Raw genomic sequence first — 144179 nt, 5'->3', positions numbered from 1 at the left:
TAGATATATGCATTACTAAGTTTCCTACAATGTCACTCTCTCCATCAAAAGTATGAGAATGTTGTGGTCACTTCACGACAATATCCATGAACATTTGAGAAAATGTATAGCCATCCAACTTCTTGTAAAATGGTCATTGTATCATAATGTGATTTTATATTTCAAGTGTGTATGGCCCAGTTGTGATTTCCATTTGAAACTTTGTGTTGAATAACCTATGAATACTATGATTTTATCAGCAATCTCTACCTCAGGAAAGGGAAAAAAACCAATTTTTTGAAAAAGAACACTATGGAAATTTCAATCTCATCTGACTGAGTAAATAATGGTGTATAATTTCAATTACACATAAGAATCATTGTTTAGATTTCATGTTGACACCAACTCAAAATTATTTTTGGAAGAATGATTCAACTCAAAACAAGCTCTAGGAAAACTCTGTAGTCGGTTGTTGAAAAAAACATTTTAATTCTAAGTGACTAGAAATTGGGTTTGCATCTTAACCAACATTTCTTCAAGATGTTTCATCTTGAGCACAATTTAACTCTATATCTTATTATTAGTGTTCATAAAATTTTCACCATGAGCTAACACATTTTTTTTTTTAAAGACAATGTTTCAACCCTAAACACTTTTGAGCTACCCTAAGAATGAATTTCATTTAAAATATGAATTCTAAGATATATAATTATGTGTTTAATCATACATTATGCAAGCTTCATGTATAGTCTTAGAGGATTAAAATTTCATTGAATTTCTTATTCAAAATATCTCTGAAGACTAGCACATTGTTCTCTTTAAATTTATCTTAGTTGACATACGTCAAGCACTGTAATCTATTGTTCTTTCTATTGTCTAGATATTCCCCTATGCCCTCCATTGTTGTATTATTTTCCCACACACTTAGTCAACATATACTTGCTAACAAATTCTCACTTCATAAGAATAAAGGTTAACCATTAGTGAATCTCCCAACACAAATGTGGCTTCAATGGTGGTAGAGGAATATGTCTTTGGCAGATGAGTGAATGTTTTAAACAAGTGTTAAAATAGAGTTGAATATTAAGTATAAAATTTTATATCTTTAATAGTCCTTCCATTTTGTATACATATTATTTGGCATGAAATAGTCATGTCATATATTCAGATTCATTTGCCATAGTAATGGGTAATGGAGTATATGACGAGCGGTAGAATAGATATGTTATAGAATTGATTAGGTGTGAGGTTGATATAATAGGTAATGATATATAGGATAATGGTATAAGATAGGAATATAAAGTTAGGTTTTGTATATATAACCTTAAATTTTATAAGGAAAGAAAAGGTTGGTTTTATTAGGATAAGGTTTTTATTGCATCGATAAATCAAACTTGAAAAGTTTGGAGATGTAAAACCACCAATATTTTTACCATAAGGCTAATGAATATAATAGGAAAACAAAGGTATTTATCATTTAATTTGTAACTCAAGAATCTAACAAAATTTTGAAGCATTGGAATACCCTTACCAAATATTCAATTTCGTATTGTTGTATATTTTCTGCTACTACTTGTGCACTAATGATTCTATTCCTTGTTTTGACAAGTCCTCTTCTAGATTTTTGAATGGTTTTTTCTCCTTTAAATTGTCTTCATGATCTCCATATGAATGAGAACGACCTTAATTCTTCTGGAGTTTATTATAGGTTGGTTGTTTCTCTTTATTAGAGAAAAAATGGAGCTTCTAGAAACCTACAAAAATAAAATATTCAACAGTCGTAGTTTGTATAAGTCTTCATTCAATATCGTCAAGCTTATTTACAATAATTGAAAATTCATCTTTATAAGTATTCTCCTCAAATTATCACTCAATATTCATAATATATTACCAAACAATTCTAAACAAAACTAGAACCTCTTGGTAGATCATTTTATTCAAAATTTTCATTAGACAATTTGCCTGGTTTTCCAATGAAAATTTAAGTCTGTTGTGCTAAGACCTTGGAATTTCAAACTAGATTTTTTACTAAACTTTGTTCTCTTTTTCATATATATATATATATATATATATATATATATATATATTCTTTGTTTTTTTTTTTAATTTATTTTTGGTAAAGTAGATTTTGATGTAATAGGGGTAGGAGTATTGTCATCAGTATCCACAACCTGAATACTGGCTTGCTAAAATAATAGGGACATACAATAATCTTGATTTATAGGCTTGTTATATAGTTTCAATCTATGGGCATTGACCAAAAATAAAACTCCTTCATCAATTTGTTCTATCCTTAAATATCTATTATCAAAAAGTTCCTCCACTTCATATCGACAAAGTTTGTGAATGGTGAATTTTCATTTGAAATCCTTGAATTTGGAGTTAAAGAAAAAAATCCCAATCACAATCTTTGAATTCCTTATTTTTAATGAATCTATCATTCCATTTTTATTTTGTTGTTGGGTTATAATTTGTTGTAGTTATTCCTATCTAATCTCATCTAACTCGTTTTCCTACATAATCATTTCCTTTTTTTCTTATGATAGATCTAACCCTGTTATAATTGCTAATATGAAGGTTTGAACCTAAAATTCAATAGGAAGAGGGATTTGCTTACCATTTACAAAGTCACGAGGGGTAAAGCTAGTAGTATTTTTCTAGGTTGTCCTATAAGCCCACAAAGCTTATAGAAGCCTTTCTAACTAATATTTCTGATGTAGTTGGATTATTTCGGTCATGATTTCCTCCAAATTCTTGTTATTCGAATCTACCTAAGGATTGGCCTATTGATGATAAGGAGTGGAATTTCATTACTTTATTTTATACTTTTCACTATATCCTCCACAAGTTCGAGGTAAATTGTGTTCCCTGACTAGTGACAATTTCTTTGTGGACTTCGATCTCACAAAAATGTCCTTAGAAAGAAAATTAACTACTATTTGTTATGTAGCTCTTGCTGGTTCTTTTACTTATTCCCACTTAATGACATGGTAACTTTTTACTCTTGATGTAGGGTTGATAGGACGTATTAAATCCAGATCCCATTTTTAAAAATGATTTATGAGGACTTATAGATGCCAGGGAAATTCATAAGAGGCTACCAATCGACCCATCCACTAAGAAATATCACAACCCTTGACATATTTCTTTGTGTCATTAAAAATGGATGGCTAGTAATATCCTTGATGAAGTATCTTGTGGGAGGTTCTCTTATCTATAAAATTCCCACCGTAAGCTTCACCATGAAAATATTTCTAAATTTCTAAAATTTCATCTTCTCTTACACATCTTCTAATTAAAAAGTTATATCATTTGTAGAAAATATTTCCTCTAATCCATGAATATCTAGCACTTTGTTTGGTTATCTTTTTCGTTTATTTTGATGTGAAGTGGGGTGGTAACTTTTATGAAGATAAATGACTTGTTATGTCACCAAACTATGGGATTTTAATTGATATAGCAAACAAATGTTCATCTAGAAATGTATTAGCACTACAAGGAAAATACCCTCTGGGGAAGGTTTTTGTAGAAGCCCCTATAAAAATATCCCAAAAATCTATTTGTGGTGGAGGACACTAGCGGAGTTGGTCGGGCAGATGTTTTAGCATATTATTTTTAATGGTGTGTCTATAATACACTAACGCACCAGTGCATCACTATAACTAGACGTAACAATGTAACAATGCTTAAAGCATATGGTGCACCATGGTAGAGTTATTTTCTATAAAAATAAAAAAAATAATGGTGCGCTAAGTGCATAAGGCACACTAGTGCATATACTATTTGATAGCACCAGAAAAGGGTTAAATTTTAAAAAATGATAGTTGTAAAATTCATTTTTCCCAGTCCATCGCTATACTCTCATGACACCCAGTGCTAAACTCGTATACAAATTCCCCGGTGCATAAAAAATATGGTGCAACATTGTGGGGTTTTTAATTTAAAAATAGTGGTGCACTTCTTATACTATATGCACTGGTGTCATTAATTGAACAAAAGGTCCTGGCGCTTAATAGTAAATAGTGCATCGTTGTAGGGTTATTTTTAATACAAATAAAAGCAATGGTGTGCTACGTATATAAGGTGCATCGGCGTGTATACTATTCGATAACACCAGATATGGGTTAATTAAAAAAAATGTCAGTCATAAAATTCATTTTCACCATTTCGGTGCTATACTCTCATAAAGAACCTGTTGAAAATTGGCAACAAGAAATTGATAAAAATAGAAGTGCTAAAAATATCACTACTAAAAATAGTAGTTTGTGCATCAATGTTGGATTGGGCAACAGGGAATGAAAAATGGAAGTGCTAAAAATAGAAGTTCTATTTTTAGCAGTTCAAGTTGGATTCCTATTTTTAGATAGTTCTTGGTCTAAAATAGGAAGTAAAATTCGAATTTGATCTTACTAGCAGTTTGAATATTAATTAATTAATTCTCCATGAGTTAATCAGTTAAGGAAAATCAAACTTGAAGTCTTTGTGAGAACATGCAATAATTCCTCCACTGATTTGGGAATGTGTCCTTGATTTGCTCCACTAATTGAGGAATTAAAGATGAGTTCTATATTGAGAGGATCAGTTGACTTAGTTTAACTTAGTCAAGTTCAGTTAGATTAATTTAACAAGTTGTTAAATTAATGAGATACAGTTTGTTGATGCTTGCATGCATGTGACAATTTTTATTTTCAGATAACTGAGTATTCCCTCGTGGATAACTGATGCATGGCAGTTCAGACAGAGACCATGTTGAGATCAGAGAAGGGACAGTGTACTATCAGTTGGATGAATATTTTTCTTATAAAGGAAGCTCATCCATCATGAGGATTTATCTCCTTCAAGTTTGTGCAGTTAGATCAGAGGTTAGTGAGTGTGTGAAGAGGCCAACTCACACAAGTGGCAGCACTTGACCCCAAGGAAACTGCACAAGGAAATAGGAGGCTTGGAGGGCAGAGGAGAAGGTTTGTGAGAAGCTTTTGACTGTCTATGAGCAGCAGAGGGATTATACTGAGACCTGTATAGCTTCCGAGCTAAGGCTTTGTGTAATTTGGACTATATTTCCACTTGTATGATAATACAGAGATGGGGTTTTAGGTAGGTGCTTTCCCTGGGTAAATTCTTCTATGTTATGTGTGATTGATTCCTTCTTATCAGTTATATGTGTTCCTATTGATGTTGCTCATGGTTTATTAAGCTTCCACTAAATTGTTTGTAGAATTAGATCAAGTGTTTTGCTTTAGTACACTACATTACCAGGTTGATCTATAGGTGGGAAATTTCTACATGGTATTAGAGCTAGCTGATTTGTAGAAAAAGTTCTACATGATATCAAGGCTAGTTGATTTGTAGGAAAAATTATACAAAATTCTACAGAACTGATGCTTTCCCTTTTTACGAAAGCCCAAGTGCGTAAAAAACGTGGTGCACTGTGGCAAGGATTTTAATTTAAAAACCATTAGTGTGGTACTCATATAATGAGAATGAGTGCCATTAATAGACTGGTATGTCCTAGTGCTTAATAGACAATGTTGCATTGTTTAAGGGTTTAAAAAAAAGGTGTGCTAAGTAACTCTAGAAGACTGGTCTGTATACTACTTGATAACACCAGACTAGTGTTAAATATAAAAAAATGTCGGTCATGAAATTCATTTTCACCATTCCAGTGCTATACTCCCATGAAGCCCTCATGCTACGACCTTTTCCTAATGCCCCATTCCATACACAATGTGGTGCCCTATTGCAGGATTTTTAATTTTAAAATAGCGATGCGCTAAGCGAATTAAAGAACTAGTGTGTATACTACTCGATAACAACAAACAAGGGTTAAATATAAAAATCTGTTGGCCATAAAATTCATTTTCATCATTTTGGTGTTATACTCCCATGAAGCATCGATGTTGTTCCTATTTTGAAATGCCTCAGTGCATAAATAACATGGTGCATTGTGGTAAGGTTTTTAATTTAAAAAATGGAAGTGTGCTTCGTACTTAATACGCACTGGTGCATCAGGTACTTGAGTGCATTGGAACAAGGTTAAATAAGAAAAAAAATTACTACCCATGAAATTCAGTTTTACCATTTGTAGTGTTGTAGAGCTCTCAAGCACCGACACTACTTTTTCTTCTATGAAGCCCCTGCCATCGGTGATTCCCTTTCTTTCCATCCTTCGATCTGTTGCTTACTACGTGCCTTTCTAAGTTTATTAATCTATGGTCAAATTTGATTTTTTCGATTACAGTGCAACCAAACCTCCCCGATGAGAAAATGTCTAGGCAATGTTTATCTTTATCGCTAACTTAAATTTTTAGTGGAGTAGAATTGAAAATTAAGTAAAAAAAAATATTATTTATTTACTATTACTATTACTATTACTATTATTATTATTATTTATTTGTGGTGCATTCTACAAGTCTTGCTCGCACCATTTACGGTGCACCATGTAAATTTACAGGGGCGCACCGCAAATCAGTGTGTAACATTAACGCGCCATAATTTTTTAATATTATGTAGTGTGTTTGGTAAATGAAAATGTACCAGACCATGAAATTTCATGACACACCACCTTAAATTTTTTATTTTATAACGGTACGTCGGGTAACAGATCAAAAGCATCACTAACTAGTGTGTAAGATCAATGCACCGGGAAGTTATGTTCAACAATGCACTGTCATAAAAAATATTTTTTTTTTGGCGACGTGTCTAGTAAAAGTAACTTCCCAGTTCATTCTTTTTTACCAAATGAACCACATAATATTAAAAATTCATAGCTTAGTATGTTTGTTAAATTAAACGTTCTGGTGCAGCGTGTCGACATAAAATCAATGCATCGATGCAAGATGCTATATCGATGCACCACATTGAAAAAATAAAAATAACTAATGTTATATATGATGCATACAAAAATTGGTGCATCAAGTCGATGTGCGCATCGTGTCTACTGAATTGCTATTTTTTTGGCGCACCGAGGTTGAATTATTTGTTTTTAATTGAAATTTATATGCCCATGTATTTATAAACACTTTTTTCATTTAATAAAAAATATTATGTTTTAGGTATGACGCCAATGTATTTTATATTTCAATGATGTAGAGACATCAATGGATAGAGGAGCGACAATAACAAGAGTAAATGGTTGACCAATACAATGTGGTACGATAGTGAGAAGCACAAAAGAGGGAGAGAGATCTGTACTCTTGCCTTATTACGACAACAACCCAAGAGCTCTTGAGGAAAGTAGGCCTCCTTAAGTACTATGAGTAAGCTACATCCATGAAGGGGCATTCCTAGTTCTTGTATCAATCCTGACATGTTGTATTAACCCACTGAGGAGGACATATATTTTATCACTGGCCTACCTAGGAGAGGGGAGGATTTTCCTTAGTTCCTTGATGCCCCCCTCGGTGTTGCAACAAATTCAACGTATCTACTCTCATAGATATGTTGGGCATCACATAGATTTTCCATCATATTTTTAGGTATTTGGTGGACAGCTACGAATCTCTTCTTTGGTGTCGAGGAGGTTAGGTGCATTTCACTATTGGTGACTACCATTGCACACTCTACTAGTGATGGGCGATGCATTAGTTCTCCTCTGTTTTTTTATGTTGATTATTTGGTGCAAAGGCCATGATATATTAGATGGTATGCCATTTTTTTGTGGCAGTTTTATATAGCTTTAGATAGATGTTGTGTTATCATAAATGGGAGGTTGAACTTCCTTTTTGCTTCAAAGCTATTTTGTTTAGGTTTCCAGAGAGGAGGCCTAATTTTTATTGTCTCCCTCCTAGGCTGATGATTGAGGTACGTACAAACATGTAGGGAAAGATGATGCCCATAATGGGCCAGCAGCAGTATCCAGTCAAGATTTCCATTGAGGCACTGGTGCTACTAGCCAATGAAGTTGAACACATGTTCGTCATGGTGTTGTGTCCTTACACAAGGATGGATTGGTGTACCAACATCCTCTTCACACAAGATGAGCCAGCAGATGATAGATCTAATATTAATGTTTTTTTTTTAAATTAATATAATTTCATTTTGTTGTCTTAATTAATTAGAATAAAACTTATTCTAGATTGCTATTTAACTTGTTTTATTAAATTGTTTAATGAAATTGTCTATTTATTGTTGTGTACTATATATTTTGTATATATTAGCACATTATTTGGGACATGCCTCCTCCACCACCAAATGAAAATGTGTATATTCTTGAGGCCGCAGTGGGTGAGAGACTTCCTCGAATGCAGATACCCGCGGGCATGCGATAGTGTAGGTTTGATATTAAATTCAAGATGGAGTTGGGCGACCGACTCTCTAGAATTTTGGTTAATGAGGGATTCCACCCTGCGGCGAATTGAGACATGAAGGTAAATCCTAGGATCTTGGAGCTCTAGAGGGTCTTATTGTGTGATATCATGAGTCTTATGTGTCATATAGTTAAAGCTACCAGGATAATGACAATGAGGAGGGATGGCCATACAAATACACAATCTTCACTTAGTACTACCACATCAGATTATGATCAAGGTGGTGATCCTTTTGGTTGTACTCCACCTCCTCCTCCACCTCCTACTTCGACTCTTGAGGTAGTTGACCATCCATCGTCTTTTGTTACATACCAAGCCTCCACTAGTACTATTGTACAAGATATTTTATAATAGTTATTTGACTTGATGAATTTATTCGACTTGTTTGTGTGTGTGTGTGTGTGTGTGTGTGTGTGTGTGTGTATGTTGCATTTTTTGTTCATGTTGATGTACATAATCTATATGTTGGTGTCAATGTGTATATTGTTAGGTCATGTTAGATATGTTCATTTAATGTGTTTGCAAATATATGTGTATGTTATAGCATTTATTTGACATGATATGTATATTTGAGGATGTGTGTGGTGATGATGTTAAACAATGCTTGTGTTTTGTTAGATGTGATCACAATAATGATTCCCTATTAGATTTGTGTTCTAGCTAATGACGTTTATATGTGCTATAGGTGTATATAATGAGATGATGTTTATGTTTGTTACATGGTTATCATCATGATGTTTATTTTCATGAAATGATATTTATTATAGATTATGTATTGTTGAACTTATATCAAAATTTTATATATGAAATTACATGCAAAACGACTTACTCTAAATAAAAAATGCAAAGATATTTTATAAATTACCAAGATTAATATGATTGAAACTATATTTGTAAAATTACCATAAATATTTTTCTATTGCATAGATAATTCATGATAAGTCATACATATTCATTCTAACTAAATTCTTATTCAAATAAGGGTTGCAAGCAACGTAGTCCTTTCTTATAGGAAACATAGAAATAAAAAATTGTTTATAAAACATGTCTAAAAAGTAGTCACTACAAAACATGATCAATTTTACACACAATTAAATTGTATAAACCTCTAAACAAAACTATCTTTCTAGTCATAGTCAAGTGTAGAAATGATGAAGTTGTGATCTATACTTATAATAAAAGAGTTAGACAATATCTAATTAATCTTTGCAAATAATTTTCAAAATGTATATTGCAACATGTAATTGTTAAATGAAAATTTCAAAATATTTATAATTAAATTAAAATATATAATAGAATGGTCTATAAAATCAACTGTAATTAAAAAAATTTGATCATAAAATATTGGATTATAAAAATAGCATTATAATTAATTTGATTTTAAAATATCATTTTTAAATTAATATTTATTTTTAAATTATTATATCTATATATATATATATATATATATATATATATATATATATATATATATATAATGTTTAAATTAATGAATAAGAAAATGCAATCAATAAAATACTATCAATGATATTTATTTTAAAAATATAAAAATAATATTTTAAGTTTATTTATAAAATTCAATCTCTTATTAAATTTTACAAAATTAAGTTATAATTTCTAATTAATTTAGATCTAATATAACTTAAAAAATCAATTTTAATAAAATTTAATTTATCATTAAAGTTATGAGAGTTTCAAGTAATTTAAATTTAATATTTATATTAACTCTTACAAATTTAAATTTAAATTTAGTATCTTAACAATTATATAAAATGTCAACAAGGCGAATAAAAAACAATATAATTAGAATGAGATATTGTTAGATGTGATCACGGTGATGATGTCATGTTAAATTATTAGATTTGTGTGCTAGCTAACGACGTTTATATGTGCTAGAGGTGAATATAATTAGATGGTTATAGTGAATTTAAATGTGTGTTTTAGATGATGTTTATGTTTGTTAGATGGTTATTATCATGATGTTTATTTTTGTACAATTATCTATATTTATTATAGATTATATATTGGTGAACTTATATCAAATTTTATATATGAAATTACATGCAAAAAAACTAACTTTAAATAAAAAAAATGCAAAGATACTTTTATAAATTACAATGTTTATTATGGTTAAAGCCATACTTGTAAAGTTACCATAAATATTTTTCTATTGTTTAAATAGTTTATATATATTTATGCTAACTAAATTATTTTTCAAAAAAATAATTACATATGAATAAATGTTATTTTCCATTGTGTTATGTACTATTTTTTAATATACTCTTCTACTCTAAAAATTGTTATTATTAATTTTTTTTTTATTTCCAATCATAAGCATTCTATTAGCCCTAAAATTTTATGGATGAAAATCTTCCTATATTTGTTGTTTTGGTCATTATTTCATAAGTTGATTTCTATCAAATTTTTAAATTACTTCATTAATTGTGGTTTTTGTCAACATTGGTGTGAAAATTTGATGACTAAAATCATATTACAACAACTAGAAATTATTCTTCTAATTGTTAATTAATTTAACAATTTATTTGCTACATAAAATATCAAACAAATCACACTACAACATTCACAAATAAGACTCTAGAAAATAATAGCATTGGAAACTGAGAAATTCTAGCACACACAGATACATAAATTTTACACAATTATTTTTGGAAAAATGTCCCCAGAAAAACCCAACTTGGGAAAATCGGTATAATAGTTGAGGGTTTTTATTATTATGCATCAGTGAAATTCTCAGTACAACCTAGACGCCGAAAACTGTGAATCCGCAGCAAGAAAATATAGTAAATATATTCCCTAAGCAACCCCAACACTCGCACTACCTACACTTGTGTTCCTGCACTCACACATTCCTGCACTCACGATCCTGCACTCATGCATCCTTGCACTTGCATGTTCCTACACTAGGAATACCTCAGCCTCTTGCTACTACCTCTCGGGAACTGGAAATATTCCTCCAGTCAAAGTCCCTGCCCCTCACTAACATTGCATCCCTATCTAGCTCAAACTCTACTACTGCTAGCTCGATCTACACAAGGAACTGTTGTTGAGTGTCTCATCTCCATCACCACATCGATCCCTTCTTATATCTTCATGTTGGGACTCCAACGGTCAATATTAAATATTAATTGATGGCTCAAATCATTTCTGGATTGATCTGTGTCAGTTTCTAGAGAACTCTCACATTGACTTAATTAATTATGATTAATTAACCATTTTTCTTAAGTTTTGACTTAGGAAACATTAAAAAATAGGTTAATAATCTAATTAAACCATATATAGATAGAATTTCCAGAAATGATTTCTGGGTTATGGAGATCTCATGTATTCTATCCTCTCCACCAAGTTTCATGACTAGAAAACATCTGATGTTGTAGAAACTAACAACCCCTCTTAGCGAGGACTGTGTTCTAATGTTACACATCCTACCACAACACCATGTTTATGTACCATCTCCTATCAAGTTTTTGATGTCTGGCCATACTACCCACCAATCATTGCGCAACTCTGATGTTGCATCCATGATATTTCCAAACTGTTTCCAACCCTACATTTGCACTGCAACTCCCTCTCATCTTTTGTTGTTGTAGTTGCAACTACTGCAACTAAGAAGCATCCTAAATACTAAATCAATCGTGTTTAGTATGTTGCATCTATCTCTTGATTCTTAACTACTACTAGCTACTACAATGTCCACTAAAGAATCTATGTTGTTGTTGACTCTACACTGATGCCAACACTACATTGTGCTCCTCAACACCTGACTGCTACTAGTCTGCAATTGTCAACCTCGAAATGACTGCATCACCAACACTAATACATCCTGCTATTGAATATTTTGGGCTCCCATAGCAAGGTATTGATCAATGAGGAGGAAACCTTAACGATCCTTCCCAATCTCTACAGTTCAGGACTACAACTCCACATCACCTCACCTCACTCCTAGAGGTATGTTTGCAAACATAGCAAAATATGATCTACAAATATTGTTGTTACTATTACTCTTTTGATGCTTCTGCACTACTGCTACAACTATTGCAATAATGAGTAGGATCTCCCTAGATCCTGAAGTACTAGTGTCCATAGGGACACTTCCTCTGAAACTAAACTCCCTCTAAGTCTCGGCCTCCCAATGGGAAAGCTCTGTGCTCCCTCCCTGATAACTTGCACTCTCCTCCTACACTAGAAAGTGGACTGCCAAGCTCTATGCTAGGAATATTCTGGATGGAACTACACTTGCGTATTGTAACTGGGCAATTCGCATTGTCGCCGCAACTAGTTCTATAGTTGTCTCTTAGGTATTGACTACAACTAGCTATGTAGTTTTCATTTGAATGATTAGTTGTGTCTACTGATAGTGAATCTACTAATGTGGTATTGTGGGCCCTTGTTGCAAAGGTGATGCTCCCACTATAACAATCTGAAATTGATGTGACCGATCTCCTTATTGCAGCTGCACTAGACCCTACCGATTCGGCACATTGGAGTTTCATACTACTCCTCCTCCTAGATCTAGTGCCTTACTATCTCCTTTTGAGCTTAGTCCCTAGTTGGGACCCTTCTTCATTCCGAAACTCGCACTAGGAAACTTGTACTTCCTCCAGCACCTGTGTCTGGTAATTGGAAGTTGATTTGTTGACCATATATGTATTCTAGCTAGCTCACATGACATCTTCTAGCAACCCCATATGACTATATCTAGAAAGCTGCAAAAAATTACGAAACTCAAATAACTGGATAACTAAACAGGAATGTCTTCATTTTCCTGCTCATATACCATCTCTGAAACTCGCACTCCCTCCCAGAATGCATAGAACTGCTACTATCTTCCTAGCTCCAGCTTCAACTGCTCTCTGAGACTATTTTCTCAGCCTTTCCAAATGTCCTTCTTTAGAAATTGGCACATGAACTGCAATCCCAACAACTTGAAATGACTACTTTGGCAAATTCGAACTGCCTACTACAACTGGAAAATTAGATCTCTAAAATTGGAGATCCCTTGAGAGAAAATTTCCCTATGTGTGTTATTTTATCTTCCACCAGATGTTGAGTCTATTGTTGCAAAACCCTATGCATGGAACTAGAAATATGCTTAATGAAAATCTGAGAACTGCTACTCCCTCTAACTGTTGGAACCACTATTATGGGAATATCAAATTTTCTGCCAATCTACAACTAAAAATCGAACCCTTTCCCAAGTAATTTGACCTGCATGTTTGGGTATTGTGTAGCTTCTGATAATTTTGGCCCACTTCTCCCTTTTAACAGTGAAATTCTCTCCTTCACTTCTGAGCTTCTCGGTTGATCACTTGCGCTATGATACCATGTTAAAATTTCACAATTGAAATCCAATTGCAAAAACTGGAAATTATTATTCTAATTGGCAGTTAATTTAACAATTTATTTTCTATGGAAAATATCGAAAAATTCACACTGCAACCTTCACAAATAAGACTGGGGAAAATAATAGCATTGGAAACTAAGAAATTCTAGCACACACACATAAATTTTACATAGTTATTTTTGGACAAATGTCCCTTGAAAAACCCAACTTGGGAAAACTGATGCAGAACTGAGGGTTTTTATTATTATACAATAGTGAAATTCTGAGTACAACCTGGATACCGAAAATTGTCAATCCATATTAAGAAAATCTGGCAAAGATATTCCCTAAGCAACCTCGACACTCGTGATGCCTGCACTTGCGTTCCTACACTGGGAATAACTCAACTTATTTTTGTTTCCTCTCCAAATATGGAAATATTCCTCTGAATCACTCTCCCTACTCCTCACTAACACCGTGTCCCTCTCTGGCTTGAACTCTATTGTTGCTAGCTTGACCTACATAAGAAACCGATGCTCAAGTATCTCATCTCCATCACCACATCGATCCCTTATATATTATTGTTAGGAATCCAACAACCAAGATTAAATCTTAATCGATGGCTCAGATCATTCTTAGATCAATCTCTGTGAGTTTCTAGAGAATTCTCATCTTGAATTAATTAATTTTAATTAATTAACTATTTTTCCTAAGTTTAGACTTAGGAAACATTAAAAAAATAGGTTAATAATCCAATTAAGTCATCTCTAGGTGGAATTTCCAAAAATTATTTATAGGTTATGTAGATTTCATTTATTCTAGCCTCTACACCAAGTTTCGTGACTAGAACACATCTGATGCTACAAAAACTAACAATTGGGGCATAATTTAAATATTTACAAAAGTAATGATAAAAGTATGTAAACTGAAAAAGATTTAAATCGAAAACAAAATTATCACAAAATCCAAATTAAACTGTTCACAAAATTAGAATAAAATAAATATGTTAAAATTTTAATTTTTAAATTGTAAATTACAAAATTGGAAATACTTAGTTTAAGTTTAAAAACATTTCCACTAGAAGAAGAAAAAAAAGAAAAATGTGTAAACATGTTTTTGAATCTTACCAATTATATAAAATGCAAACAAGACTAATAAAATATAATATAATTAGCAAAATAAAGAAAAAAACATACAACAATAGTATAAATCATGAAATACCACAAGTACATATCACTCTCTATTGCCATCACCTTGATTATATTCCTTGCTTAGCATGATAACAATGTTTTTCTCAATAATATGTTTTGATATAGGTTCGTGTCTTAACACGAACCACCAATCCCTATCCAACACATCTGGGTAAAAGATCATCTGGTTGCATTGATTGGGGAAAACATAAGTTTCCCTAGCTTCATGCCACATCATTCTAGGGTTGACACATATCATCCCACTATCACGATCTGCCTTTACATTATTCTAGTAAAAGGTGTCCCACCACTTTCACCTAGAAATAAGACATTGGAATGAACAGAAGTCCACTTCAATGATCTCTTGTATATTTCCGACATAACCTAAGGTCTCTTGTATTGTGTTTAGTGTTCCACGGGGACGCATCACCCAGGGTTGGGTGCGCGCACCCCTCGCTCCCCACACACCCGGGACGGGGGGACGTCTGGGGAAATGTTTCCCCACATCCCCTTTTGGGGAGACGCGGGGAGACGTAGAGGGGGACGTTTCCCCAGTGTGGGGGACACGACTCCCCAAAAGGGGGACTCCTGGCCATCCCCCCTCAATATGGGCTATGCGTCCCCCATTAAATTTGCTTGTAAACAATGATTTATGATAGGGAAAACCTAGTATTTGACCATATTTCCCTACTAATGCCATGCGATTAATCTTAATGTTAAATTCTTAAAGTAAAAGTGAAATTTAGAATTCATTGGATTTCATATGGAGAAAGTAGAATTTTAGATTTCACTCAAAATCCAACAGACTTAACAATTTTTCAGGAATTCAGGATTTGATGGATTGCACTGTTTCCATTGCATTTTGTCATGTACAAGGGTATGGAATTTGTATTTAATGAAGAGCACCAAGCCCTCTTTTTACTTTAGAGTGAATTTTAGACCCATCACTCCACTGTTTTTGAGTTTTAGTTATATCAATCTACTATTCAAATATTTAGATTTCAGTGTCTATTATAGTCTATTTTTCTTAGTACTAATTAGAGTCTAGAATGATGAATTCTAATTTTAAATCAATTTAGAATCTAGAATTATGAATGATTAATTTAATTTTTAAATCAATGTAGATTCTAGAATGGTGAATAATGAATACTGAATATGGATTGGAGTATTTCATTATTGAATCTCGTGGTCTATGGATGAATCATGTATGTATTAGTAAGGATGATGAGTATGGATCAATGTATTTCATTATTTAATTCAATTATGTATGTATCATTGTATTTATGCTTTCATTATTGAATATGAATTTGAAATATATATATATATATATATATATATATATATATATATATATATATATATATATATATATATATATATATATATATAGATATATATTAAAAAGGAAAAAATATATATACCCCGACGTCCCCCTGTCCCCCCTAAATTTCCCTAAAATTTGAGGGTACTCCCACACGTCCCCCTTGTGCGTCTCCCCGCACCTGCGTCTCCCCGTCCCAGAGTCTTGGTGGAACATTGATTATGCTTTGATCATTGTGGTTAGCCCAACTAGATTGGTCAAACTCAACTTCCAGTTCACAATCTTGTGTCATGCGTCCATCATTGGCATCCTCCATGCGAAAATAATGTCCATATTTCCCACATAGATGGGAATAGCCTATAAAATGGTGAAAATTCACAGTGTCATGTGTCTAATAACTCGAACATAATTAAAGTATAAAATATAGATATTACAATTCAAAGGTGCATTATGAAGTTAAAAATGTACAGAAAGATATTATGACCAAGTTGTTGCACCCAACCCCTATGTTTAGTGCATCCTCTTCAACACGCGGGTAACGACCAAATGCACTATATTTCTCTTTGACTTTGTCAGTAACCAAACTGTTGGGGTCTATCATTGGAATATTTTCTTTTAAATTATCAGGATAAGGCATGTTTCTACCATTTGACTATCTAAATTATTTCTTGTCGCTGTTCCATTTCCTCCTCTTTTGTTAATACAATGTGACCCACAGTTGTGTCACTTCTAAAGTGTAAAGAATGAATTTGTTGATGTCTTCAATTTTTGAATTTGTGGATGAAATCAAATAGAAATATATAATAAGTATGAGATCAAAATATACATTATGAAGTTCAATGTGAATAGTTACTGTGTAGAAATTTGACACATGATTAGTCACTTACTCTTTATCAACCACCTTTTTTCCATTCGTTTAGAGAAGCTCCCCTTCTATGTATTCATCCCTTTTGTCATCCCAAATCACGACACCTAGTGTGATGTTGATCTACTTGATGTACTCATTGTAATAATAGAAAGACTCATACGATATGTACACCTCTGCCATAAACCCCCCAAGTTTTTCCCTTTGTCGAACAAAACCTTTCAATTTCTTCATGTACCTCTCTAAGAAGAGCATCCAATGACAAGAAACCACCCCAACTATTTCAACCTCATCTACTAGGTGAATTAGAACATCAACCTACAAGTCCATAAAACTCATCAGAAGTTCCTTCTCAAACATAAAAGCAATCTTAGCTATCTCTTGATGCTAGCGTGGAATGTATCCATATGAATATCCTTCGATGTGATCCACTACACAAATGTAGATAATTTAGATATGGAACATCATAGGTCTAAGGGGAATTCATGGTTCACAGACCCACGCATGAGCAGAGAATAATGACACTGCAAAATAAACACATACAAAAATTAACTATATTTTATCCCATGGCATAAAAATAATAACAAATAATAAATCATGTTTTTGACATACATACTCTTAGAACATTCAAATGATCATGTGATTTAAACCCCGACAAATGCTCTTCCATAGAGTTGAAGAAATGTCGTAGTGAAGACCCATAAAATGAAGGCACCCTCACACCCATTATAACTTCCTTTGTCAAAAAAAGATGATCTTTCTTTAAAATCCATGGGACATAACCTTCTTTGAAAAACCAAGAGGGACCAACCTCTCCTCTACTTTCTTGTCTTGACCAATTATATTTTTATTTTTTTGAAGAAATAAGATCTCTTCTAACAGCTAATGTGTCACTTTATTTTGATGATATGTGCCTCCATAAAGAATATAAAGCATTTTTAAATATATGCTCGTGATCTAGTAAGTGGGAAATCTTAAGATGCTCCCAATATGGGAGCTCATAAAAGACAAATTTCCTTTTCATCTCATTGGGAAATTTCTGAGCATAGGTGTAGAATAGTTATGGATCATCTAACATAGGCTCCCCATTTGAATCAAACCTTTTTCTAATCTCCTTCTCCTTCTCTCTCTCTCATATGCTCTAAGCCATTCAGCTAGTGTTTTTAACAACCTTGGTGAAAATTCCCACTAATAAAAGTAAATAAAGTCAAAATAAGAGCACGGGTAAGGGACATTTATTCCAAGTTGAACGTTGGTCAAATATATCCTAGTTGGCATCACTGGATGTGTGTTTTGTCCAAGGAAATTGGCAGAGTCTAAGGCTAAGGAATTAAAAGGAAAAAAGGGCATTTTTGGCACATTTATTTATCAAAATAAAGGAAATTAAGAGAAAAGGAAGGTAAAAGGTCATAGGTTGCATGTGAGGAAGAAATTGAAGTAAAATAATGGAAAATGAAGAAATTAGAGGCCTCATTGATAAAAAGGATTCTGCAGATCAATTGGTAATATTTTGGCTCAAGCTTGGTCAATGTTAAGCTCTTGGTTAGTTCAAGTTTGGAGCTCTCTCATTATTCTCTCTCTCTCTCTCTCTCTTGGTCACCTAGAGTTTTCTTGAAGCACTCTAGCTTTGGAGAAGGGAAGGAAAAGAAATGAAAGGAAAACAAGGATCAAGGAAGGAAAAGACGGATCAAGCAGCTTCAGCAAGAAAGGGCTCTCTCGTTATGAATCTCAGTCAAGATGATTGGATCAGGAACAAGATTTTATGCTAGGTATAGTAGATCAAAGGTTTTGATTGATTTTTTTGGTGTTTTTTCCAGATCAGGAGGAGATGGGCAATTTGGGCCTGGGAAACTAAGTCAAAATTGTAGGGGATTCTATGGGGCAAGGTAGGTATAATCTTCAGCACCTTAAGATTGATGGGGTGAAAGTCTAGACTGATGAGGAGCTAAGAAGGGCCTGAGAAAGTCAAGAATCCTTCCTAAACATAAGAGAAAACATGAAATACTGGTGTTTTCCCAAGGCAGAGCATTAAAACCTAATGTATTCCACCTATCTGACTTAAAAACAACCAATCAGAAGCAATTATATGAAAGAGGCATACATAAATAACATGAGAACATATTAACAGAAGAAGAAACACATGCTAAAGGCCATACCACAGGTATCCCATAAAAATAGTTGCAACTTTATTAATTTCCTGCCACAACTGTTACAAAATGATGAGTGTTCATTACATGAGCATCTAGCTGAATCCAACCCCCCCAAATGACCAAGAAAACACATAATATAGACATATAAACTACTCATCCTGACCTTCAAGGGTCGAATCCATGAAAAGAGGGGTTGTTTCAACCATTTCCCAACAAAGAACTGGAATATAGGTAGTCAAACAACTTGCCTCTAAAAGAGGGGAAACTGATTCATTTGCAACAAAACCACCTTTAACTAATGAATCTACCCTCTAACACTATTTTACCATTACATTTACATGCCACGTCATCAATTACATCAATGAAATCATCCATGAAGAGATAGAAATCAAGTTCACAGTCAAAATAGGTGAATTTTAGTTCCCTAAGCAAAATGGCCCTAAGCACAGCGCTACTGGTCCTAAGCGCAGTTTCAAATTCCACCTAATTTTGGAGGCCTTCCCCTTAGCCAAATTGATCTCATGATAGCTCATTGGAAAGGTATTCAAGTATAGTTTCTGGAACACCTAGAATTTTTGAATTTGGAGGTCATTTGCCCCCTCAAAACTTGAATCTCCTAAGACTGCATTTGTGTGTCCAAAAAGAGGTAGATAGGTCATTTTTGGGTAGTTTTTTGGACCTTTTGGTGGACCAGATTTGCTCCAAAAATTCTGAAAATTTATAGGGTGCATGTCCTCATCATTCTAAATCCAAAAATGTCAACTTTTTCTCCAATGGATGCCCCAGGAAAAAGCTCTGGACAAATTTTATGTGTTGTGAATTTCAAAATTTCAAAAATACAAAAACTTCTCAAAATTTTCCCAAATTTGGCATGGAGCACCACCATAAAGTGCTTTGGTTGGCCAAAGAGACTCTAGCCAACATTTTGATTCTATCTTCCTCCCTTCTGTGGTTTTCTCTGTTGCCTAGCTCTGCCTGTTGAGGTGTCACTGCCTGTGTTTTCCTCCTCATCATACTCCAAATCACTTCCTTTGTCCATGGTTTAATCACACTGATAGTTTGCATAGTTTTGAAAATAAATGAGATGAATGGTATGTACAATGGCTTGTAGGGATGGGTGTGAGTGAATGTAGGAAACTATGAGCAAAACATAAGAGGGAGGGGGTTTAGGGATTGATATATGAGTGGTAAAATATGATAAAAGTGATGGGGATAAGGGTTTATTTATGAGGTTGAGTAATGGGGAAAACCAAATAACTCAGGTTTATAGTGAGAATTAGGGTTTTATATAGAGAGTGGAAAACCATGAAAATATTTACACATGCAAACTAAATGGCAAGGAGAGGACTGATACTTACTTGCACAAGGCGAATTTGGAGGAAATTTAACAAAGATTTGAAGTTTGGGGCATTTTTGGTGTTGGCTAGCCTAAGTAGAGTGCCACTACCCAGGAGCACAACGCCACTCTCTAAGCATGGTTCCCATTCAAAAATACACTGGCAAAAAACTCCCTAAGCACAACGCCTTGCCCTAAGCACAACGCCTCCTTCCCTAAGCGTAGTGCCACTTCAGGACGACTTTTGACTACCTTCCCGACGTCCAAATTAGGCATGGGATAGCTCGTTGGAACTCTTGTCGAGTCTAATTTCTAGAACATCTTGATTTTTTCAGTTTGGAGTTAATTTTCCCTATAAAAAGTCCAATCTCCCAACACTGGTCAAAATGTACAGAATGAGGCTGCCAAAACGCAGAGTGTTGTTTCAGTCAATGTTTTGAGGTTTTCCTAAACTTCGAATTGAGCTCATGATAGCTCATTGAAAATCTCTTTGTGTCTAGTTATCATTTGACTCATCAAGAAAGTCATTTGGTCAACCCAACTAGGAGAAATATTGATTTTCCCAAGGTCACTCCAGAAGTGCGTTAACTCTCTTGAAGTAACTGTATTTTTGACATTTCTCTAAAACCATGACACATGTGTACAAACTAAAGGATAGTTTTATTCTTGGGTCTATGATGGATACCTAATGTTTGATGATGTGAAATGGACTCATGCCTCCTCTACTCAGGTATCTCTGCTCCCATAGCCAACCCTAGTTCAGTGGGAGAGTAATTTAGGGTTTTAGTGCTTGTTTCTCTTTTGCTTTTGCAGGTGAATTGGTCCTCATGATGACTTGATTTTTGCAATGGTAGGTGCTTGGCAACATTATTAGATGCTTAGGAGTAGCTGGGAACCAATATTACATATGGAAACATAAAATTACATAAGAAATGAAGATAAAAACAAAATACTTTATTTTCACCTCAAAACTTGTTTTGAGGTGAGAACTACATTAGGTTTTCAAAATGATAAATTATGGCTTTGCTAATCATTATTGGCCTCCTCATGTCCTTGGTGATCATTATTGGCATGTAATTATTGGATTTGACCATAGTGGGACCCTAAAACCTAATGAGACCAAAACCTAAGACCTAAGGAAATGAATTGCAAAGTGAGCATGAACTATGACTGAAATATGGGAAAGAGGATCAGTAAGTACAGATCATGAGGGAAAAATTTGAAGAAAATCCTACCATCAGTGAATCCATGACCTAATGGAATGCAAACTCATCAGTATGGGACTCCTACTATGAAATGCAAAAGAGCAGATTTTGATCACTGATGGCAGTGTGAAGACACTAACACTAACAATTTGGATCACATTTTCCGAAGTGAGTAAAGGGACCTTGACATATTTGGATCACATTTTCCCAAGTGAGTAAAGGGATAACTTCAGGCTGTTTGATAAAGCCTCACTTACCTTAGTCTCTTTGCACTTTTAATACCTAGTATTTAAACAACATCTAATAGAGTTTTGTGCTTTAAGAATCTATGTAATGTTTGAGTTTGTGCTATGATAAATTCACCTTGGAAATGATTTTTAACCATTACATTTAATTTATCTTAAAATGGGTGATTGTCCATCACCAAACCCATTTCCTTGATTTTAGTTACATATATGTTCGCCAAAAAAAATTTGTCATGCTAGATGTCATTGTACTTCATAGTTAGTTTTCATGAATCATTTAATGTTGTAGGATATTAATACTACTTAGATGTTTCTCCTACTTAAAAACATATCTAAATTTGTACAACTAGTCCTTATACAAAATTTATCTAAAATAGTACTTAGATTGGATTTTTCACATTTTAAAAGATATTTTGATGTGTGTGTGTTCAAAATTAAGAATTTTTTACTCGTCAATGGTGGTGTTATCAACATTGTATTTTTTAGTCATGTCACTAATGACTTCCTAAACATATATTAACTTCATTTCCTTGTCATTTCCATGTGCCCCTGTGTTATTTTCATTTGCTTGTAACTCTAAAATGTTTTTTCTAACTTATGCCTCCACATTACTTTCATCAACTTCATTTGGTAATATTTTCTTTAATGTTTTTGTGATTTTTATCATCCATTTATTCTAATTCATCCATTTTTCAATCACACTTTCATTTGTGATACCTTTAGAATCCCATGTCCAAAGAATTTAGAAACTAAGATTTATCCATTGCTAAAATTCATTGAACAAGAAGCCTAGAATTCCACAAATGATAAGACATATTCTGGTATATCTCAAAATAAATATTTTATAACTGATGATAAAAATGTTCCAATATCCCAAAGCCAAAGATCTAAATTGATATCAAAATATTTTCAATATATGTGAAATTTTTAATTACATATCAAAAATCACATATATCCAAAATTTCAAAATCAATTAACCCTTTTTCCTCTTCTTTTTCAAAAGTAATCTAAATAAATGTGATATTGATATTATTTCAACCAAAGCACACACACACACACACAAATAAATTAACCTTTTCTTGTCTTATTTTTGTGGAAGTAGTTTGAATAAAAGTAGTATTAGCAATCTTTCAACTAAGATTACACACACAAAGTTTCGACCAAACATTGTCATATCAAAAAATTCTAAGGGTAGGATTTGATCAAATTCTCAACCAAATGTTTTTTGCAATCCAAAGTTACATTTTTTATGGATAAACTCTCAATTGAGAGTTGGAAAAAAATGAATGAATTAATTTCTCAATGAAAATATTCTAGTCAACTAAAGTGACAAGAATTGTAGTGGCTTTTAGTAATCTGCAACTTCAATAGTTTAATGCCCACTTCTTAATCTTATTATTTTATGCTAATTTATTAGCCTATTTGCTAAAATATTGATTGTTGTGTTAATTTCTTGTTGGTGTTATTAGTATATGTACGATTATGCATATGCTAGCTACTTACCCACACCTAACACAAATACATTAGTATTTATATGGTATACTATGCTAATTGAATATTAAATGAAGCTTATTTTAAATTGTTATTAATAGGTATTTATTTCTTATTAATGATTAGCTCATGTAAATTTAATTAATATTAACTAATTTGTAGGCTTTATTAATAACTATTTAATGTGGAGAAATTTTAAGTCTAACCTTACGTTAATTTAATATCCAATGATAAGAAGTGTGGAGCTCTTTCAGTGCTTAGCATTTTTTTCATGCAGCATAAATTTGTAATGAAACATTTCTATTCACGATAGCAAGCAAATTAAGAAATGCTATGATGGTTTTAGATTCAAAACAACTATTGAAAACATTATATAACTCATTATGTATATTTATTGTTTTTATTTGAGCTAATATTCATATTCAACCATGACATATATATTGATCGTCATTAATATCGTTTACTTATATGTTGAAAGTTGGAGTTCTATTTATGGAGTAATATTCTATCATGTTGTTTTTTGTTAATGAAATGATTTTTAATTTTGGATGTTTAAACGGATGCCATAATTGTGGGGCAGCATAGAAAGACAATTGCAACTCACTCTTGATATTTTTCTTTGGAATTTTTTGACGAAGAATTTAGGAGAAAGTACCTACAAACTTACTACAAGGAACGACAAGTAGGATATTTCCATGCTTTTGTTCGAGGAAATTGAACACTAGAAAGAGTATGAGATAAGGTTCATGGAATTGGAAAAATATGTCTTGTACATGGACACTAATTAGCACCAAGCATATCATTTCATGTCTAGATTGAATTCTAAAATTAAGGAATGGTACGAATGTGGAAACCATCCTCGTTTGTTGAAGCAGTTGAAAACACACAATACATAGAATAACATATAGATTTAAAATGAGGAACAACGGTTATCTTTCCATGCCAACCAATATTTGTGGGGAAGGCCCCTCAGACCTTCTCCAGGGGATAAAGTTCTAGGCCATCATCGTATGAAAATAGGGTTGTACCTAGAATAGTGGTAACAAATCATTATATGAAATTCTAATGAGAGACAGGGGCTAGAACTAATATCTTTTGATCATGTTCCAACTCTTTTCAGAGCTACCTAAGCCTCATTTTTTTTGTCTTTTGCATTTTAATTTCACAATCACCAATAAAACTAGTGTAGAGCCAATATCCAAGGCACCATATTAGAATATGATTCCAAAACTTTTGTGAGTGATAGATGTAGTTGAAAGAACTATTAGACTTGGGATTTATTATACCTAGTATTTCACCATGGTGTACACCAATGATTGTTTTCCAAGAAGAAGGATGGTTCCTTGAGATTGTGCATACATTACAGGGATTTGAATTGATCCATAGTGAAGAATAGGTACCTGATAGCTTAGATGGATGATTTATTTGATCAAACGAAGCGAGTAGTGGTTTTCTTGAAAATTGATCTTTGATCAAGATATCACCAATTAAGGATTAAGGAGGGTGGCATTCCTAAGACTAACTTTTGAACTTAGTTTGGGCACTATGAGTTTAAAGTGGTATTGTTTTGTTTGACCAATCCATTAGTAGTATTCATGAGCCTCATGAATACTATATTCTAAAAATATCTAGACCACATTATGTAAGTATTTATGGGCATCATTCTCATATATTACAAGAATGAAAGGGAACATGAGTAGCACTTACGAATTGTGTTAACATGCTCAAGGGAAAACTAGTTATACAGAAAACTATAAAAGTGTTTTTTCTTTCAGAAGAAGATTCATTATCTTTACCACATCATTTAAAGAGAAGGGATTTTAGTGGACCCAAAAAAGGTGAAGTACATAATGGATTGGCTAGTTCCGAAAAATGCTTATGAGGTATGAATATTCATGGTGCTACCATGTTATTATCAAATATTTTTGGAAGGGTTCTCAAAGATTTTGAAACCTATCACTACATTTCAATGAAAATTATTAAGTACGAGTGTATGGATCAATTCAACATTGAATTCATTGAGCTAAAGAGATTACTAACTAGTGCATTAATAATTCGAGTGCCTATTATGGATAAGGAATTCATAGTCTAGACAAATGCTTTGAAGCAAGGCTTGGAGGCTATGTTAATGCAAATAAGGGGATTAATAGTCTATGAATCTAGGAATTTGAAGAAAGATGAGAAGGTTTATGTTAAACATGACTTAGAATGTGCAAAAATGATGCTAGCTATGAGGTTTTGGAGGAATTACCTCATGGGGAGAATGATATAACCAAAAAAATCGACTTCAATTTTGATTTGATTAAACGTACTATAACCGATAGTTATTGGAATCAAAATTCCCAAGCATATACTCCCTTAATGAAATAGAAGACATTGATTTCACTTTAGTTAACCACACAAAGGAAATAGTCCATACATCAAGCACAAAAAATAATTCTCATATACAAATGGAAGCATAAAATTCCAAATTATATTAATCAAAATTTCTATGTAGATTTTAGTAATCTTACTTTCTCCTTGGATCGGTTGCACGTTGATGGCCCTCCATTTTCCCTTGGCCATATTCATCCTCTAATTTCTCCTTTCTCCATCCCCCTTTACAATGAAAAATAAACACTTTTTATCTACAATACAAAAATCACCCTTTTTGGGTAGTTGTTTCCAAAAAATAAAAAGCTAACTTGAGAGACACTATTTGTTAGCTCATTCTGCTAATTATATACATAAAATAAAAATATAATCGTTGATTATAATTTTTGAAAAATCTCGAAAAAACAAAAATATTGAAAAAAACCTAAAAGCCAAATTGAGGCATTATATGAAGGAATATTGGCCCCATAAAAGTGCCAAATGCTAATTACATGCATCAGTATCCTCTTGTTGAAAAGAATGTATCTCCTACAATTTGGGACACATGGAGCCATCATTCTAAATATCTAATGATATAAATCTATAGTCTAAGTTGGCATTTCAGAGGAATTCAAACAAAAGTTTCTCCCAACAAACCAAGGCTTGTGGAGAGAAATATATGTTCCATTCAACTTTTAAACACAATGAGGAGATAAAGGATAAAATATTTCCTCTTCCATATGATCCAAAACATGAATGGTATTTGTCATTCCATTTGTTGAAAAATATTGAACCTTGGTATGTTGTTGATGATTCACAATCGTAGGTTATGTCCCATAATCATATGCCAATGAATCTTGAGGTGCAGCATAACCATAAGCTTCATAACCTTTTCCATAACCATAGTAAGTTGTATTCCATTGATTTGTATCTTCTTGAACCTAACCCCGCCCTATCGCCCACTACTTCTTGGTTGCAGGCCTTCAACCCCAGAAAAGTTTCATAGTTTGTTGACCAATCACAATAACATGTACCCTTTTTAAAGCTTCCTCAATACATGCCCTATTACCAAAATGCACAAATCCACATCCCTTATTAAGAGGTAATTTTTTATATATAAGTTCCCCAAACTACCCAAGTGTTTTCGTTAGATCTTCCTCTCAAATAATCATATCCAAGCCACTAACAAAGATTATAGTATTATTTAGGTCAGTTGATCGAAACACTTGAGAAGGTGTTTCACTATAGGCTTATGTTTGATAGGAAAATTTGGGAGTGTATTTTTGTTGATAACCCACGTATTTACTGGGTGTAGCTACACCAATTCACATAGGTCTCGTAGAAATGGCATGATTTCTCTCATTCTCATCAAAAAACTTAAGAAATCCATCATGTTTTGAACAACCAGTAGAGGTATATTTCACAACCTTTTCACCTCTAACAAATGGATATCAAGATATAAATGTCTCTTTGTAACAAATACTTTGTACCATCCTTCTTTGGAGTCAACAATGTTGGTACAACCCAGGGGCTCATGATTTCTCTCATCATACATTTCTTTATAATACCTTTCACTTGTTTGTTGAGCTTTGCATGTTTTGTAGGGTTCATCCAATATGTTTCCTGATTAAGTAGAGGCACTCCTAGAATTAGATTAATGTGATGTTGAATATCTTCCTTTGGTGGAAGACCATCACGTAACCCATTTGGTATAACATCAACAAATTATTCTAGTACCTTCGCTACTTCAGTAGGTATTGGTATGTCTTCTCCTTCTCCTTTATGTACCATCAATTCTTAGAAGAATCATGTTACCTTCATTTCCTTAACAATTTGTCTTTCAAACAACCTATTCTCAGGTTTCCCTTCATCCTTAAGGGGCAATAAGATGGATTTAGATCCATCCTTCCAAAATGTATATGTATTTTTCTTGCCATCATGCATGAATTTTACGCCATATTAATATGGCCTCCCCAACAACATATGGTATGCATCCATGGGGATGAAATCACAATATATTTCATCTTTGTAAGTCTTGCCTATAAGTAAAACTTGACCAAACACATTTTTTCAATCATGACTTCATTCCCATTTTCAAACCAAGCAATTCGAAAAGGATAGGGATGTTTATCACAATGTAGGTTAAACTTACCTACCATCTCTATAGAAATCATATTCTCACAATCACTGCTATCAACAATAACTTGACATGCATTTCCCCTCAATGTGAAGATAGTTCGAAATATATTCATCTGAAGCCAAGAATATTCATCGTTTCTACTATATCTTTGCTCCTTTTCTGGAATTACCATTTCTCTTGTCATTATCGAACCTCCACATCTGGTTGAACATGAGATTCATTTCCTTCTTCTTCATTCTTAGCTTGGGCCAAGGTTAATCTAGGGTTCTCTCCATTTTCTTCTCTTGCATGTTATAATTTGGGAATTCAAATATTCTATGATCCTCTTCACCACACCTAAAAGAAACAAATGGTCTTTGTTGGTTTCCCAAACATATGCCACCATGATAACCTCTACCCTGTCTGAAATCCTCTCCCTATTCGTTGATTTGGTTTATTTTGTTGATTATCTTCTGATTTATCTTCTCCTTTGGATGATTCTCCTCTAATAGAGTTTGAACCACAACAAAATTGAGATGATGTACCCCTCCTTGTTCCTCTATTCCTTTGAAAGTATTTTTAGTTTTTCTTTTCCACGGCCTTTAAGGCTAACTAATATGAATCTTCCATGTTGTTAACCTTATGCATGCTCAATTCATTTCGGATAGAAAATTTTAGATAGAGTCATATACCTTGCAGCCATTTTCTCATCAGTTTCTTGGTGATCCACATGAATGGAAAATTCATAAAATTCTTTTATAAGATGTTCCACAATAGAAAAATTTTATTCTAAGTTATGAAATCTATGAAAAAGGTTTGTGCATAGTCTAGAGGAATAAATGTCTCTTTCAAATTCTTCTCCATCTTATTACATGTCCTAATTTTGTATTTTCCCTTTTTTGTTCTTTCTTTCTGAAAACGATCCAAACAAATCATTGAGTTACCCTTCAACTTGGTGCATGTGAATTATACCTTATTTTCCTCTGTCATAGGCTTCCATTCAAAAAATTCCCCCATGTTGTTAATCCAATCTATTAACTCGTCTATATAAGACTACTTACATAATATGAAACTTCCATTTTGATCCCATCATTTTTTCCATCTATAGCCTTGATAATTCTCTCTTCAAAATTCATGTGCTCTAATTATTATTCTTCATGTTCTGCATGTTGATCTACATATTTGTGGTTTGTCTCTTCATCAAACGCATCTCCTCTTGGTATCACTCTTTGATTTTCTAGCATGTTTGTAAGTCAAAGTACTTTCCATTGTAGATTATGTTAGTGTCAACCAGTCCATCTTGTCACCAGTGATCAAATATGCTCTTACAAGGTGTTATTAGTGTTTGCATTATGACACGGGCTTGGCACTATGGTAAAGGTATTGTCCTTGATGGAAACACAATCGGCAAGTCACTTAGTTGACAGTTCAGGCTCACAGGCTCTCAGAATAAAGGAAAAGGAGGTATACACAAGTTCCCGTTGACCAAGCCGCGTATACACGTGGATTCACAAACCAAAAGGCGCATATGCGTATACACGCACTTTCATGCACATAAAAGTGCGTACAGTTTTGAAAACTTGGTTTTTAGTCCTTGGTATTCGGACCTATGGTTTTGGACCATGGTATCTCGTCTGAAGTGTTGAACCCATGTATTTGGACCTAGGTATTAGTTCTAAATGGTTTTTGGACCATGGTATTGAGTAAGGCCTAACAATATAAAAGGGGAAGGAGATCATTAGGCAAAGGCACTCAAGGATTGAATATCTTATAAAGAGCGAGATCTAATATATTGGTCATTGGGTTATGGTGCATAGCTGGATCTAAATCAAGGAGGAACCTGAGCGCTAGGAGAAGGATAAGTTCTATTGATGGGTCAAGATCTTAAGGCTTAAAGAGAAGTATCTTTGTGTGATCTTGATCTGTTATATTTGGTGCACAACTTGATCTATAAATCTGATGATTTGGGTATAACTGATGTCTGAATAGTTGAAAAGGGAAAATTATTTTTTATAGATATGAACGCAGGTTCAACATAGTAGAAGTGCGTACACGCACTAGTTAGGTAATTCAAAACAACGTATACGCAGGTTTTCCTTAATATAACAGCGTATGCACACAGGTTCTACATATTTAAGTAGTGTATGCCTCATAAAATATGTTTTAGCTACTTTTGTTTACTGCTGCAGTGTTCTGGGTTCAGGATTGGTTTCTGGTTACTATTACTGTATTCTGATTACAACATTCAGAGAAGTGATTGTTTGATTCAGTTTTTGGTGGGTGTAAAGGGATTGTTTGATGCAGATATATTTGATGTTTGATTGATTTTATTGATGGATCCGGTCTGAAAATTTATGAAACGTGGTCCCTGGAAGAAAAAAGAAGGTTGTAGCCTTCTGCAGGTCAGCACCTACATACTAGTACATCAGCTAGTACAAGAGCTAAGGGGGTTGTAGCTCCCTTCTAGGAGAAGCTGGAGAACGAGAGAAGGTTGTAGCCTTCTGCAGGTAGAAGCCTGCGTACTGGTATAAGACTGCACCAATACAGAAACATTGTAAAAAGAAGTATCTTATCGAAAGAAGATAGAGACGAATTGCAGCAGGTGGTTTTCACCCACATTGGGTTTCCACCTTATATCTTGTGTTCTTGTGTGTGACTGTCTGCTCTATTTTACTGTACCTGGTTACTATTTATATGGTTCTGATGCACAGATTAATGATCAACATCTAAAGAATAAATTAAATTATAAGCCTGCAGGTTATGCGCTAGTATCCATAACTACAGTTGCATATATACACAGTTTTCACTAACTGAAGTAGTGTATACAAATCTGATTGTGAAATGAAAAATAATTGATTTGCTAATACTGATTCACCCCCCCGCTCAGTATTATTTCCAACAATTGGTATCAGAGCCAGGTTCTTCAAAAGAAGCTTGATCGCTTGGAGGAAGATCTATCATCATGAGCAACTATGAAAAAGATGCATCCATCCAGCCACCAATTTTTGATGGGAGAAAATTCATTTATTGGAAGGTAAGAATCATAGCCTATCTTCAATCTCTTGGAATAGAGGTTTGCAATATCATGGAAGGAGGATACACATTTCCAGCAGCAACTCCTATAGATACGGCAGGTAAAAAGCAGTATGAAACAAATGCAAAGGCTATCAATACTCTATTGGGGAGTCTATCACAATCAGAATTCATCAACATTATGCAACTCAAAACTGCCAAAGAAATATGGGACAAGATCATTCTAAGCTGTGAAGGAGATGATCAGGTAAAACGTGCAAAACTACAATCTCTCATAATTCAATATGAAACTATCAAAATGCACAATGATGAAAGTATAGCTAATTATTTCCTACATATAGATGATATTGTTAATCGCATGAAAAATCTGGGTGAAGAAATAAAAGAAGTCACTATAGTTGAAAAGGTCTAAGATCCTTGTCTTCTAAGTTTGAATCAGAAGTTTCTGCCATAGAAGAAAAAGCATAATCTTCAAAGTATTACTATGTCACAGCTGCACGGAATCCTAATTGCTTTCGAAATGAGAAAAGGGGGTCTATCAGACATGAGAGAAGCCACATTCAAAGCTTCAAGAAAAGGAGAATATAATGAGTCAGAACATATGTCACAAGGAGAGGAAGAATCAAATTTTGTCAGGAACCTTCAACGGGGCTCTGGAAGATTTAGAGGTAAGTTACCTTTCAAATGCTTTTCCTGTGGAACAATCGGTCATTATGCAACCAAATTTCCTCATAAAGATAAGCTTGATAAAGGTAAGGAACCAGTTAAATGGAATAGAAAACATAACGTAAGTAAGAAGAGATATTATACACATGAAGACAAGGATGGAATTTCAAATAGTGATGAAGATGAACGTGGTAATGATTATAGACTTTTGATGGCTTTTGAAGATGTTGATTACTTGGATGCTATAAATGAAGATGATATCTATGAATAAATTTCTAAACTTAAAATCTTCTTAGAAGAAAAGAGTATGATTATAGATACTCTGACATTCCAACTTGCTGAAAGGGAAAAATACAATGAAAGGTTAGAATGTGAAATTGTGGGACTTAGAAAAGATATTGAGAAAACAAAAGCTCTTAATCTCATATTTGCTAAAGGATCTGGAACTTTAGATGAGATTATCAAAGTGCAGCGTTCTCCTCTAATAAAAACAGGTCTTGGATATACGGAAGAAGCATCTCAAGTGCAGAAGCCATCCACCTCCAAAAGTTATCTTGAAGCATGAAGGAGAAGTGAGCAAGTTGAAAATTGTTAGCAAAGGCATAAAGAGGATCATCAGGTAAATCGGGGTCAATCTAATTCAAGGATGAATAGAAGCTACAACCAACCATAGGTAAGTCATTCCAAATTTGCTTCAAGAATGAATGTCAATGGAAACTACAATCACATGGTCAGTAGATTTGATAATCGCGGGAATTTCTTTAATGGCCAATGTTTCGCATGTCATAAATTTGGACACAAAGCTACTCAATGTGTTGCCTACAAGACCATCACGACTAGGGAAACACAAAATCAGAGTATGACTGGGATAATCAAGAGGACCTTCAATAATTTCTCTGCTCCTGAAAATGAACTAGAATTCTCTATTTGTAACAACTTCAGTCATGAAGATTCTGAATGCAGGAGTAAGTTTCAGCAACCATCTCAGAAGGAGCAAGCTTCATTGGGTCCCAAAACATGGAGAAAGAAAGAACTACAAACAGAAAGATGTGGTATAGCCTTATATGCAGAAGGACAGGAAAATCAGTGGTACATCGACAGTGGATGTTGGAAACATATGACAGGTGATAAAGAAAAACTTCAGTCATATAGTGCCTCAGAAAAGGAAAGGAAGGTCTCATTTGGAAATGACACCCCTGCACTCATAAAAGGTAAAGGCTCTGTTCTTTTAAAAGAAAAGGTCAAAGATAGAAATGTTATGTATGTTGATGGCTTAAAGCATAATCTATTGAGTGTTAATCAAATGTGTGATCAAGGAAATGAGGTAGTATTTTGATCAAATGGATGTATTATTCGTGAGCTTGATACAGGAGAAATAGTGATCAAAGGCATAATAACTCCAAATAATTTATACATACACAAGGAAGGACAACAACAATGCTATCTAAGAAAAAATGATGAACATTGGCTGTGTCATAGAAGATTGGGGCATATGAGCTTCCCTCGGATAAGGAAAGCATGCAAGTATCAGGTTGTTCGCGATCTTCCTGATATCAGAATTCCAGACAATACAATATGAAAATCATGTCAGTTTGGTATGCAAACCAGAACACAATTCCTTGATAAGGAAGGATCAGCTAGTAGGCCACTTGAACTTGTCCATACTGATTTATGTGGTCCATCAAGGAAAAAGTCACCTCGATGAGAAGAATATTTTATATTGTCCGTTGACGATTTTTCCAAGATGTGTTCGATAGGACTTTGTAAGCATAAAGACAAAGGTTTCGAAAAGTTCAAAGCTTTCAAAGCCTTGGTTGAAAATGAATCAGATCGCAAAATCAAATGTCTCAAGTCTGATTGAGGAGGGGAATTTACCTCGGATGAATTTTTCGACTTTTTTGAAGAACATGGAATAAGAAGGGAATTTTCCACTGGAAGGACTCCTCAGCAAAATGGAGTGGTAGAAAGGATGAACAAAATGGTTCAAAAAATGGCTCGTGTTATGCTTGATGAGTCTGTAACTCCTGCAACCTTCTGGGGTGAAGTTGCATTTGTTGTCGTTACTATTCTCAACAAAACAAATGTCTAGGTAAACAAAACTCAAACTCCTCATGAACTTTGGTATGGTAAGACCCCCACTGTAACATACTTCAATGTTTTTGGAAGCAAATGTTACATCAAAAGGACTGATGAAAAGCTTGGCAAGTTTGAACCTAGAGCAGATGAAGGAATTCTCCTTGGTTACTCTTCCCAAAGTAAAGGATATAAGTTTTACAATAAAAGGCTTGATAAAATTTTTGAAAGTATTGATGTGGTGATTGATGAAGCAGGTAACAATCCAAAACAGATAAAAACTGAAGATATTGAAGATGATGAGGACTATCCTTTGACATCAAATCAGACTAATGATGAAGAAGAAACCTATGAGGCACCAGAAGAATAGATAAGGGTAGAAGAAAAGACTCCATCCAGGTATGTCCAGAAGAACCATCCAAAGACTCAAATTTTGGGGCAAGAAGAGGCAGGTGTACAAACAAGAAGAACTATCACAGAAGCTTCAAGCTATCTAGCATTTCTCTCCTCCGTTGAACCACGAAATGTTAATGAAGCATGCAAATATGAATGTTGGGTCAAGGCCATGAATGAAGAACTTGAGCAGATTGAAAAGAATAACACTTGGGGGTTGGTTCCTAGACCAAATGATAAGAATTTCATAGGGACAAAATAGATATTTAAAAACATGTTAAATGAAAATGGAGATGTTATTAGAAACAAGGCTAGACTTGTTTGTAAAGGGTATGCTCAACAAGAAGGTATAGACTTTGAAGAAACTTTTGCACCAGTTGCCAGACTTGAAGCCATAAGAATGTTCCTTACTCTTTCTAGCTTTCAGAAGTTCAAAGTATATCAAATGGATGTGAAATCTGCCTTTCTAAATGGAGACTTAGAAGAAGAAGTGTATATTGAGCAACCAGATGGATTTATCCTTGGAAATGATCCAAAACTTGTATGCAGACTCAAAAAGGCTCTCTATGGTCTTAAACAGGCTCCAAGGGCTTGGTATTATCGTCTGGACAAATACCTCCATCAACAAGGTTTTTCAAAAGGATCAGTAGATAGCAATCTATATATAAAAATTGACAATGATAAATTGCTAATACTTGTTGTGTATGTTGATGATATCATCTTTGGTAGCAATGAAGAAGACATGAGTCAAAACTTTGCCTTGGTGATGTAGAAAGAATTTGAAATGTCCCTACTTGGTAAGCTCACATACTTTCTTGGTTTGCAAGTCCAACAAAACAAAGATAGTATCTTTCTATCACAAACCAAGTACCTCAAGCAGATCTTGAATAAATATGGCATGGAGGATTCGAAACCAATATGTACCCCTATGGTAACAGGATGCAGCCTCAGCACAAATGATGAATCAGCAGTAGTACATCGATCAACCGACCTATAGATCCATGATTAGAAGTATTTTCTATCTAATAGGTACCCGATCATACATCATGCATGCAGTAGGAATTGTTGGAAGATTTCAGGCAAATCCAAAGGAAGCACACCTTCAGGCAGTTCAAAGAATTTTCAAATATCTTCAAGGAACTCAAAATTATGGCTTATGGTAACCTATAGATATAGATCTCACACTTCATGCACATACAGATGCAGATTGGGCATGAAGCGTGGATGACAGAAAAAGCACTAGTGGTGGTGCATTCTTTATGGTTCCAGATTAGTGTCTTGGTTCAGCAATAAACAAAGTTCAATTTCATTATCTACAGCTGAATCAGAATATGTGGTTGTTGCATCTTGTTGCACACAACTCCTTTGGATGATGCAAACATTGCAAGACATCCAAATCACTTATACTCCACCCATCTCCATTCTATGTGATAATACAAGTGCAATCAACATTTCAAAGAATCTTGTCATGCATTCCAAGACCAAGAACATACCTATCAAATATCATTTTCTTCAGGAACAATTACTTGAACAAAAAGTCAAAGTGGAGTATGTTCCCTCCAAGGAACAGGTTGCTGATATATTCACCAACCCACTGCCTAGAGAGACATTTGAATACCTCAGACAGAAGCTGGGAGTAGATGATGCATCATATTGCTATTGACACTTATCTATTCAGAGAACAGCGGTTGTACGCGAGTTTCATGAAGAGGATCCTCATACATACACCGGTTTCTGTGGATACAGACATGTATATGTTGGTTTGAAGAAAAAACAGTAGGTTAGACTCAGGATGAAAAGAGTCTGATCTCGGTCTGACAGAGACCATCTGGCACAGGTTCAGGGGGAGCATATACTTCTAATCGTGCATTGTTGGCATTATCTTAAGAAGATCTTGGTACAACTTCATAGTTGTTTTTGACTCAGGTGGAACAGGTGCAGAGGGAGATCATGGGTGATGGTTCAGATGGTGATTGATAGATGCTGCAGATGACAATTTCTGATGACTATCATAGTCTTGTCTTAGATATTTGGTCTCTATGTCATGTATTTCTTTTATTATCAAGGTCATGTATCGACCTATCATGTTTCCCCACTATGCCTGGGATGGATGATGTAATGTTCTTATTTTATCATGTATAAGCTTTTGGTGTATCCCCACTTGGTTGGGTGGATGAGTTAATTTTGGTATATCCCCACTTGGTTGGGAGATGAATGTATGTATGAGTCTTTGGTGCTAGGAAAGTCATCTATGATGGATAGAGTCATGTTCCTTCTTGTAGAACATCTTTTTGCAGACCCTGCCTATGGTAAAGGGGAGCATGGACAGCATAGCAGAGCAGAGATTTTAGGATGTTCTCAGGGGGAGCATAACCCTTTTCCCTTGATGACAAAGGGGGAGAGTGATTGGGGGTTGTCATCAAGTCCAAAGGGGGAGATTGTTGGCATTATGACACAGGCTTGGCACTATGGTATAGATATTGTCCTTGATGGCAACACACCCACCAAATCACTCAGATGGCAGTTTAGGTTCACAGGCTCTCAGAATAAAGGAAAAGGAGGTATACGCAGGTTCCCATTGACCAAGCCACGTATACATGCAGATTCACAAACCAAAAGGCGCATATGCATATACACGTACTTTCATGCACATAAAAGCGCATACAGTTTTGAAAACTTGGTTTTTGGTCCTTGGTATTCGAACCTACGGTTTTGGACCACGGTATCTCGTCCAAAGTGTTGAACCCAAGTATTTCGACCTAGGTATTAGTTCTAAATGGTTTTTGGACCATGGTATTGAGTAAGGCCTAAGACTATAAAAGCAGAAGGAGATAATTAGGCAAAGGCACTCAAGGATTGAATATCTTATGAAGAGCAAGATCTAATATACTGGTCATTGGGTTATGGCGCATAGCTAGATCTAAATCAAGGAGGAACTTGAGCGCTAGGAGAAGGATAAGTTCTATTGATGGGTCAAGATCTTAAGGCTTGAAGAGAAGTATCTTTGTGTGATTTTGATCTATTATATTTGGCGCATGACTTGGTCTACAAATCTTATTATTTGGGTATAACTGATGTCTGAATAGTTGAAAAGGGAAAATTATCTTTTATAGATATGTACACAGGTTCAGCATAGTAGAGGTGCGTACACACGCTGGTTAGGTAATTCAAAACAGTTTATATGCAGGTTTTCCTTAATATAACAACGTATGCATGCAGGTTCTACATATTGAAGTAGCGTACGTCTCATAAAATATGTTTTAGCTACTTCTATTTATTGTTGCAGTGTTCTGGGTTCAGGATTGGTTTCTAGTGACCGTTACTATATTCTGCTTACAACATTCAAAGAAGTGATTGTTTGATTCAGTTTTTGGTGGGTGCAAAGGAGATTGTTTGATGCAGATATATTTGATGTTTGATTGATGTTATTGATGGATCCAGTCTGAAAATTTATGAAATGTGGTCCCTAGAAGAAAAGAGAAGGTTGTAGCCTTCTGTAGGTTAGCACCTACGTACTAGTACATCAGCTAGTACAAGAAATAAGTGGGTTGTAGCTCCCTTCTAGGAGAAGTTGGAGAACGAGAGAAGGTTGTAGCCTTCTACAAGTAGAAGCCTGCGACTAGTATAAGACTACACCAATACAGAAACATTGTAAAAAGAAGTTTCTTATTAAAATAAGATAGAGACAAATTGCATCAGGTGGTTTTCACCGACATTGGGTTTCCACCTTATTTCTTGTGTTCTTGTGTGTGACTGTCTACTCTATTTTACTATACATGGTAACTGTTTATATGGTTCTAATGCACAGATTAATAATCAACATCTGAAGAATAGATTAAATTATAAGCCTGTAGGTTATATGCTAGTTTCCTTAACTACAGTTGCGTATATACGCAGTTTTCACTAACTGAAGTAGCGTATACAAATCTGATTATTAAATGAAAAATAATTGACTTGCTAATACTGATTCAACCCCCCCCCCCAGTATTATTTCCAAGAGTTAGAGTGTCAAGTCAATTTTTTGTCATTTCAGCGAGTCTTCAAATAAAAATTTGGTCACTATTTGTTGTGTCAAGGTCACTACTGCTCCCTTCACTTACTCATGGTTCTTATCAATTATCATGGTCATTGTCTTCTTCAAGGTATCATATCTTCATTTAAGTGTCTTGGGTCATAAAATGGTCAAACTCTTCATTTTAGGTCATGGTCTAGGGTTTCACTCCATGTGTCATCATGATACCATAGGTCAAAACAAAAACATGTCTATCATGGTAATTCAGTGGGAAAAGGAAGTTAGCAGCTTAGGGAAAGAAAAATAAAGATAAAGGTAATGTTTTATTTCAAATATGAAAATGTTGCAGTACACTACCTTGCCTCATCATTTCTCATAGGGCCATGTTTGCTTCAAAATATGTTTATGACCAAATGGAGAAGGATTTTACAAAATTGAAAGAGGTTTTTGTCCATTATAATCCAAGAAACAAAAACCTCCTTAATTTTATGCACCAATGTTATTATTCAAAATAAATGCCCAAACTACACTTGCTACGGGAGAGTTGTTGCACTTCTAGAAAGCTTGACTTCAAGACAATTTTTCAAGTGTTTGGCGCAGGTATTGGTAGTGCTTAAGTAATTTATTTTTTAACAAAAATCTTAAGCTTGCCAATGGTACCTTCATATCATGATTTGGATTAGTGTAGGGCATCCAAAAGTGCTCTTCAAGTTGACGTTGTGATTTTGTCAGAGACACCCTGGGTTTTTGGAGTGACCTTGGAAAAATCAAATTTTCTCCCTGATGGAGTGTCCAAATTACATGCTTGAGGAGTCCATCCTATAGCAGACTTCAAGAGCATTTGAATGAGCTATCAAGTTATCGATTTGGAGCATTTTAAGGCCTCCAAAAGTGGTTTGGAAGATGTTGTTATGCTCAGAGACACTACGTTGCCTTTGGGAGGTCAGCACTGCACTTAGGAACACTGCGTTGCGCTTGGGCGCTATGCTCAGGAAGATGACACTGCACTAAATATGACCAAAACTCACCAAAATTGAATTTTTAAGCTTTCTCATCTTTTTTCTTCAATCTTAAGCTCATCTAAAAGTAAGTACATCACCTTACTCACCTTTTTATTTTGCAAGATGAATTCAACCCAAAGATTTCTTCAATTAGGGTTTCTAGTGAATTTCTCATGAAATGATGAATGGGTTGATGATGGTCACTTTGCTTTCTTGATTTTAAACATGTAAAATCTCATCCTACACCTCTACACATGTTTAATATGCTACATGAACCACTGAACCAACTTCAAAACATTAAATTACTTCACTAAAAGTGAAGCCCTAGTTCATTCCTATAGGTTTTGGGCACTTTTCCTAAAAACTTTGTTTTTCCCTTTCACAAATACATTGCTCCCTCATTTCACTTCCTTTCATCTTCATCAGTTATTCATAGTCCATATCCACCTCCTAGAATTTCCCTTGCCATTTTTTTACTCCACCTACCGATCATTTCATTTTTCACTCATTCCACTCTAGTTTTTCCCCTTTCTTATCATCTAAGGTTTCAAAAATTAAATGAGATTACTTCACCAAACCGTCACCGAGACACATCAACACAAACTATGGAAGAAGGGTTATCAAAAAGATCAGAGGAGGTTCCCAAGGCACATAGACCTGAGGTTACTAGGATGTATAAGAGAGGAAAGAGGCTTGTGTTTTCTTTTCATGGTGCAAAAGGGGCCAAGCCTTCTACATCAGCAAAACAGGGATCGACGGCAGGGGATAAGGACATGGTTGAGCATGAATTTGAGTTGGTTGAATTATAGGCAGAGAATGAAACTTCAAGCATGTAGCAGATGATCAGAGATAAAGACTATAATATCAAGGAACTCACAGCTAACATGGAAAGAGCAAAGTACATCATTTCATTCCTAGAACGGGAAAATATTCAGCGGAAAGCGAAGCAATTAATCATGGAGAAAGAGAAAACTAAATTATTGCAGCAGGTCAGCAAGGGAAAAGTAGTCATAGAGATAAGTGAGCCTGAAGAAACACAAGGGAAGGGTAAGAGAAGAATTCCAAGAATAAAAGAGCTAAAGAAGGCATTGCAAGAAGAAGAGGAACACATTTTGCTGAATGCGGAGCTAGACCTAGAGGACAGAATTTCTCTAGAGGTCAATTAAAACAAGGAGTACTAGCTCAATAGGGTAAATCACTTGGATAACCTTCTAGAGAAATAAAATAGAGACAACCAGCTACTAAGGCACATGGTGCACCATTACCAGGCCCAAAACATGATCTGTAACATCAAGGTCAAGCAGTTGGAGAACAAGCTCAAAGAACCCAAAAGGACCAAAAAGATGAAGGAACTTTGGAGATTCTTTCTGAATCATCTATGAGGGCTTAACATGCATCATTTTACTACTCTTGGCCAACTTTGAGCAAATTCTAAGAATTTTTGGTTTTTTGCAAATTTTGAGGCCTAATTCAAAAATTTAGCAGTTCCAGGAGCGTGCGCTGCACTTTTTCCTCAGGCATCCATTTCAGAAATACTCTACATTTTTAGAAATATATTTCCATCCTCTAAAACCAATTTGCTCTGATTTTCCATAAGAGGCTCAGATTTTGAGAAAAGTGGAAAAAAGTGGCCAAAAACTAGCTTTCTGGACCCCTTTTTGACAAGTGTTGCGCTCCTGGAGTGACCTTGGGAGAATGGATATTTGAAGGCCTTCCCACAGGTAATTTTCAAAAATTCAAAGTGTGTTGGAAACTATACTTGAAAATATAGTTGACCCTTCTCTTAGATCTTAATTTGGACCTCGGGATGGCACTCGAAAGTGAGCTCAACGTCGGCGCTATGCTTCTGCAATTTCCTGTGTTTTTAATTGTACATTTCACTATGTAAAATTTCTAGTTTTCAGTTTGACTTAGTCAAAGTCAAAAATATTTATGTAATGACACTTGTTTCGAGGTTAGGTGATGTAGGCATAAATAAATGTACATGATAGGTTTTTTTGATGTTTAATAGGCCTCATTAAGGAAGCAAAGTCCTAAACAAACTCTCCAAGAAGTGTTTGAGTTTCACCTTCTCACTCTCACCAGTTGGTTGAGAGAATATTAGAGTCAGTTCCACCACCTAGGAATTAGACTCCTGAAGGTGGTAAAGTGGTCTAAGAGATTCTATATGTATCATTTCTCTTTCAGATAGAAGGGTTGGACTTTTGTGGAGGAGGCTTTCATGTAATCATCTTTTCAGCTAATACAGAGACAATTGCAGCTATTTTTAAGGAACTCTAGCCCAGTGAGTTCATGGTGTTTGTTATTCATTTTATTTGTTTTCTAATGGTTAAAACATATTTATATACATGATATATCTTCTTTCTATGGATGCCTTACAGTGAAATATACAGAATTCTTGTTTCTCAAGCTTAGTTTATCTGATTTTCATAGTTATGTTTATGTCTTCCTAAGCTAATGAAATCATGTTTACTTATGCTCATTAGTTTCTTCTACACTTTCTCTTCTATACTACACTAAAAATATTCTAAATACACCATGGTATTCTGATATCTAACTCCTTTTCATATTTTCTCCTGCACTCCTACATCCTAGACCTATTTGTGGCTCCAAACCCTAGTCCAGCAAACCCTAAAATCTAAATTTTCACCAACACACAAACAATTATTTAAATCTATCCTGAAACTTATTTGCTTTAAATTCATTTCATTGATAAGATACTTTGGGAGATCTCTCTCATGCTCAGTAGGGCTAGTTACTACGCTGAAGTGGTTTGAGGTTACCCTTCTCGATCTCCTTTTAAGCCAAGGAAATTGTAAGGGAATAACAGACTCTACATATATCTACACATCTAAAAAAGGCATCCTCTTACTCTTATTCTCCAAACCATCTTCCTACTCTGATGACAGATGGTGTAACCAAAAAAATTAATTTCAATTTCTGTTGGATTATATGTACTCTAACCAAAAACAATTGGAATTGAAACACCCAGAAATATAATCCCTTAACAACTTCAAAGACATTGATTTCAACTTAGTTAACCACACACAAGAAGCAATCTATACATCAATCACAGAAAATGATTCTCATATACAAATGGAAGCATAAATTTCCATATTCTATTAATCAAAATTTATGTGTATACATTTGAGTAATCGTCCTTTCTCCTTGGCCTGATTACATAGTCATGGCCTTCCCTTTCTCCTTGGACATCCTCATCCTTTGACCTCTCCTTTCTCCATCCCCACTTAACAATGAAAAATAAATTCTTTTTATCTACAATACAAAATTCATCCTTATTGCGCAGTTGTTTCAAAACTCTAAAGCTAACTCGAACGACAGTATTTGTTAGCTTGCTATGTTAATTATATGCATAAAATAAAAAGATAGTACAAATTACAATTTTGAAAAAATCTCAAAAACAAATTAAAAGCCCAATTTGAGGTTGCATATGAAGAAATTTTGGTCCTGTAAAAGTGCCAATACGCTAATCACATGCTTCAATATTTGAGCTAAATACTGATCATGAAATCTTGAAGCATCTCCACTCAAAGGGATCTAAATGCTAGGAAAGGGCGATGGATTGAATTCATTAGTGAGTACAATTTTGGAATTTCATACGTCAAAGGAAAGGATAATGTGGTGGTTAATGCACTAAGCTAAAGACCACAAATATTTTGCCTGGTAACCTTAATGGTCAATTTGAGGCAGTTTTGATGGATATAATTGTACTCATCGACATTTAGGAGACCACCCAGTCAGAGCCCCAAGTCAGGATCTTTTTTTTGTTTGGGATGGTGGTTCCTGTCTAGTCAATTTAACGTCTTAAATTGCTCTCTATAAATTATCAATCCGGGTATCGTAAACTGACGAAGTGTGGTGCACCATATGTGCTTAGTTAACCTTTTCCTTGCTTCGTTGTTTTATAATTTATGTTGTTTTTTGGGTTTTGTTCTTGTTGGTTTCCTAAAGTGTTTAACGCAAATGGAAATCCTATTCTAAGGTCTTAAGAATATTTTTAAAGGTCAAGTATGGATGTAGATTTCAAGACAAGGTTTATGTCCTTTATGGTAACTTCCAAAACATGGCACTTCAAAAGATCTCAAAACATGCTATTAATACTTGAACAGGAATGTAAATATGCAGCTACTTAAATCAAACAAAAGATAAAATATTGATCATAAAATCACTGTCTTTGTTGCCCATCTAATTAGAGAAATAAAATCTAAACTATTGCACTCAAACAAACCAAAAATTGCAGACTAATGAAAGCAAGATCAATTTACTTCACTTATAATCCGATAGCTCACCAAGTAGCTTTTTCGGGTTAAGCCATGGCTCCGTAGATAACGTCAATAACATGAAGAATTGATATCTAAATTACCTACTTGCAAATGAAAGTAAAATCAAGTCACTTCACTTATAATCCGATAGCTCGCCAAGTAGCTTTTCGGGGTTAAGCCATGGCTCTGGAGATAATGTCAATAACATGAAGAACCTGATATCTAAATTACCTACTTGCAAATGAAAGTAAAATCAAGTCACTTCACTTATAATCCGATAGCTCACCAAGTAGCTTTTTGGGGTTAAGCCATGGCTCTCGAGATAACATCAATAACATGAAAAACTTGATATCTAATTGCAGAGATGAAAGTAAAATCAAATCACTTCACTCATAATCTGATAGCTCGCCAAGTAGCTTTTCGAGGTTAAGCCATAGCTCTGGAGATAACGTCAAATGACATGAAGAATTTGATATCTAAACTAACTAACAACATCAAATAAATAAAACTGAAACCAAAGCATAACTGAAATTGAAAAGCTTAATAAAAAGTTCAGCAGAGAGGCAAATCGCATGTCACCATTTGATGCAAAAACATGTAAAGAAAAACTAATCTACAATCAACCGGTTGAACACACTTGCATGAATTAAAATTGCATCAATGGAAACTCTAATCTATCAAACTTGAAAGCAATCAAATGACACAATGAAATCAAAGAAAAATTACAAAATAAAATCTACTCTACCTTACAATCTAATGTGCTCCATAACATCTATTTCACATCTCCTTCCATGTTAAGGACATTAAAGCTTTATTCAAATTCTTCAAAATTACAAAGTACAACAAAGCTCTCAAAAGCTTTCCAAAGCCATCAAGGAAGAACTACAAACTCCAAGCTAAAGAACTAAAAGCCAAGCTAAGCTACGACTAACAAGCTAACAAATGGAGAGAGATATCCTATTTATACAAAAAGATGAGAAGCCATCTTATTAATGAGAGTCCATGAATCTCTCCCTCTACCTCTAGAGTCCTAATCAAAATAGGAACTAATAAGCCACATGTCTTCTTGGAGTTTCAATACAATTAGGAGATGTGACACATATCCTCATGATCCCATGATTCTTTCCACTCAAAGTCGAATTTGGCCTTAGAGTGCCACATAAAGGTCTTCTAGAAGCCTGCTTTTGACCTACACATGTCAACAATCTCAACCCACTTGTTAGGTATAAGCATATGCACATTATTTTCTAATTTTTAACCACAAATTCACTTAAAAAGGCTAAGAAATAATAAAGTTTGGAAAAACACAAATGTGGCCCAATGATAATGAAAGTGGGATGAATGTAGTGACATAGTAGTGAAATGGAGGTGAAATGGAGGTGATATAATGGACATAATAGTGAAAGTGTAATCAAAATGAATGACATTTTCAAGACCCAACATACCCCTCAACTGAAATTATTGCATGTCTTCATGCAATATATATTACATTAACTCTTTTGATCATTGAGCTTTGGCTTAACTTTGCATGATATCATTTGATAACTTCATATTTTTGTAAAGTGTTTTACTTGAATTGCAACATGGTTGGTTCTTGTGTTACAACCAATTTTTTTATTGTTGCATTTTATTTTGATCTTTGAACTTTGCATAATGATATTTGATTATTGTTGCAAAGTATATCTTTATTGAATTGCATGATGGTTGGTTCTTGTGGGACAACCATGATTTTGTTTGCATCCAATTTATCCTTTAAGCACGTTTTGAAAAGCCATTGTATCCTCATAATAACAATGTAACAGTTAATATATGTTGGAAGTATGTGGGCTCCTGAATATGATATGGACATGGCAAGATATGAATATGAATGTATTCCTCCCCCCCTCAACTGATGGTATTGGCAATTTTATGAAATGAGGAAGAGAAATGTTTTTCCAACAATTATCATTCTAGCTTTTTATGGAATTCTATGGTCAAAAAGTTAGAAAATGACGTACCTTAACTTACCCTTTGGAATGGATGAGTTGTATGTGTGGTGGCTGCAAAATTCTGATCATATTCTTCTTCAAGTGGCTGAACAAGAAGAGTCATGGATAAAGAGTTAAGATGACTTTTTATTGCTTCTACTAAAACTTGTTGAATCTACTCCAAAATGCTAAAAATAATAGTCTTCATGTCTTCAAAACTCATTGGCACAATTCCTACTATGTGAAAATATGTTCTAATGTCAAACATAGCAGGAAATTGTTGACTTAGTGGCCATTAATGGATGCCACTAGTCAACACGAGAACTCTCACCATTGATGAAAATGAGAGTCAAGATGCCCAAACACATCTTGCTAGGTACAAATGAATTTGCCGATGTCGAGTCACCTAAAAGATTTGATGAACAAGGGACATTAATGTATCCCCATTGCTTGTCAGCATGAGGACTTGCCACTAAGGCATGCAAGCCTCAAGGTGTCTTTACAAGGAACTTAGACTCAAAGGACTATGGACTCATTAATTTGCATTGAAGCAGGGCTTATTTGCGAAATGAAAATGACAAGAAATGGAAGATGAAAATGGAAGATGGCAATGGAGAGTAGAAATGGAAATGGGCAATAAGCATGTGAATGAGCCTCTTGCTTTTATTTGTGCATTTTCAATGGACAAAAAGAGATGGAAAGTGTATGTGAATGTAAATGGAAAATATGAAGTGAAATGAGGTGAATGGTTTATTATGAGGTATGGATGTGATGGAGACAATAGTATCTGAAATATTTTCAAGGGTTTGGATCTAATTTTGCATCAGCATATTTCCTCTTTATTGCTGATCATCGTCTTATGAAACAAATTGGTCTCTTAGAGAGACACCATTCTCTTGTAGTCATTTGTCCTTCCTCCTGAAACCTGCAAAAAAACTAATACTTCTTCTGCAATGGAATGTAAGATTATCAAAGGAGAGAGGTAATCAATCTCTCTAGTTATGATATTTACACACAAAACTAAGAATTTGTGTTAATGAAACAAGTTCTCAAAGGAAAAATCAAAAGAATTTATACCTGCTTTGGAATTGGTGCCCCAAGTTGAATGTTGCTTCTTTTCAGCAATTTATTTCATTATTTTCCATTTCAAACTCTAATGATGGATTTTTCATTGTGTAGATATTGTTGAGATCTTTCCAACGATACTTGAATCATCAAAATCTAATTTCATATGAGAAAGTTAGGCTGATTTGAACAACGAGGTTTTTTTAACTGGAGAGTAGCTGCGGAATGTGCACAGTTTCTGTAGCTAATTATCTTGAATAAAAAGTTAGCCATTCATCTTTTATCATCAGTCCAAAATTAATCAATACCTTTAGAAAAGTGAGTAAATAACTTATTCATTTCATTGATTCAATTTTTTTTTTTCTTGACATGCAACGACTTAGTGATAACACACAACTTGACTTCCCTTTGACCGGGGTCTTTTTCATCAACTTGGATCAAATGAATAGAACACCATCCACGTACTAACATTTTCCCAGCTACCTATGTGGTTTGTTTCGTCTCTTGACACCTATAACCTATAGAAGTATGAAAATGGCTGCGGAATTGCCAGTTAGCTGCGGAATCAGGCTGCATTCCATAGCTAAAAGACAACCAACCATCAGTTTTCTGATTTAAGTTATTGGAAAAGAGATTTTTTTGCATCCAAGTACTAGGGAGAGAGAGCCTAAGATCACATCTAGTGCACAAGACCAATTATTCATGATCTTCTTTGCTTTTTTTCAAAAAAAATTCTTCACTATCTGCCAGAAAAATAGAAATTTTGTAAATGGTATATGAAGCAAAACAATTTTAATGATGAAAGTATATCAGAGTAATTGAAATGCATGATCTCTCCAATAGCTTTGATGACTTCTTCAAGCTCTGTCCTCACAATGAGACCCATTCTGCCTTTTTTTTACTATGTAAACACCAATGTAGAAGACAGATATATGAAAACAGAGTGGTTATGTGGAAGCAAAACGGTTTTAGATGGTAACAAGCAAATGTCTGTATTTGCAATTAAAATTAACACAACATACGACAAATGCAGAGCCAACATGCAGATCTGTCTCCAACGTAACAAGTCCTTCTGGTCAAAGTAAAGGAAAGTTTACAAATTAGGCAAAAGCTCAAATTAGCTCATTTGAATGTGGCACTCTCATCTGTCTACAGAAAAACAACAGCAGCAATATCACCAAAATACTACTTAGTTTATTGCTGGAAACTCTTCTCATTTCTAACTTGTGTAAGGTGATTCCGTCCCAATATCGTGCTCTCTCCTGCAGTGTAAGCATGTGACCACCATGATAATCACAATAAAAGCACGAGCCAACAATCTATTCTCATGAATGTCTCGAAGCATTTAATTACAAGTTAGCAAGTGTGTAAGCAATTCCCTTTCAAGCGACTTAACCACACATAAAAAATTTTCATGATAGAATTCGGATCCAAACCGTGCAGCCAGCAGACGTGAAAAGCTTTGAGGAAGAGTCGTATTCAATTAGGATACGTCTTGCTGTTAAACAGGTGCGTGATGAAGTATGAGTTTATTAAAGACGAGAGGCATGTAATCAGGAGTTGAATGCCACCACACAATTTATTCCCAAATATGAATTCCTCTCTCCAATCACGCTGAATTAAATCAACAGCCTGTTCATTAATTTAAATCCGTTTTTCTTCACGCAGCAAGCAAAAAGAGGCTTCAAAGAATAGAGAAATTCTCTCAAACCGCCACGAATTTCTAAAAACCATTTCTGGGTTATTTAATTGACCCATCCCTGAAAAACCCATGTTTTATTTTTTCCTAATTCATTTTCATTTGGCTGAATCGTGCATTGAAAGTTTGATGTTTTTATTGTTTTGCGTTTTTGTGAATTAATGTTTTTATTGTTCTGCATTCTTATGAATTGTTGCATTCGGCGATAAGATCGATCTCCGAGGGACAAAAAATTGTTCTTATATGTAATCACAACGTATGACCCAGTGAATTTTGGTGATATAGCCTCCATGGATTGGGCAAGTTGTGCCAATTCCTGTGCTGCTCATAGTAAAGTGTTGAGCATCCTACGAGAACAAAAATTGTTGAAGGAAAACTATATATCCTTGGTTTCTTCAGCCTGGACTCATTTTTCTTATGATAGTGATTCAACCAGATGTCCCAAGCTATTCTCAAGGAAATGGAGTTTAAAATCAGATCTGAATATAAGTAGAATGTCCTTGGCATATTCTTTGTGCAAGACACTGTTACTCTGAAGTCTCTGATGGTTCAAAGACAAGAATTGTTGACAAAGGAAGAGGCGATGTGGCGCTTAAATCTGGATCGCTAAAGCTAACAGCAATACAAGATATTTTCACAAGTTTGCTACGTATTGAATGAATCTGAGCACAATCTAGAAATTTTTTAATCAGGAGGGTATTTTAGTCAAGTCTTTCAAAGAAAACGCGAAGGCTGGGAGAATTCATTGTATTTGTAACATTTTTTTTTTGAAAGAACCAACTAGATGCTCTATTTAGGAGATGCTCAAGCTTATCCAGTGAAGCTTAGGAAACGAAGGATGAGCTTAAGTCCATTTTGGAATGCAGCAAAGGCTTCAAGGTAAATGTATTGAAAAAAGGACTTTGACTGAGGTCTTAAGTTGATTTTTTATCAATCTGGGTTGGGTGACTAGGATAGGATCCATATCAGGACAATTCCGGAGATGGCCATATGGTCAGTTTCTTCATTGGATGCCTGTAACATGCTAAACATTGAAATTAGCTATGGAATTCTTAGTTAGCTACGGAATCAGGCTGCATTTCGCAGCTAATTTGCAGAATCTTATTAAAACAGGACACATTGTTTTGAGGACCACTACAAACCATAACCAGTAAATCTTGGACAGCTGAACCTATCAAAGAAGTTGGATTTTTTTTTTTTTTTTTAATGGAATCAATTGAAATGAAGAAGTTTATTTTCTCTTTTTTTTTTACATAACAATCCTTTTTCTGATCCTCCAAATCACACAAAGTGCAGGAGGAGAGCATACTCAAGAAATTATTAATTTTTTTTTTTTTACATAACAATCATTTTTTTGATCCTCCAGATCACACAAAGTGCAGGAAGAGAGCATACTCAAGAATTACTAAAATTTTTTTAGATGTAAGAAATAAGGACTCCTAATTACACTTCCCCGGCAATGGCGCCAAAATGTCTAGTCAATTTAACGTCTTAAATTGCACTACATAAATTATCAATCTCGGTATCGTAAATTGATGAAGTGTGGTGCACCATATGTGATTAGTTAACATTTTTCTTACTTTGTTTTTTATAGTTTATGTTGTTTTTGGGGTTTTGTTCTTGTTGGTTTCCTAAAGTGTTTAACGCAAATTGAAATCCTATTCTAAGGTCTTAAGAATACTTTTAAAGGTCAACTATGGATGTAGATTTGAAGACAAGGTTTATGTCCCTTATGGTAACTTTCAACACTTAGCACTTCAAAAGATCTCAAAACATGCTATTAATACTTGAACAGGAATGTAAATATGCAGCTACTTAAATCGAACAAAAGATAAAATACTGATCATGAAATCACTCTCTGTTGCCCATCTAATTACAGAAATAAAATCTAAACTATTGCACTCAAACAAACCAAAAATTGTAGACTAACGAAAGTAAGATCAATTTACTTCACTTATAATCCGATAGCTCGCCAAGTAGCTTTTCCAGGTTAAGCCATGGCTCCGGAGATAATGTCAATAACATGAAGAATTGATATCTAAATTACCTACTTGCAAATGAAAGTAAAATCAAGTCACTTCACTTATAATCCGATAGCTCGCCAAGTAGCTTTTTGGGGTTAAGCCATGGCTCTGGAGATAACATCAATAACATGAAGAACCTGATATCTAAATTACCTACTTGCAAATGAAAGTAAAATTAAGTCACTTCACTTATAATCCGATAACTCGCAAAGTAGCTTTTCGTGTTTAAGCCATGGCTCTGGAGATAACGTCAATAACATGAAGAACCTGATATCTAATTGCAGAGATGAAAGTAAAATCAAATCACTTCACTCATAATCCAATAGCTCGCCAAGTATCTTTTCAGGGTTAAGCCATGGCTCTGGAGATAACGTCAAATGACATGAAGAATTTGATATCTAAGCTAACTAACAACAGCAAATAAATAAGACTAAAATCAAAGCATAACTGAAATTGAAAAGCTTAATAAAAATTTCAGCAGAGAGGCAAATTTCATGTCACTATTTGATGCAAAAACATGTAAAGAAAAACTAATCTACAATCAACCGGTTGAACACACTTGCATGAATTAAAATTGCATCAATGGAAACTCTAATCTATCAAACTTGAAAGCAATCAAATGACATAATGAAATCAAAGAAAAATTACAAAATAAAATCTACTCTACCTTACATTCTAATGTGCTCCATAACATCTACTTCACATCTCCTTCCATGTTGAGAACATCAAAGCTTTATTCAAATTCTTCAAAATTACAAAGTACAACAAAGCTCTCCAAAGCTTTCCAAAGCCATCAAGGAAGAACTACAAACTCCAAGCTAAAGAACTAAAAGCCAAGCTAAGCTAAGACTAACAAGTTAACAAATGAAGGAGAGAGATCTCCTATTTATACAAAAAGATGAGAAGCCATCTTATTAATGAGAGTCCATGAATCTCTCCCTCTACCTCTAGAGTCCTAATCAAAATAGGAACTGATAAGACACATGTCTTCTTGGAGTTTCATTACAATTAGGAGATGTGACACATATCCTCATGATCCCATGATTCTTTCCACTCAAATTCGAATTTGGCCTTAGAGTGCCACATAACGGTCTTCTAGAAGCCTGCTTTTGACCGACACATGTCAACAATATCAACCCACTATTTAGGTATAAGCATATGCAGATTATTTTCTAATTTTTAACCACAAATTCACTTAAAAAGGCTAAGAACTAATAAAGTTTGGAAAAACACAAATGTGGCCCAATGATAATGAAAGTGGGATGAATGTAGTGACATAGTAGTGAAATGGAGGTGATATAATGGACATAATAATGAAAGTGTAATGAAAATGAATGACATTTTCAAGACCCAACAGTTCCAATTGGTTATAAGTTGGGCACAGTTACCCATTGAGAGGTTTCTCCAGCAGATCAAGACTTTCAAAGGATGAAAGGTATGGAAAAGTAATGGGAATGGATTGGTAATATATAATAAAAGAAGAAATAAAAGCATAAACTAAACTATAATATATAATAATAACTATTTGATAACCTTGGTATTGATATATTACTATGAGAAGGAAAGGTAATGAATAACATGAAAATATAGATCTTCAAATTATATGGTTAATTGTAACAGTTTAAGGATAATTAATTCAATTAAATAGTTAATTGAATTAATTATTAAGAACATTCACATACATTTTTTTTCAAACTTATACTCGTAATCAACAGAAAGGAATACATCAAAAGTGATAACATTCTAATCGAATAATCATAAGCATAAACAAGAAAGCATAAGATGATATCTCAATTATAAATCAAAAGAAAATGAAGTTGATAAAAGTACGAATTTTGCTTTACTTTCATGGATCTGGAATCAACAAGTGGTTCAACTTATATTAAATAAAAGGCATGGTATAATAATGTAACAAAGCAATTCTTCCAAAAATTTAGAAACCCTAAGCTTGAGCTTGAGAAGTTCTTAAATAGTTTTTCAAAATAATAGAGAGAATAATTAACACTTTGTTATTCTCTCAACTAAAGTGAAACAACCTAGAATAAAATAGTTATTAGTTACAATTTAAAAATTAAATTATCAATTCGGATGAGTTGTCACAGATGTGGATGCAGTGTGCATTTTCCATTGTTCATGAACTTCTAGAAGTGATGCCAACCCCTGACAAGAATGAGGCTTGATGTTCATTTGACAACTGAAGACAATGAGCTTGAAAAGGTGTAGTAGTTGAGTTTCTTTTTCCATAATAATCTTGGTTACTTACAAGTAACCATGTGGTTTAATTAAAAACTCCTAGGTCAATTCAAAATCTACCTTTGACAGTTGTGCAATCCTTTACTACATTTTTTCATGTTACTTAGCCACCTTTGTTGTAATCCATCTGCCTCTAGGAAAACCTCCTCTTTGTCATTTGATAACAAATTGGATTGTTTGAGTGATAAGGTGATATATTGAACAACTAAACTTGAAATCCCCTCAACATCATTTACCAATATTTTAACCAAACGTAGCTTTTCCTTCCACATGTGAAGAGTTGTATATTTTTGCATTTAACTATTATTTGAAAAGTTAGGATAGAATATTTTAATGTCCTCTTTCCATTCCAAAAATTCATTCAGCTTATGTTTGGCATCATCAAATTGGTTTTCGATATCAACAACTTCATCAACTAACGAATCAACTATTTTATTTTGAGCCTATATCAAACTTAGCTAGTTTCAAGGGAGTTGTTGTCAATGTTTAAGCTATAGGTTTAGCTCATTGGCTTCATGATTGAATGTGGTAAGGTATAAATAAATTTCCTTTGTTTTCTCTATCTTCTACTTCAACTCATTTATCATGTCATCCTTTTTTCTTTATCTCGGGTTCACATTGGCCTCTAACCAATGTCACTTGTGCTAGTGTATTTTCTTGAAACTATGAGCACTATTGTTCTAGCTACTTCTTTTTCCTTAATAAACTGGTTGACTCAAGTTGCTTTATCTACACTGATAGTAGCATAATCTCCTACATGTTGGACTAATTTCTTAAGTTGCTCATGAGGAGCTACTGATGCATCTCTCCAAACTATTTCTAACGAAGAATATTTTAAGGCAGTGCTTGTTTTTGAGACTTATGTATCAAAAAAAATTATTTTTTTACACTCTTCTTTAAAATAAATTTTTGTTGAGGACTATAATATAATTCAATTAGTGAGATTCCTAAACATTCAACTTAACAACAATGGTTGGATATGCTGGAATTTTTTCTACACAAAATTCATACAGAGCCAGTGATTTCTTTCTCAACGTGCTGATAGTTTTGAAGGGTAAATAAACCAATCTGTAGCAGGAAGTGTGGCCAAAGATTTTTAGGGGATTTCTTTAGCTCAAGGGTTATACCAATCGTGATAGTTTGATAAGAAAAATTCTCTGCATAATTTCTTGTCTAAGACATAAAGGGTCAAAACATGTGGACAACCATTGCTGCCTCAAACCCTAATGTACGTAAAAAGCTATTCTATGTAGTAATCCAAAATTATTCTTAAACAATCCATGGGAGTGGAGGACATTCTGGGAAGCTTGGAATTGAAAATCATTTGGTAAAAGGAATCATTATGAGGTGACAAATCTAGTAGAAATGATTAAAATAGTTTTCTTCCCATAATATATTGTGGTAAATGTGGATGGGAAGAGGGTTGGAAAGTGCCCATTTTGAGCCCACACATGGGAATTATAAAGAGAAACAAATTACATCCATCACATAAGAGGACATGTAAAATGGTGGGTTGTGAGTGCTTGTTTGTTTAGAGTGAAAATTAAGAATGTGTTTGGCTAGATTATCAGATATAATTTGGGCCCAATTAAAAATAGAACCATCGAAATCCCTTTCAATAATAAGGGCCTACTCTATAGGGAATTGCAAGACATTTTGAAAGGAAAAAAACTGAAAAAGCATAGCAGCGTAGCAATAAGGAGGGGATAAATATTGAATGGCACACAGGCCAAAGGACTTTTCCTTGTTCCTATTTGGGTCACTTCTCCATAATTTCTCTAATTAAGCTAGGAAATATTTTTTGTTTTCCCTCGCACTCCTATTTTTTGAAGCTTTTAATGAATTGAGAATTATAAATAAGATGTGGCTCAGGTAAATTATGCATACCTTAAATGTGTTTTTCTTTGAAGGACCCGATGATTGTTCCTCGCGAGGTCACAAATTGCCTCTCAGTGATGTTGACATTCTCCACCATGCAGCAAATCATATTTTTGTAAGGGAGAAGCCTTGGATGAGTGAAAATTATGTGTAGGTAGGATTTGGTAGCATCTATGTGCGTTGCTTCAAAATTTGTGTTGTTGTCCTAATCCACGATCACCATTATTGGTGGTTCCAAATATTTTGCTATCATTTATTCCTCTAGCATATCATATATGGCATACCAAGATGAAACATTAGCATATTTGGTGCACACGGTATCAGAGAAAAGAAATGTATCTGAAAACTTCTCATCTATCATTTCTTTGAACAGCCTGGTTGGTTGCTAAGGGGGAGTTTTATTCTTTGCTTTCACCATTTTATCATTTGGTATAGAGCTTTCCATAGTATTTTATTATTATAGAGAAAACACGGATTAGAGGTTTTTAACCAAGAAAAATGCCATATGTTTGCAACTTATTATAACTTAAATCAATCAAAAGATGCATTAAAATCTAACATGCAACAACTAATTGAATTAAAAAGTGGTAAGTACAAGAAGTTAATAAAAGTTCACATTTTAGTTATTCATATCATGGTGACAATAGTTAAAGGACGTCAAATGGCACAACTTTATTGAATGAACAGGTGAGTTGACAGGTGATGTGGCCGCTTATGTCATCCCATAGGGTTAAACCCCAGAAGGAACAAAGGAGGTGCCCATAAGGAATGTTCGGGTTGACTCGGCTCCAGGATGGCATGTGATCCAAGGATAATTTGCTTATAGATGTATGAAAAGAATCACATGTAGAAATTGCAGCTTAACACAAAAATCTAATGTGCACTCAAGAAAGAAGAAAGAAGACACAAAGGGAAAAAAATAAGACAACAAGACTTAATAATGGAGTTCTTCCAACTCGAACTACGTCTCCGAGCCTTGCTCGATCAATGGGGAGGCCTTCATATATTAAATGGCATGCAAAGAAGAGAATTACAATCATTAGTTACATAAAAAGGTGGCTTATACCTCCATTATGGACAATGGTTGTGAAATGGAGACCTCAGATGGAGAAATGGACAACACCAATGCATCCGTGGCATTGAGAGGGGTTGAAAACATATAAGATTTTTCCAAATCAGACAAAATACACTAGCAGTCCTCCTGAAAGCTCTCTAGCCTCAAACTGCATGTTGAAAGTCCTCTCCTACATTTTTTTGCGTGCATCAGGCTTTATGATAAAAGGCCGCTTCAAAATTGGGGGTTGTTTGATTATAATGGAAGGTTGTTCGAACAGATGGATCAATCGGGCACGATGAATCTGCCCTTCCCTCACAAAAACCCTGAAATTGGCCTTTTTCCATTTAAGCAGATAATACACAGAAAACACTAAGAAAACCGAAGTCTTGGACTTCAAGTTTCCTTAAGTCAGGCTTATAGACCCATCGGGTCTAGTACCCATATCGCAATCATCATATCGCTAGTTCAATAGTCCTGCTAGCAGGGATTGTCGACCACCACTCGCCGATATCGCCGATCGTCGATCTGCCGATATTGGCGTATCACATCAGCCCTATCGCATCGGTGTATCGCATCACTATGGTCCAAGGGTCTCGGTCCTATCCCTTAGGTTTCTCTAACCCAATCAGTCGATCTGATCATCCTAATATTGCCGATGTTGATCCACCGATCCGATCGCTCCTCCGATCGCATGTTGCCTGCCTTAAGTCCCGATATCAGCCATCACTTGTCTCTGACTCTGATTTAATCAGAGATCGTTGATCAATGGTTCCCGTTTGACTCCATAAGTTCACCCCTTTGGACACTCTGATTGCAATTTTTCCTTTTAAGGCTAAAGACCCATTTTTAGGAGAAAATGCTTCATTTTCCAAAGGAACAAGGCAACCTTCTTTCTACCACAACTTCATCATCCGGACTCGGATTGGAGTGATGTTCACACTGTTGGAATCAGGGCGACAATCACTTTGATCTGATGTTAGGATACTTGCTTTTCTACCACTTTGAATTTTGAGATTTTCCATGCCACTATGTCTAAAGATCCACCTAGATCAATCCTCCCCATTGAGGAGCTTTTGGACCGCAAAAAGCTTTCATTAGTCAATTGAAAAGTGAGGGAATTTTTCCCTCACCCTTTCCTTCCAACCATTTGGCCTTGGTGGGGTGCATTCCCTTGAAACCAACTCGAAGGTATTCCACATCTCCTTGTCGTGAAGTCCCGGTCCTCCTATTGGCAAATCAAGACGAAATGCATTGTTTCCAATCTTCTTGAATATGATGAATGGACCATAACGAATGGGTCGCAACTTCTTCCCTTCTCCCTTCATCCTGTCCTTACTAATGTGGAACCACACTTTATATCCCACTTGGAATTTGTGGTCGACTCGGTGTTTGTCATGTCGAGCCTTGTAACGGGCTTGGCTTTTCTCCAACTGCTCTTGTACTTCTTGATGAATCAATTAGATTCGTTGAATGAACTACTGAGCTTTTTCCCTATCATTATGTCCACTGGAGCCATCTGCCCTTCCAAATACCATATCAAAAGGGTCCTTTGGTAGGTGACCAAAACATGTCTCAAATGATGAACATTGTGTAAATGAATGCACTGCTCGGTTGTAGGAATTGTGTACATATGGGAGATGCTCATCCCACAACTTGGGATGTTTCCCATAATAGCCTCATAACAAGTGTACCATAGTATGGTTAACAACCTCTGTCTGTCCATCAATCTGTGGATGAAATGTCGTGCTTCTTTTCAATTTGGTATCCATCATCTTCCACAAGCTGGTCTAAAACTCTCCAAGAAAGCAAGAGTCCTTATCTGACACAATCGATATCGATAATCCAAAATGGACCCAAACATGTTGAAAGAAAAGAGTAGAAGTCTGCTCTACAGTGATCTGCTTTTTACAAGGCATAAGAATACACATCTTGCTAAAACGGTCAATGACGACATACAAATAGTTGTGACTCTTCCTAGACAAAGGAAAACCTCCTACAAAGTCCATTGACACACTTTCCCATGGACAAATCGAAATAAGGAGTGGTGTGTAGAGCCCAAGTTTTCTAATAGAGGGCTTTGAAATAGAACACATCACACAACCCTTTACATAGTGAGTCACAATGTTTTTCATATGAAGCCAAAAACAAAATCTTTGTACATGACATAAAGTCTTTTCAACACCAAAGTGTCCAGACATAAGAGAGGTGTGGGCCTCTTGAATTACATGTACTCTTTCCCCTGTGGGGATACACAATTTACCAAGGTGATACAATAGTTTCCCCTACAAATGATAATTGTCCATCTGTGAACCATGGGTTAGTTTTGCACAAATCTCCTTAAATTCATCATTGTTAGCATATTGTTTAGCATAACTCTCAAAAGACAATGAAGCATTATGCAGAATAACAGAAGCAGAAATAGGAGGGCGAGATAGCATATCGGCCACTTTATTGCTAGTGCCCTTCTTATACTTTATTACCAGATGAAACTGTTGAAAATAACCCATCCACCTGAAATGACAAGATTGTTGCAACTTGGTTTGTGACTGAAGGTACTGTAAGGGCTGATGATTTGTATGGATGATGGTCTCCTTGCCGATCAGGTAGTGTTTCCACTTTTTCACACTCTACACCAAGGCATAAAGCTCCTTGTCATAAGTGGGATAGTTTATCACAGCTTGAGAAAACTTCTCAGAATGGTAACAAATTAGCTTCTTTTGTTGCATCAGTACAGCTCCCATGGCATAACCACTGGCATCGGTTTCAATCTCGAATGGCTGTTGGAGATCGGGTAAGGCTAAGACTGGCGCGGTGCTGATCTTTTCCTTCAATGTTTCGAAGGACTTCTGCTATCTTCCTTCCCATTGGAAGACCTATTTTGCACTTGTCAATGTGTGAAAAGGTGTTGCAATAATAGAGAAATTAGCAATAAATCTCCTCCAATACTGGACTACACCTAAAAATTTGCGGACCTCGATTACACTAGTAGGCTTATGCCAATTTACAATTGCTTCAACTTTAGAAGGATCAATCTTTAACTTACCATGACCAACAATATGACCTAAGTAACCCAAAGAGGTTTTCCCGAACTCACACTTTGACAACTTTACATAGATTTTATATTTTTTCAATACATCAAGCACTTTCTTTACATAACACACATGTTCAACCCAACTTTTACTAAAGACAAGTATATCATATAAATATACAAGAACAAATTCATAAATGAAAGGCTGAAATAGATCATTCATGACTCTCATAAAAGCGGTTGGAGAGTTGCAAAGTCTGAATTTCATCACCATCCATTCAAACAACCCCTGTTTGGTCTTGAAAGCAGTTTTCCACACATCCTACTCTGCAATTCGGACCTAGTGATAACCACTACGCAAATCCAATTTGGTGAAATAAAAAGCATTCTTTAACTGATCTAATAATTCATCAATGCGTGGAAGAGGGTAGTGATTTTTCATCGTGATCTTGTTTAGTGCGCAGTAATCTACATACATCCTCCATGTGTCATCTTTCTTTGGGACTAAGACAATCGATGAACCACACTGAAAATTTCTTGGCCTGATGACCCCTTGGTCCAGCAATTCTTGCACATGTTTCTTGATTTCCTCCATCTCAATGGTTGACATCCTGTACATGCCAATATTTGGTAAAGGAGTGTCATGCTGCAAATGGACCGTGTGTTGGATTTCCCTCTTTGGAGGTAATCCCTTCGGTTCCTAAAACATCTCATCCTAATTAGAAATTAATTTAGATAATTCATGTTTATGTTCCTGATCACAATCTTGGAAAGTGTCAGCTAATTCTGCCTCTTTTTCGCTCACAACCATAAGCATGCAAACCTTACTAGAATTCACCAACCTTTTCATTTGTCTAGCACTTACAAGGCTAGCATTGATTTTATTTTGATGAGCCCTTACTATATATTCTACCCCATATTTTGTGATTTGGTATTTGTTTTCGTGATGAAAGAAGACTGCCTTTCTATAATATAGATATGGGTTCCCTAACACCATGCCATAGATATCCAATGGAATCACATCCAGATCTACTTCATCCACTAGCTTAGAAGCAATTACAAATTTGACTTTACACTGCTTGGTTACATTCAGTTTTGCTTTATCATGTATCCATCCAAGCAGGTAAGGTTTTGGGTGTGGTTTTGTTTCTAAGCCAAGTTTCTTTACCAATTATTCTACGATTAAGTTTGCTTGGGATGCAGTATCAAACAGAGTTTCTACTTTAGTATGATTTACAACAACTCTGATATGAAATACTTCAATTCTCTTTCGATCATTAGGAAGGGACTCATTTACAGAACTAGTGCCTTCATGCGATTTAGAATTAACATGAGGTGTAAGAATACCTTTTGTTCCCACGGCTGTGAATAAATCTTCATCTTCGAAATCCGATCCAAGGTCTTGATATACAGTTGCCACTGTCTTCTGCTTCCCTTTTCCTCCATACTTCTTTGGATGCTTTTTTGGGTGTTGTTTCCAACAGTGATCATCATTGTGGCCTTCCTTTTTGTAGTGATTGCAATACAGCCTCTCTCCTTCTTTGGTTGTGGTCCTCTTCTTCTCCTTTCCTTCCCATTTTGCTTTATATTTGCCATTGGGAGGTTTGAACGGTGGTTTTCTAGAATGATCATCTCTTTCATTTTTTCCCCTGTTCTCAATATGAATTTCCTTTACACTGACTGAGTCAATAGTGGTTGGTTCAAACAACAATAATGAATGCCTAATGTAACTATGAAATGAGCCAATATACTTAGTTACAACTTCAGGTGTATCAAGTGCAATACCCAAATTCAGTGCTTGCTTTCTAAACTCCTATGTAAAACTCTTAACATATTGACCTTTTCCTTGCCTTAAATACAACCAATTCATTAAAACTTTTTGCTTGTATCCTAAGGGATAAAACTATTCCTTTAACGCAGAAATAAAATCAAGCCATGAGGAAAAGAGGTTACCCACATTCTTACTGCACTGCAATTTTCTCTCCCACTAAATGAGAGTGGTGCTGCTCAGCCATAGAGAGGTCAGCTGAATCTTTGCCTCATCCTCCACGATCTGTTGAATCCTGCAGTAGACTTCAATCTGCCTAATCCAATTATTAAGCTTCTCTACGTTACTTTCACCATTAAACATGTGAAGATCAAATTTAACATCTAATTTAAAGAAAGGTTTCTTAGATGCATCCTTTGAATTTATACGATTATGATGGTGAGAGGAAGGAGAACCTTCACTCGCAGAAGGAGAAGGATGGGGTTCTTCTCCACCATTCCCATGTGCTAAACCTTATTCTTCTGGGTTTCTCTCCTCTGCTTTCTCCAGCCTTAAAACCAACTAACTAATATTCTCTACCATTGAATAGAAGGTCTTGCGGAAATTGCGCTCCTCTTCAAGATGAGCTTCATCTTCTGCCATCTTTCTCCTTCGATGTGCACACCCTGCTTCGGGATCGAAAGGCTCTAATTCCCCTTCACCTCTTCGGAGTTTGTTTCTTGTTAGCATACAATCATGCAATTCACATCTAAAAAGACATGCTCTGATACCACTTGATCCAGGGATCTTTTGCTTATAGATGTATGAAAAGAATCAAATGCAGAAATTGCATCTTAACACAGAAATCTAATGTGCACTCAAGAAAGAAGAAGGAAGACACAAAGGCACAAAAATAAGACAACAAGACTTTATAACAGAGTTCGTCCAACTCGAACTACGTCTCCGAGCCCTACTCGATCAATGGGGAGGCCTTCATATATTAAATGGCATGAAAAGAAGAGAATTACAATCATCAGTTACATAAAAAGGTGGCTTATACCTCCATTCTGGACAATGGTTGTGAAATGGAGACCAGAGATGGAGAAATGGACAGCACCAATGCATCCATGGCATTGAGAAGGGCTGAAAACATATAATATTTGTCCAAATTAGACAAAATAAACTATCAGCCCTCCTAAAAGCTCTCTTGCCTCGAACTACGTGTTGAAAGTCCTCTCCTGTGTTTCGTTGCATGAATCGGGCTTTATAATACAAGGCTGCTTCAAAATCGGGGGTTGTTTGATTATAATGGAAGGCTATTCGAATAGATGGATCAATCGGGTGTGATGAATCCATCCTTCCCTCACAAAAACCCCGAAATTGGCCTTTTTCCATTTAAGCGAATAATACATAGAAAACACTAAGTAAACCGAAGTCCTGAACTTCAAATTTCCTTAAATTGGGTTTATAGACCCATCAGGTCTAGTCCCCATATCGCAATCGGCATATTGTTGGTTTAATAGTCCTGCTAGCGGGGATTGTCGACCGCTGATCGTCGATCGCCAATATCGTTGATCGTCGATCTATCGATACGATCGACGATATCGGTGTATCGCATGATCCCTATCACATCAGCGTATCACATCACTACAGTCCAGGGGTCCCGATCCTATCCCTTAGGTTTCTCCAACCTGATCCGCCGATCCAATCATCCTGATATCGCCGATGCCGATCCGCTGATCCAATCACTCCTCCGATCGTCAATGTCGATCACATGTCACCTGTATTAAGTCCCGATATCGGCCATCGCTTGTCCCCGACTCCGATTTAATCAGAGATCGTTGATTGGGGGTTCCCGTCCAACTCCTCAAGTCCGTCCCTTTGGACCCTCTAATTGCAATTTTCCCTTTTAAGGCTAAAGACACATTTTTAGGAGAAAATACCTCATTTTCCAAAGGAACAAGACAACCTTCTTTCTACCACAACTTCATCATCCAGACTCGGATTGGAGTGTCATTCACACCATTGGAATTAGGGCAACGGGCACTTCGATCTGATGTCAGAATACTTGCTTTTCTACCACTTTTAATTTTGAGATTTTCCATGCCACTGTGTCTGAAGATCCACCTGGATCAGCGAGCAGTGGGGACCAACATACTCCAATATGATATCATATGAGTTATGAATAGGTTTTTGAGTCATCCTGAGAGTAAAATCTCAAAAGGAACAAAGGTTCACGCAAAAGGGTTGATATGATTAAGAGTGGGCGGATGTGGAAAGGAAAAGGTCGGGAACCCAATAATAAATTGAAGAGAAGATGTAAGTGGGCCACATTATGATGAGTTGTTTTGATGCTAAACTATCCTAGCGATCTCAAAAATATGGATATTGTGTGTCTCCTCGGGAAGAAAGGTTGGGATGACATGTAAAGGGGAAGGTGCAATGGACCACTAAAAGAGTTGCAGGCCATGTCATCTGATAGAGAAAGGACCCACGCAAATTGTTGAGTCATCTCGGGTGGTGTATCCTAGATGAATTTAAAAGAGCGCAACTTGTGAATTACCCAGGGAAAAACCTTCGAGCAACGTGTCAAGTGGAGAAGCAAAGAGTGCAAAAGCATTAATATGAAGCTTTCTTAAAACGAAAAAATGGCCCGAAACTTAGATTTATTCGATTTAATATCAATTGTGATGGTTCTTGGTCTTAGGCCTTATTATATAATTTTATTAATAATATATAGATTAAGGCTTAACTCAAACATATTTACGAAAGTATAAAATTAAAAGGATTTTTTGAGTACTTGAAAGAAATTTTAAAGCAAATTCAAGTTATTAAAAAATTTCTAAGCATTCTTATTTTTATTATGATATTAGTATGAAATAGGGGTTGTTGTTTACCACAGCAATTGGAGACATACTAGGTAAACAAGTTATATAAATGAAGAGAATAATAAACAAGATTGTGTAAAGGAGAGAATTGATAACTTAATAAAGATTCATGAAGAAAATATTATGATCATTTAAATGATAAGAAAGGAAAAAAATTACTCATACCTTTAGATATTACCTTTATATACAAGGGAAAGATATTTTGATTTATTTATTCAAATAAGAATTTTGGCTTTTGATTTGATTACTAGGCATAACTTAGTACCAATTAATGCATGTATGTTAAGTTAAAATTTCTATACCCGGCATCGCTTCCTTGCCAGTGGGCCTGTTTAGTACCCCGAAAAAGTTACCTTCGTATCATGCATATATTTACTCGTTTCTATAAATCATGTTCAATACCCCAATGAGTTTACATACATTTCCCATGACTTCTTATATTTAATTTGTTATTCGCCTTTAGATCACATTGTTTGAGATTGCATATTTAGCAATGGCGTATTAAGAATTTGGGTGATAAAGAAAGTGATTAAAAAAGAAATGCATATCATGGCATTCATTTGGTTGTTAATATTTTGATTTCCATTTTTATTGTATTTTAAGTGCATGAAGGGAATTTGATACTTCTGGAAAAGACAGACTTCAAAGTATTTTCCAAGGAACACTTTCTTAGATGGAATGAATTAACCATAAAATTAATCATGATAATGGATAAAGTATAAGTCTCTCACTTCTTAGCAAGATTCTAATTGACATTTATCTATTATTAAATATGTATAAATAGGATATAAAAATGCAACATGTTGCAAATTATTTTTATCAATCTAACTAGAGAAAACCCAGATTTTCAAATGATTATTTACATATTTACAAAAAGACCGAGTTTCAAAAAAAATATGTCTTTAAAATATGTCCATTCACTAGAAGATTTTTCTCAACCCCTTCAACGGTTTGAAGAACAAAAGTAGATGAACTGACTTTCTTGGAAATTTAAAATGGACCAAGCGAGAGTTTTTGAAATTTTGTATGATTAGTTTTATCCTCATGGACTTTATCCCATTTCAACACAAAGGCTCTAACATTAAAAAATTTATCAGATAATAAAGTGTTGTTGAACCACTATTTGATGACTTTTCTATGGTTAATATTACAGGTCTTATATGGATTGAACTAATGTTAATGAGGGTAAAATGATATTAGGAGGCAAGATGGATTCCTTCGCATATACTAATAATTAAAGAGAAAATCCCATTTATGCTTTGTATGTGATCATGTCAGGCCATAATGGATAAACAGGAGCTTTGTGCCAATTTTTATGATTATCATCTATGGTTCTCTTTTTAATTCTTAAAATATTTTTGTTAATTGATTCAGCCAGACCATTACCCCGAGGATAATAACTGGATGAATATTTTAGTTTAAAACCCATTTTTGCTGCAAACACAGTAAGTGTGCTGGAATAAAAATAACTAGCATTATCAAAAATAAATGTGCTCGGAAGGACAAAACTAGTAATTATAAACTATTCAATAAAGAAATTACATGTTTAGTAGTAAAAGTTCTGAGAGATATAGCTACCACCCATTTTGTGAAATAATAAATGGTGGTGAGAATGCACTTATGCTATTTAGAATAATTAGGAATGATCTCACCAATAATGTAGAGGCTCCACTGCTCGAAAGATTGTTCGATTACAACGGATTGTAGAGGAAATGATGTTTTGGTATCTTGTCTAGCAGAAGTTTGGTTGATTTTGCAATTACGTACATATGCATGAGAATCCTTAAAAAGTGTGGGCTAGTAATAACATGCATGGAGGATTTTGTGAGGTGTTGTATCACCTCCGAAGTGGCCTCCAATGGAACCATCATGTAGCTCTTGCAAAACCTTATCGGCTTCATCTTTTTCTCGACACCTTAATAACATTGAATCATATTTTTTATAAACAATGCACCTTTAATAAGTTGGTATTGGCTTTCTTTAAGCCTCAAAGCACACTTTTTCTTAGAATCTAAATGAAGAGGAGTTGTGCCATGAGTTAGAAAATAGATTAAATATGCATACTAAGAGTTACAAGTATAAAGAATAGAATATATATGATGTAAATATTTTGATACTTGATCTTTTAGACTATTTTCAGATTTTGAATCTAAATTTTGAGTAACCAACTTATATATGCCTTGACCTCAAACAATCATGGTAGGCTTTATTTCTAAATCATATTCTTGTAATGGACAGACCCAATGAGATCTCTTTTCACCAAGGTCCTTTTAGACTAAGATATTTCTAACAGTAGAATATGGTACTATTACCTTAGTGTGTGATTTGATCAGAAAGGGCCTAAAATGTTTGATCGATTTGAAAAAAACATAGGCTTGCTTTTCAACAGCAGTATAATTCAATTCATCTCCTTTCAATACTAAATTAAAGAATGCAATTGGTACCTCTGCATCTTTATCATCCTTCTGTGTCAAAACCACTGCATAAGGTTGATCAAAAGAAAAAATTATATAGGATAAATTATTTATCATAGTTTGGAGAAAATGAGGGAGCTTGTGAAATGGCTTGTTTGAAAGAACTAAATGCTTGTTTTACTCATGTATTCCATTTAGAAACTACATTCTTAATCATATTTAAACTTTCTATGCAAAATCAGGAATAAAACGCCTAACAAAATTGATTTGTCCTAAGAGAGATTGCATAAACTTTTTATTGTGTGGAAGGGAAATTTCTAATATGCCCTTTTACCCAAATCTATTATTACTCCATTTTTTGAAATAATGGACCCTAAAAATTTTCCTTCTGATAAACCAAAAAATGACTTCTTAGGATTCAGAGAAATAACATATTTTCTACAATGTTCATTTCTTTTTTAAATCATGAATGTGATATTTGTATCACTTAGAAAATATAATAATGTCACCAAGATAAAATAAAACAATTTTATTGATAAATCCTTGGAAAGAAATATCCATCTCTCTCTAAAAAGTTTACCCAACATTTATGAGACGAAATGGCATCTTCTAGTAAGCATATGTTTCCTATTTACTCCTAAAGGTGGTTTTTAATCTACCACTAGTATGAACGAGACTCAAATTATATCTTGAAAAGACATCAGTTTAGAGCCATCCACAGATTGAAATCTCTATTCCATGGGAGGTAATGGGAAGTTATCTTTTCAAAGGCCTTATTAAGGTTTCTAAATTCAATGCAGATTCTAATATCTACATTTTTCTTCCACACTAGGGCAAGGTTTGATACCTACTTTGAATTCATGTCTAGAAAAACAATCTTGGCCTTCAATAATTTGTTTAATTTAGCTTTGATATGAGGCTTAAGATTGGGATGAGCTTTCCTAAGTTTTTGTTGAATAGGCTTCTCTTTGGGTAGCATTGGTATGGTTTGTTAAATGATCAAAGTAGCATAGGCCTTGAGATCATCATAGTTCTAGGAAATGACATCTTTATATCTTCTAAGTAGTTGGATAAAATTGAGTCGTTAATCTAGTGAAAGTCTGAGACCTAGATTGACATTTTCGGGATTTTTTTCTAAGCCAAGGTTGATAACTTAAAATATTAAAAATGAAACAATAAATTTTTTCAATTTGTGGTTTTGTTAAATAAATATTTGGGATTATAGAAGTCCTATAATTTGACTATAGATTTCGGAATTGAGTTTTCAATTTCGCTTTCAGTGGAGGATTTATTCAATTCTTTGTCATGGTAGTCTTCATCAATCACCCGATCATCATAGGTTCCCTTGGAAGTAAGAAAAAATATGATATCCACATCATCATTAAAGACTCTCCAATTAGATACATTATCTGGTATAGATGGTCGAAATATTAACTCAATTGAAAAATAATTAGGACTCAATTCCTCAGGCCGTATTGGCCTAGAAGCAACATCGGCTAGAAGATTTGCCCTTCCATTTTCTAACCTTAGAATGGGACTAATGTTGATTGCAAGAAAATGAGAAGTCAAATCTTGAACAAGTGATTGATAATGCTTAAAATGACTAGAAACAAAGTGGGTAGTGTTTCTTACCTATTTAATGACAATTTCTATCATCGAAGACTTTCAAGTATTTGACATCTAGACTTATTGCCTTTTTTATCCCCTGTACAAGTGCTTCATTATGCAACGTTATTTTTGCATTCAAATTGTAAGTTGTGTGTGAGCATGGTGTTTTCTTTGTTAGCATTGACGAGGATGCACCTTGTTCCTGCACCATCATTAGACTTTGATCCACTAAAATACAATGTCCAAAACAAATTATCTACAGGTTTATTTACAGATGATTCTACAATATTTACACAACATGAGGTATCACTCTATGAAAAAATATCAATTTCTAAACAGACAAAAGAAGATTAATAGGGAGATAATTGAGCAGTAAAATTTCAAATAAATGATTCTATGGAATAATTCCCATGGATATTATTAATAAAAGGAATAGATTAATTCTCTTCTTCCAAATTAGTGACAGTATATTTCATATGCTTTTCCCAATCAATTCTAATTTGATTGGCCTTACAATTGTATGGTAGCGAGAGATGAGACCAGTCAGTTGCAAGATATCCATTTAACTTCTCAGACCAATCTCTGCTCAAAATAAGACCATAAAATTCAAGAATATCAACTATTAAAACATCAATGATTTGAAATACCTTAGGTTGGGATGATAACCTAATTAAAACCTCTTTGATTTCACCCAACAACCTAAATTTTATTAATATTTAAATAGTTGATTCATGTGGTCTCACATTCAATTTTAGGTATACAAAATAAGGCATAACAATGGAGGAAGCCCGAGAATCGACCAAACAATTATGTACATTTTTATTAAAAACCTCAAAAGTTGGAAGGAAAGGTGGGGTGTGAGAGTTGGATCTATCACCTTTACGGATTGGATTTGTTTGCTTCATTTTATCAGAAGATGAAGGATGCTTTGACTTAGTTTTAGTCTTTGTATTCTTACTAGTAACAACAATAGTTTGCAAAGGAGAGTTTGAAGTGGCATTTAGAGCATTTAACAAAATATTTTGCTATTGTTTTAGCTTACTAACCTCATAAAAAGAAACGTTATCCTTTTTTTTCTTCATATATTCTATAATGTTATATTCAATTCTATTAGAAATTACGAGAGTTTTTGGAGAAGACTTACTTGAAGTAACACTTTTAGTAGCAAGAGTGGGAGAGCCAGGGGTTGATGTAGGATTCTTCTTTGTTGGAGCAAAGGAACGTTTAATAATACCTTTATTTGATGGAGTGTTTGTAGAATTTTCATTAGCAGTAGACGTGTTAGGAGAATCCTTACTTCTAGTAGTAATAGTAAGGGCCTCTTCTTCTTCATCTTCAGAAAGAGGACCAATGAAATACCAAATACCATTTGCTTCAAATATTTCTTCTTCTTTTGTTTCTTTTTTAGTCTATTATGTTTCTTCCTCTTCTTCTTCTTTGTCATCTTCTTCTTCTACAACAAAAATTTGAGTTGGAGGAGGAGTTTGTTGTGTCCTTTTGAAAGGTCTGTAAGATATTCTAGAAAAAATTCTTCTGCTACTTGTTTATTCAAGTATACTACTTCATTTGATAGATTTTTGATAACTTTCTATAATCCTTCCATATAAATCCCATCCTTATTGCTCTTCTTTTTCTTCTTCTCGTCTTATTTAAAAGTAATTTTCTTAGTATAGACAAGTTTATTTTCTTCATGAACATATCCTTTCTTAGCTACAGTGAGCATTCACTTTTCTACATTTAAAGCTTCTTTCATATTATCTTCCAGGGTTTGTTTTCCATCTCTGTCTATGAACATAGCCATTGAAGATGGAAGGGCACCAATATACCAATCTAATTTCACTTCTCCTGGTTTGGATGTACTAGGTATCTTATTCAAAGTCTTATTAAAACAAGAATTAAAAAACTTGACTCTATCATCAGGGCCCATCTTAATATTATGCAATTCAATTATTAATGAGGACGGAGTCTTATCATCACCAAAGCTCTTAAGAAATACTTCTTCAAAAGTATTCTAATATGGGATGGAGTTATTAGTTAGAGAAAAATACCAAGATGCAACCTTACCTTCAAAAGTATAAGGAAATAATCTACACATAGTGTCTTCTTCGGAAACACCATTTGTTGGCATTATGATACAAGTATTGTCCTTGATGGCAACTCTACAGGTCAAATCAGTTTTGATAAGAGGCTAATAGGAATATTCAGAGGAAATAAGGCAGTGTTACAGAGGATCAGGAAGATGGAACTAAGGTCTATTGATCAGAATAAATAATTTGAAGGAAGAAGATGATGTAAGAGCAGTTTAAGAGATACACGCAGGTTCACTTAATCAAAGCAGCATATACACACAGGTACTCAGAACAGAAATAGCATATAACGTACACACGCAATCCCACAGAAGGAAAAGCGCATACATGTTGAAAACCATGGTTTTTATCCGAGGTATTTGGTCCAAGGTATCTTTAGACCTGTTAGAAAATTATATATTAGGGAGAAATGGAACACATAAAATATTGCAGAAATATAAACACAGAAAATGCATAAAACAAGAGAGACACATATATACGTGGTTCACCTAGTTTGGGCTACGTCCACGGAGAAACAACCAGTCCTTCTTTTTATATTATCCAACAAACTGAAGAGATACAACCTACAGCAGATCCGTTGTAACACCCTCTTCGCTCTCAATCTCCTCTCTCTTTCTCACTCAGAATACAGATCTACATAGATGCGATACAATTCCCTCATATATAGTGAGGGGTTGCCTTCTAGGGCAAAAGACCCTAAATTAAACATAACTTCTACCGTCAGATCTCTGCCTAATGAACGACCCAGATTGACTAGAAATTATTATACTTTTACAAGGAAATTTACATCTATTCTTAGCTTCGGGGGCGCTGCCCCCGAAACCCCCCGACAGGGGGGCCTTCCCAAAGGTCGCAACCCCCCCCCCCCCCCGAACCCCCCCTACAGCGAATATTTTACGGGCAGCATTGCCACCCCATTTCGAACTAGGTTCCAATGTGGCAATACCTTTGAATACAAAAGATAATCAGGCTCCACACCCAACAATCTCCCACTTGGAGACTGATTATAGAAACTCCACCGTTGCTTCATTTGTTGGACAATGACTCCTCTTTGGAGCTGGTTGTTTCTCATCTTCTTCATCATACTTGAAGACTAATTGAAACTGAGCATATTCTCAGTTTCTCCCTGGTTATAGCTTTTGTTAGCATATCTGCAGGATTCTAGCTAGTGTGTATCTTTTCCAACTTCAACTCTCCATCTTCCAACATTGATCGTATGAAATGGTACTTGAGCTATATCTATTTAGTCCTAGAATGAAATGTTGAGCTCTTTGCAAGATGAATGGCACTTTGGCTATCACTGTATAACGTGCCCATATCATGCTTCTTATCCAATTCACCCATAAAACTTTGTAACCAAATCATTTCTTTACTAGCCTTTGTAGCAGCAACATACTCTGCTTCTGTTGTTGAAAGTGCAACAACACTATATATTTTTGAAACCCAACTAACAGTTATTCCACCTACAGTAAATACATATCATGTAGTACTCCTCCTGTTATCTCTGGGACCTGCCATATCTGCATCAACATATCCCTGTAGAGAAATGTTTGAACCAACAAAGCATAATGCTTGATTTGTGGTACCTTTCAAATATCTGAGAATCTATTTCACTGCCATCCAATGTTCCTTTCTTGGATTGTTCATGTACCTGCTTAGAACTCCCACTACATGTGTAATATCAGGCCTTGTGCAAACCATTGCATACATTAAGCTTCCAACTGTTGATGCATATGGAACTTTAGACATATAATCCATGTCTTCTTGGGTCTTTGGGCACATTTCCTTACTAAGTTTAAAATGGATAGCAAAAGGTGTACTGACTGGTTTTGCATTGTGCTTATTAAATCTTTTCAACACCTTTTGTATGTAGTCATTCTGAGACAATGTTAATTTGTGATTTTTTCTGTCTCTAGTTATTCTCATACCAAGGATTTGTTTTGCATCTCCCAAATCCTTCATTGCAAATGAATTTTCCAATTTTCTTTTGAGCACATTTATTTCCTACATGTTAGATCCTGCAACAAGCACGTCATCCACATACAATAACAATATAATATAGCTACCATCATTTTGCTTTTTCAGATAAACACAATGATCAGAGTGACATCTAGTATAACCTTGTTCAGACATAAACTTGTCAAATTTTAGATACCACTGCCTTGGACCCTGTTCTAATCCATACAAACTCTTCTTCAAACTACACACTAGTTTCTCCTTCTCTTTTACCTCATATCCTTGTGTCTGCTGCATATATATCTCTTCCTCCAAATCCCCATGGAGAAAGGTTGTCTTTACATCTAATTGCTCAAGATGCAAATCTTCAGCTGCTACTAGACTTAGAATAGTTCTGATTGAAGTCATTTTAACAACAGGAGAAAATATTTCATCAAAATCAATACCTTTCTTCTGTGCAAACCCCTTCACCACAAGTCTGGCTTTGTACCTCTGTTTTCCTCCATCTTCTTCCTTCAGCCTGTAAACCCATTTATTCTGCAATGTAGTTTTACCTACAGGAAACCTGACTAAGTCCCAAGTCTGGTTATGCATTAAGGAGTCCATCTCTTCTTCCATGGCTAGCTCCCACTTCTTCCTCCTTTCAACCTGCATTGCTTCTTCATAACATTCGGGTTCACCAGAATTAGTCAACAATAAACAATATAATGAAGGATCGTATCGTTCAGGGGGTCTACTTATCCTGGTAGATATTTTAACACCACTTTCAAGTGTTTGGGGTGCCTGTTGCTATTGTGGTGGTTGTTGTTGTTGTGGTTGTTGATTATTATTATTTTCAAGCACCTTTACTTTTTCAGTGATCTCATCAAGAACTATGTATTCCTTGTTTTCCTTTTCTTGTTTCTTTTCCTGCAACTGATTCTTATACAAGACCTTTTCATTGAATATTGCATCTCTGCTCCTAATGATTTTGTGATTTTCATAATCATATAAGCGATAACCAAAATCATTAACACCATATCCAATAAAGGTACATTTCTTTGATTTTGCCTCAAGATTTGTTCTATTTTATTTATTAATATGGACAAAGGCCTCACAACCAAAAGGCTTTAAAAAGGAGTAGTTTACCTTTTTACCTGTCCATGCTTCCTCTAGAACACCACCATCCAAGGAACTTGAAGGCCCTCTGTTTATTAGATAAACAAAATTATCTACATCATCTACCCAAAATTGTAAAGGCAATCCTGCATTCAATCTCATGCACCTTGCACACTCCATGATTGTTCTGCTCATCCTTTCTGACACACCATTTTCTTGTGGTGTTCTTGGAACTGTCTTCTCTTTGTGAATTCCATGCTCTGAATAGTACCTATCAAAGTCGTTGCTGCAATATTCACCTCCATTGTTTGATCTAAGACACTTCAATTTCTTTCCTGTGTCAATCTCAACCAAAGCTTTCCATTTCTTGAAAGTATCAAATACATCAGATTTATTCTTAATACAATAAATCCAAGTTTTTCTAGTTGCATCATCAATAAAAGTAACATAATAATGAGAGCCACCGAGAGATGATACCTGAGCAGGTCCGCATACATTTGTATGCACAAGCTCTAATTTTTCGCTCTTCTTTTCTTTCCCAACTCTGAGAAATCTGACTCTCTTCTGTTTTCCATAAATGCAATTCTCACAGAAGTCCAAATCAACATTCTTCAAACCTGGCAACAAATTACTTGAGTGAAGGATCTTCATCCCCTTCTCACTCATGTGTCCAAGCCTATGATGCTTGCTCCTTTGGAAGTTAAAGCATTAATAGAGTTAGAAATACCATTGCATAAATACAATGTACCAACCTTTTCGCCTTTTGCTATTACCAGGGCTCCTTTGGTGACCTTCAAAGCTTTATCTGTGAAGTTTGTCACACAACCTTCACTGCCTAACTGCCCTGTTGAAATCAAATTTTTCTTCAGATCTGGAACATGCCTTACCTCCTTTAGTAGCCATTGGTTTCCATTCTACTGTTATACAAGAACCTTACCCATTCCAACAATTTTACAGGGTTTATCATCACCCAAACGGACTTGTCCAAAATCTCTTTGAACATGGTCATGAAAGTATTTCTTATCAAGTGTGGCATGGAATGAGGCCCCTGAATCTACCACCCAGGAATTAGTAATATTTTCGAAAGAAAGAATCAAAGCATCTTGTAACACCTCACCTATCACATTTGCTTCATGATTTTTTTCTTGTTGTGCATCTCCTTATTTTCCCTTTCAAGATCTACAGTCTTTCTTTAGGTATCCTTTCTTTCCACATTTCCAACAGACTATCCCCGATCTGGACTTGGATCTGCCTTTCCTTGATTTACTGCGATATCCTGAGCTCTTTCCTCTTTCCATTTTTCTTCCCCTAGACTCTGCAATCAAATCATTACCTGATGTCTCACTGGAGCTTTTCCATTGCATTTCCTCGCTACGGATAGCACCGACAACATCCTCAAACTTTAAAGTACTAGATCCAAAAACAGAGTTACTAATGTCCATTACTAAACCATTCCAACTTTCTGGCAATGAACACAAGGATAACAGAGCTCTAACTTCATCATCAAAGTTTTCCCCTACAGAACTTAACTGACTTGTAACAGTATTAAAATCATTTAAATGGTCTACAACAGATCCACCTTCCGACATATTCATATTAAATAAACGCTTCGTAAGAAATACCTTATTTGAGGCCGAGGGTTTTTCTAATAGTTTCACCAACACCTTAATCAAACCCTCTATCATTGTTTCCTTCGAAATGTTGAAGGCAACCGATGCTGCGAGGCACAACCGTACTGTTCCAAGTGCCTTTCTATCGAGAAGGTTCCATTCTTCATCTGTCATACCCGTTGGAATCTTTTTTTTTCCGCCCAATGGTAGGTACATATATTTCTGATACAGATAATCTTCCATCTGCATCTTCCACAGCGAGAAGTTTTGGCTGTTAAATTTCTCGACCCTAAAATTACCATCTTCCACCATTGTTCCCACTCGAACTAGGAATCCTTCTCTCCTGTGATTTTGTCAGCCAAAAATACCTTCGTCTCTGATACTAGCTGTTAGAAAATTATATATTACGGAGCAATGGAACACATAAAATATTGCAGAAATATAAACACAGAAATGCATAAAATAAGAGAGACACAGATATACGTGGTTCACCCAGTTTGGGCTACGTCCACAGAGAAACAAGAAGTCCTTCCTTTTATATTATCCAGCAAACTGAAGAGATACAACCTTCAGCAGATCCACTGTAACACCCTCTTCACTATCAATCTCCTCTGCCTTTCTCACTCAGAATACAGATCTACATAGATGCAATACAATTCCCTCATATATAGTGAGGGGTTGCCTTCTAGGGCAAAAAAACCTAAATTAAACATAACTTCTACTATCAGATCTCTGCCTAATGAATGGCCTAGATTGACTAGAAATTACTATACTTTTACAAGGCAATTTTATATCTATTCTTAGCTTTGAGGGCGCTGCCCCCGAAACCCCCCATTAGGGGGGGCTCCCCAAAGGTCACAGCCGCCCCCCCTTGGACCCCCCCTGCAGCGAATATTTTACGGGCGGAAAACTAGGGTCCAATGTGGGGTTACCTTTGAATACAAAAGATAATCAGGCTCCACACCCAACAGGACCATGATATTGACCCTAGGTAATTAGTCCGAGGTATTTGGTCTGTGGTATTTGATCCAAGGTATTGGTCCTAAGTGGATTCATCCATGGTATTGAGAAAGGCCAAAAACTATATAAAGCAGAGAGGATCATAAGGCCAAATGTGCAAACTAATAAGATTCTAAGGAATACTTCTATCTGAAGTATATTTTATGTTGCAGGGTTATGTTTGGGACTAGATCTGAAATATTTATGTGCACCTTGAGTTCAATATTGGATCAGGATCATGAGACCTGAAATGACTTATTCTTGAATGATCTGATATTGGTTGAGGTTAGATCTGATGTTTTGTGTATGTTTTATTTGTTATCTATCATGATCTGGGTTTGTCTGAAGTCTGGAATTGCAGCAAAGTTCTGAGTCAATATTTGCAGATCTGTACGTAGGTTCGTCTCGGAAAAAGAGCGTATACACGCAGGTTCTGTTCTTTCAAGTAGTGTATACAAAAGAAAGGCTTGATGTTCAGAGATGGTTGATCTATCAAATCAGTATTGCCAATTTATTGTTGGTGCTATTTTACTGTTGTATGTCAATTAAGTATTTTTAGATCTGAATGTAAATCTAAATGCATAAGGAGGTTGATATTTGATTGATTTCATATGAGAGAAGAAGTGTTTTATGTTTCTTGTTTGTGTAAAGTTTTGTAAGTTGACAGTAGATGTTCAATACACTGTTGGTTGGTACAGTTTGTGATTTAGAGATTTTATGATTCAGAATCTTTAGAGGTATACACAAGTTGGGCTGAAGGAAGTGGCATATACACGCAGGTTTTCTTCATTGGAGTAGCATATACAAATCTGACACATGAGTTTTTTAGGTTTCAGTTGGTTCTGAATGTTGATACAGTTTTATGGGTTCAACAAAGTGTTCTGATGAAAGTGATATGATTGTTTCAGATTAACTGCATGTTGGTTGATAAAGTTTGAGTTTCTAAATTTCTAATGGGTTATTGATGAGTCAAGGACTTCACATGTCTTGATATGTGCCAGGAGCATCCAGTCTGAAAATTCTTGAAACATGGTCCCTGGTGGAAGAGTGGAGTTTTTCGTAGGCTAGCACCTACGTACTAGTAAACATATTCGCTAGTACAAGAGCTAGGGGGTTGTAGCTCCCTTCAAGTAGAAGCTAGAGTTTGAGAGAAGGTTGTAACCTTCTGCAGGTAGAAGCCTACGTACTGGTATAAGTATGCACTAGTACAAGATTATAAATAGTTTTTCTTATTATTAAAAGAAGACAAAGACGACAGCAGCAGGTGGTTTTCACCCACATTGGGTTTCCACCTTAAATCTTGGTGTTCATGTGTGTTTCTTATGTGTGATGGTTTATTCTGTTATTACTGCACATGGTTATTGTTTAATGTTTAATAAAGTACTGATTAACTGATCAAAAATCAACATATGATGAATTAACCGAATCATAAGTTCTATGGATATACGTTGGTTGCCTTAAGAACAGTTGTGTGAACACGTGAGTTCCCTTCTATGAAGTATCTTATGTAAATCTGATTATGGAAATGAAAAAGTAATTGTTTGTAAATACTTATTCACCCCCCGTCTCAGTATTTTTTCCAACAATTGGTATTAGAGCAGGTCCTTCAGAAGAAGCTTGATCACTTGAAGGAAGATCCATCAAGATGAATAATCACGAAAGCATGGGATCCATCAGACCACCAATCTTCGATGGGAGCAACTTTGTTTATTAAAAAATAGGAACCACAACCTATCTACAATCTCTTGGAACAGATGTCTGGGAAATTGTGGAATGAGGATATAAATTTCCAACAACAAATCCTATAGACACGACAGGTAAAAAGCAATATGAAACCAATGCCAAAGCTGTCAATACTTTATTGAGAAGTTTGTCACAATCAAAGTTTATCAAAGTCATGCAGCTCAAATCAGCCAAAGAGATATGGGACAAAATCATTCAGAGCTACGAAGGAGACTCTCAGGTAAAATGTGCTAAGCTTCAAACTCTAAGAATTTAGTATGAAACTCTTAAGATGCATAGTGATGATAGTATAGCTAGTTACTTCTTACGTATAGATGAGGTTGTTAATTGTATGAAGAATCTGGGTGAATAAATAAAGGAAGTTACCTTAGTTGAGAAAAATTTGAGATCCTTATCTGCTAAATTTGAATCAAAAGTGTCTGCCATAGAAGAAAAACAGGATCCGTAGAATATCACTATGACGCAGCTTCACGGAATCATAACTGCTTTTGAGATGAGAAAAGGAGGCCCATCAGATATGAGAGAAGCCGCATTTAAAGCTTCAGCAAAAGGAAAAGAAAAGGAAGAACAAAATGAATCAGGACACATTTCAGAAGAAGAAGATGAGGTAAATTTTGGCAAGAAGCTTCAACGAGGTTCTGGAAGGTTCAGAGGTAAGCTACCTTTCAAATACTTTACTTATGGTAGAGTCAGTCATTATGCTGCCAGATGTCCTCATAAAGATAAATATGAAAAATGAAAGGAATATGCAAAAGTGAATAGGAAACAAGTTGTGAATAGGAGTTACTATACTCATGAAGGTAGTGATGGTTTATCTAATAGTGATGAAGATGAAACAGGTCAAGATTACAGACTTCTCATGGCTTATGATAGCGATGACTTTTGGGATAGTTTAGAAGAGGATAGTAATGGTTTATCTAATAGTGATGATTATAGAATTCTCATGGCTTATGACAATGGTGATTTTTGGGATGCTTTAGAAGAGGAAAACTGTTAGGATATTCCGACACATAGTATATAGTTAAGTTCAACTTGGTCTAGTGTAGAGTTAGGTATAGAGTTAGGTAAAGTGTGTTTCTTTACCGTTGTACATTTTGTAACTTACAATCCGACGGTCACGATATGTAGTGATCCGACGGTTCACTCTCTCCTCGGTATTACCGACACTTGATCCGCGGCTTGACACCCGATTGTTCCATGAGTTCTATTTAAAGCGCATGGAGGGTCATTGTTCGGGTAATCCGTGCATGAGAGAAGCTTATGTAAATTTTCATTCTTTGATTAATAAATTGCCTGTAGTAGCCACATTGGCACAGGCCGTGGACTGTTTCCCTCTTTGAGGGTTTTAACCACGTCAAAAATACTGGTGTATTGATCTGTGATCTGGTTGTGAGCGGTGTCCTTTTGGTGTTCTTTTTGAGGAACTTACCCTGTAAATTCCTACATGGTATCAGAGCTATTTGAGGGCTGCGTCCGTTGGTGATCCAAATCTGAAGCCGGTAGAACTGCATGCGGCTGCCGTTTCCTAGATCTGTTGTTTCTGACTGCTTTCGGGCCGTGAAGACTGCTCTGTTGTGTTCGGAGCATCTGTTCCAGTGAGGAACCCCTTTCGTTTCACACGAAAAGGTTTCCGGAAGCCCTATCTGTGTCATTTTTAAGATCTGGAGGTATACAGTCTTTATTTGCAGTTTACTGTTATTTTCTCTCTGCTTATTTCGGTTTCGGTTTATTTAGTTTTTTTTTAACCGGATCTATACATTTCATTTCTCCGTATGCTCTTTGCCCTGCGACTCTGTGCGATTTGGGCAAATCAGAAACAGAAAGGAAGGATTTTTCTCATGCGTATGCTCTTTTCCCTGCACCTTAGTGTGATCTCGGAAAATCAGAAACATTGAGAAAAATATTTAGTTTTTCGGCTAAAGCTAACTTTGAGCCGCAAGGTTCATTTTTTAAAATATCTAGTTTTTTGGCTAAAGCTAACTTCGAGCCATAAGGTTCGTTTTCTTTGCATGTCCGTGTTGGGTTTTGTGTTTTGTGTTTGTTTTGTAGGGAAAAAGAGCTTTGTGTTTTGTGGGGGCGGATTTTTTCATTTCCGCACATTCGCGCACTTTTCCGGCAACTTCAACAATTTTTTTTTTCAAAAAGCCATAACTTCTTCATCCGGAAGCCTTTTTCAGAGTCGTTTTTTTTAAAACCACCTAATTTTTCGAGATCTATCCATTGGAACACTTACTTTCAGCATCTTCAGCTTCAGCATAACTTCTTCATCCGGAAGCCTTTTTTAGAGCCATTTTTTTTAAAACCGCCTAATTTTTCGAGATCTATCCATTGGAACACTTACTTTCAGCATCTTCAGCTTCAGTTTTTTTTTAAAATGGAAAGTCCATGCCAAGTCATTCTTGACAGCACTAACTACTTCCAATGGATATCCTACATCGAAGATTTACTTAGAAGTAAAGGTCTCTACAGAATAGCCACAGACCAAGAGAAGAAACCAAAAGATGAAGACAAGGCTGCAAAATGGGAAAATAGACAAGATCAAGCACGTGGTTTGATAGGGATGTCTATTTCTCCTGATCTTAGATTCCATATTGCAGAACTTGAGACTCCTCATGAAGCATTGGAACAACTCACTAAAGTTTTTGGAATTAAAAATGAAATTAGAGCCCATCAACTTGAAAATGAGTTGCTTACATTGGATCCTAATAATTTTTCTTGCATTGAAGATTTCTTGTCCAAATTCAAGACCCTTAGATATCTCTTGGAAGGTGTTAAGGTTAAGAAAGAAGATAGTAACCTTATTTATTCCATCCTTACTAAGTTGGGACCAGCCTACTCTGTATTTGTTTCCACCTTCCATTCTACAAGGGAAGCTTTCATTTGTTAGGAAAAAGACTACAAGGCCCCTTCCTTTGACTCTTTTTGTGATTCTTTAATAAGCGAACAAGAAAAAATCTTACACCTTGGTCTTCTTAATCTTGGAAACTCTTCCAAGAAAGCGTTAGCCGCTCAGCAGCAACCAAATTCAAAGAATCCTAAGAAGTCATTTCCTAAAAAGAATGGTCCTAAACCAAACAAGGGTCCTAAGCAAACTCAGCCTCAAAATGAAATATCATTTCAGCAAAATGATAGGACCAATAAAAACAAATGGAAGAAGACTGATAGACATTGTAACTTTTGTAATCGAGATGGGCACTTAGAATCTAAATGCTTTAAGAAGATGGAAGCCTTGGAAGCCGCAATGAAGAAACATAACATCCATGTGGAGCATTCTTCAACTTCAACTTCAACTTCATCTTCAGGAATGGCACTTTCTGCATGTCGCTGTCAATCATCTCAGTCTGGTTATGCATTAAATGTATCTTCTTCTTCTCATTCTCATGAGTGGCTCATTGATTCTGGATCCTCTTATCACATGGCCAAAAACCAAGACATGTTTTCTTCTTTAAATGATTGTAACACCAAAAATATATATGTTGGTGATGATAGATCTCTTAATGTTGTAGGGACTGGAACTGTTCATCTAGACAATGGTCACTTTAATGATGTATTATGTGTTCCAACCTTATCCTGCAACCTTCTATCTGTATATCAGATAACTCATTCAGGTGAAGGTAAAATTGTTGAATTTTCACCTCATGATGTTGTAATCAAGGATCTGAGAGTTCCTAAATAGATTCTAGCTACTGGTATTGCTGATGATTCCACAAGGTTGTATAAGTTTCACAACTTTGGGTCATCAAATCTTCCCTCAGTATTTGTTGCTCATAATGATGAAGTGAGCAAAGTTTGGCATGAGCGATTTGGTCACTTAAACTATCGCTCCCTTCAGCATCTATGTAAAGAAAATATGGTGACAGGTCTTCCTATGGTATCTTGCAGAGATGGTGTTTGTTCCGGATGTGTACTCGGAAAACATCATCGGGACAGTTTTGAAAAACGTGTCTCTTGGCACGCCTCAGCCCCTTTACAACTTGTGCACAGTGATTTATGTGGTCCACTTCCTGTTGCTTCATTTTATGGCTGCAAGTATTTCTTAACTTTCATTGATGATTTCTCCAGACGCACTTGGGTATACTTCTTAAAACTCAAGAGCGAAGTATTTAACACTTTTTTGGCCTTCAAAGCCTTTGTTGAAAAACAATCTGGACATCAAATTCTTAAGATAAGAACTGATAATGGTGGAGAATATGTTAAAAACACATTCATCAACTTTTTCACCGAAAATGGAATTCAAATGCAACATATTGTTCCATACACTCCACAACAAAATGGTGTAGCTGAAAGGAAAAATCGCACCTTAAAGGAAATGGCTAATTGTATGCTGCAATCTAAAGGACTCAGTCTTAGTTTTTGGGCCGAAGCAATTAATTGTGCAAATTATATAATAAATCGCACTCCTACTAAGGTTCTAAAGAATATCACTCCAGAAGAAGCTTGGAGTTCCATTAAACTAGATGTAAGTCACTTTCGTGTTTTTGGAAGTGAAGCATGGGCCCATATTCCAGATGAAAAGCACAAAGCTTTAGAACCTAAGAGTGAGAAATGTACTTTTGTTGGATATTCTGAAGATGTAAAAGGTTATAGACTTATTCCATTTAAGTCCAAAAATGTTATCATTAGAAGAGATGTAAAATTTGATGAAAATAAATCGGCCTGCGAGCCTAGTCCGGCGGATGTGCCACCTCTTCCTATCTCTTCTACTTTTGAAAACATTTCTTCTTCAGATGATGAAAGTGAGGATGACAATCCTCCCCCACCTTCTCAGGATCCTCAACTTCCAAGATGGGTCCGTGCTACTCGGGATGCAGCAGGTGATCTTGTCGGTGATCCTACAGATCAGCGACGTACACGTTCTCAGTTTGAAAGAGCCTATTCTTTACTGGCTCAAGCTCCAGTAAATCATGATCCTGGCACTTTTGCAGAAGCTTCAGTCCATCCACATTGGGAAGCAGCTATGAATGAAGAATATCATTCATTGTTAACAAATGATACATGGGATCTTGTTCCTCTACCAAAGGGACGAAAACTTGTTAGATGTAAATGGGTTTACAGAACCAAGTATGGACCAGATGGGAAAGTAGATAAACATAAAGCTCGTCTTGTTGCTAAGGGCTTCTCACAGGTTTAAGGCATTGACTAAACTGAAACCTTCTCCCCTGTTGCCAAAATGAACTCTATCCGCCTTGTTCTTTCCCTTGCTGCCTCTTTAAAATGGGAAGTCCATCAGATAGATGTTAAATCTGCCTTCTTGCATGGGGACTTGCATGAAGAAATCTATATGGAACAACCCATTGGCTTCATCCAAACAGACTCCAGCCTTGTATGTCGACTTAAGAAATCTCTTTATGGTCTCAAGCAAGCTCCTCGGGCTTGGTATGCCAAAATGGATAGCTTTCTTTTAGAATTTGGCTTTTCTAGGTGTTATTCTGACAATACTGTCTACACCAAGAAAGTGGGCAGCTCTCTTATCATCCTTGTTCTTTATGTTGATGATCTTATTCTTACTGGTGGTGATCCCAACCTTATAAACCATGTGAAGTCCAGCCTTAAAAATAAATTTGAAATGACAGACTTAGGACACTTACACTATTTTCTCGGTCTTCAAGTCTTGCAATCCAAGGAGGGTATTTCCCTTTCCCAGTCCAAGTATGCTTGTGATATTCTTCGTCATTTTCACATGGAAGACTGTAAGCCAGCCCCTTCTCCCTTTCAGTCTGGAGTCAAACTTTCAGTCTCTTGTACTTCTCCTGAAGTTGATGCTACCTTATACCGTCAACTTGTAGGAAAACTCTTGTATTTAACCCATACTCGTCCTGACCTTTCCTTTGTTGTTGGCCTTGTTGCTCGTTTTATGCAAAACCCCCATGAAAGTCATTGGAAAGTAGCTAAAAGAATACTTCGTTATGTTCGAGGTACAGTACAGTTTGGGATTCATTACAGTGCCAAAGCAGCTCCTCTATTAGTTGGTTTCACTGATTCTGATTGGGCTGGTGACCCTGATGATCGGAAGTCTACTGCCAGTTATGTCTTCACTCTTGGTTCAGGACCTATTACATGGGCTTGTAAGAAACAGGCTGCCATTTCTCTTTCGTCAGCAGAAGCAGAGTATCGTGGTGCCGTGGAAGCTAGTAAGGAAGCCTTGTGGCTTCATCGGATCCTATCAGAGTTTGGCTTTGAGCAGCAGCATCCAACCACACTTTGGTGTGATAATCAAAGTGCCATTCAGCTATGCAAATATCCAGTCCAGCATCAATGCAGCAAACACATTGAACTACACATGCACTTCATCAGAAAGCTCATTCATGACCATGTTCTTGAAGTGCAATATTGTTCAACAGATGATCAGGTTGCAGACATCTTCACAAAGGCTCTCACAGAGGCGAAGTTCACTAAAATTCGATATATGCTTGGAGTTCAGGAAGTTGTCACTAAGGGGGGATAGGCTCTAGTGCCTCCTTCCTTCTCCTATTGTGTCATATTTGTAAATCCTTCAATCTTATCCCAAGTTGTTCTTAAGGGGGGATGTTAGGATATTCCGACACATAGGATATAGTTAAGTTCAACTTGGTCTAGTGTGGAGTTAGGTATAGAGTTAGGTAAAGTGTGTTTCTTTACCGTTGTACATTTTGTAACTTACAATCCGACGGTCACGATATGTAGTGATCCGACGGTTCACTCTCTCCTCGGTATTACCGACACTTGATCCGTGGCTTGACACCCGATTGGTCCATGAGTTCTATTTAAAGCGCATGGAGGGTCATTGTTCGGGTAATCCGTGCATGAGAGAAGCTTATGTAAATTTTCATTCTTTGATTAATAAATTGCCTGTAGTAGCCATGTTGGCGCAGGCCGTGGACTGTTTCCCTCTTTGAGGGTTTTAACCACGTCAAAAATACTGGTGTATTGATCTATGATCTGGTTGTGAGCGGTGTCCTTTTGGTGTTCTTTCTGAGGAACTTACCCTGTAAATTCCTACAAAAACTTTCATGAAGAAATATCTAAACTCAAAATCTGTTTCGAAGAAAATAATATGATCTTAAATACCTTGACATACCAACTTGCTGAAAAAGAAAAACACAATGAAAAAATAGAATGTGAAATTGTGGGTCTAAGAAAAGATCTTGAGAAAACAAAATCTCTCAATCTTAGATTTGATAAAGGATCAGAAACTTTAAATGAAATTATCAAATTTCAGCGTTATCCTCTGATAAAGACAGGCATTGGATATACTGAAGAAGCATCTCAATCACAGAAGCCGTCAACCTCCACCAAAAGCTATCTTGATGCAGCAAAGACCAGTGAACAGTATGACAATCATCAACAAAGGCATAAAGCTAATCACCAGGTAAATCATACTCAATTTTCTCCAAGGATGAATATCAATAGAAGGCACAACCAACGTCAGGAAAATCATACTCAATTTGCTCCAAATATGAATATCAATAGAAACTATAATCAACAAGTAAATAGATTCGATAGTTGCAGAAACTTCTTTAATGGGCAATGCTTTTCAAGTCTTAATTTTGGGCACAAAGCTACTCAATGCATTGCTTACAAAACCATCATGACTAGAGAAGCACGAAATCAAAGGAATGTAATAGGGATCAAGAGAAGTTCCTATAATAACTTTTCTCCTCTTGAAAATGAAATAGAATGCTCAATTTGTAACAACTTTGGTCATAAATAATCTAAGTGCAGGAGCAAATTTTGGCAAACACCTCGAAAGGAGAAAACACCATTAAATCCCAAGATATGGAGAAGGAAATAATCTCAAATAGAAATATGTGGTATAGCCTTGTATGCAAAAGGACAAGAAAATCAGTGGTACATCAACAGTTGATGCTCGAAACATATGACAGGTGACAAAGGGAAACTTCACTCATATAATGCCTTAGAAAAGGAAAAGAATGTCTCATTTGGAAATGACACTCCAGCTGTCATAAAAGGTAAAGGTTCTGTTTTCTTGAAAGAATAGGTTAAAGTTGGAAATGATATGTATGCAGGTGGTTTAAATCATAACATGTTGAGTGTCAGTCAAATGTGTGATCAAGGAAATGAAGTGGTGTTTCGATCAAACAGATATTTTGTTCGCGAGCTTGATACAGGAGAGACCGTGATCAAAGGTACAAGAACTCCAAACAACTTATACATACTCAAAGGAGGACAAAAACAATGCTATCTAAGAAAAAAAAATGAAAATTGGTTATGGCATAGAAGATTGGGACATCTAATATTTTCTCAAATAAGAAAAGCATGCAGGCTCAAGGCAGTTCATGATCTTCCAGATATCAGCATCCCAGAAAATACCATATGCAAACCATGTCAAATCAGTAATAAAACTAGAGTTCACTTCATTGCAAAGGAAGGGTCAGCAAGTAGGCCTCTTGAACTTATCCATACTGATTTATGGACCAACAAGGAAAATGTCACCTTGTGGAGAAGAATACTTTATTTTGTTTATTGATGATTTTTCCATAATGTGTTGGATAGGTCTTCTAAAGCATAAAGATGAATCATTTGAAAAGTTTAAAGCCTTCAAAACTTTGGTTGAAAATGAATCAGATCAAAAAATCAAATGTCTCAAATCTAATCGAGGGGGAGAATTCATATCAGATGAATTATTTGACTTTTGTGAGCAACATGGAATAAAAAGGAAATTCTCCACCGGAAGAACTCCTTAGCAACATGGTGTGGCGGAAAGGATGAACAGAATAGTTCAACAAATGGCTCTAGCTATGCTAGATGAATCTGGAACTCCTGTAACCTTCTGGGGTGAAGCTACATTGATTATCGTGACTATTCTCAACAAAGAAAATGTTTGGGTAAATAGCACTCAAAGTCCACATGAACTTTGGTATGGTAAGACTCCTACTGTAAAATACTTTAAAGTTTTTGGAAGCAAATGTTTTATCAAAAGGATCGATGAAAAACTTGGTAAGTTTGAACCCAAAGAAGATGAAAGGATTCTTCTTAATTATTCTTCCAGAAGTAAAGGATATAAATGTTATAATAAAAGACTTGGGAAAATTGTTGAAAGCATTGATGTTGTAGTTGATGAAGCATGCAGAAATCCAAAACAGATAAAATCAATAGAAGATTTTGACAATAAGGAAGATGGGGATTACTTTCTCACATCAAATAAAAATTATATTGAATAATAAACCAATGAAGCACCAAAACAAGATATAATGGTAGAAAAAAAGGCTTTGTCCAAGTATGTTCAGAAAAATCATCCAGAAACTCAAATTTTAGGAGAAAGGGAGGTTGGTGCATAGACAAGAAGAACTACTACAGGGACCTCAAGCTATCTAGCATTACTATTCTCCACTGAACCTAAAAATGTAAATGAATCATGCAAAGATGAATGTTGGTTCAAGGCCATGGATGAAGAACTTGAGAAAATTGAAAAGAATGAAACTTGGGAATTATTTCCTAGACCTCATGATAAAAATATTATAGGAACTAAATGGATATTCAAGAACAAGCTAAATGAAAATGGAGAAATCATTAGAAACAAGGCCAGACTTGTTTGTAAAGGGTATGCTCAACAAGAAGGTATATATTTTGAAGAAACGTTTGCGCCTGTTTCTAGACTTGAAGCCATAAGAAAGTTTCTTTCTTTTTCTAGTTTTCGGAAATTCAAAGTATACCAAATGGATGTAAAATCAACCTTCCTTAATGGAGATTTAGAAGAAGAAGTTTATATTGAATAGCCAGAAGGATTCATTCTAGAAAATGATGCAAAACTTGTATGCGGACTCAAAAAGGCTCTCTATGGTCTAAAACAGGCCACAAGGGCTTGGTATTACCACCTTGACAAATATCTACACCAACAAGGTTTTACAAAAGGTTCTGTAGATAGCAATTTATATACAAATATTGAAAATTATAAATTGCTAATTATTATTGTTTATGTCTGATATCATTTTTGGTAGCAATGAAGAATCCATGAGTCAGAATTTTGCTTCAGTAATGCAGTAAAATTTGAAATGTCCTTGCTTGGCGAACTTACCTATTTTCTTGGTCTGCAAGTTCAACAAACTAAAGATGGTACTTTTCTTTCACAAACCAAATATCTCAAGCAAATCTTGTAAAAGTACGGAATGGAAGATTCTAAACCTGTATGTACTCCAATGGTAACAGGATGCAGTGTCAGCTCAAATGATGAATCAGCAGCAGTACATCAACCAACTTACAGATCCATGATTGGCAATCTTCTTTATCTAACAGGTACCCGACCTGACATCATGCATGTAGTAGGAATAGTTGGAAGATTCCAAGAAAATCCAAAGGAATCACACCTTCAAGCAGTCAAAATAATTTTCAAATATCTTCAAGGAACTTAGGACTTTGGACTATGCTATCCTAGAGATGTAGATCTTACTCTTCATGCATATACAAATGTATATTGGGCAGGAAGTTTTGATAGTAGAAAAAGCACCAGTGGTGGTGCATTCTATATGGGTTCTAGGCTAGTGTCTTGGTTTAGCAAGAAACAAAGTTCAATTGCTTTATCTACAGCTGAAGCAGAATATGCGGTTGCTGCATCTTACTGCATACAACTACTTTGGATGGTGCAAATTTTGCAAGACATTCAGATCACATGTACTCCATGTTAGGGCCTAAATATACCTCAGGTTGAGAAAGGTAGGATCTAGGGTAACATCAAACCACACTTAACCTGGTAGCTAGCCCTACCAAGTCGGGAGAGGGCTCTCTCCTTGTCAATCTCAGAAAATATGCCCAATGAAAGCTTGAGATGACTAATGTAATGACTGATTTTAGGCTAGGTATGTGTACAGAGGTGTTTGATTGAATTTGATGATGTTTTGTTGTCTCAAATGTGAAAGGAAGTTTTGGGTCTGGGGAATGAGGCTCAGTTTTACAGAGATATCTATGGGGAAAGGTAGGCAAGTGATTTGGTACTTCAAATTAAGTGAGATGGAGAGGTTTTAGACAGATGAGGAATTGAAAAGGCCATGAAAAACTCAGGGATCCTTTTCAAACAGCTGAAAACATAGATAACTAAGCAAACCCTAGGTAGAGCACTACACTTTGAATGTATTCTACCTTTATCCTTGTTTGATTTAGTTAAGATGAAATAAAGAGAGAAAATGGCATACATAAAACCCATGTAGACTTACAATTATAGAAGAAAACACAATACCAAAGCAAGATGCCACATGAATCCCATAAAGTGTTGCAAACCACTGCTATATTTCCTTAGCCAAACTGCTGAAATGAGTATACGATAAGCTCCAAGATTTCCCAAAAGTCAAACCATGCTAACGACTGAAAAATTACAAGATATAGGAAACCAACAACTCATCCTAGCCTCTAGGGGTCGAGCTCATAAGATTAGGAGCTGTTCCAACAAAATCTAAACTGAGAACTAAAAAGTAGGCAATGGAACAGCTTGCCTCTAGAAACTAGGAAACTCATTCATTTGATTGCAAAATACCTTTTCACGGATGAATCTACCTCTATGAGTGAAAATTCAACGTAATTACATCAAGATCCATAAAATTACATTAAATTACATCATCATTTTTACATTAATAAGGAGAAAAGTCAAACTGTCAAGAAACTAGGCAAAAAACAGAGTATTTTTTGTCAAACTGAGAAACATTTCTCCAATGTGGCGCGCTGATTTCCCTATGAGTAGTGCCTTTTTGCAGCTGATTTTGGAGGCATTCCCGGTGTCCAAATTTTCTCCAAGTGGGCTTGTTGGAAAGTTCTGCATGTCTACTTTCCAGCAAAAATGGAATTTTTGAATTTGGCCTCCATTTTCTCCTCCAACACTAAGTTCTCCCAACACTGCTTCCTGTGTGTCAAAAAAGGGGTAGAAAGGTCATTTTTGGGATGTTTTTGACCTTTTTGGAAGCCCAAAACCTGTCAAAATTTCTTGGCCATTTGTGAGCATGCATATTTTTTCATGAAAAATCCAAAACTGTTGAGTTTTCCTCAAAAGGAGGTCTCTAGAAAAAGGGTGCACCAGGTGGCACAGCGCATCAGGCAGAAAAACCTATTTTGCTCCAAAAATTTCTAGTTCCGCACTTTTATCTCTCCAGCACACCTGACCGCACTTTTCCTGTGTTAAAGGTGCAGACCACTAATGCACCGTGCCTTTTTGCAGACTAGTTGTGGAGGCCTTCTCCGTGTCCAAATTGGACATGGGATAGCTCATTGGAAAACTTATTGAGTCTACTTTCCAACCCAACTTGAATTTTTCAATTTACAGTTCATTTGCCTTGTCAAAAGTCAAATCTCCCAAGACTGGTAAAAATGTGCAAAATGAGGTTGCTTAAAGGCAGAGTGTTGTTGCAATCAACTTTTTAAGGTCTTCCTCAACCCCAAATTGAGCTCATGATAGCTCATTGGAAATATCTTGGTGTCTAGTTATCATTTGACTCCTCAAACAAGTCATTTTTCCAACTAAGCTAGGATAAATCTTGATTGTCCCAAGGTCACTTCAGAGGTGCATCAATTCTCCTGAGGCAACTGTGTTCTTGAGATTTCTCTAAAACCATGACACCTGTCTAAAAAGTAAAGGAGTTTTTTTCTCCTTGGCCTATTTTTAATAAAAACCTCTCTCAATTTTCCCAAATTCATCTTTTCTTGCTCAGAAACATCATTGGAGTAAAACCTATCCCAATGTGTGGAACAGGGGATTTGTCGAAATGAAGTGAAATGAAGGGGATAAGAAACTTCTAAATTCTTGAGAAAATTTTTGGAAGTAGGGAGGTATGTTAGGAAGCAGGGGAAAGTGGAATTTCAAATATTGAGTGAGGGGAAGGGGTCCAAAACGGCATAACATAGGCCTAGCCTAAAAAATTGTCAAGTTGTAGCAAGAAAATAGGGTTTGTGCGAAAATGAGGAATTTGATGGATATCAGTGATGGGAAGTGTTTAATAAGGTGAATTAAGGATAGGGGAAGGTGTATGAACATCAGGATACAATTTTTGCTGATGATTTGACCATCCAAGAGAAATTGCCGTCAAAACCCTAGGAGAGGAAAATGAACCTTACCTAGGCACAACTAAAGCATGAACAAGGTGTAAAATGACCCATTGGAACTTCACTTGATGATGACAACCCTCTAAATGATGGTACACTCAGCTGCATGGTGACATGGACCGACATTTGGACAACTTTGAAAGGAGTGAAAGCAAACCCTAGACCTAATACCTAGTGACCAAATTTTACTTGAAGACTCACTGAAATGACAAAATTTGATCTTGACACCTTAAAATCACTTTGTAAGAGCATTTTTTATCACTGGAGGAAGGCTGCAAAGACTGACACTAACATTGGCTCCAATGGGGATGGTAGCTCCTTAGAGGTGCCAAGAACGGTAGATCTTTAGGAAGCAGACCAGTGCCTTATCCATTGGGCAATGGAGTCAAAAACTCAAGCTGAAATGCATGACTGAAAAATAATGACTTGACGACACAAATTGACTCTCACTCAACTAAAAACTGACTCGATACTTAAACACAACCGACAAACTGGAAAATATGCTCAAAATGGAGCTTATTCAATACAACCTACTCTAGTTATTCCATTCATCACCTAATCAAGTGAAATGAAACAACCAATGCAACCAAGTAAGTATTATGGCTGTTGTTTGAATTCTCCGCAAGTGCTCGCTTATGAACAACAAGAGAGAACTATTGAAAGGCAACTCCCATGAAAACTTGTAAACATATCTGTTGAATATTATGGATTCTCTATTCGCCTCCAAAAACATTGCATAAGGATCTCGAAATTCATGCACACTGGGACTTAGCCCATCCAATGGATTACTTTTCTTCTCTTCATACCATGAATGCAAACTTTGATTTGAGCTTTGTGATGAGACTCCTGCTGAAAATGACAAAGAAACCGGTTGTCGGATCAAGTTTGTATCAGTACACACTTCAAAATCACATGTAGTAAATGGAGATGGACTTTGACTGCAGACCTCATCCAAAACATCAGCTATTGGATCGTGAAAAACTTGAAAACATTGTTGCAACCCATTTTCTATTGGATTCGATGAGATTGCATGATTTTCTACAGGCTACTCATTTGAAGATATACTATGCAAATTTCCCTTCAAAAATTGAAATGATTCAAAATAGAATGGAACGGAATCATCTTGCATCATTTGATCATATAGTCCAGTTTCCAAGTCTTCATCTGCAACTTGAAAATCAATGGCATTTGGGGGTTTCAAATCTAGATATGAAAAGTCTTGAACAAGGTTTTCATTACTCTCAAGATGGTCCAGATCAAGACTTGTCGACAGTGGATTTCTGATTGCATGAAAGTTGTCTCTAACGAACTGAAATGAAGCAAAACAAAAAGGCAAAGACCCTTCACTTACTTCAAAATTTGTTGCACTTCCCTCATCATTTCCAAAGCTAATATGTGATGGCTGAACATTGTATTCGAGCTGCTAAAATGAGCTTCCTCATTCCACAAACTAGCTGTTGATTTGTCTACAAGATTAGCTTCTGTTTGGAGAACATAATCATCATCATATTGATCAAACTGAGGCAAATCGTCAGTATAAAACACATCATCAAGCATACATGTCATATCAACAGATCTCTCTTCTCCATGATGATTTATAAAACAATCATTATCAGATCTATGACAACTGGGATAAGAAAGAAGATGTTTTGTATCAGCAACTTGTTCTTCTTCAATCAGTGAGCCATGGGCTTGAACATCATACTCATTCCTTGTGGTGATCCTATGCATCATCTCTTCCACTACACTTACCAAAATGTCAAGCTTTACCTCTAGAAATGTTGTTTCCTCCAGATCTATGTTTCTCATCTCTTCTTCTTTCAACTTTGCCCTTCGGATCAGAAAATGAGCCTCCACATCTACTGCATTGTTCTGCATCTCTTCAAGTGTTGCGAGATTCCTTTCTCTCAACTGGAACTCCATTTCTCGATCAAAGGCACCCAAGTAGTGCAAGAGAGCAGATCCAAGAGGAGGTCTTATATTAACCGACATCGAAAAATAGACTTTGTTAAACCTAGCAGAAAACTATTGTACTCTCTCCCCTGGAAATCTTTTCAGCTGGTTATACTCTTCTATAATCAAGAAGGGTTTTGTCTGACCACCCACTTGTCGAGGAAAACTTTGATGAATTGCTGGAAATCTGAGATGCTCACATCAGGCAGGGTTTCGAACCAACTCTTGACTTTTCCTTTCAAAGAAAGAGAAAAAAGCCTAATGCTGACATCTTCTTCATCAACTTCGAAAAGGTCAAGAAAGGACTCAAAATTCAATACATGTCTCTCAGCAGTGATATTTTCGCGTTCACCATCAAATCTTGGTAGATATAGATCATGATTTTTAGGGAAAGCATGGAATATAAGAGGTAAAATCAGAGGCTTGTATCGATCTGGAATTTTACAAGGTGTAGGAGTATGTACAGAAGGTGTAGAATCAGTCTTGGTCTCTTGAGTCTCATCAGTTTGAAGATGGTCATCACAAGATTCGGGAAAAGGGTCTTGATGAAGCTCAAAGGCATGCAAATCTTTGGTATTCACAATCTTCAAAGGGAAGGAATCAAATGCAGGCTAAGGATCTTTTCTCAAATAGAATATACTTTATAAAGCCTTCTTGACATTCTCGGGAAAAGAAAAGAAATAATTTATGACAAAGAACAAAATTTCTTGGATGAAATTCCAACTTGAATACCTGATCTTTCCATATTGTCCTTTCATGTTTCTGTTGGTCAGGTTCATCCTCCAGTAGAGTCCTTGGATCTGATCTCAAAACTAATTTGGAGTCACCAAGTGAATGATTTCAGCCTTGCAGTGTCTAATCATTGTCCACCATCAACAATCAGATCTAAACTTGACTACATTTTACTGAGGAAACCAGATGTTCAGTTTATAAATTAGACCGGAGATTGACTGAACAGCATTCATCTACTTTCGCTAATGCAAAGCAAGAGCGTTTCGAAGGCTACCTGGCTAACTTCAGGCTCCATATGTAGTCTATAAAGCAAACAACAAACTTTTCTTCCCCAGTACGGTCGCCACTATGTTAGGGCCTAAATCTACCTCAAGTTGAGAAAGGTAGGATCTAGGGTAACATCAAACCACGCTTAACCTGGTAGCTAGCCCTACCAAGTCTGGAAAGGGTTCTCTCATTGTCGATCTCAGAAAATATGGCCAATGAAAGCTTGAGATGACTGATGTTATGACTGATTTTAGGCTAGGTATGTGTAGAGAGGTGTTTGATTGAATTTGATGATGTTTTGTTGGCTCAAATGTGAAAGGCAGTTTTGGGTCTCGGGAATGAGGCTTAGTTCTGCAGAGATCTCTATGGGGCAAGGTAGGCAAGTGATTTTGCACTTCAAATTAAGTGAGATGGAGAGGTTTTAGATAGATGAGGAGTTGAAAAGGGCATGAAAAACTAAGGGATCCTTTTCAAATAGCTGAAAACATAGATAACTAAGAAAACCCTAGGTAGAGAATTGCACTTTGAATGTATTCTACCTCTATCCTTGTTTTATTTAGTTAAGATGGAATAAAGAGAGATAATGGCATACATAAAACACATGTAGACTTAAAATTACAGAAGAAAACACAATACCAAAGCAAGATGCCACATGAATCCCATAAAGTGTTGCAAACCACTGGTCTATTTCCTTAGCCAAACTACAGAAATGAGTATATAGTAAGCTCCAAGCTTTCCCAAAAGTCCAACCATGCTAATGACTAAAAATTACAAGATATAGGCAACCAACAACTCATACTAGCCTCTAGGGGTCGAGCTCATAAGATTAGGAGCTGTTCCAACAAAATCAAAACTGAGAACTAAAAAGTAGGCAGTGGAACAACTTGCCTCTAAAAACTAGGAAACTGATTCATTCAGTTGCAAACTACCTTTTCATGGATGAATCTACCTCTATGAGTGAAAATTCAAAATAATTACATCAAGATCCATCAAATTACATTAAATTACATCATGAGTTTGACATTAAGAAGGAGAAAAGTCAAACCGTCAAGAAACTAGGCGAAAAACAGAGTATTTTTGGTCAAACTAAGCAAAATTTCTCCAATGCGCCACGCTGATTTCCCTATGTGTAGCGCCTTTTTGCAGCTAATTTTGGAGGCCTTCCCGGTGTCCAAATTTGCTCCAAGTGGGCTTGTTGGAAATTTTTGCCTGTCTACTTTCCAGCACAAGTGGAATTTTTGAATTTGGCCTCCATTTGCCCCTATAACACTGAGTTCTCCAAAAAATTCTTCCTGCGTGTCAAAAAAGGGGCAGAAAGGTCATTTTTGGGGTGTTTTTGACCTGTTTGGAAGCCCAAAACCTGTCAAAATTTCTTGGCCATTTGTGAGCATGCATATTTTTTCATTACATATCCAAAAATGCTGAGTTTTCCTCAAAAGTAGGTCCCTAGAAAAAGCACGCACCAGGTGGAGTGGTGCATTGGGCAGAAAAACCTGTTTTGCTCCAAAAATTTCTAGTTCCACACTTTTATCTCTCCAGCGCACCTAACCGCACTTTTTTTGTGTTGAAGGTGAGGGCCACCGATGCACCATGCCTTGTTGTAGACTAGTTTTGGAGGCCTTCTCCATGTCCAAATTGGGCGTGGGATAGCTCGTTGGAAAGCGTATTGACTTTATTTTCCAACCCAACTTGAATTTTTTAATTTGGAGTTCATTCGCATTTTCAAAAGTCAAATATCCCAAGACTGGTCAAAATGTGCAAAATGAGGCTGCTTAAAGGCAGAGTGTTGTTTCAGTCAACTTTTGAAGGTCTTTCTCAACCCCAAATTGAGCTCATGATAGCTCATTGGAAAGCGCTTTGTGTCTAGTTATCATTTGACTCATCAAATAAGTCATTTTGCAAACCAAGCTAGGAGAAATCTTAATTTTCCCAAGGTCACTTCAAAGGTGCATCAATTCTCCTGAGGCAACTATATTTTTGAGATTTCTCTAAAACCATGACACCTATCTAAAAGGTGAAGGAGATTTTTCTTCCTTGGCCTATTTTGGACAAAAATATCTCTCATTTTTCCCAAATTCATCTTTTCTTTCTCAGAAACATCATTGGCGTAAAACCTATCCCGATGTGTGGAACAGGGGATTTGTCGAAATGAAGTGAAATGAAGGGGATAAGGGGCTTCTAAATTCTTGAGAAAATTTTGGAAGTAGGGAGGGATGTTAGGAAGCAGGGGAAAGTGGAATTTCAAATATTGAGTGAGGGGAAGGGGTCCAAAAGGGCATAACACAGACCTAGCCTAGAAAATTGTCAAGTTGTAGCAAGAAACTAGGGTTTGTGCGAAAATGAGGAATTTGATGGATATCAGTGATGGGAAGTGTTTAATAAGGTGCATTAAGGATAGGGGAAGGTGTATGAACATCAGGATACAATTTTTGCTAATGATTTGACCATCCAAGAGAAATTGCCTTCAAAACCCTAAGAGAGGAAAATGAACCTTACCTAGGCACAACTAAAGCATGAACAAGGTGTAAAATGACCCATTGGAACCTCACATGATGATGACAACCTTTTGAATGATGGTACACTCAGTTGAATGGTGACATGGACCGACATTTGGACAACTTTGAAAGGAGTGAAAGAAAACCCTATACCTAATACCTAGTGACCAAATTTTACTTGAAGACTCATTGAAATGACAAAATTTGACCTTGAAAACTTAAAATCACTTTGTAAGAGCATGTTTGATCACTGGAGGAAGGCTACAAAGACTGATACTAACACTCCACCCATCTCCATTCTATGTGATAATACAAGTGCCATCAATATTTCAAAGAATCCAGTCATGCACTCCAAGACCAGGCACATACCACCAAGTACCATTTTCTACGAGAACAAGTTCTTGAACAAAAGGTCAAATTGGAGTATGTCCCCTCCAAAGAATAGGTTGTTGATATATTCACTAAACCACTACCTAGATAAACATTTGAATATCTTAGACAAAAGTTGGGAGTTGTTGCTGCATCATCCTGCTGTTAAATCCAGTTTTTCAAAGGAAGTTTACTACATGTTGGTTTCATGAAGTATATGCGTGGGTACATGCGGGTTGCCTTGGCTGAAAGCACATATATGTTTTTCTAACAAAAAAAAAAACAACATTGGTAGCACAGGTTTAGGGGGAGTGTTCACATTCCACTTTGTTGGCATTATGGTTGCTGAACTCAGCTATTTCTTAGTTGCATCAGTCATTATTGTGATGTAACTTCTTCTATCATGATCTATATTTCAATGAGTTCTATTGGTCATATGATGTAATGTATTTCCCCAATATCTTTGGGATGGATGATGTAATAATTGTTGTATTTCTATCATGTATAAACTTTGGTATATCCCCACTTGGTTGGGTAGATGAGTCAAATATGGTGTATCCCCACCTGGTTGGGTGATTGATGTATGTATGAGTTCATGGTCATAGGGAGGTCATACTCACTTTGTTGAGTTATAGTGTCATGTTATTATATTGAATCATCTCTCTGCAGACTCATCATGTACTCAGGGGGAGTATGGATAGCATCATGCAAAGAAGGAGAGTAGAGTGGTCCGCCCTTTGCCCTTGATGTCAAAGGGGGAGAGCATTTTGGTATTTTGGTGTTGTATGGTATCTCTAACAGTCTTTAAAACTTGTAGTAGTCAACATCATCATGGTTTCCATCAAGTCCAAAGGGGGAGATTGTTGGCATTATAATACAAGTATTGTCCTTGATGGCAACTCTACAGGTCAATTCAGTTTTGATAAGAGGCTAACAGGAATATTCAGAGGCAATAGGGTAGTGGTACAGACGATCAAGAAGATGGAACTAAGGTCTATTGATCAGAATAAAGAAGTTGAAGGAAGAAGATGATGTAAGAGTGGTTTAAAAGATACACGCAGGTTCACTTAGTCCAAGCAGTGTATACATGCAGGTACTCAGAACAGAAATAGCATATAATGTACACACACACTCCCACAGAAGGCAAAGCGCAACAATGTTGAAAACCATGGTTTTGATTCGAGGTATTTGGTCCAAGGTATCTTTGGACAATGATATTAACCCTAGGTATTTAGTCCGAGGTATGCGGTCCATGGCATTTGATCCAAGGTATTGGACCTAAGTGGATTCATTCCATGGTTTTGAGAAAGGAAAAAAACTATATAAAGAAGAGAGGATCATAAGGCCAGATGTGCAAGTGAATAAGATTCTAAGGAATACTTCTATATAAAGTATATTTTATGTTGCAGGGTTATGTTTGAGACTAGATCTAAAATATTTATGTGCACCTTGAGTTCAATATTGGATCAGGATCATGAGACCTGAAATGACTTATTCTTGAATGATCTGATATTGGATGAGGCTAGATCTGATGTTTTGCATCTGTTTTATTCGTTATCTATCGTGATCTGGGTCTTTCTGAAGTCTGGAATTGAAGCAAAGTTCTGAGTCAATATTTGCAGATATGTTTTCAGGTTCTATTCTTTCAAGTAGCATATACAAAAGAAAGGCTTGATGTTCAGAGATGACTGGTCTATCAGATCAGTATTGCTGATTTATTGCTGTTGTTTTTTTACTGTTGTCTGTCAATCAAGTCTTCCTAGATCTGAATGTAAATCTGAAAGCATAAGGAGGTTGATATTTGATTGATTGCATAAGAGAGAAGAAGTGTTTTTTGTTGCCTATCTGTGTAAAGTTCTATAAGTTGACAGTAGATGTTTAGTACTATGTTGGTTGGTAGAGTTTGTGATTCAGAGATTTTATGATTCAAAATATTTAGAGGTATACGCAGGTTGGGCTGAAGGAATTGGCATATACACGCAGGTTTTCTTCATTGAAGTAGCATATACAGATTTGACACATGAATTTTTGAGGTTTCAGTTGGTTCTAAATGTTGATACAGGATTTTGGGTTCAGCAAAGTGTTCTGATGACAATGATCTAATTGTTTTAGATTAACTGCATGTTGGTTGATAAAGTTTGAGTTTCTAAATTTTTGATGGGTTATTAATGATTCAAGGTCTTCATATGTCTTGATATGTGCCAGGATAATCCAGTTTGAAAATTTATGAAACGTGGTCCCTGGTGGAAGAGTGGAGTTTTCTGTTAGCTGGCACCTATGTACTAGTAAACATATTCACTAGTACAAGAGTTAGGGGGTTGCATCTCCCTTCCAGTAGAAGTTGGAGAACGAGAGAAGGTTGTAACCTTCTGCAGGTAGAAGCCTAGGTACTAGTATAAGTCTGCCCCAGTACAAGATTGTAAATAGTTTTTCTTATTATTGAAAGAAGACAAGGACGACAGCAGTAGGTGGTTTTTACCCACATTAGGTTTCCACCTTAAATCTTGGTTTTCATGTTTGGTTCTTATATGTGATGGTTTATTCTATGATTACTGCACATCGTTACTGTTTAATGTCTAATAAAGTATTGATGAATTGATTAAAGATCAACATATGATGAATTAATTGAATCATAAGTTCTATGGATATACGTTGCTTGCCTTAAGAACAGTTGTGTGCACACGCGAGTTGCCTTCTCTGAAGTAGCATATATAAATCTGATTATGGAAATGAAAAAGTAATTGTTTTTAAATACTGATTCACCCCCCCCCCCCCCCCCCCCCCCTTAGTATTTTTCCCAACACAATTCATATTAATAGCCAAAACAAATTTATGAATATGTTCTTCAATAGGAATGCCATTATCATGGTTAAATTTTGGTAACCATATTTTTAGGTGTTTGGGAAGCTTATGTAATGGATGATGAATATTAAGAGCTCTTGGAACCTCCTATGGTTTGTGTGTCATTCTCATATAGGTAGAAGCAACACTAGAAGTAGAAGTACTAGTTGGTGTAGTAGAAGAAGAAGTAATGGATAATGATGGTATAGTGGATGATGAAGTACCTATTGAACTAGTAACGTTACAAGTGATTATTAGTTGTGTAGAAGAAAAAAGTGTAGAGGAAGTTGAGAAAGAAAGAGTTTGTGATGGATGAGTTTTGACTAAAGTTATGGTAAGTGTAGGTGGAGGTGAGCTGGAAGATATATTTCCACTACCTGATGAATCAGAACCAATAATAGGCTTCTTTCTATGATGAGTTTCTAGAGGAAATTCAAAAGGTTTAATTCTTATCTTCTCACTTTGAGCTCGGGTTAGAATTTGAGAACTCTTCAGTGATGAGGTAACACTAACCTCAGAGGCTTCAAATACTTGAGGTTGTTCTCCCTAAATGGATAATCCTTCAATATTTTAAACAATAACTTGGATTTATGGGGAAAGAGGTGGCTATGGAGGTAAAGGTGTATTAACATAAGGCTCACTTAAGGATATTCGAACAGTGCTAGGAAGTCTTGTTGAAAAAGTGTAGCAAGAAATGACTTTAGGCTTAATCAAATTGAGTAAACCTAACTTCCACACAACAGACAACTTGGAGGCAGTTAACTAAGGTGAAATGGCTCTTGTCACTCAATTAGCTCAGTAAATTTGAGTTAGAGGGATTGGAGTTCAGTTATGCATGTGTGAATTCTAATTTATAGAAATCCAGTTTAGTTATTTCTAGTTATACTTAGTTAAACTATTTCTAACAGTTGATAGAACTAGTTGGAGATCAATTGTGCATTGGAACAAAATTCTAACTTAGATATGACCTAGTTAACTGATAAATCAACCAAAAATAACTCATGCATGAAAGGAATTCGAATTTCTCACATGTGGTGGAGATTTTGAGGCAGTGTAACATCAATTGTAGACTAGTTTTCACTGTATAGGTGTTATATACAATAAGTCATCAATCTTTGGAAATTGCGCAATCATTTTGGAGGAGATTCCTAAAGAATAGGAGCTAATTTTCTCAGGAATTATGCATGGAAATAGGAGTGTGGTTGAGGAATAAAGTGGCTAAGTGTTTGCTAGAATTTCTCAGCCAGTAAAGAGAACAATTATTCTTTTGCGGGTTGAGCTTAGAGTTAGAGCTAGAAATTGTAATAGATTCATTCATCTTATTAATGCAAGCAGAATTAAGGGGTTTTTACCAGTTGGTTTCCCCTAGATAGATATGTGTACTTGTATGTGATTGATACATGTTTTCGAATGTTTTTCTAAATTGTGATTTAATTTCTGCATAGCAGGAGAGTAGAATTGTGTCTCTTGATTTAGATTAAATTTCTTGAGAAGTTGAAATTCTATCACTAAATTTCTACATGATATCAAAGTAGGATTCGCATTAGAACAAGAATTTCAAATTTTGTCCTTAGGAGGTTTGAATTTGTAGCTTCAGTGTAGCAGGATTTCTTCAGAGATGGGAGAATGGCCTTCAATGGAAATATATTAGAGTATGCATTAGAAGGCACCACTATCATTTCCTGGAAGGATCGCATGGAGGTAGTGCTAGATGAAAATGTATTTCTAGAATATGTCAAGACAAACATTCCAAAACCAGGATCAGTTGATGCCAAAAGACTATCCCAATGGAAGAAGAATGTAGCCAATGTGAGGAGAATAATCCTGGAGGGCGTGAGAGACCACATTGTCTCAAATCTACATGGAAAAGAAACTCATTTCGCAATGTGGAAGTCCCTCGTTGAGCTATTCAAAAATAGAATTGACCATAGAAAATTACCCCTCAAAGATCAAATTTGAAACATTAAGATGTAAAAGAATGATACTATTCTGCAATATCTCACCAGATTTACACAAGTTCAGGATGAGATTGGAGGGGTTGGTGTGAATGTTGCAGAAGATGAACTAGTGAGCCTAGATTTTCTATGCCTTCCCAAAACTGGCATAGCTACTAGGACTCGGTGAACAGGAGGAAGAAATAACTGAATTGGGAACAGTTATGGTACAATTTGGTACAAGAATAAATCAGAAGAAATACCAAATATGGAATTTCATCCAAGGGATAGGATGAAGACAAATTTTCATTGGTTGGAAAGGGAAAGAAGGGAAAATGGAAGAAATCTCAAACCAAACCAGAATCCAGCCAAGGGGGAAAGAAGAATGACTTATCCAAAATAAAATGCTTCAATTGTCATGAATTTAGGTACTATGCTACAAATTTTCCACAAAAAAAGTCTAGCAAGAATAACTAAGGAGGATGAGAAGGTGAAGCATTGGCTTCATAGTTCAAGTTAGACTTCACCCTAATCACATGCATGGACAACACTATGATGGGGAGTGTGTGGTATTCGGACTCAGGTGCCTCGTTCCAAGTGACAAGGTGTAGAGAGTTTTTCAGTGATCTAGAGGAGAAAGATCTCCATATGCATATTGAATTTGGTTATGATGGAAGGTACAGTGCTATCGGGATTGGTACAATAACCTTTAAGATGTATTCAAGCTCCCTCAAAGATGTTATGTTTGTACCAGGCTTGAAGAAGAACCTCATCTCTATAGCAGTTTTGGAATATTGTGGCTATGATGTAATCTTCAATAAAGGGAAAGCCTTTCTGAGACACATAGCTGTACAAATTTCTAAAATATAAATCCTACTCAGTGATTAATATGAGTTCTTCTACTTATTACCTCAGAAATAAGTTATCTATTGTATTCTTACAGCAAATATCGAAACATATTCTACTGCAGCCTTCACAATTAAAACATTACAGAAATTAAATGTAAGTAAAATGATGGCACATATACAAACACAATGACACAGTTATTTTTGGACAATTGTGCCCAGAGAAACCCATATGAGAAAACCGGTGCAGTCGATCAGGGTTTTATTATTCTTCAGCAAAAATCAACATGTACATATTAAACCCAGTAGTATAGAACAGGGATTTCTAAGAGATATTTACAGACATTCCTGAAAAAGTATCTGACCCAAGAGAGGGATTCCTCCACCTTCTGCATCTCTTTGGCTTGCCCAACGTCACTTTATCTAGCCTCTGGATTGACCTTCACAATGCCTGTGTCACTCAAGCCAACGCTACCTCTCCCAATGTCAATTTTCCCAATGATGTCCCTTCTACTACTTTGTGCCTTTATCAATCTCTCCATGACTGATGTTGAACCCTCTTTGTCTCTCCTCCACCTACAACTCTCCCTCTAAATCAAATTTCTCTTACCAACCTTAGACCAGTGAGAAAACTGACTTTACTTGTGCAACTAAGTATATGCTTGGTGTGTTTTCCAAATGACCCTCAAGCCCCTTCTTATATGTTCCTGTTGGACAACCAATAGCCTATATTAAATCATAATCAAAGGCTCAGATCGTTTTGGCTTTATCCGTGGCTTTTTCTAGAAGTTTCACCCCTGATTAGATTAATACCCTTTAATATTTTAATTTTCCTAAGTTTAGACTTAGGAACCCCATTAAAAATATTAATTATTTTAATAAAATCACTTTCAGGTGGAATTTCCAAAAATGCTTTCTAGGTTCTTGTGAATACATGTTCTCAAGCCTCCCTGCAATATTTGAGGCCTAGAGCATATCTGATGCTACCCCAAATAAATGATCCCTCTTAGCAAGGAATTTCCTCTAGAAATATATTGCTGCTACATACTGCTCTAACTCTTAAGCATCGTCCTCTGTATTGTTGATATCTGACATGTTGTCCACCAACTACTACGCTACTACTGCAACTGTACTGATGCCTTTGACACTGCCACTTAAAATTGTTAAATTTGTACTACAGCTCCCTCTAAATTGTTGCATCTGCGTTGTTGTTGGCACTGCCACTGCCAACCCTCGTTGTACTATAACATGTTGTTGATACTGAAACATATTTTCAACCATACCCAATTGTTCTCTGAACTGAGTAAACTTAGCTCTTCTAAGAGACTTTGTGAGTATAACAGTCACCTGCTCTCCTATGGGAACATATTTTAGTTGGATTGCCCCATGTTGAACACAGTCATTGATAAAGTGACAATGGATATCTATATGTTTTGACCAATCATGAAATACTGGATTCTCAGAGAGTTTGATGCAACTCTAATTATCACAGTAAACCTTGGTCGCCTCCATCCTTTTTCTGAATAGGCTCCCAAGGAATTTTCTGAGCCATATGGCCTCGCACATAGTTGTGCTAGTTGTCATATATTATGCTTCTATTGACCTTTAGTGCTACCAATTTTTTCTTCCTGCTACAGCAAGATATCATCCTTGATCCAACACTGAAGCAATACCCTAAGGTACTTTTTCGGTCTACTGAATTATCTACCCAATTTGCATCGATGAACCTATTTAAGCCAATATCCTCTCCTCTAGAGTACTTCAACCCATATTTGACAGTTCCACGTACATACCTAAGTATGTGTCTTGTTGCTACCTAATGCACCCATTTTAGTTCCACCATGAACTGACTAAGAGTGTTGATAGCAAAACAAATGTATGGCCTAGTGTTGACCAGATACATAAGTGACCCAATGAGGTGTCTGTACAAGGTGGGATCTACTTCTTTATCCTCTGACGCATCTATTTTCTTCCGATTGGTGATCATGGGAGTAGAAATGTGTTGAAATTCCTGCATTTTGCATCTCTTCAGAATCTATGTAGCATACCTTCCTTGTCCAAGGAAGATCTCCCCATTCTTCTACTAAACTTCCAACCACAGAAAACAATGCATCAATCCCAAGTCCTTCATGTCAAATTTGACTTCAAGATTCTTCTTGTAGTCATAAATGAGCCTAGATGATACAATTAGGAACAGGTCATCTACATATAGTACTAGAATAAGTGGCTCATTATCTACCATTAAATAGTAGAGATCGGGATCAACATCACTCTTGACAAATCCCAACTGTTGCAAGTAACTATCAATTCGACCATACCATGCTCTAGGTGCTTGCTTGAGCCCGTATAGGTTTTTCTTTAACCTGCAAAAATGAGACTTCTTCTCATGAGTTTTGAAGCCTTCAGGTTGTTCTCTATACACCTCTTCTTCTATCACTCCTTTCAAGATTGTTGTCTTGACATCCATCTGGTGAATCTCCCATCCCATTTGAGCTGCTAGGGATATAACATATCGGATAGAGGTGTAACGAGCAAATGGGGTGAAGGTCTCTTCATAGTTTATCCCTTATTTCTAACCATACCCTTTTGCTACGAACCTTTCCTTGTACTTCTCTATGATGTCGTTTGCAGCATACCTGATCTTGTAGATCCATCATGATCCTACAATTGATCTATTTTCTGGTCTAGGTACTACTTCCCAGACATCATTCGTGTGATGGAGTTGTACTCTTCCACCATGGAATCCACCCATACTTGGTGTTGAACATCTTCTTGAAAGCTAGAGGGTTCTCCAACCTGAGCTAGTTGTCTACGCTTCCTCTTCTTGGGTGTAGGAGCTCCAACAAACTCCTCTCCGTCCCTCAATGTCTGTCGTACTTCTCTGATCGTTCTACCACTGGTGGTGGGAGGCTCAACCAAATCTTCCTCCTAATCTTGTTGTTCCGTCTGTTGAGAGGCATCTTCATTTCCTCCCTCTGACAAAATAGTGGTACTGGTCACTATACTCGACCTAGGTGTATGCCTTCCTACTACCTCTGCTACTCTTGGACTAATATAACATCTCCTGACTGATATTCTACAAGAATTTCACAAGATTTCCTAAGAGCTCTATCTTCCATGAACTTTTCATCCAGTCTTACTATAATCTTCCTACTGCATGGAATGTAGATTTTATATTCCTTTGAGGTCTCGTTGTATCCTACGAGATACCCCTTCTCTATAGTCTGATCCAGTTTTTTGCACTTCTTGTCAGGAATGTGGCAATAAGTCATGCTTATGAATATCCTGAGATGACTGATTTCTGTCTTCTTCCCTGTGAATACTCCTTCGAGTGTTCTCTTCCCCATTACTTTATGAGGAGTTCTATTCTGGATATATATTGTTGTGTTGCAAGATTATACCCATAGATACTTAGGTATAACATGATCATACAACATGGCTTTGGTTGTCCCAACAATAGTTTGATTCTTTTGTTCTGCCACTCCATTATGCTTTGAATTATATGGAGTTGTCCACTCTCTTTTGATGCCCTCCTTTCCATAGAAATATGTGAAATATTTGTCTGTATATTCTCCACCATTATCTAAACACAATACCTTTATCTTTTTCCTTGTCATATTTTCAACAAGAGCCTTAAACTCTCAGAAACGATCAAAGACCTCATCCTTGGTCTTTAAGAAATAGATCCAGGTTTTTTTTGGAGTGGTCATCGATAAAAGTGACGAAGTATTCATCACCACTAAGAACCCTTGTGGAAATAGGACAATAGATATATGAGTGTATTAATCTTAATACATCTTTTTCTTTATTGTTGCTTTTGGAGAAAATTGCTTTAGCATAATTTCCTAACACACATCCTCTACACAATTCATCATGTTCACTACTTAGGACTGGTACCCCTATAATAGTCTCTCTGAGCATCCTCAGTGCTCCATGGTGTAAGTGCCCCATTTGTCTATGCCATAATTCATTTCGCTAATTCTCACCATTACAGTTGTTGTCTATCAGTGCCATTGGTGATTCGAGTTGCAACCTATACGATTTGTTGCTTTGAACACCAATTTGTTTTTCTTGTTCCAGCTTGGATGCTTAATGTATAATTTCTTCCCGATGAAGTATACATCATATCCCTTGTCTTATAACTGGTACACTGAAATTAAATTTATTCCTAATCCTGGCATATGCAGAACATTGGTGGTTTGGATGTTGGTCCATGCTTTCGTTTGAGAAGATATGGTGCCTCTCCCTACTGGAGTACATTTCATTCTGTTTCCCATAGTTATTTTGAATTCCATATTTTCTTCTTGATAGCTCGAGAATGTTCTCGTACTACAGTCATATGAGTTGAAGCCCAGCTATCAATATACCAAACATCCGTTGATGATGAATTAGCTAGGCATGTGAATTCTTCATCTAATATGGTAGATAAATCTGAGACACTTTGAGTATCCATATTGTGCCAATTTCTAACGCTAAACTATCTTAGCAATTGTTGTAAGAAAAATTGCGTCCCACCTGAAGTAATTTTCCTTGTTGAATCTTCTATTTCATTGTACCTTCTACCACTGACAAATTTCGATTGGAAAAGACTTACCTCTCTGTCAGTGCACTCAAAGATAGTTTTCCCACGAAATCCAATCTCTTTGGTTTGAACTACACAATCCTCTAGGAGATTCAAATTCCAGTCGTTGCAGGAATTTCGAATTCCTTTCTTTTTTCAGCACAGGATCCTCTAGCTTCTCTCTTCTACTTCCCTATAGCTCTGATACCATGTAAAAATTTCTAAAATAGAAATCCTACTGCAGTGATTAATATGATGTCTTCTACTTATTATCTCATATGTATGTTATCTACTGTATTCTTATGTAAAATATCGAAACATATTCTATTGTAGCCTTCACAATTAAAACATTAGAGAAAGTAAATGTAAGTAAAATGTTGGCACATATACAAACACAATGACACATTTATTTTTGGACAATTGTCCCCGGAAAAACCCAATGTGGGAAAACCGGTGTAGCAGATAAGGGTTTTAGTATTCTTCAGCAAAAATCAACATGTACATATTACACCTAGAAATATAGAACAAGGCTTTCTAAGAAATATTTATAGACAATCCTGAACAAGTATCTGACCCGAGAACGGGATTCCTCCACCCTCTATGTCTCTCTGGCTTGTTGAGCATCAGTTTTTATGGCCTCTCGACAGACCTGCGCAATGCATGTGTCACTCAAGTCAACGTTGCCTCTGCCATCATCAATCTGCCTAGCGTTGTCCCTTCTTTGTCTCTCCTCCACCTGCAACTCTCCCTTTGAATTGATTTTCTCTTGTCAAACTTCGATGAGTTAGAAAATCGGCTTTACTTGGGCAACTGAGTATCTACCTTGTGTGCTTTCAAAATGACCCTCAAGCCCCTTATTATATCTTCCTATTGGACAACCAACATCCTATATTAAATCATAACCAAAGGCTCAGATTGTTTTGGCTTGATCCGTGGCTTTTTCTAGAAGTCGCACCCCTGATTAGATTAATACCCATTAATATTTTAATTTTCCTAAGTTTAGACTTAGGAACCTGTTGATGGTGTTGGACCTGCCAACATGTCAGGGGATCTCCTTGGTAAGAAGTCCCAACTAGACCTCAGACCATTTGGAGTAGGAGTCCCAACAGTGGGTAGTACGATATCGCCTTCACTACGGTTGAACGTAGAGGTAATTAATATGTCCTTGTTTGAAGCAATGGTTTGACCTTGCAGCAAGTCAGGGAAGGTGCATGAAAGGCTCTAACACAGGGAAGGGAGAGGAGTGTGCCCCTTAGAAACTTGTGATAGCATGCATCTTGAAAGGGAACACACAAGCAGAAAGAAATCACGAGATGGAAAGCAGGATAGCCAACGATCCAAATTGGTCAATTATATCAACAACATGCTTTGATAAGATTCACACAAACACATACGGAATCGTCCATACATACATGCATAAATTAAGTTACATACATCATTAAATTAACCAGGATAGTTGAACTACAATAACAACATATGCATGAAAAGTGCTAGCTTTGTTATATTAAAAGAGTGAAAGACCCAATCATACATACAACCATGACAACCACTAGCCCTGATAGTGGAACATTACAGTCATTGCTGCCTGCTCCTCCAAAGAGATGTACTAGCTCTGCATTGTGGAGAAGCCAAGGCTCGTTATAATACACTCCAAGATTTCTCTAAGTTATACCTTGTTGAGGGCCCTGAAATCGGGTCAACAACAAGGGGGGTACCCACCCGGTCGGGAACCTGGTTGGCGGCTCCGTGCCCGTTTGGTGTAGCGGGTCCGACTGGGGATAACGGGACCATCTTCCCGTTCTAAGGGGGTGTGTGTGTGTAGAGTTTGGTGATGTGTGTGTGTGTAGAATTTGATAATGAATATATGGAATTATTTCTAAGCTAATTTAATTCTAAACTCTGAGACTGAATTTTATACTACTTTAATCTATCAAGAACAACACATCTAATCTATGCTAACCCGGGATAGAACTTTTTCCATTATGCGATCTAGAAAGATTTCACACAATAACTAGTAATGAAGATTATTCAGCTATTATGAGAATATAAATCAATTAAGATGAACCATCCTGCATAAGAACTTAAACAAAACGGTTGTGAACAGCATATCGCATAATCAGTTATTCATGTATTAAGCATAAATCAATGACTCCACTGTACAAAAGTGCCAAATGGTAGTCCACTCATTCATACGTTAACATATAAACAACATCAGCTGTATATTACTCTAAGAATGCAAGCAGAAACTCGTCAAGAGATAAAAGTACCATTTATGACTGACTTTATACTCACAGACCTAAAGCAATAATGATCTATTTCTACTTACTTCTAATGCCTACTAAGAGTACAGAAGTGCAACATCAGTAGCAGGTATTAAAATGCAAACATAAATAAATCTTGATCCGTCCATTCATCAAAAATCCCCTCCGAGGGTGCAAAAGTGCATGTTCTGAGGACAAGTTTTTTGACAAATTTCCGGACCCTTCTCCAATGCAACGAGAAGGGTTAAATACTACTAACCAGCTAATTTTAATTACACAAATTTAGGGAACGGCTTCAAATGACCGCCCTTTTACTAAAACAAATTTATTTCTAAAAACTGAATCTAATTTCTAACCATTTCTGTATCTGCTCCTTAGTGCTGTAAGCGATGCGCTGTTCGCCGTGAAAGAGTTGGTTGCTTGTCCTTTCCTTTTGTTCAAGCTTGAAAATTAGAAATAACAAGAGCTGGCACCTCTTTCTGACAAACTAGAAGATATTTTTGAAAGTGTTCTTCTGGAGGAGTGTCTTCACGGCGTGTATACTTAATACAACTCAGATTTCTTTCAAACTGATTGTGTTGTTGCTATTTCGGTTTCCGGCCGTGCGAATGACTCAATGAGCTGGGGATTTTGTTGCCTGAACGATTTTCTCAATTGCAACTTGTTTCCATTCTTTGTTCCAGGATTTTCTGAGACGTCTTTCCCCTTAAGCGTTTTTCTTTTTGCTTTACCCAATTTGGGACTTAGGATCTTTCATAAACGCTTTGCTTTTGTGTGCCTTTGACTCTGAGTCCTAGATAGCCTATTTCCATCAGCATTTGTTGAGTGATACTCTGGGATCCGCGGTCCTGCTGTATGCGGTATCCATCTGCGAAGTCATCTCCTCTCTGTTCTTCTAGTTCTGGTGCTTTTCCTTAGATGTTTCCTGCATATAGACTTATATCAGTTGCTGACTTATAGTTCACACAAATGAAAAGAGACAGAAGAAAAGATTGACATGAAAGAAATTAAGTTCTAATGAATGCATAATCATGTCACCCATTATGACTTGACTCTTCGAAAAACGCAACATAATCATCTTTGGATACACAGGCGTACAATCATTAATTTCCCGTAAGGTGCGCGCCTAATTTTAGGCTCACAGATCATGCCGAGGAATGCCTGCGACGAATGGCTTCTGCGATTTGCATCGCAGCATCGAAGATTGCGATGTAAATAAGTGGTATCGCAACAATTGATGGTCTCATTTGTCGCACACCATAGATCGCAGGTCGCAGCTTTGCATGGTCGCAGATCGCATATCGCAATATCGCAAGGTCGCAAGGTTTTTCGCTTTGTCACTTTGTGCTGTTTATGCGACATTGCGACGTGCGACGTCGCATATCGGCCGTCGGCGGCTCTTTAGGTTTTCCCCTTTTGAGCGCCTTTAATGCACGCGATGCGATGAGTTCTCGCGTCGCTCCTCCTTAGTGTGTTTATGCGCTTTGGGAAAGCGCTCCTTTTTCCTTTGCGACGCGATATAGCTCTTAGGGAGTTAATACAAAAGGTTTTTCAAACAAAAATATTTTTTGGATTTTTTGGTTAAGGGTCCCCCTTTGCTTGATGTTATTACTAATATCAAACAAAGAGGGGGGTTGTTGGTGACCACAACAATGGCGATTCACTGTGAAGAACCAGTTATCTCTGCATTTCTATTGACCGTTCACTTCCGAAACAGCAAAAAATTTTATATGTCTAAATTTTGTTATGGACAGATAGAGTAGATTGCCCCTCACCTTGTCGACGATATTTTGTCTCAACCCTTTTTATATCCCAATTTCTTGCTTCCTTAGGTTTTTTCTTGCATTCGCATCAGACATTACTTGGTCTTGATAAAAGATAAAATAAGGTCTTCTCTGCGTACTGGCTTAAAAGTATGCTCATTTGTCGTAGGTAGAGCCTCTGCTGCCCGCAAGCGTCCATAGCCTCGACAGGGTTACCATGTTATCCAGCAATGATCCTTTTTCCTGCTTGAGGTTACTCGCAACATTCCAGAGAAAAATCCTTTTTGACACACTTTTCCTTTTTTAATTCTCTAAAGAACAATGTCTTGGTTTGGTGGCCAAATTATGAAACAGTCATTCACCTGATTTACACTTTTGCTGAACAAGCCAGCTCGTGATGAGACCTCTTGTCTTTTGATTGCAACAATCTTAAGTCGTTGCCCTGTTTTGATAGACAGTATTGGCAAAGTCAGCAAGTTATAATATCTGTGATCATGATAAGCCGGCTCGTGATGAGACCTCTTATTCTTTGAGATATAGTGTTTTGTTTGGATTGTTTCTCTGAATTCTGTAATTTCCTTTTAGCAGGGAGGAAGTAATTGTTTTTCCTTAAGAAAGCTCTGGACAACAATAATAGAGTTTTTTAAAACAACAGTTTTGCAGAGAATGCTTATTTTATTATTGATGATACCTTTCATGGTGCTGATACAAAACAATTCTTTTACCAGAGGTTGCTTTTGTCAAAGTTTTTTAGAGGTCGAAACGAGTATCGTAATCAAAGTGAAGTTAACTCTATTTGTCAATAATAAAATTCAGATTTTTCAAAAATTTTGCTATTTGTACAAGCGAAATCAAAATCTGATAGAGAATTGGCGTGCTCTTTCATGAATCCTTTTTAAATGATCATTTACAACGGGTTTTATTCATAAAAAGAGAAAAACAAAACAAAATAAAAACTAAAAACTAAACCTATCCTACAAAAATTAGAAGAATTATCTTCTATGGAAAATATAATTTAAGAATCAGTCCGTTGACAGGTAAAGAATCTCTCCTACCTGCCAGATCCTGCAACACGAATGTAGACGGGCCTACGACTTCCACAATCTGAAAAGGGCCAAGCCACAGCTTTCGAAATTTCGTATGTTCCCCTTTTCTTCATGAGCCTTATCCCATTTCAAAACTAAATCACCCATCTGAAAGTTTTTTCTGGTTATGATGCTTGAGTCAAAAGAAGATTTTATTAGCGCTTGGTGATGAGCATGGGTTTTCCTAGCTTGTTCTCTTTGTTCTTCTAGTTTGATTATTTCCATTTGTCTTAATTGTAAAGAGGAAGTAGGTACTTCATCGATATATTGCAATAAAGACAAAGAGGGAATGACTAGGTGAGTCGGAAGAACCACTTCTCTCCCATAAACTAAATTAAAGGGAGAAGTGCCGATTGAAGCTTTCTTCGTGATTCTATCAGCCCATAAAGCATTTACCAGCACTTTGTGCCAATTCCTTTGGTTTTGGTCGACTGTTCTTTTGATAATTCTGATTAGGTTCTTATTTGTTGATTCAGCCAATCCATTACCTTGCGGATAGTAGTTGGCAGAATATTTCAGTTTGAAACCTCTTTTAAGCGCAAACTCAGTCATAGTATTTCCAGAAAAGTATGAAGCGTTATCAAACATTAATGCTGTTGGCAATCCAAACCTAGTGATGATAAATTGATCTATGAATTCAATAATATTTTCAGAATGAACTGCCTTGAGAGGAACTACTTCTACCCATTTGGTAAAATAATCAGTTGCCGTAAGGATATACTTATGCTGCTTAGATGAGTGAGGAACAATATCACCTATTATGTCCAAGCCCCATTGACTAAATGGTTGGTCGATGATGACTGGTTGTAGCGGCATGGACGGTTTCCTTTGTTTTCCTGCAGCAGTCTGGCAGACTTGGCATTTCCTTACGTGATTGTATGAGTCTTTGAACAGCGTGGGCCAATAATATCCTGCACGCAAGATTTTATGTGCAGTCGCATCTCCGAAATAGTGTCCGCCCGCTGGTCCATCGTGGAGTTCCTGCAAAACCTTTTCGGCTTCAGTTTTCTCAAGACACCTAAGAAGCACAGAATCGTAATTCCTTTTAAACAAGACATCATTTACGAGCTGGTATTGTTTAGCTTTTAATCTCAGAGCTCTTTTCTTGGTATGATCCAGACGTGATGGAGCATACCCGTTCTTAAGAAAATAAATGGTGTCAGCATATGATGATTCTGCATCGTTTAGGCTTACCTCGTACACTTGTACCTCTTCAGATGAGTTCTCCGGGATTTGCGATGCTCCAACTAACATCTTGCAGAAGCCTTGACCTCTTACGATGTTTGCTGGTTTGATCTCAAGATCATATTTTTGTAAAGCGGTAATCCAATTAGCTCTCTTTTCGCCCATGTCTTTCTGCACCAAAAGGTTTCTTACCACCGGAAACGGTACTACGACTTTAGTGTGGGCTTTAAGCAAGAAAGGTCTGGAATATTTGATCGCTTTGAAAATAGCATATGCTTATTTCTCTACGTCTGAGTAATTAATTTCAGCACCTTGTAAGTTTGAGCTAAAGAATGCGATTGGAGCTTCCGCTTTCTCTTGATTTGCTTGGGTCAAAATCGCGGCATAGGATTTCTCTGAGGCAAAAGTGTATAAGGTAAAAGATTCTGAAAAATTTGGGGTGGCCAAAGATGGAGCATTGATGATAGCTTGTTTGATTAAGTTGAACGCTTCGTGCTCATCTAGACCCCATTTGAAATTTGAATTCTTTTTTATCATATTTTGTAAGGGAGAAATAATACGTGAAAAATCCGGGACAAATCTTTTGACAAAATTGATCTGTCCAAGGAAGGATTGCATGGCTTTCTTGTTATGGGGTATGGATATTTCAGAAATTTCCTTGATTCTGTCGGGTTCTATATGAATACCAGATTTTGACACTATGAATCCGAGCAATTTCCCTTCGCTTAACGCAAAGAAAGATTTCTTTGGGTTGAGCGAAATCCCATACCTCAAGCATCTTTGAAAGATTTGCTTCAAATCTTTGAGATGGTTGTTTCGTTTTTTGGAGTACACTGTTATATCATCCAAGTAAATCACCACTGATTTATTGACTAACCCTTTAAACGCGATGTCCATGGCTCTCTGAAAGGTAGCTCTGGCATTGATCAGCCCAAATGGCATCTTCCGATATGCATAAGTGCCCCATTTGGTTCGGAACGTAGTCTTTAACTGATCATCGGGATGCACCAGTACTTGATTGTATCCTGAAAATCCATCCAGGAATGACATTAATTCTGAGCCTACTACTGCCTGTAATATTTGCTCCATAGGTGGGAGGGGAAGTTATCTTTCTGACAGGCTTTGTTGAGATTTCGGAAATCGATACAGATTCTAATGTCTCCGTTTTTCTTCCTAACGGGCACCATATTGGATACCCATTTAGAATGCCTGACGGGGAAGATTATTCTGGCTCTCAACAACTTATTAAGCTCAGTTTTTATCTGATTTTCTAGGTTAGGGTGTATTTTTCTGAGCTTCTGCTGGACAGGTTTTTCATTGTCAATCATAGGGATAACATGTTGAATGATAGAAGTATTGTATGTTTTGAGATGAACAACTGACTTATGCACGTGATGAACCTGAAGTACAAATTTCGCATGACTATCTCGATAGATGATACTTCATCTAGCATCGCTCTCCTAAACTCTTCTCTAGCAGATGTTGTAACTTACTCTTCTCCATGCTTGCTCGCTTGTAACTCCTTAGCCCTGCGCTCGTTCTCAATGATCAAGAATCCAACACTCGTGCTGGTGGATTTGGCATATGTCCTTGTAACATCGGTCAATGCAGTTGGATTTCTATGCACATCAAACACAATCACTCATTCTTCAAACTTCTCAGGAGATACATTGACATTCAGAGTGGGCGCTCTGTGCGACTGCACAAATCTGTGTTTTCATTCATCGAAAGATATGTTGTGCACATCCGCTTTCAGATTTTGCTCAAGGATTTCATTTTCTCCTTCATCGCTTGGGACTTGCTTTGCTTCTGAATCTGGTGAAGCTGGTGGAGTGACATCTTGATTATATGGCATGAGGTCAATGTCATGATCTAACTCTAGTAGAACCACATCCGTGTCCATCTTCTCTAGCATCTGTTCAATCTCGTGAGATAATTCTTTCTCCTACGACTGCTCACCCTGTATGCTATGTTTCAGTTATTCATAAGAATCAATAACCTATATAGGTGCAATTTCATCAATATGTGCTTGTTGCGCCTCCTATTGTTCATGTTCCTGCTACGCTTCCTACTCTCTTCTGCATAGCTCTTGTTCTTCCTTGAGTTGATGCTTCAACTCCTGCAACTCCTTTTCTACTTCCTCCAACTTCTGCTTCTCTCTTTGCCTTTGTGTGATCCTCCTGTTGCATTATCACCTCTTTGCCTCAATCTCCAAAGCTACTTTTAACACAAGTGAATCTACTTTGAACTTGCAACTTTGCTCTGCCTATGCATTATCAGCAACCTTCCTCTTGCCTTTGTCAAGTGCAGGTTTGTTGCCCTCTTTTGTTGCTAATGATGTTGCTCTCTAAGATTTTGTTGCCTTCTACACTGCTAACCACTCTAAAGCCATTCTGACTGGTTCATTGAGCCTCGAGAAGTTGTAACAATATCTCCATGGGTCTTCCTCAGGCCAATGACACACCTCGTGGATCCAAGGATGGTACACTCTCCAACAGTGGTCCTTCACTAATCAATGCGAGTCATATGGATTGAAACTTCTAGTGCTGAAGGTGAACCTCTTGAACTCCTCTGTCTAGGCCTCAACATTCTTGAGATTCTAGATCTCATAAAACTCGATCCACAAAGGAAGAGCGGGCCAAGGTGCCTTCTTATTCCTATGTAGTATTGCTGAGAACCCTGTCAAGATGTGGTATGCAACCTCTTTCATGACCATCTTATCCATGGATAACTTCAGTAAAACATGCGGAGCCTTCTCCACGCTGTACATCTGTATCAAGGTTCCAAGGGGTGAGGCATACCAGTCTGCTATGTCAATCAATGCCTCCATCGCTGCCTATGACATGCAAGGCATATCCTGCTCAAAGATCATCCTGTACACTGGGGTGATGAAGTGGCCTAATAAATGTATTATAACTCCATAGAAGCTACACTCAGAGAACAACCTGCAAGAGGTGTGCATAGAAGTTTCTGAAGCTGTCCATGCCCAACCCAAGCCTGGGAACTGCTAATGGGCAAATATTGCATCAAGTATGTACATGGACAGGAAAATATTTGCTTGCAAACCCTTGGGTGGATGCTGAGATTCTGTTACTTGTTCCTTCAACCAGAGAACCAACATGTCAGACTAGTTGAAAGGTCTTCCTTCGTTCACCAGCTAATCCAACGCAATCACCCAACTCTGCAAGAAGGTATTTATACTCTCCTAGCCATATAAGAGGCATGATAAGATGACCAGGAGTTGATATCCCTTTAGTAGTATCCTTGTCTTGTACACTTGGTTGGGTGTCATCCTGAGCTTAGACAACTCTTTCACCCATCTCTTCAAGATGTCTCTTGATTTTGCACTGTTGTTGGCTCTGGTGAAGGGTGTATCCATCGTGATCACTGGGTGCGGCAAGTGATACATTGCCTAAAATCCCTTTTCCCTGAAGGTAGAAATTTGTGTTCCACTGAAATTACTCAACATCATTGTCTCTGGATCGTTATAAGAGACAATCCAATGGATCATGTCCATGCATGGAAATGCAGGATACCTGCATGCAATTCGGTACAAGCTTGACTTGTGTATGTTGACATATACCCTGTGGTCCTCTAGATTCTCCTCAAGTGTGTCTGAAAAGATATCATTGATGTTCTTCCATTTCATCTTGACCTCCTTGTCTATGAACAACTTAGTGTCTTCATAAATGGGCAAGCTCATACACACTTGCTCAACTGCATCTCCAGTTGCACTCTCGATAGTGTCCTATGACCCTGCTCTCTTGGAAGCCATTGTACATGTATTTCTAAAAGAAGGATGAACACTTGTAATACCCGAAGATAGAGAAAAACTCATGGAAAGAATATTGTCAGTTGAAAACCAAAAGCAACTTGAGGACTGACATGCAACACACCTAGGTCACTGACTGGAAGGTTTGCGCAATTTCCATCAGGAGGCTGGGAGATTGACTGCCAAAACTACGCAGAACATAGTCTGAACTATTTGTGAGCTGAATGGCTACTGAAACTATGCAGAGCACAGTCCAACTTGGCATGTTGAGGACTGAGATTGCATAATGTGTAGTTTCATTCAGCATGACTGCAAACCAGTAAAATTGCATTTGCATAATTTCAGGGCCCAACGGGCCACTACCTCTCAGAATTACACAAAGAAAACCTTAGAGGCTAGTGTGAGGCAAGCTCTACGCAATTACTGGGGGGAAGGAAAGGCCTTCAATCTCAGAAATGTGCAGTGCAAGCCGGGAAAGGCAAGGTCTGGACAAAGGCATCCCAGACCCACCGATGGGCAACTAAAAACATGTAAATGCTAAATGCATGTGTGAAGTTGAGTGTATACATGAGTGAATGAACATGCGTGCAATCAGTGAGTGTGGGATTCAATAAATGGGAAAAAAAGAAAGTGAGTGAAGCGATTCGCCACAACGATGACCATGAGTGAAAAAATAGTGTCATGCATGCAACAACAAGGAGATGCAATGAAAAACTTGAAGAAGTGCTTCTACAAGCTAATGTGCATTAAAACGGTAGAAATAATTCAAAATAATCAATCAAACATCACTCACACAAACCGAAATACAAAAAGCGACAGAAAAGCAGCAAAAGACATGAAAAGCTGACTTACCCAGAAAAAGTTGAGCTGAGTCTGTTGAATGCTCCTAGATGCAATGGGGAATGCCAAATCTCCAAGATCGAAGTCAATAATGAGCTTTGAAGTGTCGAATAATATTTTTAACAAGATCGAGGTTTATAAAGTGCATGCCACAAATCCAGGAAACATTGACACTTGGTGAGAGGTTTCTAAAACGACTTTTGCATGTAACCTCCAGCTGCTAAAAATGGATCCCTAAAATCTAGGGATGTTTTTTCTTATTGCATTTTTCTTTTTCGGGAAGAAGAAGCCCATGTAGGCAAAGCAATATTATTCATTCCTAGAGGGAAATGGAAGAACACAATATAGGGAAATCTAGAGGATCAGCAGAAGTGAAGACGAAGGTTGAGGTAACAAATGCATCTAACAACCCATGGGATTCCCAAGCAAATCTGTGCATAAATTAAGAATAGTAACGACAAAATCATGGACCAGTTGAATAATCGTGTGTGGATGCTCTCCCACATCACTTTGTGGGTTTGGAGTTGTTTAATGAGGGGAAGGTGGATAGTCAATTGTGACAACAACTATGTCCACTTGTGATTTCATAACTTCACCATCGAAGTACATTGGGCGAGGTTTGAACTTTTTATTCACTTTGGGCAAAATTTATTTGTGACGGCAATAATCAAATCTATCTATAAGATATTTTAATTTCATCTGACTTTTCAGAGCTTCAAACATGAGTAGATGGAAGCAGTTCCAGAAATCCATAGGAGATTCATGCGGGACCTTTCATTTTTTTAACATTTTTGGTCAAGAGCTTCATAATCAAAATGATGGAAATCATATTTGATTAGATCATTGAATTGCTTAAATGATTTCATGCAATTAGGAGGTAGTTTGTGCCACCATCGTTCAAGGGATTTGAGAAGTGTGTATACAAGTAGCATGATGACCTCTACGTCATCAAAATCTTCCTCATTCCACAAGGATGCAAGGAAGTCATGTAAGTGCTCAGGCTAGGCCACCTCGGCTTCACCATCATGCGTGAGTTCTGACAAGTGATCAAAAACCTCCTTCGTGACTTCAAGGGAATGTGTTTTGGACAAACATCGCGAAGGGTTAACTACAATAATATCCATGATAGATGTACGAAGATTAAAAACAAGATGTGAGGACTCAGCATGTCATCTAGCCCTCCTTCAAATACCAGAAATGTTGATGGTGTTGGACCCACCAACATGTCAAGGGATCTCCCCAGTAAGAAGTCCCAACTAGACCTCAAACTATTTGGCATAGGAGTCCCAACAGTGAGTAGTGCCGTATCGCCTTAACTGCGGTTGCACGCAAAGGTAAGTAAGATTTCGTTCTTGGAAGCAAGGGTGTGACCTTGTAGCAAATCAAGGAAGGTGCATGAAAGGCTCTAACACACAGAAGGGGAGAGGAGAACACCCCTTAGAAACCTGTGATAGCATGCAACTTGAAAGGGAACACACGAGTACAAATACATCACAAGATGGAAAGCACGATAACCAAAAATCCAAAGTGATGGATTATATCAACAAAATGCTTCGATAAGATTCATACAAACACATACAGAATAGTCCATACATACATGCGTAAATTACAGTTACATACATCATTAAAGTAACCAGGATAGTTGAACTACAATAACAACATATGCATGAAAAGTGATGGATCTGTTATATTAAAAGAGTGAAAGATCCAATCATACATACAACATGAAAACCACTAGCCCTGATAGTGGAACGTTATAGTCACTGTCACCTGCTCCTCTAAAGATATGTACTAGATTTGCATTATATTAAAGCCAAGGCTCGTTATAATACTCTCCAAGCTTTCTCTAAGTTATACCTATAGGAAGCTTGGCTCCCAAAATCCTGTACAATGAGTTATGAGGTTCTATAAATAGAAAAGGGTGGGGTGACCCTTGAAATTCCCCTTTGTGACACTTCACCTACCCTCATGACTCTTCAACTTACACATGACTATTACATTCTACTATCAACACTTGGTCTTTCACTGTACAACATGTTTACAATACAATCTGCACATGTACCCATGTGAGACAAAAATGGGCTTGAATAAGCCATGCAAGACATCACTAAGACTTAGATAGTTGTGGGAAGACTAACTCTTCGACATCTTCTCGATGATCGATGGTGGCGAACTAATGCCAAGATTGTTAGTCTGTTATGGTGTCAGTGTGATCTATGGTGACATCCTTCTAAAAGCGAATGCTTGCATTTGTTTCATCCAAGTACACTGATTTGGCCCCTCTATCCAACTCGTCAAATATCATGTGCAACATAGTCTTCAGTGCAGCTAGACCAGAAACATACTGGTGCATAGTGTCAGCGCTCATCTGCAATTCTACGTTGGTGGCTATGCGCATCAATTGATCAAAGTACATGTCCAGCTCCAGTTTCACTTAGTTCTTTGTCTTCACCTCGGTGAGTGTGCCAATTGATTGGATCACATGCATGCGCACAATGACATCCATGCTCTTGAACACTCGTGCATGTGAAGCCTGTAAGCTGGTGATAAGTTGCGGGAGTTCCTCATAGTTCCATATTTGACTCTGGATGCATGCCTTCAACTCCAATGCCTTTGGCTTCATCATATTTGGTAAGTGCAATGGGGCTCCCTTTTACCTCATTTTCCATATTTGGATGTGATTGATAGTAGTGTGTAGATCTGAAAAGATGCATGCTCTCCTAGCACAGAGCTTTTACCAACCATTGGGGTGGACAATTGACTTACACACAGTGACAAACTTGAAGTACATCTTCCGCATGACTGTCTTGAGAGATGATACTTCATCCAATATCGCTCTCCTCAACTCTACTCTGGCAGATGCTATAACTTTCTCTTCTCCTTGCTTGGCCAATTGTAACTTCTTATCCTTGCACTCATTCTTAGCTATCAAGAATCTAGCACTCTAGCTAGTGGCTTCAGCATATTCCCTTGTAGCATCGGCCAATGCAGCTAGATGTTTGCATACATTGCACACGATCACTCATTCCTTAAACTGCACAGGAGATACATGGACATCCAGAGTGGGCACTCTGCATGACTACACAACTCTGTGTTGTGATTCGTCGAAAGATATGTTGTGCACATCCACTTCCGTATTGTCCTCAAGAATTTCAGTGTGTCCTTGGTCGCTTGGGACTTGCTCTGCTTCTGGATCTGGTGAAGCTGGTGGAGAGACCTCTTGGTTCTGAGGCATGAGGTCAATGTCTTGATCTAACTCTGGCTAAACCACATCTGTGTCCGTCTACTCTAGCATATGTTCAATCTCCTAAGAAAAGTCCTTCGACTACAATTGCTAACCCTGTCTGCTATGTGCCAGCTATTTGGATGAATCAATAACCTGTATGGGTGTAGTTTCATCAATATCTTCATGTTGTACCTCATGTTATTCATGTTCCTACTATGCTTCCTTCTCTCTTCTGCTCAGCTCTTATTCTTCCCTAAGTTGTTGCTTCAACTCCTACAACTCCTTTTCTGCTTCCTCCAGTTTTTGCTTCTCTCTTTTCCTTTGTGCGATCCTCCTTTCGTGTTGTTGCCTCTTTGCCTCAATTTCAAAAGATGCTTTCAACACAAGTGGATCTACTTTGAACTTGCAACTTTTTTCCACCTCTGCGCTCTCAACAACCTTCCTCTTGCCTTTTCCAAGTAAAGGTATAATGCCCTATGTTGTTGTTGATGATGCTGCTCTCTGAGATACTGCTGCCTTCTACACTGTTAACCACTCTACATCCATTCTGACTAGTTCAGTGAGCCACGAGAAGTTGTAGCAATATCTCCATGGGTATTCCTCATGCCAATGACACAGTGGATCCAAGGATGATACACTCTCGCACAGTGGTCCTTTACTAAGCAATGTAGGTCATATGGATTGAAACTTCTGGTGCTGAAGATGAACATATTGAATTCCTCAGTCTTGGCCTCAGCATGCTTGAGATTCTAGATCTCATACAACCTGATCCACAATGGAAGAGAGGGCCAAGGCACCTTCTTTTTCCTGTGCAGTCTTGCTGACAACCCTATCGAGATGTGGTATGCAACCTCTTGCATGACCAAATTATCCATGGAAAACTTCGGTAAAACATGTGGAACCTTCTCTACATTGTACATCCGGATGAAGTTGCCAAGGGGTGAAGCATACAAATCTACTATTTCAATCAATGCCTCAATCGTTGCCTACGACATGCAAGGTGGATCCTGCTCAAAGATCATCCTCTACACCGGGGTGACGAAGTGGTCTCATAGTTTTATTATAACTCCACAGAATCTGTAATCAGAGAAAAAACTACAATAGGTGTGCGCAGAGGTTTCTAAAGGTGTCCATGCCAAACCCAAGCCCGGGAACTGCTGACGGACACAAATTACATCAAGTATGCACGTGGACATGTAAATCTTTACCTGCTAACCCTTGGGTGGATGTCGGGCTTTTGTTACTTGTTCTTTCAACCAAAGAGCCAACATGTCGAACTAGCTGAAAGGTCTTCCTTCGTTCGCCAGTTGATCCAACACAATCACCCAACTCTTCGGGAATCTCTATGTACTCTCCTGGCCATATAAGTGGCATGCAAATATGACCAAGAGATGATATGCCTTCCATAGTATCCTTGTATTGTACACTTGGTTGGGTGTCGTCAAGAAATTAGACGAATCTTTCACCCATCTCTTCAAGATGTCTCTTGAGTTTGCACTGCTCCTCTGTCTGGTGAAGGGTGTATCCATCGTGATCATTGGGTGCGACAAGTGATACATCACTTGAAATTCCTTTTCCCTAAAGGTAGCAAGTTTTTTTCCACTGACGCTGCTCAACATCATTATCCTTGGATCAGTACAAGAGATAATCTAGTGGATCATGTCCGCGCATGGAAACGCGAGATACTTGCATGCAATACAATACAAGCTTGACTTGTGTATGTTGACATAGACCCTGTGGACCTCCAGATTGTCCTCTAATGTGCCTGAAAATATCATTGATGTCCTACCAATTCAGATTGATCTCCTTGTCTATGAACAACTTGTGTCTTCATAGATAGGCAAGCTCATACACACTTGCTCAAATGCATCTCCAGTTGCACTCTTGACAGTGTCCTTTGACCCTGCTCTACTGGAAGCCATTGTGCCTGTACTACTGAGAGATAGACGAAAACTTGTGATACCTGGAGATAAAGAAACACTCTTGGAAATCAAACTGTCAGTTGAAAACCAAAAGCAACTTGAGGACTGACATGCAACACACCTGGGTAACTGACTAGAAGGTTTGTGTAATTTTAACCGGGAGGCTGGGAGACTGGATGCCAGAACTGCGCAGAGCATATTCGGACTATCAACGAGATTATTGACTACTGAAACCACGCAAAACACATTCCAAATTGGCTTGTTGATGACTAAAACTGTGGAATGCATAGTTTCAATCAACATGACTACAACCTGGTAAAACTACATCTGGGCAATTCCGAGGGCCAACACGGCGCTGCCTCTCAGAATTGTGTAGATCAAGCCTAGGAGGCCAGTGTGAGACAAGCTCTACACATTTCTTTGGATGAATTCAAGGCCTTCACTCTCATAAATGCGCAATGCAAGCCTGGTAAGGCAAGGTATGGACCAAGATAGCCTAAACCTGCCGACGGGCGATTGAAAACATGTAAATATTGAATGCATGTGTGAATCTAAGTGCAAAAATGAGTGAATTAACATGCATGCAATCAGTGAGTGCAGGATTCAATAAACGGGAAAACAAGAAAGTATGTGAAGCGAGTCACCGCAATGGAAACTGGAAATGCCGAAACAATGTCATACATGCGACGGCAAGGAGATGCAATGAAAAACTTGAAATAGTGCTTCTACAAGCTAACATGCATTAAAATGATAGCAATCATTCAAAAAAACCAATAAAACATCACTCACACAAACTGAAATACAAAAAGCGATAGAAAAGTAGCAAAAGACATGAAAAGCAGACTTACCTGGAAAAAGCTGAGCTGAGTGTGCTAAATGCCCTAGATGCGACGGGGAATGCCAAAGCTCCAAGATCAAAGTGAACAATGTTCTTTGAAGAGTCGAATAAATAATTTTTACAAGATCGAGGTTTATGACGGACATGTCACAAATCTAGGAAAATGCGACACTTGGCGAGAGGTTTCTAAAACGGCTTACGGCTTTTGCATGTAACCCCCAGCTACTAAAAATGGATTCGTAAAATCTAGGGATGATTTTTTCTCTTTGTTTTTTTCTTTTTTCTTTTTCCTGAAAAAGAAGCCAATGCATTCAAAGCAATATTGGCCAGTCCTAGAGGGACCCGGTCAAATTGGGAGCACATGCAACGGAATGCAAGCTTTTGGATGATTTCTACGCAGTTTCTGGGCTAAGTGGCTTTGGGTACCTCTCAGCCTCTACACAATTACTAGACTAAAGCCAAGGTTGTTAGCTAGATCCGCACAAGTTTTGAGAGAAAGCCTAGTGATGGGCTGCTCTACACAATTTTTAAAGGGAAGGCAATCTCCTTGCTCTGCGCATTTCTAGAGAGCAGTACGTTGCCTTGAAGCTCTATGAAATTCTAGAGAACAAGGCTAGTTTCCCTCTAGTTTTGGACAATCCTTCAATCAATCACAACAGTCAGTTAATGACCAAGTCTTAGTATATCAACTTGTGGGTGGAAGGCAAACAAGCTAGAAAACACAACCTAATAAGCCACAAAAACTCAACTGAAGCATAAGTACCTATCAGTGCAAGACATGCTGCTAAATATTTTTGGTAGGGAGGCTCCAAAACGAAGCTAAGGAAAAATTTTGGAGGATGGTTGTAGCTACTACAATAGAACCCCATTAAAAATATTAATTATTTTAATAAAATCACTTATGGGAGGAACTTCCCAAAATGCTTTCTGGGTTCTTTGGAATACATGTGCTGAAGCCTCCCGCAAAATTTGAGGCCTAGAGTACATCCAATTCTACCCCAAATCAACAATAGCTATTGAGTAGGTGAGGCATAAATATTTTTTATTCAAGAACCTATATAAACTTGAGGTGGGAGAATGTGAAACCTTGAGGAGAAAGGAAAATATTAGATATGTGGTAGTTGAGACGGAGCAAAATAGACCACTCAAAGTGGAGCCTCACCCAGTTGGAAGTTGGCCTGACCAGCACGATGATGATGATGAGGACCAGCCAGAGACCTTCAGTAAAGGGAGAGTTTGGGCCAAGTGGACAGAGGGATAAATTGTATTTTTACCTCCAGGAGTGAGTTGTAGTGATGTAGATCCTTAGATTTAGATTTGTCGAAATTTAGGCATAGAACATTGAGGTGTTCTCCACACATATCATTAGCTTGCTATAGGGGCCCACAGTATTCATTAGAAGAAACATCAGTGTCAGTTGGATATTGAGGAGTGCAGAGCAGTGTTGACAACAGAGTAGGAGACTCAGTAGGAGAGTCAACAATAACACAGTTTTCCCAATAGATAGCTGCAGACACATATGATTCAATGTATTTTTGGGTGATTCTCAGTTGTAATTGTTGCAATAGAGCAACAATAGAGAGAGGTAATGATACATTACATTCCATGGGTGTTGGATAAGGATGGTGTAAAATCCCTTTCTTGCTAAGAGGGAGTGTTGAAAAAGTGTAGCAAGAAAGGCTCAATTTGACTTTAAACTTAGTCAAGTTGAGTAAATTGAATTTCCACATCAACAGCCAGATTGGAGGTAGTTAACTGAGGTGACATGTATCTTTTCACTAAGTTAGCTCATTTATGCATGTGGATTGCTAATTTATAGCAATATAGTTTAGTTATTTCTAGTTGTACTTAGTTAAACTAGTTCTAACAGTTGATAGAACTAGTCGGAGGTCAGTTGTGCAGTGGGACAATATTCTAACTCAGATATCATCCATTAACTGATCACTCAACCAAAAATAGCTCATGTGTGCAAGGAATTCGAATTGCCCAGCCGTGATGGAAGTTATGAGGTAGTGTAACATCAATTGTAGACTAATTTTGAGTGTGCAGGTGGTGTATACAATCAGTGATCAATCCTTGGGAATTGTGCAATCATTTTAGAGTAACTTCCTAAAGAATAGGGGCTATTTTCCTCCAAAACTATGCAAGGAAATAGGAGCCTAGTTGAGGCATAAAGTGGCTAAGTGTTTTCTAGAAATTTTCAACTAGAAAAGGGAACAATTATTCTTTTGCAGTTTGAGCTCAGAGTTGGAGCTAGCAATTGTAATAGATTATTTATTCATCTGATTAATGCAAGCATGATTAATGGGTTTTTACCAATTGGTTTCCCCTTGATACATATGTTCACTTGTGTATGCGATTGATGCATGTTGCAAATGTTGTTCTAAATTGTGAATTAATTTCTGCAAAGCAGTAGAGTAGAATTGTGTCTCTTAATTTAGATTAAATTTCTTGAGAAGTTGAAATTCTATCCCTAAATTTCTACATGGTATCAAAGTAGGATTCACATTAGAACAAGAATTTTGAATTTTTTCCTTAGGAGGTTTTAATTTGTAGCTTCAGTGTAGCAGTATTTCTTCAGAGTTGGGAGAATGGCCTTCAATGGACTGAGATTAGAGTATGCCTTAGAAGGAAACTCAAACTTCATTTCCTAGAAGGATTGCATGGAGGTGGTGCTTGATGACAATGGATTGCTAGAATATGTAAAGACAAACATTCCAAAACCAAGATCAGCAGATGCCCAGAAACTAGCCCAATGGAAGAAGGATGTAGCCAAGGTGAGGAGAATAATCCTAGAGGGGGTGAGAGATCACATTGTCTTAAATCTCCATGGCAAAGAAACTCCTTTTGCAATGTGGAAGGCACTGGCTGATCTATTAAAAAATAGCAATGACCATAGAGAACTATCCCTCAAAGTAAAACCTTGAAAGATTAAGATGCAGAAGAATGATATTATTCTGCAATACCTCACCAGATTTACACAAGTTTGAGATGAGCTTGGAGGGGTAGGTGTGAAAGTTTTAGAAGATGAACTGGTGAGCCTGGATCTTCTATTCCTTCCCAAAACTAGCAAAGCTACCAAGACTCGGTGAATGGGAGGGAGAAATTACTGAATTGGTAATAGTTATGGTATGATTTAGTAAAAGAATAAATCAGAAGAAATACTAGAGATGGAATTTCATCCAAGGGAGAGGATGAAGAAAATTTTGCATTGGTTGGAAGGAGAAAGAAGGGAAAATGGAATAAATATCAAACCAATCCAAAATCCAGCCAAGGGGGTAATAAGAAAGACTTATCCAAAATAAAATTCTTTAATTGTCATGAATTCGAGCACTATGCTACAAAGTGTCCACGCAAAAAGTATAACAAGAATAGCTAAGGAGGAGGAGAAGGTGAAGCATTCGATTCATAGTTTGAGTTAGACTTCACCCTGATCGCATGCATGGATGGAACTGTGATGGGGAGTGTGTGGTACTTGGACTCAGGTGCCTCATTCCACGTGACAAGGTGTAGAGAGATTTCTAGTTATCTAGAGGAAAGAGATCTCCATATGCATATTGAATTTGTGGATGACGGAAGATACAGTGCTACTAGGATTGGTACAATAACGTTTAAGAGGGAGACAAGCTCCCTTACTCACCTCAAATATGTTATGTTTGTACCAGGCTTGAAGAAGAACCTCATCTCTATAGCGATTTTGGAATATTGTTGCTATGATGTAATCTTCAATAAAGGTAAATCCTTTTGGAGACACGTAGCTACTAGGAAGGTGAAGCAAATAGGTTTTTGATTCAATAACTTGTTTAAACTTGAGGTGGGAGAATGTGAAACCTTGAGGAGCAAGGAAAATATTAGATATGTGTTGGTTGAGAGGCAGTGGGATAGACCACTCAAATTGGAGCCTCTACCAGTTGGAAGTTTGGTTGACCAGTAGGATGATGATGATGAGGATCAGCCAGAGACCTCCAGTAAGGGAGATTTTTAGCCAAGTGGACAGAGGTAGAAATTGTAGTTATACCTCCAAGCGTGAGGTGGAGTGATGTAGATCCTTAGTCCCAGAGTTGTAGAAATTTAGGTGGGGAAAATTGAGGTGTTCTCCTCATAGATCATTACCTTACTATAGGGGCCCACAGTACTCAGTAGCAAGAGGATCAATATCAGTCAAATATTGAGGATTGCAAAGCAGTCTTGACAGCATAGCAGGATACTTAGTAGTAGAGTTAAGAGTAGCACAATTTTCCCAATAGACAATTGCAGACACACATGATTCAATGTATTTTTGGGTTCTTCTTAGTTGCAATTGTTGCAGTAGTAGCAACAATAGCGAGAGGTAGTGCTACATTACATTCCACAGGTGGTGGATAGGAGTGGTGTAAAATATCTTTCTTACTAAGAGGGAGTGTTGAAAAAGTGTAGCAAGAAAGGCTCAATTTGACTTTAGCCTTAGTCAAATTGAATAAATTGAATTTCCACATCAGCAGACAACTTGGAGGTAGTTAACTAAGGTGACATGGCTCTTCTCACTCAGTTATCTCAGTTATGCATGTGTGCTTTCTAATTTATAGCAATCTAGTTCAATTATTTCTAGTTGTACTTAGTTAAACTAATTCTAGTAGATGATAGAACTAGTTGGAGGTCAGTTGTGCAGTGGGACAAAAGTATAACTCAAATATCATCCAGTTAACTGATCAATCAACCAAAAATAACTCATGCACGCAAGGAATTCGAATTTCTCAAGTGCGGTGGAGATTCTGAGGTAGTGTAACATCAATTGTAGGCTAGTTTTAAGTGTATATGTGTTATATACAATAAGTCATCAATCCTTGGGAATTTCGCAATCATTTTGGAGGAAATTCCTAAAGAATAAGGGCTAATTTCCTCAGGAATTATGCATGGAAATAGGAGCCTGGTTGAGGCATAAATTGGCTAAGTGTTTGCTAGAATTTCTCAGCGAGTAAAGAGACAATTATTCTTTTGTGGGTTGAGCTTAGAGTTGGAGCTAGCAATTGTAATAGATTCTTCATTCATCTGATTAATGCAAGTAGGATTAAGGGGTTTTTACCAGTTGGTTTCGCCTAGATACATATGTGTACTTGTGTATGTGATTGATGCATGTTTCCGAATGTTGTTCTAAATTTTGAATTAATTTCCATAGAGTAGTAGAGTAGAATTGTGTCTCTTGATCCTAAGCAGTTGAAATTCCATCACTAAATTTCTAGATGGTATCAAATTAGGATTCACATTAGAACAAGAAAATCGAATTTGTTCATTAGGAATTTTGAATTTGTAGCTTCAATGTAGTAGGATTTCTTCAGAGTTGGGAGAATGGCCTTCAATGGTCTAAGATTAGAGTATGTCTTAGACGGAAACTCGCATTTCATTTCCTTGAAGGATCACATGGAGGTAGTGCTTGATGACAATGGATTTCTAGAATATGTCAAGAAAAATATTCCAAAAATAGTATCACTTAATGCCCAGAAACTAGCCCAATGGAAGAAGGATGTAGCTAAGGCGAGGAGAATAATCCTAGAGGGGGTGAGAGACCACATTGTCTAAAATATCCATGGCGAAGAAACTCATTTTGCAACATGGAAGGCACTCGTTGAGCTATTCAAAATATAAATGACCATAGAAAACTATCCCTCAAAGACACTTTAAAACATTAAGATGCAGAAGAGATATTATTTCGCAATATCTCACAAGATTTACACAAGTTCGGGATGAGCTTGGAGGGGTTGGTGTGAATGTTGTAGAAGATGAAATGGTCAGCTTGGATCTTCTATTCCTTCCCAAAACTAGCATATCTCCCAAGATTTGGTGAATGGGAGGGAGAAACTACAGAATTGGGAACACTTATGGTACGATTTGGAACAAGATGAAATTAGAAGAAAACCAGAGATGGAATTTCATCCAAGGGAGAGGATGAAGAAAAATTTACATTGGTTGGAAAGGGAAAGAAGGGAAAAGGGAAGAAATCTCAAACCAAAATAGAATCCAACCAAGGGGATAAGAATAAAGACATATCCAAAATAAAATGCTTCAATTTTCATGAATTCGGGCACTATGCTACAAAGTATCCACACAAAAAATCTAACAAGAATAACTAAGGAGTAGTAGGTGAAGCATTGGCTTCATAGTTTGAGTTAGACTTCACCTTGATCGCATGCATGGACAACACTATGATGGGGAGGGTGTGGTACTTGGACTCAGGTGCCTCATTCCACGTGACAAGGTGTAGAGATTTTTCAGTGATCTAAAGGAGAAAGATCTCCATATACATATTGAATTTGGGGATGACGAAAGGTACAAAGCTACCAGGACTGGTACAGTAACCTTTAAGGGGGAGTCAAGCTCCCCTACTCACCTCAAAGATGTTATGTTTGTACTAGTTCTGAAGAAAAATCTCATCTCGATAGCGGTTTTGGAAGATCGTGGCTATGATGTAATCTTCAGTAAAGGGAAAGCCTTTTTTAGACACATAGCTACCAAGCAGGTGAGGCAGATAGGTTTTCAATTTAAGAACCTATATAAACTTGAGGTGGGAGAATGTGAAACCTTGAGGAGCAAGGAAAATAATATAAATGTGGTGGTTTAGAGGGAGCGGGATAGACCACTCGAAGTGGAGTCTTGACCAGTTGGAAGTTAGGATGACCAACATGATGATGATGATGATGATAAGGACTAGCTAGAGACCTCCAATAAAGGGAGAGTTTGAGCGAAGTGGATAGAGGGAGAAATTTGGACAGGGAACATATAGGTGTTCTCCTCATAGATCATTACCTTGCTACAAGGGCCCACAATATTCAGCAATAGCAATATCAGTGTCATTCAGATACTAAGGAGTGCATAGAAGTGTTGACAGTAGAGCAAGAGACTTAGTAGTAGAGTCAACAATAGCACAATTTTCCCAATAGACATTTGTAGACACAATTGATTCAATGTATTTTTGGGTGCTTCTCAGTTACAATTGTTGCAGTAGCAGCAAAAACAGTGGTAGGTAATTCTACATTACATTCCACAGGTGTTGGATATGGGTGGTCTAAAATCCCTTTCTTGCTAAGGGGGAGTGTTGAAAAAGAGTAGCAAGAAAGGATCAATTTGACTTTAGCCTTAGTCAAATTGAGTAAATTGAATTTCCACATCAGCAGGAAACTTCGAGGCAATTAACTGAGGTGACATGGCTCTTGTCACTCAGTTAGCCCAGTTATTCATGTGTGATTTCTAATTTATAGCAATCTAGATCAGTTATTTCTAGTTGTACTCAATTAAACTGGTTCTAACAGTTGATAGAACTAGTTGGAGGTCAGTTGTGGAGTGGTTGATCCAGGTGGATATTGGTGGCCACCTACCTATTCCACTTGGACCCCCAACACTGTCTCTTTTAGTTTTTCAGTTTCCTTAATTGTAGCATAGTTTACTATTTTTGGTAGGTTTTCGGGTCCTAAACTTCCAGAGCCATTTTGAGGCCCTAAATGGTGTTTTTAGGGAAAACAAAGAGACTAAAAACATCCCAAACTAGTCTACCTCTTTGCTTTTGGTCATCCCTTCAAGATATTCGAAACGAGGTATTATGATAGCCAAACGGAGATCGTATGCCAAAGTTACAACCCTGGGAAGTTGATGTACCGATTTACCCAAACGGGGCCCACAGTTTTGGCACTTACTCTCCTGGGGTTAGGCCATTGGATGTTTAGGGTTTTCCATTGTTTCTCAATAATAAATAGGCCTTTGAACCTCATTGAAACATAGTTCAGAGGCATGTAGCCACCACATCTCTCCTTAGAGATAAGCTAACATTGCCCAAGCTATCATATTTCCATTTTTTTTGTAAGCATAGTTTAGTATTTTTCCATTAATGAAAGGAAATGTTTTTCTACCACATCTCTGTGTTTATGATTATATTTGTAAGTTGTTTTGTTCCTGTTTAAGTTCGAATTAGTGGTATCAGAGCGGTCTTCTCTTTCTCTATTTTTCTTTATATGTCCCCGATGAGGTCAGGGTATAAGGAATTAGGGCTCGATCTGGTTGAACCATTGCAGGATTAGCCTCGCAAAACCAAACAACCTTCCATGGCAGAAGAAAAGAAAGATGAGGGGGTGAGAGATCCTTTCAAAATGTTGCTCGAAGAAGCTCTCAAGCGACAGAGGGACGCGATGATGGATAACTTTGCCCAGATCCTTTGAAAACTACCCACAGGCGATGCATCTTCATACAGTAGCCACTCTAGAAGTGCCACTCCTTTTAAGGTACAAGTTAACTTCAATATTCCCATATTCAAAGGCCTGATAGAGGCAGAAGTCGTAGATAAATGGTTAAATATATTGGAAGGATATTTTTCAGTTCATGACTTTTCCAATCGAGAAAAGATTACGGTTTCACTTCTCAAATCCGCCCCACACGTCAAGGACTGGTGGGAAACCTACTATGAACAAAAGGATGAGAGTGAACCCTCACTGTTTTTAGCTACACCCACTTGGAATTCTTTCCAAGACGCCATCAAGGAAGAGTATTACCCTTTCGGGAGCTATGAAGATAAATACATAAAGTGGACCACGATACGGCAGGGAAGGGAACAAGAGGTTTCAGAGTTCACAAATACTTTCCATACCCTTCGCACGAAGCTAGGTATCAAGGATACTGAGCGGCATTTGACACTCAAGTACCGCGACTGTCTACATAAGTACATCCAGGACGAGATGGAGTTGCTAGACATTTCCTTGCTCGGCACAGCATATCAGTACGATGTAAAGATTAAGTAGAAGTTTAAACAGAAGAAGCAGGACTTTGGAGCTCCAAATCCAAAGCAAGGAAAGGTGCCCCAAAACCATAGAACAAGGGACCATAAGCCAAGGCAGGGCTACCCAGTACAACCCATCGAAGCTGCAAGCAAAGAACAACACCACGAAGATGAAGAACGACACGAGAAAATGGTGTGAGTTCCATAATAACTCCACTCACAATACGAGTGTCGAGCCAAGCAGTCACTGGTGGCTGAGCTGAAGGCTTCCAAATTAGATGCAAGTTCCGACTCTAAATCAGAACTCGATAGCGAGACTCAAAAATGGAAGCATATTATTGATGCGGAGCCTAGTGCCACCGTGGCCACCATAAATATCCAGAAAATTGGGCCTCAAGATCCAGAGGAGGGGGAACGCCTCTTCCACTCACAGATGTGGGTGAAGGGTTCTCTGTTGTAGTTCATTGTCAACAGTGGGAGCCAAAAGAACCTCATTTCAACAGAATTCATGAAGTGGCTAGGCCTAAACACTACAACACATCCACATCCATACACCATTGGGTGGCTTCACCAAGGACAAGATCTTCACGTCAACCAGCAGTGTCACCTTCCCTATAACATCAAGCCCTTCACGAATGAGGTATTGTGTGATGTTGCTCCTCTTGAAGTTTCTGATGTATTGTTAGGACAACCATATTTTTGTAAGCGACATGTTGTATATGAGTCTAGACCTCGCTCTATGATTATTACTTTGGCCAATAAGTTGTACAGGATACCGGAGGTAGCCCCACCTACCACCTTCTCTTTGATCACTGCAAAGCAATGCAGTAATATCATTTCTGAGACCAAGAAATTTTCTTTCCTTACAATTCACCCCCAAGGCCAAAGAGGCTCCTGCTTCACCACCTTCCAAGGGCAAAAAGTCTCCTACTCCAACTCCTCCAAAACACAAAAAAGGCATAGAAGCCTCGACGTCAGTTATAAGGGAGGTTATTCCTCCATACACCATCACCAAGGCCTCAATGACAATGCCTTCAAGCTCAGCATCCCACTGTTCCTTTGTCTGCACCCATTGTTCAATGTAGATCGCTTTCTGCCATACTTCCCACCATTATTGGACACATCTGACATTACAAAATTGCTCACACCAACAGAGCTAAACCTAGATTGCATGGAACAAGCCACCACTAATCGAATCATGGACACATATATCAAGAGCACTTGCGAGTAGAAGATCCAACTATATTGAGTTGTCAAAGCTGGCCAACTCCTTCACCAAGGCAAGTGACTCACTAGGGACCAAGTTCAACAGAAGTTTCCCCATCTCATGGAGGCACTCAACGCAATGGGGACCATTGCTTCCTAAGGGGGAGGAATGATCCAGGTGGATATTGGTGGCAACCTTCCTATTCCACTTGGGCCCCCAACACTGTCTCTTTCAGTTTTTCGGTTTCCTTAATTGTAGTACAGTTTACTATTTTTGGTAGGTTTTGTTGGCTTATATGGGCCTGACCCACGTTTGGAAGAATTATTTAGCCAAAAAAATCCCGCAGCTACCGGCCCTTTCGGCAACAACCTGCGGAGAGAGGACTGAGGTCTCACCCAAGGTAGCAGGGGAGGGTGCTAGAACCAGGTTTCCGCACCCTTGGGATGTCTTGATGTGGTCTGGAGGTTTCACGCACCATTCTGTGGCTTCACGCCACTCTGCTTCCCACAGATCCAGTCCCAAAATACTCCTTTATACTTATTAATGCATTGTTTATATATTCAACCTACTTTTTATGGTCTTTAAGCAAACATTTAATCAAGATAACCGATGCGCGCATTTAACAGAGATACAGATTTAAATTAATCTAGAACATAGCATGCACATAAAGAATCAATAGCAATATCAATCATAAATTGACCAGATCTGCAATAGCTCAGATTGACATAATGTTTCCAAATCAACTTATCTTTATTTCCACTTTATCACCAATACATCTAGATCTACCCTGTGCACTCAGATGCAAGGGTCTACGCACACAGCTGCGGACTCTACCAGGCCTCTGCACACACAGCTGCAGAGCCTCTATCCACTACCCAATACCCTCGACTCGGACTGGTGGGCCCCAGTATTGTAGCAATAATGCTACAACTCCTGGAACTCCCTTCTTTAATTTTATCAACCCGGTAGTTCGTAACAAACTTGGAAGCGACGGTGATGTATGCACAAGTACAAGCTCTTGCCACAGCTGTCACTTGGTCAGCTGGCACAAGTCCGCTAGGAGCTTAAGCCAACTTCTATGAGCTCTTAGAAGAAGCTTTTTAATTGATGGATGAAAGCTAACTTGAAGGAAGCTATTCTAATTGCGAAAAGAAAATGAAAGCCAAAAAGGAACACAAACCCTAGCAAACCCTAATTCTACCAGCTAGTCCTACTGACGCAAAGGAGAGCATGCAAACTACTGAAAGAGATGCCATTACTTCTAGGAAGGTAAAATGCATGTGTCTAAGTTATCACTATCTGAAGAAAACATCTTTTTGTATTTTTGTTTAAGTTGTTGGGATTATCATGCATGTGCTTCTAACTATTTTTTACTGTGCAGAGGTGGATCAAGGAGGAGAAATGCTTGGAAAAGGTTGGGAAGGTTCAGAGAGGGTCTAAGGGGTCCCTAACACCCTTCCAGAGAGTCTCACAAAGTTTGGCTGCCAAGAAACCGTGTTTATGAGATTCTACAGGAAGTCTGCAGGGGTTCTACAGGATGTTCTGAAAAGAGGACTTTGGAGAATGGATGGAGGGAAAAAGGTGGAGGAACGAGTATGGAGGTGAAATAGGGGTGTAGGGGAGTTCAAGACTTGGAAGATGGAGTTGAGGAGAAGGTGTAGATGGTGAGATTTGTTCAAGGAGGGATGAAACGATGTTGCACAAGAAGATGAGAATCATGGCAAAGTAAGCGAATGAGGCAAATGGAAGGTAAGGGTTCTAAGTGAAGGATGAAATAGGTAGGTTGGATGGAGTATGTGCAGGTAAGGATGGGTAATAGGTACTTTGCAAGTGGTTTTCCAAACTGAACAAACACACACATATAAAACCTATGACCTAGTTACTTTACTCTATTCTTACCTAAGTAACAACAAAAGGAAATGAACAGAAGTTTATTTGCAGTGAAACCATGTGAAACAACTATGAAACTAAGTGATCATAAACCTAAGCATGCATCCAAACTGATATCAAGTTCTACGAACGAGATTCAAACACTAATGATTGCATGGTGAAGCAAAGAAAGTGTTTTTGTTTGGGACAGCATGGTTACTTCAACTCCATCCCCTGATCCAACAAGGAAGAGGTGAAACCAAAAGCGTTTGCTGACCCTTTTTTGGAGCTTTTTCCTGTTATTATCCTACCAATATATTCTAAACATAAAAAGCTACTTTAACCATCAAAAGAAATCTAAATAACGAAGCAAGATCTAAATCTAAATAGCAGATTTTATTTTAACAACGCAGCAAACACATAAAGATAAACGAAGGAGGTACTGGGCGCTTGAGATGGGCCCAACCCCAAGAGCTACAGCCTCCTAAGAGAGATTTAGAGCTGGTGCAAAGCTGGATTCATCTTTATTGATCAAGAAATGAAGAGTTACATCAAAACTGTCCACAAGAAGAACTTGAACATGAGCTGAAAGCAAAGCTAATCTATTGCATAAAAATCGAACTACAAACTAGCTAACTAATGGCTACAAAATGACTAACCACTAGCTACTATCTACTGGCTAACTAGCTAACATCCACTGGCTACACTGGCTAACCAAAATGAGGCCCTAAGCCTTCTTATTTATACAATTTGAGGACCCAACAGTCCTCCTAAACTTTAGGGACTCGGCTGCCCAAAACTTGGAGTTAACAGCAGTCCTACTTGACTTGCTTGGCTGCCCTTGTGCTGATTGATTCGGTGGCCCTTGAACTCCGAGCTGATGGTGGAGAATTTGAGGTAAGGGCCCATAAATGAAGGGGACACCTTCCTACAAATCCTCTAGCTTTTTCTCCCACGAATTTGGCTGTCAAGTGCTCATTAAGACCTTCAATTTTGTCTCCAAGTTGACCAAAAAGGCTACACAAAGCACCCATTAGACTTGTTGGCATAATGACTAACCACATTCACTCTATTAACATAAATATAATCAAAACATGCAATAAACTAATGAGAATGGTGGATTAAGTCAAATTAGGAGGTTGAATGAGCCCAAATAATTGTCCATTTTTGGGGCTCATCATCACCCCCCTACTGAAAGTGTTGCTCATCCTCTGAGCAACCAATCTCTCTCCTTGTCTTTGATGGCCCTGGTGGCTTTTTTGGCTAACATCTCGGCTGATTTCTCCTTTGGCTTCCCTCTTTTCAAACTTCCTGTAGAGACAGTTCGCTGGCTTCCTGTAGAAACAGTCTGCTAGCTTCCTGTAGAAACAGTCTGCTAACTTCCTGTAGAAACAGTCTGCTAACAGTTCTCTGTCTTCCTGTAGAAACAGTCGGCACTGTCTCAGCCTGCTTGGCTAAGGGTGCTTTCTCCTTGAACTGTGCTACCTGAAAGTTGACGAATCCAACACAAATGGCAAGTCTAATGTATTATAAAAGCACACAAGTACAATGAACTGCCTGAGAATAGATATTGCATGCCAAAGCTGGATGGGAAAAAGTGTTTCCAGGCCTTTAACTGGTTTCTCTGCCTCAACAAGACAGAAAGAAGTTCTAATCTGAACAGACACCTCTATGAACTCTACACCGCCTAACAGAAGAAGGTGAGAAACATAAAAAACCTTGCTTTTTCTTGACTGGTGGGCTCAAATTTCCTGAATTCTGTGAAAATTGCTCAAGTGAAATGGCTGCCCTGCACTTTGCTAAAGGAGTATCAGATTGAAGAACCCTTACAAGAATTGATATAACATCAGCTCCAGCAGCTTTGAGTTGTAAATCGGGGTCTGTGGATACTGTAAACCGACATAATACTCCTGCAGTTTGGTCTTGAAAAAGCTGTGTATCAACAATATTTGAAACGCAGTCTTTGCTCAGAGGCATTTTTTCTTTTCTTAAAATTAGATTTTGACAAGCTTTCTGTTCATTTCCCTTTCGTTTCCTTTGAACGCTCTCTATCAAAGCGCTCGAACTTGGCTTGTTTCAAGGTATCCTTGCAGCATCCACGTTGACTTCTTTCTTAACATCTGTCATCAGCCTGATCTTTCATGGCATGTTTTGCACCATCTCTGTGGAAATCCTTCACAGTTACTTTGGATGCTTCTTTATGCTTGTACTGTCTTTTCTAGCGGGTTCATCCTTTTGTGCTGATACTTCAAAGAGACTTTTATGAAGAAATGAAAGAATAGAACCACCAGATACTTGATATGACATTATAATCTGCCTGAATAATAGATAAAGTACTCAAATCAGAGAGGCTCTATGCTTTAATCAAATCCATCTGACTTTTACAGCTTTCAAGTGATGAGGAAGAAGGCTGAAAGCCTAAGTCAGTGTAAACTGTAGCTTTTTGTGGTTAGAAAGAAAGTCAAAATTCACTTTAACACCGGATCTCAATTTCTTCTTTTCTTCAACAGTCAAATAAGTACCGGCCCTTGTTTCACAGAAAGTTCTTCCTAAACCTTTGCACCAGTCATAGCCATCACATTTTTGTTTGCAAAATCAACGGCTCTAGCTTCTCTTGCTTCTGTTCCAGATGAACTTTCCATTGCTATTGAACAAAACTTTGCAGATGGATCTGCATTTACTGGTCTGGCAATCTTCCGTTGTATATGCTCCATAGCCCCCTCATTTGTGTGTTTTTGCAAACTGTAGTTCTGCAATGGCATCAGAGCTTTCTGTAGCAATCTTGATGGCGGCTGCTCTTGTTCTAATAAAAATTACCAACAAAATCCACACTTCCAGTTGTGTGCAAGTTGACTAACAGCTGAGCGCTCATTGATGTCTACGTGATTGTTGGTGGAGTGAGGTGGCAATGACGTGTGTTGGCCCATGCAACTGTTGTGCTATCATGAACTGCAGTGGTTAACTGTGTGTGCTCTGCCTGTAATCTCATCCATCAATTGCACTGGAGTTAGACTGCCCACACTGTCTGTGTTTTTTAAATTTCACGTGCATGACTGACCCGTGCATGCTGCGTGACTTTATCGTGAGTGCTAGAGAACTGGGTGTCTTGCTACATTCATGGCTTAATTTCACCATTCCATTCGTTCATGCAATGCTTAGACTAGATTCATGTAATAGATGAACAAGGTTTAGTCACGTACCTAAAGTCAAACGGTTGCTTGTGAAGCTTTTTGTTGCTGCATGCTCTGATTCTGCTGCTGCATGCTTGGATCCTTTGATTGCATGAGGGCTTGGATGATGATTTTTGATTGCTTTTCCTTGTGCAGGTGTCCTCTGGCCGGATCTGAGCTGCATTCAATTGTTTCCACGTTCAGATCTGCACCTTCAAGTTGTTGCTGCTGCAATGTCACAGAACCAGAACTTGTTTTCGCCATTTCTCCCAAACAGTAAACCATATTAATCTGAAACTTGGTGAGCATGTTCCTATCATCATTATGCATCTCCCATAGCAAAATCGTGATCAATGGATGCACGGATTTCGAGAAAAATGGAAAATGGCTGAAGATTTCAGAGATCGATTTCTCGGAAACCATGCATCGGAATCAGTTGAAACTGCTTGGGTAGGTTACCATCACTCATATGCATATCCCCATGAAACAAGTTTTGAAACGGATGCACGGTTATGGATAAAATGCAAAAATGGCTGATGGTGATGGAGGCTGATTTCTTGGAAACCGTGCACCGGAATTGGTTGAAACTGCTCAAGCATGTTTCCATCACCCTTGTACAATTCCCCATAAAACGGTTTGTCAAATGGATGCACGGTTTTCAAGTTATGGCAAAAACAAATTTTGTTCTATGTGTTTTTACTTCAAGGCACTTTGCATGTGTTTGCATGGAAGGGAAAACTGAGCTTGGGCTGTGATGCAGGTATGGAGATGATGGACGAGGAGTTGGAAGATTGCATGAGGACTTCTGAACCCTTGAGGAAGCTACCATGTTCGCCAAACCACTTTTTGAAATCCATGTCTAGTTTCCCATAACTTCTACAGGATGTTCCTGTAGAAACACAATGAGAAGCACAATGAGGTGGAAAAAATGATGGAGAAAGGCAAGGGATGGACACACGAGTGCTTGTAGGCCTAATCAACAGATTCCCACCATTAGATTCACTTTTGAAATTGGATTTGGCTCGTCCAAAGGTTCTACAGGATGTTTCCTGTAGAAATACAGAGTTTCCTGTAGAAGGCACAAAAAAAATTCCTTTAACCTTGATCTGAGTGCTCCTCCTGTCATGCAACATCCTTCTTGCAACCTGCAATGTCATTGCTACAACATGAAATTATTCAATGGAGATTAACTTTATTTTTCTTTTTCTTTTCCTCTTTTTTTTCGAAAAACAACTAGGGCGCCTCATGGAGGTTTTCACCCTAATTGCCTGCCTTGGGCGCCTCCAAGGGAGGTTTTCACCCAAAGATCTTATTCTCTTTTCTCTTTTTTTTCCAACCCATTGACCGCCTCATGGAGGTTTTCAATCAATGAGCCAATCTAAGGCGCCTCCGAGGAGGTTTTCACCTTAGATTTCTATTTTCCTCTTTTTTCATTTTTTTCTTTTTCTTTTTTCTCTTTTTTTTCTTTTTTTCTCTTTTTTTTTTCTACCCTACCCTACTTGAAAAACAAACTCATTCTCAAGTATAAGAATACTTCCAATGGAGCCATGTGCACATCAAGATTAGAGACAAGATGATGTGGAGGCTCGAAATGCATGCTTGGATAGGTATCCAGATCTCAGAGACCAAATGATCTGACCTTGAAGGGATCAAACATAGCTGAGGAAGAGAGTACTGCTGCAACTTAGTGACTGTCTGGAGCCATGTCTCAATATAGCTTTGATATCCTTGGTCCTTTTGCTGATCTGGATCATTCTTCATGTCACCTTCTATCATGACTTTCTCATCTTCCTCCTTTTGTTGATCGTTCTCTTGAATACATGGAATATTTGATGGTAACCATGAGGAAACTCTCTCGATCTTTGATTCTGATCTATTCTCTTCATCAAGTGCAGCCCATGGTTCTTTGATCTCCTCTTTTGAATCTTGTTTTTCCGGATGTGGTCCTTCAATGCTTTCAAGATAATCTCTTTTTTGCAAGGCTCTTCCTAAGCTATGGTGAACATCTTGGAGCTCAAGAGGAGTTGTTTGGACATGTTGTGCCTCAGCTTTGTAATTGGGTTGAGCTACTCCATTGTATGGCTTTGGAAATGGTACGGGTAGTTGAGTGGAGGTGTGAAATTGAGATGGAGATGGATGGCATTGTGGTTGGGTAGGCATTTAGGGTTGCCTTGGTGGAGGATGAGGCGATGGTTGTGGATGAGCAGGTGGTGGAGGAGAATAAGCGGGAGGAGTGTTGTATTGGGGCCTCCACCCCTGATGAGGTGCATTCCACTGAGGCTGTGGCTGAGCATAAGAGTGAAACGAATGAGCAGCTGGTTGGGCATAATATGGATCTGTGAAGGAACAAGGAGGAGGTGTGAACCAGGAAGGATGAGCAGGGGGACCCCAAGAAGGCATGAAAGTGGCTTGATAGGGGTCATAATAGGTCTCGGGTGTCCCTTGCAATTCCTGCTGGTAAGATCTAGGTCCATGCGGCCAACTTTGGTTCATGTAATAGGGTGATTCAGTGGCTCCTTTGGCTCTCTGATATGCAGCTTTGAATCTGGGTAAGGAAGGGCACTGATCTGTAGGATGGTATTCTTGACAGACAAAACACACTTCTATGGAGTACAATGGACATTCGTTCCTAGGATGCTTTCTAGTGCACCTAGGACAAAAAATGACCAAAGCCCTCTTGGCTTCCTCTTGCTTCTGTTGGATCCACAAGGTATCCAGTTGCATGGCAAGAAACTGCCTCATATCACTCTTGAAATCTTTGATTTGATTTTCAAATTCATCTTTGGACAAGATGTTGCTCCCAACGTTTCTGCTTGTAGCCATTCGCTCCAGAGGAATGGTTTCTTCTTCTTCTCCCCTTGAGGTTCTTCAAATATGTCTTGTTGTCCACCTAAGGGTTCTTTTAATCACAACCATTGAAGAAGAGAGAGAAGGTTGGCTGTGTGAAGCAGTGGGGGTGTTATGCAATCATTTTTCTAACTTATCTCTACTCCTACAAGGCATGAAATAGAAATCTTTTTGGTTGTTTTTTTTCTTTTTTCTACTTGTACCTGCAAAAACTAAAATATATTGAACTACAACTAACTACCTTGCTGAAATGAAAATGTGGAATTGAAATGAAAGCAGGAAATGACTAATCTATTTTGCTCAAATGAAATTGCAGGAATGAAATGCTAGTCTATGCTTGCAGAATTGAAATGCTAATCTACGCTTGCATAAATGAAATTGTGGAATTGAAATGCTAATCTATGAAAGCGGTAAATGCTAATCTACTTTTGCATAAACGAAATTGCATAATGGAAATGAAATAAACTACTTAGAAGAAGTTTGTAGTGGAAAATAGAAGAAAAGCGACAATCACCAATACTCTGACGCTTCCCCGGCAACGGCACCAAAAAGATGGTGGGCCCCAGTATTGTAGCAATAATGCTACAACTCCTGGAACTCCCTTCTTTAATTTTATCAACCCGGTAGTTCGTAACAAACTTGGAAGCGACGGTGCTGTATGCACAAGTACTAGCTCTTGCCGCAGCTGTCACTTGGTCAGCTGGCACAAGTCCGCTAGGAGCTTAAGCCAACTTCTATGAGCTCTTAGAAGAAGCTTTTTAATTGATGGATGAAAGCTAACTCGAAGGAATCTATTCTAATTGCGAAAAGAAAATGAAAGCCAAAAAGGAACGCAAACCCTAGCAAACCCTAATTCTACCAGCTAGTCCTACTGACGCAAAGGAGAGCATGCAAACTACTGAAAGAGATGCCATTACTTCTAGGAAGGTAAAATGCATGTGTCTAAGTTATCACTATCTGAAGAAAACATCTTTTTGTATTTTTGTTTAAGTTGTTGGGATTATCATGCATGTGCTTCTAACTATTTTTGACTGTGCAGAGGTGGATCAAGGAGGAGAAATGCTTGGGAAAGGTTGGGAAGGTTCAGAGAGGGTCTAAGGGGTCCCTAACACCCTTCCAGAGAGTCTCACAAAGTTTGGCTACCAAGAAACCGTGTTTATGAGCTTCTACAGGAAGTCTGCAGGGGTTCTACAGGATGTTCAGAGATTTCTACAGGATGTTCTAAAGAGAGGACTTTGGAGAATGGATGGAGGGAAAAAAGTGGAGGAACGAGTATGGAGGTGAAATAGGGGTGTAGGGGAGTTCAAGACTTGGAGGATGGAGTTGAGGAGAAGGTGTAGATGGTGAGATTTGTTCAAGGAGGGATGAAACGATGTTGCACAAGAAGATGAGAATCATGGCAAAGTAAGCAAATGAGGCAAATGTAAGGTAAGGGTTCTAAGTGAAGGATGAAATAGGTAGGTTGGATGGAGTATGTGCAGGTAAGGATGGGTAATAGGTACTCTGCAAGTGGTTTTCCAAACTGAACAAACACACACATATAAAACCTATGACCTAGTTACTTTACTCTATTCTTACCTAAGTAACAACAAAAGGAAATGAACAGAAGTTTATTTGCGGTGAAACCATGTGAAACAACTATGAAACTAAGTGATCATAAACCTAAGCATGCATCCAAACTGATATCAAGTTCTACGAACGAGATTCAAACACTAATGATTGCATGGTGAAGCAAAGAAAGTGTTTTTGTTTGGGACAGCATGGTTACTTCAACTCCAGCCCCTGATCCAATAAGGAAGAGGTGAAACCAAAAGCGTTTGCTGACTCTTTTTTGGAGCTTTTTCCTATTATTATCCTACCAATATATTCTAAACATAAACAACTACTTTAACCATCAAAATGAATCTAAATAACGAAGCAAGATCTAAATCTAAATAGCAAATTTTATTTTAAGAACGCAGCAAACACATAAAGATAAACGAAGGAGGTACTGGGCGCTTGAGATGGGCCCAACCCCAAGAGCTACAGCCTCCTAAGAGAGATTTAGAGCTGGTGCAAAGCTGGATTCATCTTTATTGATCAAGAAATGAAGAGTTACATCAAAATTGTCCACAAGAAGAACTTGAACATGAGCTGAAAGCAAAGCTAATCTATTGCATAAAAATCGAACTACAAACTAGCTAACTAATGGCTACAAAATGACTAACCACTAGCTACTATCTACTGGCTAACTAGCTAACATCCACTGGCTACACTGGCAAACCAAAATGAGGCCCTAAGCCTTCTTATTTATACAAATTGAGGACCCAACAGTCCTCCTAAACTTTAGGGACTCGGCTGCCCAAAACTTGGAGTTAACAGCAGTCCTACTTGACTTGCTTGGCTGCCCTTGTGCTGATTGATTCGGTGGCCCTTGAACTTCGAGCTAATGGTGGAGAATTCGAGGTAAGGGACCATAAATGAAGGGGACACCTTCCTACAAATCCTCTAGCTTGTTCTCCCACGAATTTGGCTGCCAAGTGCTCATTAAGGCCTTCAATTTTGTCTCCAAGTTGACCAAAAAGGCTACACAAAGCACCCATTAGACTTGTTGGCATAATGACTAACCAAATTCACTCTATTAACATAAATATAATCAAAACATGCAATAAAATAATGAGAATGGTGGATTAAGTCAAATTAGGAGGTTGAATGAGCCCAAATAATTGTCCATTTTTGGGGCTCATCACGGACTTACAGATGCTTCAAAACTTTTTCTCAAAAACCCATTACATAACAGATCCAAGATTACATGCCAAAAGTTGTCTTCTACCCATAGAGCCTCACTCTATTTATATCTTCCTATGGTCCACGGACCGACTTACATCTGATTATTCTATATTATTTCTTGGGTAGACAACTCTTTGACTCGACCTTTTACCTTTCGCGCTCTGCGCATTCCGCAGAGCCTTTATCCTATCTCTACCCAAAATTTCGGGCTTTCTGCCCCATAACCGTTATGCGGAGATTTTACTACCCAACAGTCCCCCAACACAATCATTGTGACTCATCCCGAGCCACTCAGCTGGTGTGGTAATCTTTGCGCGAAGGTTGTTGAGCAACTTCTGCACATCGCCTGTCCCTTCAACAAATTCTGCTATGAGCCTTTGTACCTGTTCTAAGTGAGTTGCTAATGCATCTCTAGCACGTGCAGTTGCTTACTCGGTATCATACACTACCTACATATGCGCTAACTTGCCTTAAATCATTGTAGAGACACTAAATGCTTCATCAAGATAGGGCTGTATGTGTTCTTTAAGGACTACCTCCTGTTATCGCACCGTGTCAACTTGGGCCTTGAGAGCCTAGGCCTCCTTCATTTTGGCCAATCGTTGTGTGATAGCGACCGTCTGTGCATCCCCGCAAATGGTGTCATAGGCCTGTTGTAACTCGCACGCCTTAGTTTCCACTTGCCGTATGGTTGGGTCCTCTTGGATGGATGTGAGCATAATGAGAGACTGATCCAGTAGTCTTGAACATTCGCGGACAGCGCTCCTCATCGTTTCCAATCCAACTTGAATTTCACCGCGGTGCCACTCTCAGTCTGTCGAGGGTGTAGGTGGCTATGCCTTGAGGCGGAGCTCTACAATTTGTAACATTAGTTCTTCCTGGGTTCTTGCAGCCTCCTGCTGGATCGTACGAAATCCGGCTGCCATGTGTTGGATCTTGGTAGCTGTTGGGAGGCCTCCAAGGATGGCTAGCTCTTGTACCATACTACATGCCTTCGTCACAGCTTGCTCTACTACCTGGTAGCATGTGGCCAAGTCATCATGCTGGAGAGTCACCTATTCTAACTTTTCCTTTTCCTATGTCAAGGTGTGGAAGGCGCGACCTTCCCTGGCGCGAAGCTCATTAGTGACCCCCTCTTGCAGTTGGTATAGTATTTCCCTCGACAGGGCGGCCATATTTAATCCCCAAC

At 37.1% G+C, this 144179-nt stretch overlaps 1 pseudogene; it reads right to left on the bottom strand.

Annotated features, from left to right (window-relative positions):
- Nucleotides 1–26389: 26389 nt before the first annotated feature.
- LOC149223921 (polyadenylate-binding protein RBP47B'-like) lies at nt 26390–136918 on the bottom strand (annotated as a pseudogene).
- Between the last annotated feature and the right edge of the window lie 7261 nt (nt 136919–144179).

This window comes from Pinus tabuliformis, chromosome Q (assembly GCF_031772625.1).
Source record: "Pinus tabuliformis cultivar Carrire ecotype Pingquan chromosome Q, CPIR1, whole genome shotgun sequence".
NCBI lineage: Eukaryota > Viridiplantae > Streptophyta > Pinopsida > Pinales > Pinaceae > Pinus > Pinus tabuliformis.
Note: the sequence above shows the minus strand (reverse complement) of the source record. Positions and strands in the feature narration are given on the sequence as shown.